Below are 114,740 nucleotides of genomic sequence, written 5' to 3'. Positions count from 1 at the left end.
CAAACTTCAGGACAGGGGTAAGGGTTTCACAATAATGCGGGGAAATAGTCTGGACAGTTTAGTATGAAATCACAGAGGGTCAAGGAACATCTGATTAATCACAGCCATGTGTAGATCTGACTAGCTACTAACATTAAATAAGCCTGCAAAATAGTAACTCCCTAGTCTTTTCTAAAACATTTAACTAAACCAGATTGTATCTGTTGAGTAAGTACAGAAGCTACTGAGGTGAACTTTTCAAAAATATCAACTGGAAAGCAGCTTTGTGCAAGACTTACAAAAGTCTTGCACAAAGCAATCCCTAATAGGTAAGAAAAACTGGTAAGCTGTTCCTAGTAGGATTATAATTGTAAGGGAGGAAAGGTGTACTAATAATGTTAATATTTTGATTGTCATATTTTGGCCTTGGTAGTGTTACAACAACTTGTGCAATGTGCTAGTAAGTGCAGTAGACTGCCACTAAAAAGCTGTAATTTGATGGGATGGCTCACAATAGCCTACAATATTAAAATACTGAAGTGGGGTTTCAGTCTCCAAGGAGATACAAACTCTTTGAGAGCTGTCATGAGATACATTAAATAATTATGTACATACCTGAAGCTAACCTCAATATCATTTCCTGTATCAACACACACTTCTGCTTACAAGCCATATAGTAACAGTAACTCAAACACAGCCAGCTTCTGACTTGGAAGCAGCTCCTGGAACTCACTGACAGAAGCCTTCAGCAGTGCAGGGAGCTCTTGCATCTTCCTGGCTGCCAGCTCATTCACCTCAGCTCCTGCAGCAGCTCCTCTTGCACCTCTCAGGGCAGTTCTGCCAGCAAATATGATAGTTTGAATTTAGTAATTCTGTAATGGTGCTGTATTGTCCAAGGCATTGCATTTTCATTCTAAGGCAGCAGAAAATAAGTGCGCTATGTCCCTTATCAGATAAAACAGCACCTCGATGGGAGAGGTGACAATAAGCCTGTATCTGATTTACTACTCTGGTGCTGCTAACTGATTCCCTGAGTGATGAAATAACTGAAAAAGAAGCAGAATCTGTGTTTTGTGTTTTGATTTTAAAACAGATAAATGTTTCTTTAGTTTTCCCTCCTTCTAGTGCTTATCTCCACTGGCTCACTGTAGGGATTATCTGTTTTCCTAACAAAGTCTGTTAGATAATCCCACAGCAGACTGTCACTGTACCGTGCAAATGGTTTTGGTAAATTGTCCAAAAAGCTATATGAAATTATGCTGTGTGATTATTCAAGGTATTTTATGGCTCATCATTTTCTTTTACAGCAAGTTAAGAGCTCAAAAGAATCCTTGGTCCCTAGAGGAGTCAAACCAATAATTTCTTCATTTGGAGTTTACTAGAAAAGAATTCTTCCTTGTTTTGAAATAAATGCATTCAAGTGAAACCTCATTAGAAGCTTCCAGTGTTTCCTAGGATTTCACAGAACAAAATGTCCTATTTTCAACACTTTTTCTGAGTTCTAACTTAACTGCAAGTTATTTGAACACTGGAAATATTAGCAACACCCTAAAGGTGATGTAAGTCCTCAAATAGTGCTTCAACAGCCCCAGATGAAAAGACAGTTACACTGAATTTATGAATTGTGGTTTGGTTTTCAGGTTTTTACACAGGAAAACCTTGACCATTTGTCGCCATGACCGCCACTGACCACTGCCCAGGCCAGCCCCTGCGGTGTGCGACAGGAGTGGGGAGCAGCTGGAGGCTCTCGGCTTTAAAGCTGCTCCTCAGGAGCTCAGCTCTGCCCACGGGAGCTGAAGCTCCAGGTACAGTGGCTGTCAGCAGTCCCGACGAAAGAGAGGATAAAAAGTAGCAAGGAGGCTTGCCACAGGAGATAATCCAAGTTTATTGGAGACAACTCCCAAGAGACAAGCCTCGAGCAGCCCCAGGGAACCTCTTAGAAAGGGAGGTGTTACAATGGGGATGGCTTAACTGGGGACCAATAGAAATCTCTAGGGGAGGGATGTGGACGAGGATAGACATTTCCTTGGGCCAATAGCCTCAAGGGGAGGAAGGAAAGGGATCACCTGCCCCAATGGGGCATGGAGGTTTAGGGGATTTCCAAAGGGGGAGGTGTCTAGAGGGGTAGGGTCTCGGGGGATTGATGGGGACCATATTAGGGTAAATTGGGAGGTTTCAGATGATGGACACTGGACCTTCGGGAACAACAGGAGGGGTTTGGGTGATTGATAGGGAAAGAGCTAGAACAAGGGGAGGAGAACAACCATGTAGGGAGCACCGGGGGAGCGGCTTGGGTCTGGGGGAAACCAACTGGGAATAGGAGTGGGGAAGGTAGGGATGAACCATTGGGGTACAGAAAACTTATATAAAAATACAATAAAGGTATCGCATCACCCAACCATTTATGAAATATAAGATTCTTAACATATTAATTATTTTAATTAATATTTATTAATTACATAATTGCTGACCGAAGTATATAGCATAAAGTAGTTAAAAAATATATCGCTGCTGTGTCCTTGCCGTTACCTTACAGGGAATAGTGGAAATAGTGGCATTTCTATTGTAAAGCACTATCAGAGGCTTGATATGAATAACTGAAAAATCTCTCCCATTTTTGGTTTCAACAATAAGTAGAACCTCCTCTAAGACTGATATTGTGTTTTATCCACGTGATTACCAAGAAGGCAGCTGATTTCTCTTTCTCCTTGGAACACTCCCCAGAATCTTGCAGAGGCTTATCAGAGACTTCCCCTGTAAACTGCCCAAGGATATTGTGAATAACTTGACTGGTTTTGCTCTGGTTTAGGCATCTCAGTGGTGTTTACAGTTGAGTACTCTATTCCTCTGAATATTGGAAAATATTGTTAATCCAGTAAGAGTTTCCTCACTATCACTCATCACAGGTATACTTAAAAGGCTTGTTGGTGCTTTGGTAAAATTTTTATATTTGGTTGTGCTAGGGCAAATCAGAGAAGGTACTAAAGAGATAAATTTCTAATAGCATCACTTTCTGATTCATTTGTCAAAGACAATTTCCTGCTTTGGCCCAGAACCAATTCCTGTGGATTTTTTTGGCTGTACGTATGTGAATTGTTATGATTGGCAGCTCAGTATTAACAGGGGAGAAGCCACAGGATTTACTTGAGGGATCAGGACAGTTTCTCTTAGCTGGATGATTTATAACAATACACTCTCAGTAGAGATCAAGTTCTGCCATCAGTAAGAAATGGGTAAAAGAAAGATATGTCAAAGCTGAGGAAGTTTGGGCCATGAATATAAATGGGGATTTTAAAAAAAAAAGCTTGTATTGATCCTTCATTTAGTTATGGCTAAAGAGGTGAAAAATAATTTTTGAGTATGTGAAGAAAGGAGTATAAATTCCCATTTTTGCACAGTAACTGGTTGTGATTCTAAGAGGTGCGGTAGCAACTGTATTCCTTTCAGTTAGGGAAAAATCAGGGAAACATTATATATTTTATTAAATACCGTATTTGATCCTCTGTATTCCCTGTGTGGCTTTAAGGCTTTATTTAACTCATGCTGTAGGAATCTCTACTGCAGTTACCAGGGAAACTAAAGGCTTTGAAATTATTAATGAGTTTACTTCAGTATCATTTTCCTGTTTAGACTGTGCAGTGGTCACTCAGAAACATCCAAAACGAGGGCAGACCAAGGCAAAGTCATCAGCTCTCTTCCAGCCTGGGGTGCATTCTCAGCATTTGGGTGCACATTTCTCAGTGTATTTAGCATTATACATCTCTTGATATGTTCAAAGCTTTAGTCACTCTCAGCTGCAGTTCTTGGTATTTGTTACTTTCGCAAATCATCTCTTATTTCCCAGATTGGGAACTCCAAAAATAAGGAACTTGAGCTGTCAAAAGTTTGGTTTAAGCAACTTCGTAGATCCACTGCAGTAAGCAGAGCTTACCTCTGTGCCTTGGGATTGATTTCCCAGAGTGGCAGTGATTTCATCAGAAGAGGTGCTTGGAGTTCCTTCCCTCCTTTGCTACATGAATTTAACATGCCTATACACTCTCACACAAGTATCTAATACCTCTCCTGCCTTAAGCCTCTATAGTCTTACTGAGAAAAAAAAATATAATAATAATCTTAACCTATTAAATAAAAGACCCTAACAGTTATCAAACAGTTGAGAAGCTTAGTACAATAGGAGGTTGATATGAAAAATTGAGCACTGTTTCTTCTACTGGTTTATCTGCAGAAATAAAACTTGAATTGTCTTATGAAAGCTGAAGTTGCTTATTCATTAGATTTTTTACATGTTTCCTTTTTCTTTTGTTCCCCCTGGCTGCTTGTAGTACCTACATAGCCTCATTCAGCTCCCTGAAATGCTTGCCGAACAATTCTTCAACCACTTTCACTGGCAATTTCTACTTCATCTTTTGTTGTGGATGCTGTGGCTAAGCAGCTTTTGCCATTCTTGCTTGCACTTGTTTTTCTTATTTATACTAAACTGGTGTCAGGGAGGTGGTAAAGGCAATTACTTTATCAGAAAAAAACCAAAGAGAATATAGACAAAACACAAAGTAAGAAAGGATTCTTAATCTGGTGATGCAATGAAATGAAAAACCTGCACCTTCCATTCTTAATTGTTTTGACCTAGGAATTTTTTTGAAGCAGCCTGTGGTCCCTACTTCTACAGCACTATTGTTCAATAGTGTCTTTCCTAATATATTAATACTTTCTTTTCTAGTTCAGCAAATAGCTTCAGCTTCCTGGTATTCCTTGTACTGAGTCACGGAGAACTTGAAGGAATATCTGAGGAAATACACAAAATCTGTACTATTTCTGTAGGTTTGAGTGGTACAAAGAGGAGGAGGTGCTCAGAATTGTTCTTTAGGTCCCTAGATCCCCCAAATAACCTGCGGGGATATTAAGTGCCTTGGATGGGGTCTGACACATTGACTGCTTATTCTTTACAAGATGCACCAGGTGCTACTGGACATAACTCACTCTCTATGGAGTGCACAGCTCTGAACATCTCCTAGAGTCAGGGGCCCAAACTTTTAGCAAAACTGAAAGCAACGTTCATGTCTGTGGCCTGTGAGCCCCTTTTACAGCCAAGACCATGATTTAAGATACCACAATTTCATCTATGGTCTGAAGGGTGACAAGCCTCAATCTCCCAGCTTAGAAGAGGAGGAAACTCCAGGCTGTCCTGGTTGTCTCCACAGCTATTCCCATGAAAGCCGTTCTGCCTGACTTCCCAGCTGGAGGGTGTTTCTCCAATGTCTGGGCCTGAACTCATGAGCCACACATCTTTAAAATCTCTAAATAATCACCAATTACAAATACTGAAATAAAGCTTGGAAGAAGGGCAAGAAGCCAAACCTGTTGGCTTTTCAGAGAATGCACTGACTGTCTGGCTCTCATCCTTCATGTAGGGCAGAGCAGCTTCAGCAGAAGGGTGTGAGCTCCCCTTCTCCACGGCAGAGCAGCCCAGTGACCACACTGCAGAACTGTGGTAAAATGGACCTGAAGCGCCTGAAAAAAAAGGTGGTGTGGCCTTGTCTATGATACCACAATCACTGTGTGCAGTTAAAATGACAGCACAGCTACTGGAATGGGGGTCATGGTAAGTGCTCCTTCATTAACTAATGGCAGAGCTGCTGTGTCTGGTGTGGATTGTGATAGCTTTTGTGTCTGGTGTGTGTTTCAGTTGACAAAGATCAGAAATGCTCTAGGGAAGCCCCTAAAATATGTGGTTTCTTCAACTGCCAGTTCATTATTTTTGCCCAGTTTTTTTGCTTCAATCTGAAACTTGACATAGGCTGTGGTTTTTTGCACACATACTTTTCCTTGTTAGCTGGGGTTTGCATTTGTATGCTTTTCCCATTCTTCCTCTATTTTATTTCAGTGTAAGGGAAATTACAGGGCATTTGTGTAACATGCTGCAGTATACCAGTGTACTGGATTAGTTCTATGAATTCCAATGGTGGTGAAAGGAAAGATATTAATTTCTTTTATTTTCTTCTTTTTTTTTTTTCCTTTTAATTGCTCTTAGATACAGATAAATGAGAAGTCCTTCTGTTGACAAGATGAATACTGTTGTGCACTGCCTATCCCAAACTACTGCTGAGGGATCTGTGCACTTTTGGTGTTCACAGACTACTTGAAAACTAAGGGAAGGCATAAGAGGTTTTCTTAGTGTCTTCTCCTCCATCTATAGACCAGGCAGCTGCCAGCTGCAGGTGGAAATGCTTGCTCAGAGCTCCAGGACATAAGTGTGACTGGCTGTGAGGGGATATACTAATGGGAGAATGGTAGACTTCATGTGGAGAAAGAGCTCCTCTCCATAGGATAGTTCCCTCCAGAAGCAGACAAGCAAGTGAGCAAACAGCTTGTGATACATTATCATGATTGCCACTTAAACATGAGAAAAGCAGATTTTCTTCAAGTGTTTCACACCTTAAGCAATTTCCACCTGCAAATGTGCCCAGACAGTGTTTGCCATGAGCAGGAGATTATATGCTTTTCAACCCAAACACAGGATTGTTTCCTCTGCTATGTCTAGATTGGAGACAGATCAAAAGCAAGATGGACTTTGAATGGGTGTTAAGATATAAAGATTTCAAGTTAGTTCCTGTTTTACTCTTCCCACGTGTTCTAACTATTCCTGAAGAGTTTTCCAACAAGATCTGCAAGATCATAACTTGGGAGGAAGCCTAGTTTCTATGGAGCTGTCTCTGGCTTTTGCTGGGCTATAGGCAAACATACCAAGCAATAACATGCTAAAAGTACTCTGCCTTTGAACCCAAAGCTGATTATCTTGTAGCTGAGGCCAAAATAAGGGAAAAGGGACTAGAGAGGCTTAAGCTTTGAAAACTTGGTTCAAGTTCTTCTGCTGCTACAGTCCAAATTTGCAATAATTAAATGTGATTTCTATTTCTGGTTTTGATTTTGCATTTGTGGAAACAAACAAAAGTCTTCTTACTGTCTTGTCTCAGACATAAAATCTGCCAAGGTTCATGACATACCCAAATGACATGTGGTGAAGGATGTAGTGTGGCCTTCACTAGTACCCTTTCAGCTACCTCACTGCCCCTAGGAAAAATAGTGACATTAATTACAGACATTTTACTGAAATTATTTGGTTCCAAAATTAGCTGTAGACTGCGCAGCACCATATTTACTTAGAAGTGATACTTCCCCTCAATGCAGAGAAATCAAAAGCACAAGTTCTCCTTTTCAACTCACTTTCCTCTTTGTAATGTGTCACAGCACAAACAATGTGTGTGAAAAAGAGAACTAAGTGAGGCCGTACATTTTTACTGTTTGGTGCTTCTTATGTAGCTATTGCTTAGGCATGCTTTCCATAGCTAAGGCATGTCTTTTCTTTTGGACCTTGAAAACACTACCATGACAATCCATAAGAGAGATACAGTTGCTATGAAACATCTGTCTTATCTGCAAAAACTGCATGGGAGTTAAAGAGAATCCACAGAACAGGAAGGGAAGTCATGCAGTAAAGCAAATTAGTGAATTACTGATATCTATATATTGTACAGCTTGAATCACTATATTCAGAAAATAGGGAAATTTGTTAAATAGACTTCCCAGTCTATGAGAAATTGCTCAACCAGCAGTACCTCAAAGCTATTCACCCTGGATAGAAGGAATCCCAAAGAAAAGTTCTGCTATGGAAACCAGTTTTTGGCCAGAGAGGCCAAAGACAGTAGCTGACTGGAAAACCAGAGCTCATATATAGAACCAACATAAAAGGAATTTTCAAGGAATCACAGTTCCTTGTTCATAGTACAGTATCAAAATCCATAGGGACTTGGCAGCAATGTCCATGAGCGTTAGAGAGCATGGCCCTCAGTGAATAAGCACCAGCCCATTCCTGAACCGTGCAAGGCAGAACTGCAGGAACATACTTTGGATAAGTCTCAGGAGCCCTCAGTTACCAATGTTGTGCCTTCCATTGTGCATACACACTCACATAGCATTTCCTCAGCAACTCCACCAAGGTTTGCGGCTCTTTATGCAAACCTTTCTATGTCTATTATGAAACTGATTTCCTGTAGGAAAGTAGAACTGTGATATTTTGGAAGATGTTTTGAACATAAAAGCTCTGCCTTTTAGAGTGCAGGGGTGTGTTTTTTCTCTAGAGCTTGTTTTAAAATGTGTCTGATCAAACCTTTCCTTACTTCCTCACCTCAGAAACTAGCTGTGCTTCAAAGTCCTCCAGCATCCTTCCACACCTACATTTCCAGTATCACCTACCATAGTTCTTCCCAAATGCTATGACGAGCCTCAGTAGTGCAGCATGAACACTACAGGTGAGGCACACCAAGATAACACACTGCAATGCTGCTGGGTCACACTTGCATCTTCCGCAGAAGGTCATTTTCTTAAGTGAAGTTAGGAATTCAAAAGGTTCAGAATTTCCAGTCTAGTAGAGGCAAAGACATTATGGCCTCAAATATTTGTGGTCATTCAGAGTCTCTCTGGACTTTGGACATGCATTCTCAGAGAGCTGACGGAGCAAGACTCAAAAGGAGAGAAAGACTGAGCATGCAGACTAATTAGCATGAGAAATGAGGGAATCTTTTAACTAATAGAAGATAGAATACTAATTAATAAGAAACCTATCTAACTTGTAGCCAATGAACATTAATGCCTTTGTTTGCCAAAATGTATTAATAATGAAAAGTTCTAATAGCTGTGGTGCTGGTTTTGTGAATTTGCCACCCAGCCTCCCTTTCTGTGCAGAACTGCAAATAAATCAAATACCTTGACTCTGTGTGGGGTTGGCCTCTCCCACACCAGATGAAACAAAACATTTTGGGACAACAAAGGCATGGATGAAAATACAGGAGGAAATCCTCAGGATACAAATTAAGATAGTTCATGTGAGGGCAAAATACTGACCTCTATCATCACATGCATTCAAATTAATGCCAGGAATTAATATTTTAAGTGTAGAAAACCATAGAATGGCCTAGTATCAGTTATGCTGGTTCTTCCAATACTACTGAGCATATTCTGTCCCCTCCTTTGGTAGTAGGGTAGTGTCCCAGTCAACATCAAAGCAAAGAAGCTTATGGCCACCTTAGGCAGTTCCCAGATGTCTCCCAGCCTCTCTTTTTCCAGTCTGCATTTCTTCTAAGACCACCTTTATAGACTACTCCATTAGGTGAACCATGATTTGCTCCAGCAATTCTTTTCTGCTCTTTCCAAGCAGCTATGAGTGTTGTACAAAAATTACAGTCAACCAGTGTTTGCTGCAAACGTGCACTGGAATTACAATAATAAGCTGAACTCTTGTTCCCCAAACTGTTGTTCTTGATGTGTATAGAGATTGCCTGATGGATTTCGGCCTCAGAAGCTGCTAAAGAAATCTGTTTGCCGGGCTGCTGAAGGAGTTTATCATTTGAGGGGTTGTGCTGCACATTAGAATAGGGCTAACAAACAACCCTCCGAAATTTTCTTTGATTTTCTTATGCAGTGATTGTTTTATTCTCCTATCAAAACAGAGCACTAAACCAGAGAATCTGTATTTGTGCAGCCTTTCATTATTTTCTGCTTTGAATGCTGTTATTCTGAGATGTTGCTTTTTTTCTAAAGTGCACAGAGGAATTCCAACACAGCCTGGATGAGAGAGAGCCTGAAGAGGCTGGTGTCCTGCAGCACAGATCAGGCCCCATGTCTGTAAATACCAGGAGAAGATCAGCTGCTCCCAGGAGGGAAACAGCTTTGTCTCTTCTCAGTGTGCATGTTTCCATGGAACCTGGTGGAAGTGGATCTCCTCTGCAAAGACAAAAGTCTTACACAGGTGGGCAGCTGCTTTGCTCATAGGAGCTGCTGCCTTGTGCAGAAGCCATTTCTTGCTGGCAGCTGGTTAAAATCTCGCCTTAAGTGAAGCAGGGAGTCTGGATATCACTGTATTCATCAAATCCTCTTTCCCTACCCCTTCAGACTCTGGTGGAACTTTTCTTAAAAGCTATAACCAATGGAATAATACTACAAAAAGTATTTGTTCATTCTAGAGTACAGTCTCTTTTATAATTAATTTCTGATTTGTGTAGGTCAATGCATGAAAACTAAGCAAGTAATCTTGCAGATCACCACAGAAGCAGCTATAGGCATCATGAGAGGAACACTCATGAATAAACTTGGTTTTCAAAAGGTTGTTTGTCTTACACAGGTAGGCATGGCAAGGTAAGTGAAGATTAGATGAATAAACATTCTGTCGGATGCTGCTACATTGTGAACACCATGTGTAAGCCCGACAAGCTCCTGTTTCATAGAACATCCTACTTGTCATTTTCAGCCAATGGCAAGAGACCCTTGCATGAGAGGCAAAACTAATTTTGTATTGGTAGATTCTGTGAACATGGGAAAGACACTTTCACTTCTGTTACACCAAGTGGAGCTGCAGGGTAAGTGCCCACATGCTGCTGGCTTTATTCTTACTGATGGACTGTTTAACAGCATGGCTTTGGAACAGATTTGAACTGGAATGAAACAGGAGTTGAAGAATTTGGGAAGCAATAGAAATTGTTACTGTCAGCTCTCATCCAGTTCTGGCTTCCAACCAAATAAATTGATCTTTTCCTAATTAGTGACAAGATCAAGCTCTTCTTAGCAGGGACAAGTAACCAGTAAAGGTAACACTGCTAGTTATACTGGGGCTGCTAGAAGGGAGGTTCCTCTTAATTTTCCTCTTTGGAATTCCCCCTCTGAGTGTTCTGATTCTTGTTATTTCCTCCTTTCTACTGTCGCTTTCTGTTAGCCCTGGGCAGGGCTGGCAGTTCTCATCATTTTTTGGTACTGAATCCAGAGTGATAGAGCAGGAACTGTCCACTTTCTTAAGGTCAGTTTTTCTTCAACCCTTGAATGCATGCTTTTTTCATGGTAAATTCATCTTACCTTGCTTTTTGTACATATTTGTAGTTGAAGTGTGTCAGTATTTGGACTTGTGTTGCTTGAAATACTAGTAGGATGATGTCTGAATGTGGGTGAAATTTCAGAGAATTTTTTGTGATTTTGTTTTGTGGCTAGTCCTGCTACTTGCTGAAAAAGTTGCTGTAGTTTGTTTCAGACTTTGTTAAGAATTTTCTTCTTTTGTAAAAATGTTGTGCCTATGGAAAGCGAAACTGAGAATCATTGAAAGAAGCTGGCTTATTTCCATTTTTTCACAAATCTGGCAAAACAACCTAGAGCTTTACTTTCCCCTTGAGCTGGGCTGAAATTCTGTCTTGAAGAAAGCCATTGCATTAAAATCTAGACAAGTATCTGCTGTGATGCTTTACTTTATCTTACTGCTGGGATGGGAGAGCTGGGCACAGCTGTGACGCAGGAGGCAGTAATGGACATGAAAGGCAAATTCTGCTCTAAATCACAGCTCTGACACCTGCAGGGCACTTATTACAGCTCTGCCTGAACTTGTCCATCTCCAGCAGCAGATGAGTAACATTGTTGGTTCTGAGCTAAGCTCATTGAAAGGCAAAAACTCATTTTGCCTGATATTTATGCTTTTTTAAACTTCTTTAAACTCATCTCTAAGGGAGACAAAGAATAATGTGGCTGGATATAGATATGGGGTTTTTTTCAGCACCATCTCTGTTTTTCTTTCATTTTAGACTATGAAGTCTGTGGAAAGTAACACCATTCCATCAGAAAGATAAAGACTTTTAGCAATAGTAGTATCTCTTCTTGAGCTGGGTAATAAAATAGAAAAAGTTAAACTGGCTTTTCAGTGTTTAAGTTTTTTACAGACCTGAAATAGAAACGGAAACCTTCAAAGCTAAATATAAATTGATGTGCATTACCTGCATTTTATAAATAATTAGGGCATTTCTGAAAGGAAAAATCTCTGTGGTACCTGTGGAGCAGAGGAACTGTCAGTCATTTATTTGGGGAGAGGAAAAGGAGGTAAGTGATTGGAACATGGAGGGAATTCCATCCTTCCTCACTGCTGGCTTTCCCACCTCCCAAAGAACCTTGTCCTAAAACATTGACTGCAGCAAAAGCCAGGAAACAGCCCTGCCTTTGGGGGAGTTCCTTGTGCCCCTGACATGACCCTGGGGGGGGGCAGAGAAGATGAGAGAAAACTTTCTAAAGTTGGTGAAAGAAAACAAGGCTATAAAATTGTGGCCAACAATACTGAACTTTTCAGTATTTGAAAGTACTTTTAAATCAAAGTACCGATGTTTCACTGGACTCCTTAGTTACAGCTTGATATAGCCTGCTTTTTGTCAGCTTGTTCACTCAGACTCATGTGTAGCACTTAATGGGTCTGGGGTATTGCAGGAAAATAGGATTTGTTCAGCAATCTTTGTATTTAATTTTTCAACTTGCTGTCTTCACAGCAGTCCCACTCTCTAATTTTTCTGTAGTCTAGAACTTGGAATGTTATGAAAGACTTGGATGTTATGTCATCCTCTGGTTAAAAATGTGTGATTTGCATGGCACTACTACTCTTTTCTATGAATTGTCCTCAGCTTCCTAAACTGGTCCAAAAGTTAAATTGGAGGGGGATTTCCTCTGTTCCTAAAATGACTTTACAAATTTTCGTTTTCTTAACCTCTGTACTCATGTGGGAGATTTATTGCCTGTTAGTTCATATGTCAACAGAGGTTTGGGAAGGAAAGCCCCTGACAACTCTCCTCAAATCTCCTCTCCTTTACCTTTTGGCCTTTATAATCCTTTTTTCTCTTAGATAACATTTGATTTCAATTACTAACAGACCCCATGGCCTGGAATCTTTAACATGTTGACCCTTTAAAATATAAGACAAGATGAAATAAAATTATTTGGGAAAAATAATGAATCAAAATTACCTCCATTACGTTTAGAAATCTAAAATGCCCCATCTAGCTCTTATGATTAATATGTGATTTAAGTGAACATCTGCTCCTTCTTTGTTCTTGTACAGAGATGTTCACTGTTTCTTTCACTACTTCTCCAGAATTTTTAATTCATATGGTATCACTGGAACTCTAAAAGAGCATTGAAAAAAAGCATTGTGAGTCTTGGAAGTGAACCATATTATTATGCCAGATATGCAGGATGCAGAGCTAAACCAAATGCATCCTAAGTAGAGACCTGGCAGTGTCAGGTGTGCCCAGTCACTGCAGAGGTGGCACAAAGAGCACGTGGGGCTGCCAAGTGTGGCCATGCAGCCAGAGCGTATCGGCTGCTGGGGAAAGGAGGTGTTATTTAAGGATTTAAAGAACAATATTTGTCTTAACCAGCGTCCAAACCACAAAGGATTGAACTCTCTGAATGGCATGGAAATACATTTGGAAGTACGTCCTGTCTCGCCCCCACCCAGCACGTGCCCTTTGCGCATGGAAGCCTCGCAGGTGGCCCTGGGGACTCCTGTCCTGAAGGTCCCTGCAGGCTCTGCCTTGCTCCTGCTGAGAGCTGGCTCTGGCCTTCACAGCCCTAACACAGAAATTATCACAAAATTTTTTAGTCCTCTGGCATGAAACTGTGCCAGACACCCATTTTGGCAGCATTGAGTCCCATGAGACCCCAAAGGGAATGTAATATCAGTAAACTAAGTTAAAATTATGTATGAAACAACAGAGGAAGTGCTGAGCAGTACAGAGCTTATTCACCCTTCACCTCAGACGGGACTGCTGAGATGCTGTGACAAAAAAAGCGGAAACTCTGAGAAAGGAGACGCTGTTGTAAACAAGCTTGGTAAACGCCTGGTTTCATTTTGTGTGCTTCAGTTACAATATGCAGCAAAACACTTGCTGTCCCTGACATGTAATTTTCCTTGCCTCTGACTCCTCTCCATGTAGAAATTTCCATCTTTCAAAAACTTGCTTCTTTATTCACAATGTATTTTCCATGGTGGAGCTATCTTTTTAATGCAGCAGAATACAGCTGCTATTAAAAATTTGTTGATTCAGATACCAAAAGAAATCCCAGGATCCTAAATCCAGTGTAGTCAATAGAGAGACAGCTATGTAAAGATTTGTGTCAAAACCAAAAAATGAAGAAAAAATACCAGAGCTGAAGGCCAGTCAGACTCATGAAGCAAAAAATGGCAAGCAACCAAGTTCTTCATTTTTGAAAGAATGGCAATCTTCATCTTGTTAAGGTAGAAGAGTATGTTTCTCTCACTCCTGTGCACCTGAGCGATACCATCTTTTACATTCTAATTTTAAGCTCTGTAGCCAGACCTGACTCTGGCAAGACTTTCCCTTGGTTGCTTCCTGACTTCTTGACCATTGTATTCCATTACTTAGGTATTTATCCACAGAGAGATGCTATTGAAAGAAAAGTTAAAAAATAGAAAAGCTCTTATGACTATGAATTAGTTAAAGCTTAGTATTTCCATGAAGATTAAGTAGGCCTACTCAGTTTCTTTCCCTAGGATGTGCCCTGTTCTTTGTGTGCTGTAATCAAGCAGTTTGGCAATCACTGAACTTGGAATGATAGATTTGGCTGTCTTGCATTCCCCTTAAGCCTTCTGCCCAATTTCTTCTCTGACTCTAACCCCAAAATTGTATTGGCTTATTCTTCAACAGCTTTGTTCACACAGTTGGAGGCTCAGCATTCTGAAAGGCCCTGTTTAATTTGTCTCTTAATTCAAAAAACGGGAGGCGCAAAACAAAGTGTTGCAACAAACTGAAAGTTTAATCTGGTGTGTTTGTAACCTCATTCTTGGTTCTTATGTAGGTTTCTCAATTTCTGCTTTCCATTTATAGCATGTCAGGCAATAATACCAAATTTTTGTAATCTTGGTAATGTAGTGAGGCCATAAAACATGAAAAAGGAGAGCTATCTTAGTGCAGGCTATTTCTACTCATGGAAGCACACCATGTTCACCTGCTTTTCAAACTTCTGGCTCTAGATTTTGGCATTTTCTGCAGCAAAATGCAGAAATATCCATTTCCCAGCTGTTCAGAGGGACAACCCCAGAGAGGGGTAAGAGGAATGAAGATGAGTTTATGAGCACATGGTACTGTGTGATGAGGTCTGCTCTGCCTTCTTTCATCACAGCTGTAGTGTTAGCTGTATTTCTCTTTTACCATGTTGCAGGTAGGTTTCATGGTACAGCAGTTGCTCCATGTTTGCACACCTCAGGAACAGAGACAGATGCAACCAGGGACATCAGTGGCATTCTGCTAAGGGCAGAGTATTTGAGAGCCATTTATTAGATATTCTTCATTGCAAAATATCGTACTTGATGCCAAGCTGAAACTTTCCATGGTTGTGGTGTGTGGATACCTATTTAAACAAGATATAGTCTGAAAAATTTACTGGGTTTTCTTTTCATCCTGACATTTCAGCATTATGGTGGAGTAAGTCATTTGGATCACCAGCCCAGGTGGCATTCACACCAGTGATCTGTAAATACTGAAGAGCCAATAATTGGGTTTGAAATAATTGGATAAAGATGATGAATAAGTAACATGTAGTTTTATTCTATACTTGTGGAATATCCAGGAGGAATGTTTGAACTGATTCTAGTGTCTGTTGCAGTAACTGGAAGATAATAGAAGGGAATTTACAATGATGTGGAGGAAAAGATAAACTTTATCAAGAAATGTAGCTTCTGGATTCTTCCCTCATATTCACTGTAGTCTTCTAATTTCCCTGTTACCTGCTGGATTTGTGTATCATTTACATCCTGATAAGATATACAGGGGTTGCCACTTGTTCAATACTTGGCACTTTTGGTCCAGGTGGTCAGACTGCAGTATCCCACTCCTCTCACTGGAGTAAAAGATAGGTGAGTCTCACTGCAGGCTGTCTCTGGATCTGTAAGTAGCTCAGGGTTATAATTCAATGCAGGTCTTGGTAAGAAATGCCAGCTCTCCAGCTTCAGGATCTGTCTTGCCAACAGAAAACCACAGCGCAGGACTTGTTTTGACTGACAAAAGCTGTGGCTGTGTCATAGCTAACTGCTGTGTAATTTCATTTCAGACAAAGACAAACCATGGATTCATTATTTGTGCCTGAAAATGGCTACCTTGATTTACTGCACAGTGATATCGATCCCTTGCATCTGTGTGCTTTCCTTGATCCTAAGCCATCCGGAGACGAAGAAGGTGACTTCTCTACCGGTTAGTAAAACACTAAAAAATGCTTGATTGGTTTAGTCCTCATGCTGTAAGTTATTGCCGTCTCCTCTCAGCTACAAAGCCATCTAATGGCAGTTTGTCATGGTGACTGAGTTAAATTCTACAGGCACTTGGTGTCAGGATATGGTAACTTTTGTGTCTGTACATACAATGACTGCTTCCAGAAACTATCATGTTTTTAAACTGTACATATTTATAGCATCCTGCTCAGTCAGTCTAAGAAAACACACTGTACTGTCACTCATCAGGGCATGACAATGTCTTTCATTTGGATATCATTCCTGAAAGTATTTTATTTGAAAATGTTCCTGTCATAAGCTGGCTAAGTGTAATTGTCAACACCTCTGTGGCTTGAAGCCAAAAGTTCCGCAAAACAGAGACTTTTAGATGAGTTTGTGATGAAGACAGTCCACAAGCAAACAGCATTTCATTGCCTTCTGAGATCCTAAGGCACCAAAACAATGGACTTGCATTACCAGATGCCATTTTCCAGCTCTTGCGGGCACAGTGATTTTATGATTTTTATGAAGAGGAGACAGCAGAAGGGCCAGGGTGTAAAGATGATAATTTCTTGCACTTCAGTTTCTACAGATAATCAGATCAGAAGATTGCCCTGGCTCTTAAACTTTGTGCTCCTGAATTTGCAGACTTTCTGCTCTCCCTGAGTACTATTTTAAAAGTATGAAAGTATATCTGTGGTATGGTGAATTAGCTGAGCTTATTTTAAACAAATGAGCTAGACCGTGGATTGAGAGTGGCAATGAGAGGAGAAGAACTGATGCATGTCAGATATGAAGTCTCATAGCTCCCAAATAGGTGGAAAATGTTACCAAATTGGAGCATTGTGTCTTTCATGAGTGACCAGTGCCAGTAGGCACACAGGCAAATCAGTGGAGAACTGAGCACCAGAATCTGGAATCATCTTTGTGATTGATCATTTCCCAGGTTGGGCTTTTCCCTCTCAGCTTCTGACTGTTAAAAACAGCTGCAAGAGTGTTTTTTACTCTTGCTCAGTGACTTGCTCCACTTGCTCAGAGACTGAAAGTAGGATGAATTAGGGGTCAAGCACTGACTCTTGTGCTATCACAGGTGTTTCACTGGTTGGAATACTTTTTAGCCTTAGCAATGTCGGAGATGATGTAGGTAAATCAAACATCATCAGGACATGACACCAGTTACTGGAAGCTGGGCATCTCTGCTGTGAAGGTGTTAGCATGGTCCCTGGCAAGATTTTAGCCTTGGCCAACTAGCAGCTTCACAGGCAATTTGCAATGCAGTTCAGGGATTAGAATGGACGCAGCATTGTTCTGAACAGGGGATCTGGATGATACCACCATATCCTGAAGGGTAAGAAGGTTTAATAGACTGCATGGGTCTGGGCTTTATTGTCATAGAATGGATTCAGGAAGTATTTTATTTACTAGGAGAGAGAAGGTCTCAGAATTTAGCAAAAGAAAAGTGCTGACTTCTAGGAGACCATGAATTACTGAGAATTCAGTTCTGTTCCTCCTTAGCCAACATACAATGAAAAGCCAAAGCCTTCTGCTGAAGTAACAAATCTGCTTGTTCTTGCATGTCCTGCTATCTGGCTTTTTTACTGCTTGGTAATGGCATTCACTGAGACAGTGCATATTCCTTTTTAACTCTAGATCTTGAAGTTGATGCCAGCAGCTATGAACAGTTAAATAATGTGGATTTCCCATGTGAAAATGGAGATGCGTTGTACCCCTGTTCCAACACCACAGATGCATATGCTAAAATAGGTATGAAAGCAATTGTTGTTTTTTAAATAATTATTTTACAATCACTTGCTATAGCGATTTCTTACAAATTCTATTCTCCATCTGAAGCCATGGCATTTACTCAAGTAGCCTTTCCCTCATGCATGGTAGATCTCATTTAGAGTACCTGAACCTGTGCGTTGTGGGGAAACTGATTAACAGTCGTTTGTGGTTGTTGGGGGAAAATCTCTCTATTAATGTCTCCTTTTGCTTAACATTTCCTGTCTCAACTTCTCCTTTCTTGTGATCTTTATTTCCTGAACAACAAGTTACAAGAAAAACTTAATTTAACTCTTCAATTTTACTTACACTGCAGAGTTCTGTTAATGAGAATAAGAATACAAGAGTTTTGCTGTGACGTTTACTGTATCATTACTGTGTTCCTCTTTTTTTTTTTCCTTTGTTGCTAGCTGAATTAGTAGAATATGTGCTCAAGGATCAGCAGGAGAAGCAGGTCGAAGACATTTTTGGTAAGATCAATACGGCAAAGACTTATTTTCTCCATGATAATGTTCTGGCTGACATGTGCTTCATCCCCCCAGTTTGAACACAAGTAAAGTTTCTATATATCTGGTATCTTCTTTTTTCCCTCTGGATACAGTGTCCCAGGTTTTCCTTGGAAAACTGAGGATTTTATGCATTTTTGCAGGCCTTTCTCAAAGATGGCAGTTTTGTCTCTGACCAAGCTGCTGATCATGTCACCATAGCCATAGAATATGCACAGCTTAATTGTCCAGTGCAGTAATACCCTCAAGTAGCATCACACTTACTCTGAGCACAACAGGGATGATACACAGAAGTTCCCAGAACACTTTGCATGTGTATAAATACAGTTCACACACACTGATTTCTGTCCAGGATGCACAGAACTGCCTGAGGAAGCGTGTCAAGTTTTACTTCTCACCCTGATCAGTACATCAATGCTGTAATATATATATAGAAAATATATTTTCTATATATATATTATATTTTTATGTATAATAAATCAGTCCTTCATCCATCCTTGACCAGAGACATTGCTTAGCTTGTGGTACCAAATTGTTGTTTTGATAACAGCACAAATACAGCTATTTGCTATTCCAGAACAGATATATCAATAGGTGGCTGTTGAAAAATCCATAGAGTCAGAAGATTCACAGAATATCTGTATAGCCTGTTTTATGTTTGAGCAAAATAATTTGGATTAATTTACCAAAGGTCAGTCCTTCCTTAGAATAATTCTGGCTGCAGGAAGCTCACATGGCTTTTCAAATGATTTGTACTGCTCCCTGGCGTGTTTAAAATTTGGGGGGGGTTTGCACTTAATGGCAATATTTTTATTTGTTTTAGAAAAAAACAGGATACAATATTAGTACTTAAGTATTTTCCAGTAAAAATATGGTATGGATAGCTTCACAGTTCTTGCAACACAGGGTATGAAATCTTTTTAGAACTCTGTCTCTTAAAGGATCTAATCCCTTTAGTACATAAATTGAGTAGTACTGAGATCACACTGTGGTACAGCTGCGATTTTTTATCCTTTGCTCATCATTAGAGCATTGAGAAGTAGTTATGTTTTATTAGCCACTGAATTTATAGCAGTAGATTAATAGTTTGCAGTTCAGAAATTAACACAGGGTGACAAAGTTGCATTCTGAGCTCTGTGGGCTTTCTAAAATCATATGGACCTGGATACATCTTTTATTGCATGATTTGGTTTTTATTTGGAGCATATCTCATCTTTGCTTTCTGTTGGTGTGTTTCTCTTGTTTTTACTTCTCTCTGTAATTTTTTAGGAGAACAAACATTTACATTTGGCCATATTTCATGTTTTTAGCAGGGAACCTTATTTTGGATGACATTGCTGCTGAAAACACTGAGAAATTTCCTGACATAAAGATGCAGACATGTCTTAAACGAAGTAAGTGTAAAACAGTGAGATTTGAAAGGCTTTGTGCCCGAGTTCTAAACTTGCATTACAACCCCTTGGCTTTAGCAGAGCCCCAATGCACTTGTCATGCAGTTCTTCACTGACACCACATGTGCTTCCTCTGTCTTTGTTCACGCTCATGGGCTGGAACTGAAAGCAGCTCTTCCAAGCGTAGAATTTACAGTTCGCAGAATTTGTTGTCCTGTAACATAACATTAAACATGTTATATTTCTTTGCATATTTGTCATCCTTATGACAGTGTTGACTTTGTTTTCAGTGTATCTGTAGCTTAGCAAGCATTGGCTGAACAATTGCCTCTTTAATAGCAGGAACAACAGCAAAAATCTTTGGCACAAAAATCTACAGCCTAATTAAAACTTCACAGTCAGAGTGAAATAACATGAGGCTTTTCACATTCATTTTTATACACTAGACCTGTACAGTTCTGAAACAGCTGAATTGAAACTGATAACACCCCCTTCTACTTTAAAAAGTTAAAATAAGTTTCATGGGGTAAACTTAAAATTACCAAAATTTTGTCACTTACTATAACCTTTCTATTTTTCAGCCTTCTTAGGCTCTGCAGAGAGTTACTGTGATGCTTCAGAACCCAAATATAAGAAAATTGGTAAGTCACTGGCTGAATAGGAAAAGGCTATTAAACATATATTGTCTCATGTTTCAAAATATCATCCTCTGTTAGGCATTGTAACTAACTTCTAGAAAAGGTTTGCTCTCATAGATTTGGTGATTTTGATCATCATGCATTTTCATGCTTCTGCAAAAATCACATTTTTATATTTCTCTGATTAATTCATGATATAACAAATCTATGTCCTCTTATCTGCAGGTATTAAATTGTGCATCTTAGCATCAGTTACATGGTAGCCTAGGAAAAGTTGGATCCTTATGCTTCAAAAGTACATGTTCCTGCCAGGTGATAGGAAAATTACTTGCTTAACATCAGCAAAGGCATAGTTGAGCTTTCCTAAATCCACATGAGAGAAGAAAGCAAAATAGTGGAGAAGTGGGTCAGCGCCAAATTTTGTAAATTTTATCAAGTACACCTTTTTTTTCACTGGATTTTTGGAAGATGTCTGACTTGGAACAAAGAGGATCAAACCCAGGAAATGCAAAGCTATGAGCTGAGTCATGTTACCCATCATGCTCCGCATGTCCTGGGTTTGATCCTCTTCATTCCAAGTGTGACATCATCCAAAAATCCAGGGAAACATCCTAGTGAAAATAATAACTGTGAAGAGATAATTTCTTGGCCCAGTCCATGCTGTAAAGTCCTTTAAACCAAAGAAAGAAAGGGAGAAAGGGAAATTTCTGGGTTTTGCACATTGTTTGACCATCTACAAGACAACACCTGGGGCCAGCAGGCAGGCTAGAACTTGTTCCTTAGGTGTAAACTGCTGCTTACCCAAATGTAGCCTAAACGGATATTTCAGGCGGAGCTAAACCAGCAAAATACTCTTCCAAAATCCATGTGAGAGCAACCAGTTGTGACTATTTTATATTGTGTTTTGAATGGACCTATTACTCATTGTATGCCAGCACACCTCACAAGCCTCCTAAGGGGAACTCTGACTGTATCAAACCCTAGGGGCCATGTACATGTCAGGCAGGGCAGCCAAACCAGTGTGTAATCTAGAGATTCATCCAGAGTGCTTGGATCTTGGGACTGCACCTCAGCACAATTCAGGTAAGGAACTGGCATAGACTGCATGAAAGTCATAGAGAACATACATGTGCACCATGACTGTGACCCAAGCTGGTTTTTCAGTGTTCTTGTGGAGTTCTGAGGGAGTGATGAGGGAGGATTGAGCAGAATTAGCTGTGAAAAAATATGTTTGCTAGCTCTGGGAAGGTTATCAGAGTTTTTACTGAACTGGTGCCTGCTAGTTGTAGCTATTTAGACACAGGTGAAGTTCCTGGCAGTTAGTACCCATTAAAAGTACTTTCTATTTGCTTAAGTTCCTTTACTGATTTGGCACTTTTAAAAGCCCTTTCTGCCACACCAACAATAATAGTTTACCATAAGGAAATGGCACATCAGTTCCAAATGCCTCACCCTCCAGAACCTGCATTCCAGTGGAAAGTATCATTACAGAGCTAACAGGTGCTTTGTAAAGCTGCACCTATCCTTTTGCTGGAAGTCCTTAGAATAGGAGAAGAGAAGGTTTCTCTACTGTCCTTGACCCAATGAAGGTGCTGAGGAAGGAACATATACATAATTCAGTATAAGTACTGGGTAGAAAAAATCCAAATGACAAAAAGATGAGCTACTTGACAAATTCAGGGGTTTATTTAACCTGTCACAAGTGTCACAGTATGATCCTGCAAAAGCAAATGCAGCAGCTCTTCAGAGGTGTAAGACTACTTACAGTAAAGAGAATAATGTGTATTAGAGCTCAAAGTAGTAAGCCAAGGATTATATTCTTCCAAAGGAATCGAATGAAATAGTGGCACATACCCCAGAAAGGTTTGTAGCTCCTGATAAAAACATCAGACCACAGAAAGTGATGAAATACAGACTTACTTGTTGCAGCTAGATAGGAGAGGGAAGGAAAAAGCAAATCCAGTTCTGAGAACAGGGGTGTGGCAAAACCAAGGAAACTAGCAGACTAATTCAAATAAGCAAGTGTGTCTTACTTGATTTGTAAGAATCTTTTGGTAGGCAGATGAAATTGTACAATGCACAAGTCTCTCTCCCCATTTGTCCTGTTCTTGGAGGGAAAAATGTGCTGCAGACAAGATGCATCTTTAAAAACTCTTTGGGAGACACTTAACACACACTAGTTGTCCTTACAAGCACTGTAGTGTCTAAGTAGGGAGTCAAGGTCCCCAGTTTATTGCTCTTGGGCCTCTCTACTCTTGTGCAATATTGAGACAACAAACTGTGCTTGGAAAATTGGTACAGCTAGTGTAAGACCTTGTTATGTCTTATCTGTCAATCATCCATGTGTAAGATCATGTACATCTAGAAATAAGACAGACCAGGAAAGATGAAGAAAAAGAAAATTTAAACAGTGAACTACTGAGAAGAAAAAGTGATCTACTACAGAATTTAATAAATACATTTTAGATTTTGAAAGCTAAATACTTTCCAGAAAGCTATTGTAAATTGTTCTTGCTTTTGGAAAATCAAAACACAGCTGATCAGAATCAAGTGGTTTATCGTATTTACTGAGACCTCTTCTTTGGTTCCTTTAACTTCTACCAATGAGACAACTTTTTTCCTTTTGTTTTGCTGTTTTATTTTAAAGTGGAAGTCCCTGCAGTGTCTGCAGGGGATGGCAGTTTCTTTGCTATGCCTTTCAACAGCCATCCCGTGAGCTGCACCTCCCTAACTAACCAGCACATGTCCTTTTCTGTTCCTGCTGCCCATGGACTGGAAAGAAGCTTCATAATTTCTGGTACGTAGAGTACAGCTGTAGGTGTGCACTTGTGCACAGGCTGATTTACACAAGGGGAAAACTCTTATAAATCTTGACATTGATTATGAGCAGTGGCAGAAAAAACGGGTATGGCAGCTGTTTCAGTCAAGCACTTAAAAGTGTGGCACTCACTAAAAGATTGAAAAATATTCAAGGGAATTGCCCCTAATGAAATAAAATTAATCTTTCATTTAAGTGGTGCAGGTTATAAGAGAATAGTTATTTACTATATGCTAATCTAAGTAATTACTTGTCTTAAGAACAGGAAGTCACAAAATTTTTGCTAATAAGCTTTAACTTAGTTCCAATTTCTTTTTCACCCAGAGGTTTGTAAAGGACTGAGGGATAATTACATTTGCAACAGTAGAGCAAAATCTAGGCTGTGATTTAGCTCATAAAAGCTGAGCAGTAATCTCACTGATGGGCTGTGTAGCCACCTGGTCTGGGCCATGCTGGGTAGCAGAGGGTGCTCATGGTACACTGAGAAGAGCTAATGACAAAGGCCCAGTTCAAGACCTTTCTCTGCTAAATCTGTGCTGGTATGGAACCAACAGCAGTGTGTAAGTTGGAAGCCTTGAAGTACCTGAAGCAAGCCGAAACAGCATAAAGTAGCAGAAGAAATTCTGTCCCACCTACAGAAACTCAGAGCTATGGCTGATTAAGTTGCAAGCACTGAATCATCAAAAAACGTTCCCAGTGTGGGTTGAGAGGGAGGATGCTTGTACAACTTGCATGATGTGCAGTTATGTGGGAAGGATGTAGTTCATAGGAAGGTAAAATTAATGCAGATACATACTATTTACACATTTTCTCTTTTCTGGATCTCTGGCTATACATTTACAGACTTTGCCCGAAGCACTTTTCCTTATAATGATAGAATTTCTCTTTAGACTATGAAAAGCAGTGACTCCTAAAAGCTGGGTAATCCCTTGTATTTCATGCTCATCACACCTTGTAAGTGTTTTTTCTTTAATGGATTCTATGGACCTTATGTGATCCTATGAATTCTCCACAGGGAAGCTTTGCCTAGAAGTGGCCAAAAAGGATAATTAGCTTTTAGAAAGCTTTTTCTTTCTTATAAAGCTCTAAAAACAGAAGAGTAATTATTCTGCACTCATTTCAGGATTGTCAGAACCTTTGACCTCAGAGTGCCTACCACTCGGTATGACAGGGTACCAAGAGAATCCAGGCTTTGCAGGTCCTCCTCAGCAGATATTTAACTTTGTTCTTGAAAATGCCACATCTGATGTTATAGTATATCCAGGTAAGAGCAATAGCCTTTCATCCACATAAAAAGGCATAAAGTGCTAAAAAATCAATGCTGCCAACAGCAGCATTGATTAAATTCAGTTACTGATAGCTATGATATGCTGAAAACTGTGCTTTGTTTCTTGCCAGTGCTGACATCTTCTATGGAAACATTCGTATCTCCAAGTTTTCCAGTTAATTTATGTGGTAAGTAGAAAATTGGGGGTTATATATGTACAGCACTTTGAACTGGGAGAGGAACCATATTGCTTCTACTCGAAGTCAGTTCTCCCCTCCAGGCTTTACTCTTATTGACCTCATTGAGGAGAATAAAAATTGATGGCATTTCCTTCTTTGTATTGATCACTGGCTGCTTAGTCTGATCCAGAACAAAGTGCAGATAAGGGTTGTAGAGCTATAGGTTCAGCAGCCAATCCACTGTGTTTGCTATGACATCAGTTTCTGGAATAAGTCATGTTTAGTTAAAACAGTTCAAATCCCAGAGTGCTGGAGCACCCTCAGAAAGGGAGAGATGATCTGATGCTGGCATGGCCTGAGCATCTTAAATGCTTGGTACTCGCAGCCAGACTGCAGCCAGCTCCCATGGAAGCCCCAAATCCAACCTGATAACAACTTATTTAACTAAACAATACTGTAGCCTAATGCACAGAGAGGATTATAAAGAAATCAGAGCCATGGTCAGGATAGAAAAGTCCCACTTCAGGTAACAAACTTTCCTGAGACACTTTTCTTCCAGCCCTCAGAAAGCTGTTGGAACCTGAAGTTTGATGTTGTTTCTGGTCCCTGTGCCCAGTACGGGGGTTTGTTGCCCTCTGGTGGCTTCCACCACCCCAAAAGCAAAAGTGTAACGTGGAGATATGAGGCAAATATCCCTAGGTGTGGGGAAGTCTTTGTAAATTGTATATACAGTTTATGTGAATAAACAGTGCTGATAATTCCCACTGATTTACTGCAGCACAACACACGTATGCCACAAGCCTTGGAATTCCAAATGAAGCAGCAGAAGAATTAGCACGTAAGATGCCAAGCCAGTTTATTTTCCTTTTTTAAAAATTATTCACTCCTGACTGATTTGACCAGTTTCCCATCTAAATGTCTCATTACAGATTTTTTTTCTGTTCTTCCATTCTATTTTCTTATTTAATAAAATAAACAGTAAATCAAAACCAGACACTTGCACAACTCTATTTAATATCTTTCTTACTGGAAGTCTGTGGTGCTTCCCTTTTAGAAGCAACTCTGAACTCAAACCATTCTGAAAGTTGCTGGTACACAGGGCAGGAATTAATTTCCAGATCTCTGAAACTCAAAGATTTGTATTTCTTTTAGACCACATTCTACATCAAGATGATCAAGATGATATTATGGTATGAAACACATTTGTACATATTTAGGGAGATTTATCTGGTTTGATTTGGGTGATTTTTTTGCACACTTCTGCTGTGTGTGGTTACAAGACTCTGAGGTTGAGTTTGTTACAGCCTCTGTCAATTTAAATTCTGTCTTGCATCTGCAAAACTCTTCCTACCAAAAGTTCTGTCAAAACTGATACTCTGCAATTATTAATGTGTAGAAAATGTGCTCTCTCTGAAAAATTCCCAGTTTCTTTATGTAAAGCACACACTTCATCTGACCCAAGTGCAAAAGTCTGCAGGAGTTTGGAAACAAACAGGTGAAAAGAAAGAAAATCAGACAGCAGCAGGATTTTGTCAGGGAGAGTAATGGGTAAATACTGTTGCCAACTGTCTCTTCTCTGTGAATTTCATCCTTAGTGCTTGGTTACAAGGTGTAGAATAACAATAGGAAGCTATTGCTTTTGAAGACATACAGAAGCACTATGTGTGAACATGAATTTATCAAAACACTGACATTTGAAAAGAACAGTGGATGTCACCTGCTAATGGTAGAACTGCTTCATGCAACTGTCAGAACAGCTGTGGTTATGTTTGGTGCCATTCTGCCTCCAACAGTGCATGTCAGCAGAATTCTACTTGAGGGAGAATTTTTTTTCATTTTCCTTGTAAAATTAACAAATTATCTCTCTTACTCTGAATATATGCTGCAATGAACTTGAAAATTTGCATTAATCTTATTGTTAAAATTAGTAAAGCTGAATCATTGATTATCTAGGCATCTTCTTCAAGTATATTGTTTTGTTTTTCCAGGTTTAGAAAAGTCTCAAGAAGTTCAAGATTCCATAATTCCTTCTAAAGAACCTTTCAAAAGACCAGGTAAGTTTAAAACTCTTGAACTTAAACCTTCCAGTATTTTTTGGAAAAATATTCTGTTTCTTTCCATACAGAAAAGCTACTTGTAAGAGTCATTCAGCAATTTGCGAAGCTGTTCTGAGGGTCTGAGCACAATTCCTGGTTTCAAGATGTTAGACTTGGCTTCCTTTAGATATCTAGCTGTAGTAACTTCTTAGCAGGCCAGTGTACTTAGGTGGTTTTATCATCTCTAGAGAGAGCTCCAAAATTACTCAATTCATAGAGCTGAAAGTGTCTGTTGTGCCTGCACTTCTCAGCTGCAGTTGAATGGGGTAAATCCAGACCTATGGGCTTTATGGGAATGCCTGTGCTTTCACCATATTGCAATTAGGCACTTAAAGCACCATGAAATGATGTTGTAGTCTGTGGACTGGTTCCTTCAGTCTGTGTGTGCTCTTTATTTCTCTAGAGCAAGTGGAAACTTTCTGTTCATCACTTAAGGATTATTTCCGAGACACTTGCAAATCTGTGACCATGGAGCGGGAAGTAAATCTGGATCACCTGTTCATTGATGGGACACTTGTTCAAAGTCAAACTGAAACCAAGACTGGAAAGAATGGTGCAAAAGCAATTGAAAAGGAGCTGGTAACTTGCAACCTGCAAGACAAGGAAAAGACAGCCATTGATAGAAGCCAAATATTTCAAATCCCACCACATAAAGACTTAGAGACTAAAGTGATTGTGGTGCTGGGAAAAGCAGGAATGGGAAAAAGCATTCTCATTCAGAAGATCTGCCAGGACTGGTCCAATGGAGAGTTTTCTCAGTTTGAATTTGTATTTTGGTTTGACTGCAAACAAATAAGCTTGCCTGAGAAGCAATACAGCCTGAAGGAACTGCTGCTTGAATTTTTTGTAAAACCTCAAGAGGGAAGCACAGAGATCTTTGAGTATATATTGCAAAATCCGACTAAAGTCCTTCTGGTTTTTGATGGTTTTAAAGGATTGCATGATCACGAGAATTCTCCTCGTTGCTCAGCCAGCCAGCCTGAAAAGGATTTGTGCAGTATAAAGGAGCTGCTTTCAGGACTCATCCAAAAAAAGATACTCAATGGCTGTACTTTATTATTTACAGCAAGACCAAAAGACAAAATGTACCAGTGCATGTCCAAAGTGGATAAGACTATTGAAATAGTAGGATTTTCCCCTCAGCAGAGAGAATTGTACATAACCAAATATTTTGAAGAATCACCCTACTGTGATAGTGCACTGAATTTAATCAAAGAGTGTGAGTACTTGTTCAGTCATTGTTACAGCCCTGTTATGTGTAGATTTGTTTGTTTTCTCTGTGAGACAGTACTTGAAATGGGAGAGCAAAGTCTTCCTTCAACTCTTACTGAAGTCTTCCTGAAATTTTTTCAGCAGAAGATAATGCTTATGCAAACAGATGTTACAACCACACAAAATCAAGAGAGTCTTGCTACCCTAGCACGTATAGCCTGGTGTCTTGGAGAAAAGCACCAAAGCACCATGAAAAGTGATCTCCTTCCTTCTAAGGAAGTTAAAGAGTTTGCTCTGAAGTATGGTTTTTTCCTGCCATTTGCGCTCCCCAGACATTCAGATAGTGAAGAGGAGGAATTTGGGAGCACATTCTCTGATTTTGCCATTCAGAATTTCTTGTGTGCACTTCACCTTTTGTTAGCAGAAGAGCTCAAGGATAAAAATCTAACAAAGTACCTGTCTTTTCTATCCAAGAAGAAAAAACCTTATAACTGGTTAGATTTAATGCCTCGATTTTTGGCTGGTTTGATGTTTCTCCAGGATGACTCCTACTTCTGCTCTCTTTCAAATGAGGATGCAAAACAATCAACCAAGAAGCAGAAAACACTCTTGAAATACATTAGAAGGCTGCAGATTAATACCCTCTGTCCAGAGAGGTTGCTGGAGCTTTTACATTGTGTTTATGAAACACAGAACAATTATCTTCTGCAGCATGTGGCCTTAAGACTCGAGCCATACTTGTCTTTTCTGGGCATAGTTCTTACACCACCTGATGTCCATGTACTGCATTCAATTTTGAAAAGGTCAAGAAAAGAGTTTTCCTTGGATTTGCGAAACAGCGGCATTGACATGCAAGGGCTGCAAGCCTTGGTCAGCCTAAGGAATGTGACATCGTTCAGGTTGGTCACTCTGCACCCCATAGCATTATCCATAGCACTGTGCATAGATGACACTTTCATGCAACAACAGCAGTCACATCTGTTGGTTTTGCATGTTTGTTACTTCACAGGGCCTCCCTCAGTGACACAGTCGGGCTCTGGAAATCTTTAGAACAGACAAAAGACTACGAACTGCTGAAAGCATCCACAGAGAAATTTGTTCTTGATCCCTTTAAGGCAAAGACAATGAAGGACATCAGTGACCTCTCTGACCTTGTAGAGATGCAGGAGAAGATGATGAATTGGTAGGTTCATTTATGATCAAAACTTCTCTTACACCAACAATTTATGAAAACAGGGTTTCACTACCAGTGCTGGACAATGGAGTTGTCTGCTTGTCCAGAGGAGAAGTAACTAAGGGCAGTGCAAGCTTCTGTGTCATCTCAGGGGGCCCTCCTACCCTGATGTGAGGTGGCTGTCGTGGCAGGGAGGAGCAATGACAGCACCATGCACAGCAGTCATCAAAACTGCCAATAAAAAAGCCAGCTGTCATTTCTCTTTAATCTCTGGGTATGCCATCTTCCAATTGCTTTCAGTTACATAACTTGGGCTGATTCTTTCCCCCTGTAGCACCTGTGCATAAATGAAAGCCTGTTTTGCACTGGTCCCAAATGGCCTGAGTCAGTCCTTCAGCCCAGGAGGTAAAAGCTTGTGTTACATGGTCTAGAAACCCTGAGTTCCATCCTTGCTGCTGATGTAGCTAGGGGATTGATTGCAATTAAAGACATGCAGAAATAAAGTTCTGTTGTTTGGGGGTTTTTTTAATGATGACTTCAATTTTAACTCGGATGGAGTCTTTTGATTAAAATATAGACAAAACAGTTTAATGTTTGACAGAAAATAGCTGTTTTAGAAAAAAAATATTTTTACGTTTTATTGGAAAAAGAGCAAACATTTGCACTATGAAAGGCAATTATTGGATTGAAATTATTCAGTTGAAGAAAGATTGGAGCAGAAGTTACTGTGAGGTTTCCTGGTTCTTCAGTTAAGGCAACAGTGGTTTATTTTCTGTAAAAGTTTGCTAACAAATTATTTTTAAAGCATGGTTTTGGCTGCTAAAATATTTATCATACTCTGGTTCTACTGTGATTTATTTAGTGTGCAAGGAGCATCTGGTTGCACCCGCTATGAAATTCCTGCCATCAGAAACCTCAGGAAACTCGAATTTGCGTAAGTGCTAAACTTCTACTGATTGAGATGGTCGTGTTTAAAGAGGAGCAGTCATCGGTGTTGGCTACAGCCATTGCACTGATGTATAGTCAGCTTATGGTAAAGCATTAGGTAAACCCCATTTATTGCTATCTTGCTATTCTCTGAACTAAATTTATTAAGTTATGGCCAAAACTCAAAAAGCATAATTTCTGGCTCCTGCAGTGATACAGATCAACAGATCCACCAATTTTGTTTGGTTTTCGTACAAGTTATCTCCTTACCACCAGGTGTAATCTTGTGCCACACGGCATAAAACGTCTTGACTGTGATCCAACTACTTAGGAAATATTTTTTCCCCCAGAAACACTCAACTTTTCTACCTAAGACTTCTGATGTAATTTTCTGCCCTATCAGAGCTAAGGGCATGAGAGGATTACATCAGAGAATGTCTCCCAAATAAATTATTTAGCACCCTTTTCCTGGAAGACAGAAGGTTGACTTGGTAACACTACTTTAAAAGTGAGGTTTTAGTAACACTTCTTTCTTTTCCTCCAAACTGTAAGCAGCATCCAAGGCTATTCTATTGCTCAAAATATCATGCCATAGCATGGGAATTCGTTTGGGCAGAAATTGCAGCAGTGCAATGGAGAATTCTCATCAGGTCCTGTTTCCTGCTCTGCAGATCTAACCCAACCTGGGACAGCTATGCTTGGCCTCACTTCTGATTTTATGCTGCTTTCTCTCCTCCTTTCCTCTTCCTATTTCCCTTTATTTAAATTTTGTTCAAAATTCTAATCCTTTTAACTAGCTGAAATTGTTCTGATACCAAAGAAACTCCAAATAGGATCTGAGAGACAAATGCTTGGAGCATGAATATCAAAGTGCAATTTTTGCTTTAAGCAGCAGTAAAATGCTGATTTTAAGTTAAACTGAATTGGCATTAGTTAGGAGAAAAAATAATTTTGTTTTCATTTCAGTTATACTGAGATATATATATATATATTTCATCTCGAGATTATACTTAAAATGAAAAACCTGAAAAAGGTAGAGAAAGAACAGAAATACAAGAATCTAAAACAGTGAGATGAATCTTGCAAAGAGGAACAAAAAAGTGGCAAATGCATATCCCACTGCTGCTGTGCGTGCTCTGTCCTGACCTTAGCCTCGTTGGTCCTCATCTGGAGGCTTCACAGCAGAATTCCTTGGAGCAGATGGTAGGGAATGGCTGTTTCTGAGGAGTGTAAACTAGTTTATATTGGGGGCTGCAGGGAAAGACCTTAAAAATTCGTGAGTTTTGGTGCTTGTGAGCATGTGAAAAACCTGCTGAATCTGTATTTTCTTCCAGTCTGGGTCCAGCATGTGGCCTTCAAGGATTGCTAAAACTCGTGAAAATTCTTGCAGCATTTCCATCTCTTCGGCATTTAGAGTGAGTTCTGCTAAAGATTAACTTTGCCAACGTTTCTCCTCAGCAGCCCTTGATGATGGAGGAGCTCTTGTACCCAAGAAATATTTTATTTGCCAACAAGAGTCCTTGTTTGTTGACCAAACTGAACAGCAGAAACATTCCCAGACTGTAACAGCAGACTGAAAGCTGACACTCCCCATCCTCCCTCGAGACACCTGGTGGTGGTTTGTTCAAAACTCCTCAGTCCCTTCCTGGGGTGTTCCTGGGTGGTTAAAGGTTCAGTACAGAGCCCCCTGAATGCTTCCCCCTTCCTGCCCCACCACTGATCAACTGCCTACAGTGACTTCTGTCTTCACTGGAGCTCCAGATTATCCATGACAAACCAACTCTCTTGTAGTTTTAAGCTGCTTTACACTAGAAACAATTGTACCAGCAGCAGTCAATGTTGTGCCATGGAATCTGTGGGAAGGTTACTGGGTTTAGAGAGGGCCTTTGGCCTTACTCAGCCCATTGGCCATTTGTCTGTAGTGTATCTGGCCTTTTCATGATATTTCAGGAGAACAATAAAGCTTTAAAACTGAAATATGTCCAATATATCCCAGATTATCTGTCAGATTAGAAGGGGATCCAGTATCTGAAATTGTGACTAGATATGAGGAAAAACTTCATTTTTAATACTCCCTCTCTGGAGAAGGAGCTATTTAGGCACAGATTTACAGCCTTTGCTGGATTTTGTCAGTTCAGTATTTTCATGTGCACAGGAAATCTCATTTCAGCTTAGCTGGAACACAGCTATTTCATAACCATTTTAATAACCTTGCATATCAAAGGAAATGGGTCAAGCCATTCAACTAGTAAAAAAAAAATTCTTAGGCTGTAAATTTGGGCAGCAGAAAGCTGCTTATTAGAGAAGCTGTAATTTGTGTGATGCTTCATGCTGATTGAGGCTGCTGCAGAGAATAAGCTTTTCAAGATAGATAGAGTGGTCTCTGAGGTGAATAAACCACAAAAATTTAGATTAAACGGGAAGCTAATTCTCTCTTTGTCGTCACACAGCCTTGATGCTCTGAGCGAAAATGGCATAGGAGATGAAGGAGCAAAAAGTCTATCTGAAGTGTTTCCAGCCCTGACATCACTGGAAACATTAAAGTAAGTGCAAGGTTAACAGTTCAGGGAAATTTTGAAAAGAAACAGATTAAACCTAGAGGGTTAAGGGACTGTGTTAACAGTTATGGGCAAAAGTATCCCATGGGCATGGAAGACCAATGAGCCTATGGAGATTCTTGATGGGTACATTCATTAGACAAATAGGTTAATCCTTCCTGGCTTCCCTTCAAGGGCTCTATTTTGCCCTTTTCTCTGCATTTGGTCTAAACAGACTGTCCAAACTATATTTTAAAAAATGGAAAATTAATTTCCCCCACATTGTAATAAATTAGAATAAATGTGCTCAACTAACAAAGTGATCTCACTATAGTTTATCACAGAATAAAATAACAGACCTGGGTGCAGAGAACCTTGCTACAGCTCTCCCTTCCTTGTCCTCCTTAAAAACGCTAAGGTGAGTAGTTGTATCCTGTTGAGCTGTTTTGTAAAACATACCTTGCTGTTTCTGTCAGAAACTACTGAATATGGAGCAAAGAGGTAACACTGCAGCAGCCAAGCTTTTGACTGCATTCTTGCATAAAGTCTTCAGAAAGAAGAGGAGAAGTAGTATGACAGACATACAGAAGGATATCTCAGGAATATAGCAAGGACTGCGCTGATTTTTAAATCCAGTCCATAATACCCACTTATGAATCATGTCCTGCACAGATGTGCACCCAGGGCCACCATCTTCTGCAACAAAGTCGTCTGTGTTTGCTGATATAGGGACAATGGTCCATCCCACTGCATTGGGATATCTGGCACAGGCCTGAATGAAGTAGGGAATGCAAGAAACCCTGGTGTGCAATTCTGGAATAATTTGGTGATGGGGAAATCTTTTGAATGCTGTACCCCAAATCTTTGAGCTTCATTTTTTGGCAGATTTTTAATTCGATCTAATGTAAACAGAAATGATCTTATTATCCACAGAATAATAGAATCTAGACCTATTTTTGCTGTACCTGTGCTACGTGAAGGAGGATGTGGCCATTTGCCTTACTTGATACAGAAAACATGAATGTGTGTTTTAAACTTTAACTGCAAATAAGGATAAATTGAAAGTTAAGATGTACTAACCATATTTGAAAACCCTTGATCTAATATCTGTTTACATTATCCATTATTCAATTGTGACTATACTGGTTTGATTTTCTGCAGCTTGTACAATAACAACATTTGTGATTTTGGAGCAGAAAATCTGGCGAAAGTTCTTCCTGCAATGACATCTTTAAGAGTGCTAGAGTGAGTATGAAATCTTTTGAGATGGCCCAGGAAAGCTTACTTCCTTGAAGACTGAAAATGCAAATGTCCCATGTTTGGTTTTAGAGGAGACAGAAACTGAGGAAAATGATTTTGGGGAAATTTCACAGGGAAAATGTGCTTACGCACATCAAATAGATAGTGAGTGATTAGAAAGTGATTAAGGAACAGTTCACCATAAACCCAACAGTATTGGTGTTAAGGTGGGAGAATAGGGTCATGGGGTGCTGGAGAATGACCTCAGGTACATAGAAAAAGGAATCCCTCAGATGAGTTAAAATAATGAAGTTCTCATTCAACCCTTTGAGGATATTACTACAGGTTTTTTGAATCAACAATCTATTTTGGATTTTTTCTTTTTTTCAATCTTACCCCATCTGCAGATTAGCCTATATAGTATTTTTGATTTTGAATTAAATGTCTGATTACAGGATTTGATTTGGATTAACAAAGTTGTTTTTATTCCTCAGTGTTCAGTATAACAAAATAACTGGTGTTGGAGCCCAGCAGCTGACTGACAGCCTACGAAAATGTCCCCATATAAAGAACTTGGTGTAAGTCTCAAACAAGCTGTTTGCTGTATCTTCATCCTGTAAAACTGGGTTAGAGATCATGCTAAAGCTGCCTTCTGTATTTGTCAGATTTATAAGAAGCACAAAAGAAGACATCACCAAAATACAAAAGCAGAGATGTTAAAAAACATCGTCTCTGGTTTTCAGCTGTGTTAGTTCTCAGTGGTCCCAGGCAGACGAGCTTGTCTTGCCTTGAACAGTTTACACTGAGCCTCCCTTTGTTCATCTTCCACCCTCCCAGAGAACCAGGCCTACTCTGTGCTGCACCACCTGTGTTTGAGGGATAAACAATGAACAACCATCATTAGAGGTTAAATAGACTGAAGCTACCAGTACACACTCAGAGGAAGGGAGTTTGATGGAAACTTCGAGAACAGTTAGAGACAGGAGTGCAGTTGTGCCCTGTAACCAGAGTCAACAAGGTTATGGACTACTGCTTTTTTCTAAATCAAAATGCATTTTCCTTTGCCCCATAGCTTATATACTTTCATAGCACGACAGTCAAAGAGAAAGACAACTTAAAAAAAAAAAAAAAAAGAAGAAGAAAACAACAGCAACAACAACCAAAAAAACCCACAAACATACCAAAAACACCAAAAGGAGGTGAAGCAAATTACACTTCTTAAAATGTCTTTCCTTTCTGAATTTGCCCTTACAGGATGTGGAATCCCACAATTCCCTATGGAGTTCTTGAACACCTTCACCAGCTGGACTCCAGGATCAGTGTGTAGATTCAGAGGATTCCATAAAGGTAACATAAACCTTGGCTGCCTGAGACGACCAGGTTTGTTTCCAGGCTCATTGGCAGGAGGCACAGTAACAGCATGGATGAGTTGGAAGATGCTGCCCTAGAGTGGCACATATCAATGTCTCATCAGGCCCCCTTTCCCTGCACTCACCTTGCATCCCCCACCTCCCTGGCAGCTGCACTAGCAGACTGCAAGTGCTATATTAAGAAAAATGGACTTCTAGAACTCCCAGTTCAGCCCCATTCAGTGACTGGCAGCTGCCCTGCTTACCTTCTCTTTTCTGTTGTGGAAAACTAAAGCTCTGGGTACTTCTCATGTTTAATAGATGAGTTATGTACTCTTCAGAGCTTGTTTTGTGTTGATTTTCAGTAAGTCCTTTCACTTTTCCTTTGTTTAATACCAATCCTCAACAGCTGCTTGTCTCACTATGCAGCTGTACCTGTACTGCACTCAGAGCAAAACACTCCCTCCTACATTCCCTGTTCTCAGTCTTGTTGTGTGGTTTAGCCCCTGGCAGCCACTTTTACTTCATTGATTCCGCCTGCACAGTTTCAAGGATCCTTGCAGTATTGCATTGAGAAGAATTTAATGTTTGTCAATGATTACCAGGATCTGACTGCCTTGATGGTCCTGGACTGAAGGAGCTGCAGCCAGGATGGGAAGTTGGGGGGTTTGTGTAGGATTTCTGTTTCCAGTTTTCTGCCATGTGCTTCCTCTTGCTCTTAAAAAAAAATATGCAGGTTGCATCAGTGAAATGATGCCAGAAGAATGAGATGCCAGAGTCAAGCCAGATATCAGATGTGCTCCATCTTTCTTTAGATGGCAAGAAAACAAATTGCAGTGTGATCACCAGCTGCATGAGCCATGCTTTAAATGGGCCTGGCCATGGAATGGCTGCAGTTGCCAGTGGCTCCCTGGACCATGCAGTGGGCCAAGCTTTTTGCATGACTCCTGCTCTCGGTGCAGTAATCACCAGATGCAGACTGGGCTGTTTGTATGGCACTGACCTGGCTACAGGTTGTGGAAGATTCAGGTGCCATAGCAGCTTCACAGACCAACTTTACACAGCAGCAGTGAAAAATTGTGGTGCTCTTTACTAGCCCACAGTCAACTAAGTCTTTGTCCTGTTGAAAAACCCTACCTACTTAGGAAAGGAGACATTAGGGATATGAACACCTGCATTAGCACTGAGGATAAATAGCAACAGGAAGTCTGGATCCTGTCTGCCAACCTTGAAACATCCAGCATCCACCAGTCACTGTTGTGTGTTTACAAAGCTCATCAAATCTATGATTTTGGTAATCTTAATGGTGATTAGTCTGATGGGTGTACATCTGATGTTCTGTTTTCATCATTTCACAGATGTCATAAAGAAGAGGGGAGGGTGTCCTCTGTGCTTTCCTGTCTTCTTGCTGCTTTAGGAATCGGTGCTTTCATGTTCGTTGCAAAAAAGTCACATTTAAGTTTCTAAGTGATGCTTAAATTGGGTGAATTACAGAGTTTTAAATGCTGTTCAAAGACCCAACTGTATTTCTACTGAAGTGATAACGAGTTAAGCAACATCAAATTTCAAAGATGAAAAGAACATCTGGATACTGTAACCACCATTAAAGGAGACCAGGAACCACCAAGATATTGATACCACAAAATTCCATCACTGATTCATCGAAGAGCAAACTGAAAGCTGCTCAACCTGCAACATCTGAAGCACTGAAAGATCAAATCTGATTGTTTATTTCATGGTGCCAGTGGCAACTGCCATCAAATTTGGTCTGATGATTTTGGACTTTAAAAGCTCAGTGTTACAGATTTCACCTGTCTGTATGGCCTGATTTGAAGCATTAGCGTGAGGAGCTTAAAAAAGAATCACCAGCCCTAGAAAATATTCTGATATAATAAGATTATCCACAAGAATCTCAAAGTTGCTCTTTTCTTCATGCTAATAATCAATGCTGTCATAAGGGATAGAAACATATCTTCTATGACTTGTTACAGAATCCTTCAAAAAGATTGGGGGGAAAAAAAGAAGTGATGAAAAGAAAGGAATTAAAAGTGAAAAACTACAAAGGATTTTTCTAACATTATCACAGAAATCCAAATGGATAAAAATAGCCAGTTTATTGCACACAAATCCTCAAAATGACAATCTTTGAAGGTTTTTACTTCGTCTCAAATGAGAACTTTAAATTCATATACCTGGATTGGTATTTAATTTCTTAAATGCAGCTGGCAGCATAAATGTTTACAATAACCAATTTTATACTTGACAGTGATATCACTACTGTGTGTGGTTTATGTGGCTTTCTGGAACAGAGTTATGAGTAACCAGGCAATCACAGACAAAAGCATATTTCAAAGCACTAGCATGCTTATGCTGCTGGTCTCAGTCATCTGTGGGCCAAATATTCATCCTGCTGACTGCAACAACAAACCAATTGTCTCTTTTTTCCTTTATTTCTGCTCTGTGAACATGAAGAGAACTTAAAATTATGCAGAGGCAATTGTCAGGTCAGGACCACCATTCTGGCTTCCCGTCCAGATACAGTCTGAGACAGACCAAAAAGGGATGGAAAAAGCTAAGAATGCTCAAAATGCTACAAATGAGGAAGTCTCTACTTCACAGTTAACTCAGGGTTAGTTCAGCAACCTCTTTGAAATCTCTTCTGCTAGGAAGCACTGACAATACTGACTCAAGGATCTGTGCAAACTAGAATCTCTCAACTAACCTCTCAAATACTCTGTTTCTTGGTCTTTAAAAAATCCCTAATTTAAACAGTTCAAAACCACAATCTTATGTTCTTTCCAGCAAGTTCTACTCCTCTGCTTAAGTTTCAGTGTCTGCAGAATCTTGACAGCAGGGATGTGGACAAATTAAAGAGAGTGGACAAATTAAAGAAAGAAGGAAGCAAGGAAGGTCTGTTTCTGAGAGCAGGGAATCAGACATAACGTGAAGGAATAGAGAGCAAGGTGGAAAAACTCTGTGGAGAATATGATTGTAATTAGAATGCATTAGTACTTTTCTTAACTATCTGCATGGTTCTTCTCTCTAGCCAAACTCTAACCAAAGCCATGGATAAAAAAAATCTTACTTATACTCTCCTCTTTGATCTGCTTGAATGGGAAGTAGTTTGAGCCAAATCTTGTGTGATATTCCCATTAGCCTGCAGCACTCCAGCCATGCACATCCATGGTGAGCCCTTATCTTGGCTTCTCTTAACTAAGCTTTGGATGACAAATGCCCCTTTAGGGTTTATATTCTGCAGCTGCACTTTACCGTGACTGAGTCTGAGAATGTGCTAAATATTACAGAGGCAGCTAAATGTTACAGGATGCTGTCTGGACTGCTCAAATCATGTTGGGGGTACTGCTGTTCTCCAAGTTAGTGGGAGATGTGTGTTTATAATATAAAGATTGTAAATTTTGATACAGTATTTTGGTTGTCTTTACCCACCTTTTTTAAAGTATTAATAAAAGTATTCTGTTTAACAGTCCCTTGTAGTACCTGTTGAAAATTATTTCGATTTTTCTCTTGGAAATACTATGAAACCACACAGAAACTGCTGGCTTCTGACACAGTACGAGGCTTGGGGCTTCGTACTGCAGGTTAGTGAAAAGCACTGTGTGAGGGACACAGGATGGTCCTGCTGGCACTTAACAGTTCAGTGGGCTGGAAATGGAGAAATAATTCTTTCTTAACAGGAACAGGATCTTGCAATGCCAACTGACAGACTGCAGGTTCAAGATCAGGAGATACAAATGTGCTGACTGAGGCCACCTGCTAATGAAAGCAAAAAGGGTTTTTCATCCTTTCTAAATCTTTGCAGTTAAAAGTTCTAAAATTAATCCTGGTTCAAAGTCTGGATATTCTTATGGCACCAAACTCCTCTAAAATGCTTTTGTCAAGTGAGTACCTTGTGCATAGAGACTGAATTCACTGGCTACCCTCCAAGAAGCTGTTGTGATCAAATCTGTGTTCTAAAAAATCTTTTAGGATGAGAAAAATGCAGCTCTCTTTATATACATCTCTTTTTGTTGTCAAAGAAACCCTGCTAAAATGCCAAGGATTGTGTTATCATGGTAGTCAGAGCCTGTAACATCCTTTAAATGCAGGAAGCTGAGCTGTTCTGAGAAATCATAAATCTTGATCTAAGATTCAGAATCTCCAAAGTGACTGACTCAGTGAAATTTGTATTGCTTTATTGTGCACTGTGGCACAAAGCCACTGCAGAGAATTTATTACAAACTACTAGGTACTGCAGAAAGTACCAATAGTGACAAACTGAACCATGTTCTTAAAATGGCATATGTGGGACCCTGAAAAACTAGCAAAGCCACCTCTGTGAACACTATGAATTAATAATTATAGAAGCAGCAGGAATGCCCCCTTCAGTAGCAAAATTCAGCCTTTCCTATGTTAGTACCAAATGGGCACACAAACACAAGCTTGACAAGCTTTTAAACTTGGTTATTCTTTCTATAGGTGCCTAAATGGGGACTCATCATCCCTAAATGTATTTGTGTTAGAAAACTGTGCCCTAAGTGACTTCATTCCTGAATTGCTGTCCAGGGATTGCATAGAACAAAACACTTATCAGTGTTTTAAAGGTCCTGAACTGCACCTGATGAAACGTATCTTGGAGAAACACTACTTGGTTCAGTGCCAGTGCTTCTTCCCCTCTTGCAGAAGGGGCTGAATATTGCATTTGGAGCACAGAATTTTGGGAACTGGGAGCGAATTTCTACTGCCTAGGAGCTAAACTGTGCTATTTGAATGCAACACACTGGGAGTATCAGGATACACAAGTTTGTCATTGTTTCATGGGGGATCTAAACCATCACCCTCTTGTTCCTTCATACTGGCTGTCAAGAGACTCCTGACACCATCTGTCTGCATCGGGGAGCCCACGCTGGGAGCAGATGGCAGACAGACTGCAGAGCACAGACCTCATGCCGAGAGTGTCAGCAGAATTGTTTGCAATTCTGCTTTATCCAAAATGTTCTTGATACATCAACTTGGTTTGACAACTGCAGTTACAAAAATCAGACTTTTCTAAAAAGCATAATGATAGTAAAACAAAACCAGTCCAGTGCCTGCCCTCAATAACATATGGGTTCCCCCCACCACAGTTCCTGATGTTTCAGTTCAGGTCTGATTTTTTAAGTAGCTATTCACAAGAAGGATTTCCTACCTGCTGGCCATCTCAGCAATCTGGAACTACTTGCAGGTACCTGCAGGAAAACTGGAATTTCCTGGAAAGCATGTTTCAATTATTTTCTTTTCAAACTGAAAAATAACTCCAACACAACTGCTTAATTTTTCATGGAAAAGGTCAGTCTTTATTGTATTGCTTTCACAACTGTACATAGGAACACGAGCTTAAACAATCTGCAAAGTATCCTGTGTTAAATAACGAATCCACCTGACTTATACAAAATTCACTCTCTGATCTATTTCAAAACTCTCATTTTAAATAAAATATATTACTAGCACAGTTCCTGCCATAATACTCCCTGAACAGAACCTCTTTCAGTCACTCCTGCATGTTTTCCCCTGAGAAAGCACTGCCTTTGAACTACTGGCTGGTAAAATTTTCAACATGTGATTGTAAAACTGGCTTAAGCTATATGTAGAGCGTGTCCATTTGGGTGACATGGTATTTATTCAAAAGTTTATCAAATCTGAGTAACATCTTGATTTTCTGTTATAGTGGAACATAGTTTATCTAATTTTTCATACAGTCCATCCCAAAATTACCTATGGAAGCCCAGTATGGTGCATGAATCACTGCAGTTAGTGCACATACAAGAGGCAAAGACCACGAAGAGAAGTCACAACTGACAAGGTCTGATGACAACTCTTCTTCTTGTTCTCTTGTCCTTATTTTCATCTCTACACTTCAGAGTATAGTTTCTTTCCAGGACTTGATCCATTAGCCTGATCATAATCCATTTCAGGTGTTTAATGAATCTGTTTAAAAGAAGACACATAAATACAGAGTAACCCTCCATACCTAAAAAGAACAGGAAAGTCACCGAGTATGTGATATACAGCACCATGTTGTTGACTTATTGGAAAAAAAAATTAAAAATCAAACACTTTTGTGACTATGGGTAATAATTCTTTGAGAAGTAAAGACCTGCAGAACCTTTCAGAGAAATCGGTGTCACAGTTTCTGTTAATGTTAGAGCACACCAGTCCTTAGGAATTTTAAGAGAGCCATGAAGAGACCACTGTGAGGGGTATGAGAGTAAGCTGTGAACCACAGTGCATCACATTAATTACTAAAGGATGTTCTTAAGAGTAAAACCAGCTGTGATATACAGTGGGGTAACCTATTTTATCCAGATTTGATATCATTAGACCTACTTATTAAAACTGATGTTTGAACTGGCTACATTATCTTGACTAGATACTGTTCCTTAGAGTGGTTTTGTTTTTTGGATCGTGTTAATTATGTATTGCCTACATTTGATGTCTCTGATTTTGGTCACTTTTTCTTCTACTTTAGAGTTGCATTGTTCCAACTATTTTGGATCTACTGGTAAGTAGTTACAGAGCTAAATAACATTAAATAATATTGGGGTAACTTCTTGGTCTCACTGCCAAGAATAAATTACTGTTATATTGCTTGATCCCAGTTTATCTGATTTGCCTTGACTGAGTCAAAGTCTCCAACTGCTATTAGGAGATGATTTTTTACTATCATCAGAGGTAAACACACGGCTGAGAAGATTTCTTTAAGTAGAACCAGAGCTGTGGATTACGAAGGTGCTGGGCACTAGTGACAGTATCCATCTGGTCTTGTGATTTTACAGACGACTAATTAGTATAGTGCAGAATGGTGCAGCTCTGAGGGGATGACTGGGGATGAGTCTGTGTTGAGGAGGAGTTGAGGTACAGAAGACCACGAGCAGGTCCCCTGGCTGCCTGCAGCTCAGGACATTTCTGTGGTGTGTGCAGCAGGTCTCTGGAAGGACAGCTCCTCCCTCCTTCCCCTTTATGGTTCTGAATGAAGAATGAAATATGATGGTCAGACATTCTGCATGAGCTTGGACAGACAGAGCAATAGTGTCATTAACAAAGGCATTACAGGAAACCAAAAGCAAACAGGTTGACACAGGACTGGGGGAAAGGTTCTTTTATGGATTGAAAGCAGATTAAAAGACTGGAAGGAAAGCATAAAGCTTGGTAGGAAAGAACTCAGTAGCAGGGTATACCAGGGACCAATTTTTATTCATCACCATTACTGACTCAGAGAAGAGGATGAATAGAAAAATCTTCAAGACTGCAGAAAATAAGCTCTTTCAAGTATTCAGATCCTGTACTGAAAGGAAGGAAATCCAAAAGGGATTTCGTAACACTGAGTGAGCAAAGGGTGGCAGGTTTGGAAAACATCTGCTGAAGGGCTGGGCAGCAACGTGCCCTCTAACATCCTGCATTCTATCTTGTGGATTTGGGAAAGCACAGAGAACAGCCTGCAGATTTTGGTCAGGGACATGTGCTCTCCCGGAGGTGGAACACAGGGCTGTGGGATCATGGTCTGACTCATCACAACACTTCGCATGTTCCTGTGTGCCACTTACTGTAGATACTAGGTCAGAAACAAGAAGCACTTTTGTGTCCAGTGAGGCATTTCTGTCAAATGTCTGTCAGCTACAATACCTGCTAACAGTATACATCTGCTCAAAATCCTTTCTCTTAGAATGAGAACATGAAAAGGGGGAACAGCAGCTCTACCAGGTTACTCATTTCATGTTTATCTGATTGCTTTCCAAGTGGAACTAAAAACTCATCTACAGCAGACAGTTCAGTGAGGTTCTTAGTATTCTGCACTGTAGATCAGATTCTAGGCTGACTTAAAAATAGCACAGCAGAATGTATTGGGCCTCCAAAGCAAAGTGTAAAGCTGCCTAATGGAAGTTCCAAACACTGCTGTAGGGCTGCTAGTCCAAGACTGTGATTTGTTGTGGCAGATATTAAATGGGGTGTAAATTTTACAATTGGCCAGGATATTCTATCCTGCCTTTCTAATTTTCAGATTAGAAATCTGTCCCTCAAATTTCATGAGAAACTATTTTTTAACAGAAAATTTCAAAAATTTCAGAAAACAGTGGAAAATGAAGGTAGAAAATATTTTAAAGTATTTTTAAAATCTCAGAACTAGAACTTTCAATAGCCTAGAACATACCTGCAAGCACTGACCAGTACGGTTGTAACAGTATGACTTTAGCATTAACAGCTCAGTCGTGATATCTTTGTTAATTCTGCCTTTGAAGTTACTGTTCCTCACAATGCAGGCTGGAGCAAAGGATACATGGTGTGACTCTGCTTCACATCCTGACACTGTCTGCTTTCTGTTTCCTCACTTTCTGCAGCAGTGTTTCAGATCTCGTGGCCTATTTGGGCTCTACTGCCTGAGCAACCCTTGGGGTTTTTTTCCTGGCCCTGCAAAGAGTATTTAGCCTTAAGTCTGTGAACTGACCTGGAGTTTTCCCAAGCAATCGATCACTCAGTGCACGTCATCATTTTCCATTGTACCATTATTTCCCATATATGGCTCCTATTTGTCTTTGCCCTTTTAATCACATATATTAGACACACGCTTGTGTCTTTGGAGAGCATCATTCAAACTATTCAGCTATTTTTTCCTTCCAAATCTGTTGCCAAAGTAATAAAATTCAACTGCGAAAAGAAAGACAGTCTGACAGTTTCCCTGGAAGACTGGAAAGATTTAGCAACTTGTGCATATTTAATCCTTTGGGATAGTTGTACTCCCTATAAGCTAGGATCATTATGAGGGGACAAACGCAGAGAGTTAGAGACTAAATGTCTCTAAACAAATTATTCTTTTCTTCTATTTTAGGATTGATAGTTATTAGCTGAACTATAGTGTCACTGTGCCCCTCCTCCAGAGGAAACAAACATGAAGAATTAAATTGGATTCGTTTCTTAATTCTTTTGACAGCTTAAAAGTGGTAATTGGCTATTGCCAATTCAATAGGTTGAAGCAAGTTTATTAAAGAAAGCTTCATTTTTATAGGAAAGAACAACAGAGTTTTTTAAAAAGTATTCTTTAAAGTTACTTGTGGCTGAGGCCTTTAACACATACAATACTCAGGCCTGAACTATGTCTATCAAAAATTAAACATCTCTCTAATTTCTCTGCCACGTTTTAATTCACATTATTAACAGCAGCATTTGGAAAACTTTTTGAAAAATCTGCTTACTCTCTTTATATTATATAAATAAATGCATTTGGTAGAAAATCACTTAGAACTATCCATGGCTGTGGTTAATGAGTCTGTATGGACAGCTGAACAGTTAACCATGATTTTGTCTTCCTTCCATCTAGAATGGAATTCCTGTAAAGTACACGTCTCTTTAAAGCAGAGCTGTCAGGTGAGTTTGAACACTGGACTTCTATTAATTTTAATAACATCTAAAAATTCAAAACTGTTCTAAAAATCATAGCAATTGCTGTTAATCCTGTTGCTACTGTAACTCATAAAACAGCCAAGTGATCTGTATCATGGAGTCAACAAATCACCTTGGAGATCTCTACAAAAAGGGGGAAAAATCGTGAAAAAAAGGCAAGCTAAAATAAGTAACAAACTGCTCTGCTCATTATTTTTAATATTTAAAGTCTGAAAGAAAGAAGTCAGGAAGTGGATTCTGATACATTTAAATGTATTCTGACAGTGCTAGCGACATCATTCTTCTGATCTGTCCTTTGCAGGACATCTCTGTTTCAGAACAGAGGCACAGGGGTTGCTGTCTCATAGACACTGAGCCTGCAGTTCTAACTGACGCTATATTGATGAGCGGGGGAGTTACGCTATTTTTTTGATTCAGAATTTAGACGCAGGCATTCATTGGAAGTGCTGAGTCACAGGTTTTTGAGTGCTGGATTCTCTCACTGAATATAATCATCATTATTCATCTTATGAAAAAATACAGGTAAAGCATGTACTGTAAGATTACATAAATTCAGTATTTCTTATTCAGTTTTCATTATTGATTACTTCTGCACCTTTCTTTCTGATAGGAGTACTTTGTGATGAGTTACATCTGATTTTATGAAAGTATGAGAACAGTCATATGTCCTTATTCCAGGGGACTTCAAATATAATAAATAAACTGGCACACTCACACTATAACAGTAGATGACACAAATGAGCTCAATGCTGTTCAGTTTACACAGATAAATTTCTTCATTTGAATAGGCCAGGAAACATTTTTCAGCTGCTTACTTAGCTGTCTGCCTTCAATCTCTGCCACCAATTATGCTCAGAAACTTGGACATCATTTTGCTTCTATTGAGTTTATTCAAGTGAGGGTTTTGCTGCCAGAGAGCACAGTGCTGTTCTGATCCACGTGTTCTTTTATTTTTACATCTAAATTAGCCTTTCCACATACCGCAGAACGGCCTCTTGGGATTTGCCCCCTCTGTTTCCCTGTCACACGTCACTCACTCACCCCGGGCTGCAAGGCACCGCTTTCCGAAGGCACGAGGGACGCTGCAAGGTTTCAGCTCAGGCTAATCATAGCTCTTTGGTTGTTCTCAGAAATCACTGGTGAGTCACATGAAGAACCCTGCCCTTTAATGCAAAGAGTAGGCCTATGTATTTTTCATCACTGCTGGCAAAAAAGACCCATTCTTCCTGCAGTGTCTTGTGAATCCTCAGCACTTCTGGGTGTAAGGGAAGAAGGCAGGTGGGAAACCTTGCCAGGCCAGGAGAGCAGGGGTTAACACAGCGAACTCGGGTCACTGCAGGCAAGGCACCACAGGAATTTAAATCTTCCCTTTCAGTGCTTTACTGCTGCTCCCAAAACAGAAAACACAGCTCCAAATTAGGGCCCTCTTCTGCCTGCTTCGCTACTAGGGAACTGGTGAGGAGGAATGGCACAGAACAGTGAAGAAACCTGTAACCAGGGTATTAACTCAAATCCCTCGTCATGGTGACACACTGAGTCTTTGCCTGGTAGCTAAATAATTATGCAATTTGTGGCCTGGTTGTTACGTCTATAAGTATAATTAAATATATAAATAGATGAAACACAGTGAATTTTTTTGCTGCCTGAGAATCATTTTAACTTTAGGGATTTGTGATTTGATTCTCAGTGGAAACCACCGTCTATCATGACAGCTTCCAAATGAAAGATCAAGGCTGGAGCTGGTACCTGTGCAGAGCTCCATTAGCTCACGGTGGATATAGACTGAGCCTTACTTTTGAGCTTTGAGAAGACCTCTACATTTTGATTTTGGCATATAGAAGGTTTTATAGTTAGAATATCAAGAAGTTTCCAGAGCAGCTTACCTTATTAATATGAAGGAAAATTTTAAGAAGCCCATTAATGTACACTGAACAGAATTGTGCTCATATCAAATTATATGTTCATATAGTAGGAAAAACCCACGGAGGAAAATTTTGTCTGTTGCTCTCCTTAGGTCTTCCTGAAAACTAGATGCAACTCATCATGACAAATTCTACACAGAAAAAAAAGTTATTTAAAAGAAGTATTTTTAATCCCTCTACTAAATGGCATTGGAGCAGTAAGATTTGGAGTTTGGGGAAAGGTATTTTGGGGAAGAAAATGGATATGGTTTTTAGCATCAAAGATTTTGCCTACATTACCATTAATTTTTAGGAATTTCTTTCCTGGAATATAGAGCATGTCTGCTATTTGCCCAGCTGAAAAAGAAGAAGAGGAAACAACCACAAAAGTAGTCAACGGTGATTTGTGGGGAGGACTGTTCTGCTCCACACTTTCTATTCTAGCAGAAGTTATTCTAATCCAGTTGCTTGGGTTGAACCACCAAATGTTGGCATAGATACTTCCATTTGCAGTGACTATATGCAGTGAGATTTCTTCAGTAGCAACAAAATCTGCTCACTCCCTCGTTAGGCTCCCACGTGCCTTTGACCAAGCCTTGTTCAGCTGTGTGTGTGCAATCAATGTTACTCCAACACCAAAAATGTCCAATTTTTTCTTCTAAACTATTGACCAAAATCAGCTAATATTGCTTTATATAGAATCTGACTAGAAACATTTAGGAGATAATTTTAACCTATATGAAGGACAGAACTACAGGAAGGTTTGTTTGGGTTTTTAAAAGTAGAAGACTGCTTAAAATAGCTTGATGTTAACTGGTATTTGTATAGCGTGGACACCGAGGTTATATTTGTAACGTTATAACTGAATTTCCTATTTCCATCAATTCAAACAGAAAAAAAAAGATATCCTGAACTGGTTTTCAGATGCACAGACAATATTTTGCTAAAAAATCTACTGGCAGATTTGCTAACACATTTTAATTTAAACTGTGAATGTTTTCATTAACATACATTTGGCACAGAAAGTCCTAGCTAGAAATACTGATTTTTCCTCCCAAATGCATTTCAGTGTTTTAAAATGCTAAATCCTTACATTTCCAGAGTTTTAGAATCACTCAAAACTACAAAAAAAATTTATCAAGCAAACCCTCCTGCTACAATTAAAATGGGAAGAACGGTGAGCTGGGTAGTTTGTGGTTATCCAAGAGAGTGGTTTTAAAGGGCAGCAAATTAAGATGCATTTCTGGCTCGAGGAAGGTCTCTGAATTGTAATAAATATTAACCGGGATGCTCGTTTAGATTCAGGGCTGCTTTCAGGACCGAATCAGCAAAGTTGCTGCCCGGCTATACCGACGGCTCCCAGAAGCACAGCTGCAGTGGCTCGGAGGATGAGTCGCCGGGGGGAGGGAAGCTGTTCCCGCCGCTCGGAGGACAAGGAGCGGGGCCCCGCCGGCGCCCGGGCGCTGCCGGGCGGGGAAGGCGCCGGGGGCGGCCCCGGCCCTCTGCCCGCAGCGCGCCCCAGTGCCGGGAGCTGCGGCAGAGCGTGTCCCCGGCGCTGTGCCCGCTGCTCCGGGAGCACTGTCCCCGGCCGGACAGTAGGAAATTACTTACTTCCCTTGCGAGCCCTCTGCGTCTCCGCGGGCCTGCCCGGCGGCGGCGGGTCCCGGCTGCCCCTCTGGCCCCTGCACCGGCGGGGCGGGTGTCATTTGGAAGGGAAGATGTTGCGCAGAAGGAGCCGCGACGCAGCCAGGCCATCCCGGCGCCGCGGCGGTCCCCGAGCTGCGGCCATGCCGGGACGCCGGGCCCCTGCCCCGGGCCAGGCGGCGGCAGCGCTCAGTCGCTTCGGAGCGCCCAAGGGCGTCACTCCAAGTACCCGTCAAAGACATCCAGCTCGCTGTCCGTCTCGTAGAGCACGGAGCCAGGGTCGGAGAGCATCCCCAGATCCACCAGAGCCTGGTCCATATCCTCGGGCAGGAAGACGATGCCCACATTGAGGACGATGTACTCCATCAGGAAGGCATAGTACAGAATCAGCACGTTGACAAAGAACAAGCCCACGTAAAACATATAGGGCAGCACCAGCAGCGCATGGAAGGCCCAGGACTCCACCGAATCCAGACGTGCCGAGACCGCGGCGGTCATGCAGCCGTAGGGGCTGCGGGGGCAGCGGGCACCGACCCGCCCGGCCGGCGCAGCGGGGCGGGCGGCAGCGGCGGAGCCGGGACCGGTGCAGGACTGCAAGCCGCAGCCCCGGTGGCAGCGAAAGGCAGAATCCCTGAGGAACCGGATCCGGACCCCGGGAAGAGGAGAGCCCCGCAGGGGCGTGGAGAAGCCGGCTGGGTCCCTTCAATCCCTGGAGGAAGATGCGCCCCGGCGGGCGGGCGGGCGGCCAGCGCGGGTTCAGCGGCGCTGCCGCAACCCCGCCGCTGGCAGGAGACTGCTCAGCGACATCTCCAGTCCGGCTGCTGCAGTCCCGCCGCGGCTCCCTCCTCCTCCTCCCGCCGCAAACTTTGCGGAAGGAGCCCGCAGGCGCCTTGGGAGGTCGGCGCGGAGCACCTGCCAGCCAGCCCGGCCTGCGCGGCAGGACCGTGCTGCCCGCCCACCCCTCGCTCCCCGCCCCGCGCCTGACCGCCGCACGCCGCCGTTGTTTACCAGCGCCGCGCTGCTGCTGGCGCGGGGCGGCCGTGACGGGCGCTGGCGCCTCCGCCGCGGTGCCGGCAGTCGGGTCCCGCTGCGGCTGCACGGGGGCTGCAGGGGACAGGAGGTGGCTTGCGCTGCGCGCCCCTCGCCTGCCCGCTCCTGCCTGCCCGAGCTCTGCCGCAGCCCGGGGAGCGGGACAGCGTGGGCAGGTCTGGGTTGTGCCTTCACCCCTGGAAGTTGTTTCACGATCACTGCCGTGGCCGAGGCCCTCCTGGAGCAGCACTGCGGGGCCGGGCCCCTCTCGGCTGCGGTGCAGGTGTTTCTTTGCTGACCAAGGCTTTACCTACACCAAAATGTAACCGAAGGCGTGATTTTAAAGTCGGTGCGGTTTTGATACTGGCTGACAAACTCTTCAGCTTTTACATAGATTTAGATTATTTCTCTGGCTAAAGCAAAAAAAAAAACAAAACCCAAACTAGGTCAAGACAGTCAGTGGTCTCATTCTCTTCGTTCTTCCTTAATTTTTAAGCCGATTAAAAAGTAAGCGTGCAGCCCTTACCGGAAAAACCTCAGCAAGGGGAAGGTCAGCAGCTGAATTTCTGACGCTGCATCTTGCAGCACAGGAGTTGACCCCACACAACAGCTCCGTTAGAGTTATGGAAGCCGAACAACTAATGTCAGGGACCAAATTTTCCTTTAAATTATAACACATTTTGGAGGCACAGGCACACGTTTAATGTTTTGTTTTGGGTTGGGTTTTTCTGAGGCTACGTTTACTCTATGTTGTTCTAAGCGAGCCGCCCGCAGAGCGCGCCCCGCCCCGCCCCGCCCCGCCCCGCCCGTGTGGGCGCTTGGCCCCGCCCTCCGCGCTGCTCCCTGGGACTCGCAGTCCGCGGGCGCGCGGGGCGGGGCGGGGCGGGGCCGGGCCGGCGCTTTCCGGTGTGCCCCGGCCGCGCATGCGCTGTGCGTGCCGGTGCCGCCGAGGCTCCGCGTCGGTCCCCGCCCGGCGCTCGGCCGTCTGCCCCGTGGGGCTATGAGGCCGTAAGGCCCGCGGGCCGGAGCATCTTTCCGCCGCCAGCATGTTCGGCCGCTCCCGCAGCTGGGTGGGCGGCGGGCACGGGAAGGCCGCCCGCAGCATTCACTCCTTGGACCACCTGAAGTGAGTGCGGGGCGGCCGCGGGCTCGGGGCGGCGGTGAGGGTGGAGGGTGGCGGGGCTGTGAGGGGGCTCGGAGGGGGCGGTAGCGGCCGGGGTCCGTCCGCGGAGCTGCTCGGGGCAGGTTTACCTCGGAGACGGCTGCGGGGCCGGGATGAGGAGGGGGCGGGTCGGCGGGCGACGCTCCCCAAGCGCTCGCTGCCGTCGCCGGGGCGTTTTGGCGCAGCTCTCCCGAAGGGAAAGCGCCCGGAGCAATCCCCGGTGGCGAAGGAGGCTCTGTGGTCTGGTGTCTGCCTCACGGAAATCGGCCTCTCCGTCCCAGAATGTCTTCAGGGCAGACGCAGCTCGTGATGTTGTGTCACACTTAGGGCTGCCATACGTGTTTGTTTTGTTTTTAATAATGCCACAGAGTCTTCGGTGGAGTAGAGTGCGAGGTGTGATAAATACAATAAATACCGCATTCCTCGTGAGGGAGAACTTTGTTTCCTGGTGGTGGCTGAGGCGGGAAGGCGAGCGACTGGTGCCGGTGTGTGAGTAGTGCCCGCTCTGGAGGGGATGTGGGGATGTCCCCAGTCGGCAGTGAGTCACGGCACTCGGGCCGGGGATGTGCCCGGGACTGCAGGGCTTAGCAGCTGCTGCAGAAGGAAAGCTTTGAGCTTGAGAACTGTAGCGTGTGTCTCCGGAGCCCCATAGCCGTGTGTTACTGCTGACTGCAGAAGGTGGAATAGTTTTTTCCTAGCTCTGCCACTGGAGAGTTGGAAGAGTCGCAAGGGATAAAATTTTTAATTTCCCTGTTCTATTTCTGCTGTTGCAAGAAAAATGAGAGCCACTTTGATAGCTTCTATTTGTACTGAACGAGAAAAAGAGGTCATTAAGAGGCAAAGCATTTTCTACATGATATCACTGTGAATATGTAGCTCATTGAGAAAAAGTGCCTGGTAGTTTTCAGTCGTCTTACAAGGAGAACATGAATGGAGTCTGACAGTAATGAGCAGGATGCCCTGTACAAGATTTGGATCTTGCAGTTGCTTTATCAAGATGACTTATGGATTCTGGTCCTTGTCTCTAAAACTGGAAAAATGTTCAAAATGAGCAAGACCAACTGAAATGCAATGCTTTTTACCAAAGATTCAAGTCCATGAATCCGAAACTAATGAGGCAGTAGCACTGCAGAAGTAATTTTGAAAGCATGGTAGCTCAGACTAGTAAGTCAGTGTGGTCTGGTCTTACAGGAAAAAGGGAAAAGTCATGCTCAGATGTAAACATAGGAATGTTCTATTTAACATGCAAGGAGTAGTTACTGTGTACTACTCAGCATTAGTGGAGCTGTAGATATGTCTGGCTTTGATATTTGACTTGAAGATAGAGCAAGAATGCTGATGCGTGATGAAATTTGAAGAAACTGTTTAAGTTCAGGAAAAAAATAGGCGGTTGAGAGGGAGACTTGAGGCTTCTTTTCAGGCAAGAAAAAGGTGTCCATATGTTCTGTTGAGGCCACAGAGAATAGAAAAATGACACCCTGCCTGACTTGTAGCAAAAGGGATTTGAGCTGTAAGTGTTGTGGCTTGTGCTTGACTTGTCATCTGAGAGTTGAAGTATATAGTTATCTACTAAAGTACGAGCTTTGGACTGTTTGCTTTTTTGTGTGTGATTTCTGTAATTATGAATCCAAAATGGCAGTGTGTAAAGGAGAGATAGACCTTTGATCTGTTTAGACTATGTATATTTTAAATGTTTGTTTCTCCAGGCTGGATCAATTTCAGCTTCTAGCTGGATGAATTTCAGCTTCTAGCTAGATGCCAACAGGAAAGGTGAAATTTAGGTCTTTTCCAAGTGTTGAAGCGGGTAAAGGGCAGAGAGCCTTCATTTTGGGGTCATGGAAGAAAGTCTGTCTCAATAAGCTCACTTGATAAGCTTTTTACCTTTTCATCTTCTCAGCTCATCAAAACCCCATTTTGTGTTCCATAGGAGCTGAGTAGAACACACCTGCCTTGCTATTACAGGTTAGCTCAGCCTCTAAAAGGTATATTTTGCTATGTTACAGGGGAGAAATCACTCTGGGCTAGCCTTGTGGGAACATTTTTATTTTTAAACTTGCATAACGTAGAGTTTAGTCTAAATTGTAAAAAATACACCTGCTTAGTGATACCACAGAGTTACTTCTTTTTGTCAGTAGATGCTGGATCTTTCCCATCAGCTTTAATGCAGTTTGTTTGAGGCTTGCTTTTGAAATTTTACTATTCAGTCTTCCTGCAAACATGCCAGAGAATGGATTGGCTGTAGGAAAATTGTGAGGCCATTTGTATTAAGTGTTTTTATACAGTCTCTTGATCTAGTGAAAACAGTTAAAATTTAATCCACCTTCTGAAATGTAATCTAGAGAAGGATGAAACAGTGCTGCTCGCTGCCTGGGTGCTTCTCAGAGAACTTGGTTTGTGTGGTTTTGTTTCTAAGTCAAATTTTCCCCCCTACTTGTCTACGGTATTTTACATAGCTCTGTTGTTACAAGTGCATTTCCATTGTTGCTTCTGCATTTGGTATTTTAATTGCATTGTGATTGCACAAAAGGTTCCATGCCATTAAAGTTAGGTGCTGAACATTTCCCGTGCCTTGGTCAGATGCAGTGTCCATGAATGTGTGCTTGAAGTCTCTTTTCATGGGTGATTCATTTCCTGAGGTACTGCCCATGCTATGCATCGGGTTTCCTCTGTGAGAACAATGTGCAATTACCTGGTTACAGGCAGAGTGAAGGAGCAAGCATGTTATGGTCAAGTTGGGGCTTCTGAAATTTGAGTGCTTGACTTCCTAAACTCTCACCTGTTTTAGTGTATTTTTGTAAGTAGGAAAGTCATCAATATGCACCTACAATGTTCATGAGTTACTATGTTACCCCTTTGAGCATAGGTTCTAACCAGAAAAATGTTCAGAATTTTGTTTGGTTTGTTAAGTTGCTGGTAATACCTCACACTGATTTTGATGGTATTGGGTGCTTTGACACTTCCTGCATGATGTGTTTTTGTTTGAACCCAGTCTTCAAAGATGACAAAAGTGTCCTCTCTGGTAGTTTTGCATTTTGAAGCACAAACCTAACCTCTCTGTAATCAGCATTTAGAGACAGCCTTTAAGGATTTATCGAAATACAAAAATTCTGGGTTTGTGTGATACTTTATGTTCTCATGATACAGGTATTCCATGTCTGTAAAGAGAAACGAGTATGTGTATGCTTTCTTGTTCATTTTCAAGCAAATAGGGTAAAAAAGGAAATAAAAAGGAATAGCTTGAAGGTGAAGCCCAGGTTTCCTCTAAATTCATCAGTGCCTTAGCAGATTAAGGAATTTTGCAGTAATGCTACTACTAAATAAATGAATTTGGAGATAATGTATTCCTGACTATTAAAAGTTTCTTGCTTTTTGTGTTTGTAATACTCTATATTCCATAGGCTCCCAAAATGAGGTAATAGCATGTTATTCTTCCCACTGCATCCCATTCCTGAGATTCTACTGTTGGAGTAAACTTTAATCCCAAATTTGTATAATGTAACTTATTAACGAGAAATACATATTCACAGATGCAATAATTTCTATGTGACTTCAAATAAATAGGCTAAAATATGTGAAGTAATATAGTATTAATTACTCTCTGACTGTCTCAGGAAGTTGTTCAGATTATTGTGGAATGAATTGATCTAATTGCCATCTCTTCAGCTCTTCTCTGTTCCATTAACTGCTGCATCCTCAGAGCAGGGACTGAGTTTGTGCTCTGTCTTTTGATTCACTGTCCTGATAATGCAGATAGTGTCCTAATGGGATGGTTTTCATGGCTTGTGTGCTGTTTTAGAAACCCTGGGAATTCTCACAGGTGGTCAGACTTAGGCTCTCACGTCTTCACTGTGAGCCATCCCACTGTCAGTCTCCACAGAAGGAATCTTGAACTGTGATCCTCAGATTAGTGGAAGAGGATTTGCAGGTGGTCTTTGACTTGCTATTTAATGCCTATTAAGGTACAGCACGTGACCAGGCAGTTATACCTATAGGACATAGATGAGACTCAGCTTTTCCTAGAGTGGTTTCAGTCTGATCAGTGACTGTTTTGGATTTGAAAACAAGTACTGATTTATGAGGGGTGGGGAAGAACCACCATGAAGGGGGAGAGAATTTTTTTTTTACTGAAGAGAAAGATTATGAAAACCCAGTTTTCCCTCCCCCTCTTCTCCCCTGTCACCTATACCCTTTTTCCTCCTTTTTGCTGTCTGGTGATGTATATATAATATGATAATGGCTTTGGTAATATGATGTAGGCTTTGTCACTGCTGATTTGGGGAGCGAGGGAAGGGAGCATGTGCTACATCAAGTTTATTAAAGCTGTGAACTTCTGAGGGCTGTTTATCTCTTGGTGTCCTTTTGCAGTAATCAACACAGCAGAATTGTTGTTTGATGATTAAGTAATATCAGGACCAGCAAGCACACAGTGTTTTACCATGACAGCACAGAGCATTTTATCAGCTTCTCTGAAATAGCACCTGTTCCCTGCATGGCTTGTGAGGACAGACTGTGTCTTGCAGCAAGTCCTGTGAAATTCTGCCCAACTCAGTGGCAGCTCAGCAGTTGAAGAAAACTCCCAAAACCAAGTTTGACAGATTTTAAGTAAACTGTAAATATGATCAAAGTTCTTGATTGTTTGGGGGAGGTTTTTTGAGTTCAAGCAAAAGGTTCTGAAACTAGATAATGTCTTTGTAAGTCTGGTAAATAGTTGGAACAGCCTCACATGTGTGTTCAGTTAAATGGCATTTTAGTCTCTGGCTGCATGCTTCCCTAGTGCAGTGATTCTGTTTTTTAGTGTTGTTAAAATTGTTGGGAATCCTGTTTTTTTGAAATGTGATTTCAGGTCTGTGTTTTGACCTAAACTCTTACTTTAAGCCATAAACCAGACACCCCAAAATTTTGTTTTAGAAACGCACTGGATTTTTTGGAACTTTACAGAAGCTATACAAAATTCTACTAATGATATTCCTAAAATTTCAGTCTGAATCACTGAACAAACTTACATGGAATCCAAAACAATAATGAAAGGCTTCCCCAGGGTCAGGACACACAGACTATTTTCACAGAATTAGATCCTGGGAGTTTTCATTAACTCCACTATTCATGGCAGGATTGATAATATGGAAAATCTGTCTTCGTTTCCAAACACTTGTGAATCTATTGTACAGAAATCCTGAACACTGAGGTGTTATTCCTGGTTTTCAGTACAGCGTAACAATATAGGAGCTGTGTTTAAGAATTTAAACTTGTGCAGTTCTAAAATGACATGAAATTTCCCTCGTGTTTTTTATTTCTTTTCAAAATTGTGCACCTTTCTTATATTTATCCTTTGTTTTTATTACTAGATAAAAGAAAAAAAAAAACAAAAATGGAGGGAGAAAAGCAGTGGTGATTTTTGTGCTTTTATTAGAATTTGCCGGGCCCCCCCCTTTTTTTTTTTTCCCTTTTTTTTCTTTTTTTTTTTTTTTTTTTTTTTTTGGTGGGCCATAAGAAAGTAGCAAGACAGAAATAAGTTGGTACTTTGATGTAACAACTTATTTGGAAAAAAACCTGCTTCCTTGAAGAGTAAAATTCTGAGACTTAAAATCTGAAAGGCTTGTATTCTATATAGCTTCTTGTCACCTGTGTGATACAGACATACCCTTTTTTAAGCTTCACTTGACAGTTTTAAATAACTCTTGCCCTTTGCAATGATAAAGCTCGACTTTACCCCCTTTCCAGTGAGTATATTCTGTGCTGAGAGACCTGATGATGGAGCTTTGCCAAAGTGAATGAATAGTCTTTCAGAGTCCTGGTATTAAACATCAAAATTGACACGAGTCTATAAGGGGTCTCTGCAGGCAAGAGAAGGGATCAAACTTCTCTGGTTAGACCTTATGTGCCACTTTCCCGTATCAGCTACTGCATGCTTACCTGCTTCTTCTATTTCTGTTTTTCTTGCTCATCAGTCCTTTGACTTAAACATAAGCCAAAGAAATTCACGTAAGAAGCACCTTGAGACTGGTTGCACAGTTTCTACTTCTATGTTAGCATATGCATAAGCACTCATAGCTCACCTGGCTAGGTGGGGATTTGTTTCCTTTGTCACTCTGTGTAATAATTACTTTTCTCTCTGCATCAATATTAGAAGGAAATTTTAGGTTTTTAAAAATGTACAATGATTAGACTTAGTGTAGGCATATATGTGTGTCTACATTTTTACAGTGATGGAAGACAAACATGGTGCATGTGAAAATGGCAGGATAGCACATTACTTGTACTTACTTTTTCTTTTAGGTACATGTATCATATTTTGACTAAAAATACAACAGTAACAGATCACAACCGCAACCTGCTGGTGGAGACCATTCGTTCCATAACAGAGATCCTTATCTGGGGGGATCAGAATGACAGCTCAGTGTTTGAGTGAGTACTCCTGAGCAAGCTCGACTCTGCTGTTGTGTTTGAATAATGCTTGGAGCTGTACAGAGTTCTCATTGAAAAAGTTAACTCTTCCAAGACTGTATTTCATGAATATATGTAGAAAGCTATGTCCTGTAGTAGATAGGTGAGCAGGTTCAATTCATGTCATTCAGGAATTTGCTGCTTCTAAAAAGTGTTTGGACTCCAGATCCACTTTCAAGTACTGCTTTTGTTTGACTCTCCATTCTTTTGATATGAATATAATCTCTAACCTATTTTAGGGCCCAGATTTACTCAGTATATCTATAAATATCATATTGCTTCAATTTACTCAAGATACCACAAATAAATATCTTATTCTAGCTGTGGTATTTAGAGCTGTCTGATAAATTGAATATACTAAAAATACAGTAAGAAAGGCCCTGATTTCTTGATATTCTTTTTTGCATAATTTGAATTTTTAAGCCCCTTTGTTTATTTAAGGTTTTTGAAAGATGTTCTTTTGTTATATCGATACAACTTTGCAAAGTAATTCTTCATAAAAGCAAAACATGCTGTTTGTCAAAGTTGACTTGAGTCATCCCTGCTCCTAGCCAAATTATGTTCCTGTTACCTTAAGCATGTGACTTAATGACACCTTTATTTTATTTCAGCTTTTTCTTGGAGAAGAATATGTTTGTTTTCTTCCTGAACATCCTGCGTCAGAAGTCTGGTCGTTATGTGTGTGTGCAGCTGCTGCAGACTCTGAACATCCTTTTTGAGAACATCAGCCATGAAACATCCCTGTGTAAGGACACGCTTCCAAACTGCTTAGGATGAAGTGATCAAGATTTGATTGAATTCCCTTTCATTCAATGAAATTTAGTCCTAGTACTCCTGCACAGAAGAAGTATATGAATTACTAACAATCTTCTAAATTGAACACTGCCAAAAATACGGTGTAAAATTACTCCAAAATACCTTTTAATGTAAATTTTCAGTGGTGCAAAAGTAGTTGTTTGATACAACAAGCATTTAGCATATTTCAAGGAGTTCTTTAAGTCAACAAATTAGTTGTGATCCAAAATGTTCATATGGTGCCACGGATCATGTGGTGGGACTCTGGTGTGTAATTTGTACTGTAACTGTTCTGATACCATTGGTGCTGGCAGTCAGCCACAGGAGATTCCTTCAAGGTTTTTGGCAAAATATAGAGAGGGTGGAGAATCAATAATTTGAAGTATTCCACAACTGTTGTGAAAAGTCATCTTCAAGCCTTGGGAATTTGGCACTTTGGGAGGAAAAGAGTTAAGTATTAGCTGCAGAGCCTACCTGAGTCGAGGAAGATGAAGTATATTCTCAGTTGCCTTGTTCTTGGGAGCAAAGATCTTTGTAGGGAGCAATTCCTTTATGTTAAAGCTTGAAGGCATCGCTTGAGCTGTTTGGCTAAAAGTTGTGATCTTCAAGCATCAGGTTGTTGCTTGCTAGCTGATATTTAAAATACAGACTGTTACCACAATGATTTTTTTCGGTTAACCTGTGTAAATGTTTCTTACTTTCCAGACTACCTGCTCTCTAATAACTATGTGAATTCTATTATTGTCCACAAATTTGACTTTTCTGATGAAGAGATCATGGCATATTACATCTCATTTCTGAAAACTCTTTCCCTGAAACTCAATAATCATACTGTACATTTCTTTTATAATGAGGTAAGTAAAGGAAGTTGCAATGTAATGATAAGAGGACTTTAACTAGAAATTGATAGCACTGTGGCACATAGTGTTTAGTGTCTTGTCTCATAATGTCTTGCTTTTATTTTTATAATGGCAATACCAGTGGTTGTGAATTTGTTTGTGAGGATCTCTGCACAAGCATGGCTTTGTCCTCTTATAACTATAATAAACTAAAAATCTGGAAGCTAGTGTTGTATTGGATCATTTCAGTAGTTCTTTAGCCTACTTCCTTGAGAATTCAACTTGTTTATGCCTTGCTTTCTTGTGCTTTCATAAACAGGATCTTTTCTGTTGCATCACTTGGTTCTGAGAGGTTTAGTCAAAGTCCAAAAAGCTGAGTCAAAGGGTAAAGATCAAATGGGTTTTTTCTTGCTGCACTCTGCTTTCTGCCAGAAGAGGGCATGAAAGCATTGAGTATGTGCACAATTATCCTGGGAAGCTCTGATGCTTTAAGCAGTTTATTTTAATGCAGAGCTACAAATGCAGCTGACTGTGCATTGCAAAATCATTTCGATTACTTAAGTAGAAGGTAAAAGTACCATATTAATATACAGAAAACATAATTCATACAGAATCCCAACCAATATTCTGTACATGTTTAATGAATAAATATTTTCTTTCCTTTTCCTTCTCTTTCCATTACAGCACACTAATGACTTTGCTTTGTACACTGAAGCTATTAAATTTTTTAACCACCCCGAGAGCATGGTCAGGATTGCTGTTAGGACTATAACTTTAAATGTCTACAAAGGTATGCTTTTTATATATTAAAAAGGGCATGTGTGCAAATCTTGTTTCATTGTAGTTTAATTTTCAGTTATTTACTTGTGAGGGTTTTCTTTCTGTTTTATGAGATTGAAAAGCTTAGTGTGTTGACAAGTTTCAAATACACATTTTTACTTTAGCGACCACTGTCCCAAACCTGCAGTATGTACTTGTAAATAGTATTATTTTCTCACCAATGAAACTGGTTTTAAAAAAAATGCTAAAGTGTCAGGCATACACAAGGAACTTTAGCTTCCCTTCCAAGAGAGGTCAGAATGTGACTGTATTTAAAAAGTAAACAAACAAAAACCCAAACCCAAAGTATTTTAAGAATATGAATTATCTTTTACTGATGAAATTGAACTTTCTAGTGTATGAAGCAGTAACCAACATCACTCCCTTTTAGATTAAAAGTGCATTAAAATGAATGTAGAACTCTCAGGTGCTGCAGTCACTCCAGTCTCAAGAAGAGCTGGACCATTCCCAGAGGTGCTTAGTGAAGGCCAGGAGACTACAGTCTCAAATTCCTGTGCTGGGCATTCCAGTAGGACATAAGGAAAAATTGTAAAGCTTCACTGTGAGAGTAGTTAAGCATCGGAACAGGTTTTCCAGAGAAACTGAGGCATCTGTATTGTCTGAGGTCTTCAAAGCTCAGCAGGGACCTCAGCAACCTGGTTGAACTTTGAAGTTAGCACTACTTTGAGAATGTGTACTCTAAACCCAATGTCCAAAAGTCACTTCCCCCTAAATTTTTATTGGGATATATAACATTTTTAATAAAATGAAAATATCACAGTGTTCTCTGTAGAAAAGCTGTTGTTTATTCTGAATTTCTGCCTCTGAAATCAGCATGTTATAAGGTAGTATGTTTTATGCAAGGAGGTCATGCAGGGCTTCTTGTTCTTTAATACATTTTAAGTTAAGTTACATGTTGAATTTACACAACTTTCTGTCAATTAAAAGAAGTGGTTTGACAGTCTTCATAGAAGAATATAAGATCTTTTTAAAAACAATGAGCTTTGCAAATGACTGCATAGCCTGCATAGCAGATAGGGTCTTTACAGTGTTGGCTGCAACACTTTTTCTTTTATATGTTGAGAAATGGGCACTTGGTACTTGCCTTCTACTTCAAGGAACTGTAAATGCAAATACGAGCTCACAGAAAAGAGCAGATTATAGGCTTCATATCCTGTTTGTGGTATATTTATGCAACTAAGTATTTTTATGAAAAAAATTTACTTGTCTAAAATTTTCATTGAATGTTGTAGTGCTATAAAGGTTAGAGTTGAAAAGGCACAGCTCAGATGTTCAGGTTTGATACTTTTCTGACTACCTGTTTGCATATATTCTGCTCTAACACCTACCCTGTATCTTTTAGTTTAGATGCTTTGTGCTTTAGCTTTTTAAACCCTTTTAGAGGATGTCACTATCCCAGTTCCTAATCCTGTTAACTGTTGTCTGTTTCTTTTGCCCTTCCTTCACTGATGATTCCTGTGTTCCTAAATGCAGTGTCATGTAAGTCTAACTAGCTTGACTCTCAGCATTACTGCTTTATTCTTGCGCTTTTTTCTCTTCTTTTTGATAAATAATGTGCTAAAAGAACCTTTCTGAATTTCACTAGATTTGTTTATTTTCAGACATATGTAAATATATCAACATTAGGCTCATTCAAGCCAGCTAAGACCTGATGTGACATTTTTATAGATTTCCATTTCACGCCTAAGATTGTGTCAGGTGTATACTCGTATGGAAAGCTAGCATGTAATCAAATTCAGAAGATATTTTGTTGTGTTTCTTAAAAAGCAATAAAAAATATTGACTACTGATTTTTCTTTTTAATGATTTCTCTTCAGTGGACAACCAGCCTATGCTGCATTACATTCGAGATAAAACCGCAGTTCCTTATTTCTCCAACCTCGTCTGGTTTATTGGCAGCCACGTGATAGAACTGGATAACTGTGTGCAGACTGATGAAGAGTAAGCTTTTACCAATGCTGGCTATTGAATGGAAATGCTCTTCCCAGATGTCAGTGCTTTCCTTATTTTGTCTGTAATAGTCCAGTTAAGTTAGTTTCTAGATATGTTCCCTTGTAGACAGTTCAGACTTTTCACTCTTTAAAGTTTTTTAGTGATTCTTTAAGGTAACAGTGCTGTGCTTGATCTGTCCTGATATCCATACGAGTGCGTTAGTGTTTGCAACAAGCCTTTTCTTCATCTTTGTTTTGTTCTGCTAAAAATAGCAGATATCCAGAAGATATGAGTGTTATTTTGTGCTTCTCAATCTTACAAACTTTGTCTTTTTAATGTTCTTTTTCTATGTGTCATCTCATTAGGAGAGCTTTCTGAAAAGATTCTAAGAAAAAGGTTTAAACTAGAAGGCTGAGCTTTAATATGTGGACTGTCAGACCTGACATGGTGGTGTCAGACCTGACATGGCCATGTGCTACTCCACTATCAACTGCAGAAATACTTTGTTGATTCAGGTTGTTCTTGGTTTGTCTTGCCACCCTTGCCTTAGAGTGGGCGTGTGTTTCTTGCTTTCTTAAAGTGAAGAGGTACATGTTAAATACAACACAGAATTCTTTCATTTTTGGAAAAAAATCTTCTTGTTTTTGTAGTTGGCTTATGAAAAGACTGGTAATGGAAAGCAAAGCTTTGTAAAAACATGTCTTCTGAAAACTTGGGGGGAAAACTTGATATGTGCATCCTGAAGAAAATATAGGCAACTGTTTGCCAGTTGCATTAGTTGACTTCACTGAAATATCTGCTTTGGGCAGTCTGTATGAGCCAGGTGATCTGTGTCAGGGATGCACATTAATTTTTTCCCTAAGTTTTTAAGACTTTCACAATTGATCATGTATAATTTCTTATTTCTCCTTTCTTTCAGGCACAGAAATAGGGGCAAACTGAGTGACCTGGTAGCAGAACATCTTGATCACTTGCATTACCTTAATGATATCCTTATCATTAACTGTGAATTTTTAAATGATGTGCTGACAGACCACCTACTTAATAGGCTCTTTCTTCCCCTCTACGTGTATTCATTAGTAAATCAAGACAAGGTAAGCTAATGCCTGCAAATAGTTAATTCTCAAAGGTGCTATTTGCTTTCAGTGTGCAAAGTGATTGTGCACTAGGTATACAATTCTCTTGATATCTATGTGTGGTTTACGTGAAACAGCTTAAATGAGGTGGCTGTAGAGGAAATACCCTGAGACTGAATTCCAGAGCACAGCAGATTAAATTTTATTCCCCAGAGATATACTGTTTTGGGTGACATGGTGGTTGAAAGCTAGCAGTAGTGGAGATAAGAAGAATGGCAAATTTGGAACTGGGTTTAAATTTCTGCAACACTGGGAGATGTGTGATTTCCTTTTCTGATAAGGTAACTTGTCTTCTAGCAAAAGTGGGTTATAATACAATGCAAATTTGCCATGATGTAAAAATCCATCCAACCCCAAAAATACAAACTTTTGTGGTTGGTACTTGTTTCTTGTATTTATAGAGAAGCTGTGTTTTAATGTGATGTAGCTGAAATTATTTTTAAAGCATAGACTTGAAATTTAGTGGAAAACTGGTTTTTAGTGAAATACAAACTATTTTTTAAAACCTGCACAGGTTCCTGCATTCAGTTGTGGGTAGTATTTCATATTATCTGAATAGCTAATTTTCAGAGCAGTCTTCAATGAATGTTAACTGAGAATAATTTTTTTGAAGGAATAGTAGCATAGTGCAAACCAATGTACTTCTCAGATGCTCAGCTGTTTAAGTTACTGAAGTGACTATGAAAGACAATAACTAATAACAATTTTTTAAACAAGGAAGAGTAAGGGCTATGCTTATTCAGAGAGTCTCCATTTCAAATAGTTTACAAGCAGTGAATGTTAAAGATCATGATGCTTTCTGAATATTTTGTAGCAGAATGTGGAACAACACAAGTTTTGTTTTAAATAAAACATTAAGCCATATAAATGCCTTGTATAAATAAATAAGTGTTTTGTCATAACTTTTTCTGTAGGGTGGAGAGCGTCCAAAAATAAGTCTCCAGGTTTCTCTCTATCTTCTTTCTCAAGTAAGTATTTTAAGTATTTGTCCTGTTTCAAAACAAATTTTGCAGTACTGTTGTGATTCATAAATTTGTGTAATTTCATCATTTTGGCAAAGCCATAAAAGAAAATCTGTCAAATTTCTAACCTTTCAGCTTCCATTAAAAAAAAAAAAGTAGAACATTTTGTCTATCCATGGGCAGACAAAGTAGCTTCTTATTTGAGTTAATCTCATTCTTCTGAGGCTCCCATTGCTCAGGGTAACATTTAGAGAATTCCATGATCATAAACTGTGTACACCAGCTGACAAATAGTCTGATAGTCATACAACATGCTGGGACAGAACTTGGTACAATGGCAGATGAAATTTACCAAGATGCTGTATTGCATTTTGAATCTGGCTAAGCTATGGAAAATTTCAGGTTTGAATTTTCCTCTTTGAAAACCTGAACCCCAAAAACCACCACTACCAAAATCTCACTTTCTCACAATACTATTTTCATTGTGCCTGTAGCTTAAATCTGTAATTAAGTACTTCTTATTTCTTATTATCAGTCCCACCTCCTTTTCTTTCTAGAATTTATTTTCAAATTAAGAGTTTTACAGTAAATTTTTTTTGTATGGTAGAGAAAATTCATCTGTTCTCCCTGTAGTCTTCTGTGCATTGCTATGAGACTGATTTTCTTAAATTACATTGTCTGAAAATAGTTTTGACTTGTGTTCGTAGAATTTGTACTCCTTTTTCTTTGAATTTAGACTTCTTCAATACTCATTTTATTATGATCCAGCCCATAATTTCATCTTTTTTGCTAGAAGTATGGGGTTGGGGTTTTTTTCCTAGGAAAATAATAATTTGATGCTCCTTAATTTAAACCTAAAAAGTTGTGGTGATGTGAGGGTTATTTACCACAGATAAAACTGTGGGAGCAGCAGCTTCTTGTAACCAAAGGGAGCTGCATCATACAGTTGTATAAGGTGACCTCTTTTAATGTCTTTGCTTTCAGTGGAAGTATCGACGAGGTATCACTTCAGAATTTATATCTATGTTCTTCATTCTGTTTGAAAAGGAAAATGGAAGTAGTCATAAAGAACTGAAAACAAATTTTGTGTGTCAAAATGGGATGTGATATAGAAAATCAAACTACTGTTTCTGTGACCAGCAGAAACACATCTTTTCCCACCCCTTTTAACCTGGAGTTTGACTGTGGTGGGGTGGGATCTACCAAACCTTGCTGACTATTTCTATTCCTGACAGCAGGCATATGCTCTAGGCACTATTCTTTTATTAGAGACAAGTGCTTGAGAGATTTGTGCTAGCACCTGAAAATGCACTGTTGGGACTTCTCACCCACTGTTCCCAAAGTGAACATGTGCTGTTCTTGCACCAAAACACGCCTGTGGACAGTCAAGCAACGGTTGCTGAATTGGCAGAAGCTCGAGTGCTTTGGAGGTTGTTCAAAGTACTTTTGAAGTGTGTTGTGACACTAAAGTTTTATATGGATCACCACTGCATGCTAATAATCACCTCCCTTTTGGAGGTCTGGAATGGTTCTGACTTTAATCAGAAAACCTGTGGAGAACATTCAGCTGAATATTGTCAAAACAGTGACTAGACTTAATGACTTAGAAATTATTTAGGAATTTTGCAGCGAGAACCACTGATAAGGGATCCATCTCTGATATTCCTGTGAAGAGAATGGATATAAGGTAACAGAAGACTATTGCAGCTGGGCCTGAGCTGGTTCTGTCCAGGAGCCAGTTGCTTGCTGGCTCAGACTTGTAAGCCTTGGCTCAGAATAGAGTAGTTAAACAGAGAACTCTGGTAAAGCACCAAAGCACTTGTGGTCAAATGCTTCAGTGCTCCAGGCAGTATGGTCCTTTCTCCTGTGTTCTGTAGCCACGATGAAGCTGACACTGATTTGCTGCAATTTCAGAGCCAGTAAAGCTGCTTCTGATCCAGCTCAGCCTAGTGCATGGCCTTTACTCATGAATCACTGCACAATGATTGTGTGCACAGCACAGAACTTTCTGGAGTCTGGCCAGTTGCTGGCACACAGGAAGGTCAGAGGAGGCTGTGCTCCATAATCAGTTCGTTTTTTCTAAAAAAAAATACATTTCTGGAATGGTTTTAATGAGTTCCTTGCTAGAATATCACACAACTTTCCTTTCAAAAGTGTTGAAGAGAATTTACACTTCTCAGAAGGAGGAAAGAATATGAAGAATTTGTAAAACTGGGTAGCTTCAAAGGTGGAGGAAGGTCAGATACCCATCTCTCTTGTGTTCTAAAGTAGATTTAATGAGCTATCAGTGTTCCCAGTTGTACTTATATGTAAACTAAAGATAGCAGTTAACAAGGTCAAAAGTATGTTCAGCGAGTGAAATTGTAAAACTATGCATTCTGTAAATATGTCTGATATTTTTTTCTGCTCTTCTTTTAATAGGTTTTTCTGATTATACATTATGCTCCCTTGGTGAACTCCTTGGCTGAGGTTATACTCAATGGGGACCTTTCAGTGTTTTCTTCTAAGGTTGAGCAAGATACACAGAAAAACTCAGTAAGTGGCCAACTGTCTGTAATTTTTTTTTTTAAGGCAAAGAAATTATTTGAAAAATAAAATCAGGTATCTGGAAAATGGTAAGCCAAGGTGGTTGTGTTTAGAAGAAGAGAGCAGCAACAGACTTCAGCTTTTGTTGTTGGATCATCATTTTGATGCAACACTTCTGTAATCCAGTCTTCTGTGTTCGGTTTTTATCTGCCCTTGGGTAGAGAAATAAAAATGATTCAGCACAACTTTCCAGTGAAATTTCCTTGTGCAACTTGTAGTAGAAATGAGGAGACTTGGAAAAAAATACTGGCTTATGATTTTCATGTGAATATTCCCAGTGTTTTAGCAGTAAAATGGATCATCTCTGAAAGTTGTGCATCAGTGAGCATGTGAGAATAGAGACCAGCCATAGAGAGATGGGAGTGTGTCAGTCTGTCATTGCCCTTTTACCTTCACATTTAACCCTGGGTAGATGTTGCTAGATGCTGATGCTGGTGGTACTGGTTTTCTAGGTGTCATGTTTATAATATTTTCCCTTTTGTTGTGGCTTTCACAAGTTTGTGAAATGATTACTTGTTACTTTTTAAAGGTCTATTTTGGGGATGGTAACAAGCAGGGGGACATGACCTTATTGTAAGAGACCTCTGACTGTAGTTGTGTCTAAAAATTGAACATGTCGCCAATGACTGACTGGCCAGCAGTTGCTGACTGAATGTTTAATTTATAACAAGCAATAGATTGGTTCTCATGCACCTTCTTTCCCAGCAGTGGCTATAGCTCTGGGAGTTTCAAGGGGGGAGATATATTTCAGCTTCTCCAAGACACATGAACTTTTCCAGATTTCTTCCCAGTGGGCTTTCAAAGCTGTGTGGACTGATCTTAGCCAGTACCTTTTGGGTTCTGGTGTTTTGTTCTGTTTACCTTGATATTTAGAATCTAACCTTTTTTAGAAAAAAACTATGGTAGAATGGTAGAGTTGACTGAATGCTTTAAGGTAAAGTAGTCGCTTATGTTAGGAAATGTCTGACCTTCTGCTGGCTGCGTACTGAATGTTGTGTGTTACTTGTGCAGAAGCAGCTTTGTTACTAGGAAATTTGTGGCAAGAGGGTGGAGCACCAGTTGTTACAGAAGTGAGATTTTCTTTTCCTGTCATGGTTACTGTACAGAGTTGCAAAATACCTGCAGCATGTGTTTGTGTACTTGAGCTTATGTTAGGAATATTAGGGGTTTCCTATAAACTCCTGTTCATCTCTTAAATTTGTAATACTATTTAAGTTGCTGCTCTTTACTGGCCTTAACGATGTGTCCTCACAACTGGGGGTGCAGCTGTACCTGAACAGGTAGTAAATAGGAGGGATGTTGGCCTTCTGCAACAGCCCCTTAGTGAAGCTGCCAGAGGTGGAGCTGTGTTCCAGGGAGTGCAGAGCAGTGGGTGAAGGGAAAAGCTTCCATGGGAGAAACCTTAGTTTTTAGTAACTTCAGAAAACCATATTCTTCAATGAAACCATGGAGGGGAAAGCCTGTACTGTCAGAAGCCCACTGGTGGAGGTTGGTTATGTGCAGAAGGAGTGGGGTGCAACTTCAGCAGAAGAGCTCCCTGCCCAGCTTCCAGGGAGGGGAGCCATCAAGGGAGCTGCTCTGCAGTGATGTGTGGGAACAACGGCTGCAGGCATTGCTTGGGCTTTCCTGCTGATACACAGCTCAGTGCACGGAGGCTCGAGTCAACTGTACAAGTGAGGGTACAGTCAAGTAAAGTGAGGCAGTTTCTTGTTGCTCTGTGATGGGACTTCATAGAAGAGGAAGTTGATTTTTGAGCATTGTTAGCCATTCCAGGGGCTGTTCTCTGGACTATGGGGTGAATCAGGATCATTGCAGGGTTATTGCTGTGGTGTTCTCTGTTGCAAAGAAATTGCAAATTTCCACCAAAAGCTCCTTCAGAAGTTAGTTTAAAATTGTTAGAAGTGATGAGCAAGTTTTTAAATTTGCTTTTAGTCTGAATGTAAAATTGTGTTTTTTCTTAAGTCAGACCTAAATTTATCATTTACTACTTCCTTTCTGTTCTAATTTGCCATGGTAACCATCCTGATACTGTCCTAAGCTTGTTGTTTTGGGCATATCTGTGTATTGTGGTGAACTGCAGCTATCTCTAAACCCTTGCTCTGTACCTAACACTGCTCATCTGTTGTGACTGAGATGTCTTGATATGTTTAAGTTGAAATGTAACTGTCAGTTTCTAACTAACATGTCGTTTCTAAACCCAGAAGTAAGAAGAACCTCATATCTATATTCATCTTTGTAATAAGATGAATTAAAGTGGAATGAGGTGTAGAGTAAGGACTGAGATTACTAGAAGCAGAGTCTCGTGTCCTCTTGCTGGGACACTGAGTAAAGAACACAACAAAAAAAGCTGAGAAGGGTTACAGTTGCTGTGTATAAATGCAAAATACCCTGAGTTATTTAGAGCAAAGAACAGTGGTACCTGTCACAACAGGAACAAGTGGTACTGTTCCCTGGAAATCAGTTTATGGAGAAAATGACCAGCAGCTGTAACTGCTGCTATCTTATGAATTGGCAATAACCTACCCATGGAGATCTGCTAAACATCACAGGGCAGTAGTGATTGCCTAAGCTCCATTGAACAGGTTCTCCACCTCATTCCATGTTTTTTCCCTGTATTTCTGGTTTTAGGCATCATCAGAAGAAATACAAACCCTTATCTCACAATGAGAGTTGAGTGTGTGTAGGCAGCAGAATGTATTTAAACTGTCAGATATCACACTAAGGTTTACCTTACTTCCTGTGAGATCTGTTTTCCTGCATCATTCAGTTGTGGGCCAGATCTACCTAGTGCATGTTTCTTCTTTAACCTACTTTCTCCTTCCTGTAAAAGGTGTTACTGGTATTGCCTTATTTTACCATCACACATTGCACAAGATAAACCATTATTGAAAATGTGGTCGAAAGACATTTTAAAGATATAAAACAGCAGTACCTCAAGCTGTATAATCAACTTATATAATAAATCAAATGCTATCTAAATTAATTTTAAGTCTGATTTTAGAATGTTTTAATTGTATAGCCTTGTTGTATTTAGCAGAACAGAATATTTGTGTAGAGTTTTTTCTACAGCATTCCTTCTTGGACCAGACCATGGCTCAGTGTTTACAAGCACACCGCTGTCTACTGGTCTCTTGTGTTGCTTTGCTCATGTGGCTGACAGCATATGAGAAATGCAAGAATGTTAAGTACATGCTTTCTCCATAAAGAAACTACCTACCAGATTCTAGGAAGCAATGCAGAAGTAAGAAGTGAATGTAGAAAGGGGAAAATGTGTTATGCAGCTTGCATGCTACTTTGCTGTTGTTTCCCTAAATAATAGGACTTAAGGTACTCTTCCCTTTTCTTAACGGCTTTTGTGACCAGAAGCCATCAATAAAGGTAACCTGGTCATTTTATAACCTTCTTGTGTTGCAGTTGTATCACACAAAAAATGTATCAGAGAGGTTATCAGGGGACATAAGTGTTGTGAATTTCATGGAGTGGGGTTTTTTTGGTGTTGTAAAATATTCTTCCCACTATGTGGTTTGTTTCAGTGCCAAGTGTAAAGTCATTTATGCAATATTTCTATAAAACATTTACAAAATGTCAGAAGATTCAGAGAATCATTTTGGCCTTTTAACTTACAGACAGCTTCTTCCCTGATCTTTTCCTAATCTCTTGTTTTTATGTATAGATGTTCCTAACTTGGTGAAGGAAAGGATTATTTCAGACTTTTTTCCCCGAAGTTTCTTTGATGCAGTCACCTTCAGTGCTTATTGTGCTGATTCACCCAAGGCAAAGAATGTAATCAGTTTGGTTTTTACTCTAGTCTTGCTTCTTTTCTCTTGCTTGCTCTTAAATTTTTAACCCTTTGTCCAGTGTTGGTTAAATGTGATGAGAGTATTGAGCTCTGGAAGGTAATGGGGTTTCTGTAGCAGTCTCATTTAGTGTAAACCTGGCAGAAAGCTCCAGACCATGTGTTTCACTTCTCAGTAACAGAGAGATTTGGCTGAGCAGTGTTTATACTGTACTCTGGTGATCAGCTGACAGGCCTTGCCAGGGAGAGGGGAGCTCAAACAACACAGCTCAGAAACAAGCTGCGGAGTTGCAGAAAACCAAGTTCTTCTGTCCCTCTATTTGCAGAGCTTCTTGTAGTGTCTTGGTCACTTTCTATAAGAATACATTGTTCTGTGTTGTTAGGATGACACACTCTTGGAAATACTTAATTTCTTGCAGAAATTTGTCATCTAGATTTATTTTCTTGCTCTATAAATTAGTAATCAGGAAAATGAGATGTTGGTTTGCCATCTTATCCTGTGATAAGTTTGGGTAAAACATAAGTAAATTAAGTCTAACAAATGGTTGGTTTTCCAGACTTGGTAAGTCAATGCCTGGAGGCCCAAAAAAGGTTAATGACAGTGTCATTTGTTGCTAGCTGATATAAGACTTAGTCTGATGTTGAGGGAAGCATAAGACTCCAAAAAAAAAAAAAAAAAAAAACAACCCCAACAGAAAATCTCACACCACAGAGCATTGGATTTTGTCCTTGCTGCTGCCAAAAAACCTTTAAAAAGGGCATGTTTCATATTAGTACACTGCTGTCAACACACATGGAGGATTTTGCTGCCTTTATCCTTTTTTGCTGCCTTTATCCTTTTTACAGAAGGTGTCTTAATTTTATATGTACTGTCTGTCTCCTCCCTTCAAAGAAAGGGAAAACAATTTAAAACCTGTTTTGATTAAATAGGTAGTTCTGCATCCTCTTGTCTCAAGAAGGCATACTTTTTAATGGTAGATCTTTGGAGATAATTTTGCTACTGATGACTTGGTACTACTTTTTTATATTTTAAAATGGATTTGAGATTTGTGAATAGTGTGCTAATTTACATTTTATGTGAACTGAAGTTTCTTTATCAATTACAGTTGAAAATGCCTTGCTGTAACTCAGTGTAAATTCTTCCAATTTACAGGCAAAGTCAAGTATCAGATGTTTCATAAAACCAACTGAAACACTTGAGAGGTCTCTTGAAATTAACAAACAGAAAGGGAAGAAGAGGATGCAGAAAAGACCCAACTATAAAAATGTTGGTGAAGAAGACGAAGAGGAGAGAGGATCTGAAGATAACCAAGATGACCTTGATAAAAGTAAAGGTACAGAAGCAAGTTCAAAGGGCATAAGAACAAGCAGTGAAAATGAAGGTGAGTATTCCAGCAAGAAAATGATGCTTACAGTTTAGGTACTTTTGTTTACTTCATGGACCTAGTTGTGATTTGTTATGTGACTTGTTCTCTTGCTGCACTAGGTAAACATGGGACTGTGACATTTGTTTAAGGCTTTGGCTGGATTTTTTTCTCATGTTAAATCATGCTGTGAGAACATGTACTTCTAATCTGATTAAAAGCTATGAAAGTGTGTTCATTTGTGCCTGCAGGCCTTGGCCCTTATCACAATGCTTGCCTTGCACCTCAGTGTATGTGGTTGTGGGCACTTGATAAGCAGACTTGGCAACTTTGTAGCTTGTCCTTTTGTGGTGAGGCAGAGCTGTAGCCACTTCACCTTTACAAGATGGTCAGCAGTATTTTATGCATGTTTCAATGATAAAATTTAACAGGTGTGCTAAAAGTGACAGTACATGATAGAAGATGATATTAAATAGTTCAAAATTGAAAACATCTTTAACTCTTAGATTTTTTTTTTTAATTGGATGTTTTCAGGATTTTTGATGTAGCACAAACCTAAGAAGAATTGCTTTTATAGGATGAGTGGTCTTACAGCGTATTTTAACTGTTTATTTTATAGTAACTAACTTCTAGAACAATGTATATCAGTCCTAGTACTTACATTAAACATAAATTGGGAAAAATGAAAAAAACAGGATGGCCTGCAAGCAATTGAAAACAAGAGTGTTATACTTTGACAGTCCTGTCCAAACATGGTTGAGTTTAGATTTAAGTAAATGGTCTCTTTGAGAAGGCTTTCCTTAAATGGTGTTAAATAACTGATGGTGTATTGTCTACCATGATTTGAAGAAAATCTGAAATAATCTACTGTTGAAAGTGGTGCATTTAGTTGCAATGTTTGTCCAAATTCCTAAGCAAAAGCAAGATTTGTTTGTTCTACTGAAAGTCAGTAGGTGTGAAGCACTGGGGACCAGGTGTCCTGTTTGCTGCAGCTGTAGAGGCCTGTTTACACCCTCAGTGAAACTTGATGTCCACCCATGCCCCAATCTCAGCAGCTTTTTCACAAGTCTTATTTTCAGAAGGAGGTTCTATGGCTTTTCTTCCTGTGGTTTGCGTGGGAAGGGAGCTTACTGTGGTTTATTTGCCAAAATGCTATGTATATTTTCTTTACGTATTTTATATATATGTATACATTTCTTATAGTGTTACATTCCTTAAAGAAATGTAAGCCAAGTTCTTTACTGGGAAGAAAATTTGCCTACATCTGTTCATTAACCTTTCTGAGGTAGTGGTTATACCTCTTTTATATAGAAATGCATGAGATGCTTTTAATGCCAAACAAAATGCAAAAGAGCTTGTGATAACTTTGTTAAAAATACAAATTTTGGTGGTATGTTTTGGTTTTTTTTTTTTAGAAATAGAGATGGTAATCATGGAGAGATGTAAGCTGTCAGAGCTGTCTATCTCTGCTGTGACAGAACAGAATACAACAGATGAAGAAAAGAGTGCAGCTGCTTCTGGGAGTGAGATAACAAACTGGAACAGGTATAAAGGAACTGTAAAAGATTTTGCCAAATTGCTTCCTTACCTACCCTCCCCTTAAATCTTTTGCTTTTCTTAAAGGGATGTTTCAAATCTGCTTAAAGTTAAAATTACAGGGGTTCTTCTGGATCACAAGTGAGTGAATTAATACAAAAGTGAGGTGTAGCCTCTCTACTGATCAAGTTTTGGAAATGATCCTGTTCCTTTGTAGTTTGTGCTTTCCTTTATGGCAATTGTGATGCACTAAGTTGGTTAAAGTAAATTACAGAATATTAACACATAAACTAGAATATCAATGTTTCCACTCTGTAATTTTCTAAACCTCTGAATTAAGCCAGAATAAGTTTTTTAATTGTATTTATGGTTGCATTTGTCCATTTTGTATGCACCTATAAGGAAAAAACAAGGAAATTTTCTCAGTTCGGGGCTGAAGTTGGCATAATTTTAGTAGCAGTAGTTATAGACAAACCCTTGTGACCTTTTTACTGTTTCTAGGGTCCATTAGTATGTTTTAGGGTTATCAAAAACTTCTAGTGGAAGTACAGTTTATAAGTGTTTCTGGGAGCAGAAATTGCCTTGACTTCAAAATTTAAACTTGGATATATTAAGTACCCCTAAGACACTTTTTCACAAAAGATCCTGCATTCCTGTTAATAGAATGCTAAGAAACCAAATGTGCCTGACACAAAAGTAATTGCAAATGTGTCCATTGGGAAAATGCACATGTTTGATAGGATTTAAAATTTATTTTTAAACTTGGGAAATGCTGCCTGGTATTCCCAGAATTTCATTCTGTCTCCATTATAGCTTTGTAGTTTAGATTACATTCATTAATAAAGATAACATTTAATTTCATTGTAAAAGTGAAATTGAACCTTGACTTGAACTGGCTTTAAAACACGTTGTTCTAGATTATTGATAATTTGACTAAAATATGTGCCAAATGGCTTTTAGAAAGAAATTGGCAGCAAGTGCATGGAATACTAAAGTGACTGGGATGCTCGGGGCTTGAAAAGTGCAGAATGCTTAGAAGTGAGCTGCCAGTGCGTTTGGCAAATGTCTGCAGCTCAGGACTCTTGATCTCATGATGTGGTCTCACAGCATTCTGCATCTTTTCTAAAAATAAACAACATCAAAGAATGTCCAGAGCTAGAAATAGTTTTAAAATAAGGATATACCTTGTACAGGGCAATTCTGACCTTTGTATTGTATGTGATTTTTTTTTTTTTTTTTTTTAATATCAGTGAATTAGCTGGTATAGGTTAAGATTTTGTGTTAATTTGTATGCCAAATGTAGTGTTTGAAACAGTAGCTAAATTTCTGAAGAGACTTGTTCGAGTGTGTATAGTTTCTCTTCTACACTGGTTGGAATTACTGAGCCTTGTGGATAAGGTACCATGTGGGAGTGGAAAATGCAGCAATCTCCATGCCATGCTGGAACTGAAGCTTCCATACCTGGAATAATCATTAATGGTTGTGGTGACAGTGGTTCCTAGTGTGTTGCAGTCTTCAGTTGTCAGCAAACTCCACAAGAATAAATAATTCAAAGAACACTTGTATGGCATTTGATCTGCTTCTTCTATCAAGCCCTTAGTAAAAGACTAGTAAAGGAAGCAAATGCTTACAGAGTTAAGAAATACATTTGAAAATACTTACCATGTAGCCTTTACTATGAAAAGTGGGGGTTTTTTAAGAACAGTCCAATAGTTGTTGAAAAATAAATGGAAAACAGCACAGATGGCAGTTAAAAATCTGCAGCTGTAAAAGCTAAGTCAAGCTTTTAATTTCCCTTAGCCCTTTTCCTACTGTGAAAAACAAAAGAGAAGGCTTAAGTATTTTAGGTGTAATTTTATTTTGATGGGCCTCACTACTGGAAAGTTTAAGCTTAAAGACATGTTTTAAATTAGCTTCATTTTATGAAATGCTGCACAGCAAAGCGTTTTTCCAAAGCATGTCAAATCTTCATGCTATGTTGTGGCTTCTGTTGCTATTTTCTTAGCTGAAGTTTTTCTGGGTTTCTTGTGTGTTTAGTCTAAATGAGGACCATTGGTGAGGGGGATTCTCAGAAGTTGTTTTAGCCTCAGGTTACTGTGACTGAGATAATGCAGATAGGTACTGTGAAGAAGCATTTGGAATGAAAATGATATCTCTTGCTGCTGTAATAATTTTTTTCAAGTTTCATAATTTCATTAATCTAATTAGTATGTGGGGGAAAATAATGAAAAATGCATTAGACACTACAGAAGTCATTTAATACTGTGTAATATTGGTGTTAATGGAACAACTACTGATACCTCAGCAGCTTTGAGCTGGTAAAACACTGGCTTTGATGAAATTATATTAAATAGTACTTTTATGTTATAGGTACGGTTTTAGGTTGTTTACTGTCTGCTGTTGGTCTGAAAACAAATCTAATGTTATCTTGCGTTTAAGTATTTTACTATCTTGGTACTCTTTGTTCTTTAGACCTTGAAGCTGAACTCACTTTGGGTTTGAAAAGCCTCCTATCTGAGGGTGACATGAGGCTTGTAGGGCTTGTTTAATGCTTAGGAAGCCTGAAGGCCCTCTTGGCTTGTTTTCAGCATCGCTAATTATTTAGGTTGCTTTTCCTTGAGTAGTTACATTCTTTTGAGATCTACAGTATGTGGGCAATTTGACTGAAGCACTTTGAGCAGTGTTGAACTTGGGCAAAGCGGGATCGCTGCCGGTGGCATTTCTGGTAGAGGAGCTGTGTAATCCAGGCTCAGAAATGCACAGGATGTGCTGCTGTGGCATGAGCTGAGCAGGGAACAGCGTGGGCTGGGATTCTGGTCACTGCCTTGTTTCAGTAAGAGGGAACGTGCTGCTGAAATGTGTCTGGAGCTGCCGGGAAGTTCAAGGGCATTGTTATGCCTTGGGCGCCGTGGCTTTCCTGGGACACACTCAGTGTGACCATGAGGGCGCCACCGGTCTGGAGTGGGTATTGAAGTGTGCTGTGTTCTGGTTTCTGACAGCCCTTCTGACCCCCAGGAACCACAGCAGTGACTTAGTAGTGCCTGCTTCTTGTCTGCTGGGCCTGAACACAGCAAAGTGTGTTTGGTTCTGTGACTGTGATGTTATTTTAATGTATTTTCTTTGAATGTAATTTAGATAATATAAGGATTTTTTTTCCTTTCACTGTTAAAGCATAGTTTAAAAGATAGGAATAAACTCTTTTCACTCAGGCTTCCACGCTGTCATCTTCTGATGACTGTGACACTTCCCTGACATATCATTTGTTTGTCTGGGCCAGTTGTGAAAATATATTTCGTTTTCACTTGTGCTCTGAACCTGTACAACTGACTGGATGCAAGCCAGCTTAAGACCAGGAGCCAAGCTGCCTTGCCATTAGGCCTGTGCTAGTATCAGCTGAACCTCAGCTGTATCTGATCCGTCCAAATGCCTTCTGGATTACACTGACTTTTGTTGACTGTCCAGGGTACAGGTAAAGAAAAGGTGAGCTTAGCACTGTTTGTAACTTGCTGTGTGTGTCCTAGGTCACACATGCTTAAACTCAGGAATACAAAGCTCATCTGCAATCCAAAGCTTTTTTTTTCTCTTCAAATATTCCCTCCTAGTTCATTTTTCTTTCCTATAACTGTTGTTATACCGTTACAATTGTTGCTTTAGAACAACCTAGCTTCCTCCAAACTTCTGGTAAAAAAGCTTACTTGTAATAGTAAGAACTTTCCAACTCTGCAGTCTGTTTTATACAACAGTGATAGCAGCTCCTTGAATTTACTTATGTGTACACTTAAAAGAAGATCTGCAATGCTTCTGCATACTTACTAAATAGGCTACAACTAACCCAGTAAATGTTTGAATAATCAATTCTTGGGTAAATATTATGTAATATATCCTCTTAAAACATCAGAATTATTGTCAGAATGTAAATACAAAACATGGCTGTAATCTGAGTACTCTGCAACAGAAACTCTGTAACAGAACTCTTTTGTTACAATGCCTGAAAATGTGCATTACTGTAAATTTGCCTCCATTAGCTACATCTGCAGTAAGATAGTTAGCCATTTTTCTATAGATTTTTTGGTAACTGTTTCTAAATTACTCCTTTTCACAGGCCTTTTCTTGATATGGTCTATAATGCACTGGACTGTCCTGAAGATGATTACTATGCCCTCTTTGTGCTCTGTCTTCTATATGCAATGTCACACAACAAAGGTAAGTGCTGTTATGTAGAGTTAACTGCAACGCCAGGGTTGGAAGAAACTGTGAACTTCAATAAAGTCATCTTCTGGTTTATGGGGTTTGTTGCTGTTCTTTAGAACAGGACATGGAGATCCCTAGCAGTCCATAACCGTGTATTGTTCTAAGACGTCTCACAGCAAACCAGTCTTTTCTGAGAAATAACTTAGGTATTTTAGAGGAATGTGTTAAAGATGGGATTAGTTTCCTTATATAACGAGTCAGTGAAAATTTTATTTGTGTTGGGGAGGGTACTGAATTGGGCTACTACAAAATAAAATTCCCATTTCTTTTAAACATATATGAACAGATTACTTAACTACCAAAGTTATTTAAATTCAGGTTTAAAATCAGACTTTGATCTTCTCTGCTTTAGCCATTATGCTCTCCAGATGTATGGCTTGACTTTGATTTGATTTAGGTGCAAACAAATAATGTGACAATTTCAGAAGCAGCAAAATAGTTTGCATTTCACCAACCACTTTGGGATTTGAGTGTCTTCACCCAGTAGGCCCTATTTAAGGCTGAGAATTTTCAGGGATTCATCAATGTGTTTGGTCTTTGTTGTTCCTCCTTTTCCTTGTAATACAAAGTCAAAGCTAACTTGCCTGGTTTCCTATTGCTAATTGTTCTCTTCTGAGAAAACTGCTTGATCTATTAAGTGCTTACCTCGGACCACACTCCTGTTTTCTAATTTGCTTTTTTTCCTTCACCCCCCTGAAAGGACTTGACTCAGTCAAGCTGGAGAGAATTCAACTTCCAGCTCAACATGCTGAAGAGAGAAATTCATATAATCATGTCCTTGCAGAAAGGCTCATCAGGATAATGAATTATGCTGCACAACCAGGTATTGCTTTTCCAGGGTTTGTTTTTGCTTCCAAGCTGAAATTTTTGAAGATGGAAAAAAGCTACTTAGCCTCTTGTCTTTGAGGGGAAGGTGGCGTTCAGCGTGCTCTTTGATGAGCAGTATATAGATGTGGTTTGTAAAAGACAACTATTGGCTTTTCCTTGGTTGGTGAGGAACCAGAAATTCTGCATTTGTGCTGAGTAGCTGTTTTTATACTCAGAACTATACAAGGATCTGTTGTCTTAATTCCTACTTTCTGCACTTGTGAATAAACAAAAACTGAGATTTTTGAGTGGTTTCACCTTAATGGATTTCATCCTGAAGATATGATCTGTCATACCTTTGCTTGTAGAAATAATTCTTGGGGAGAATTATTTGGAGAAGTAGTCTTGAAAACTACGGTGTCCTTTCCTCATAGCAGTCCTTTGGCTATCACCTCTAGGTGGTAGGAAATTTTCCCGTACTTTTTTTTTTTTTTTAAACTCAGATTGTATTTTCAGGTCTGAAGTGTTTTGCAGTAAATGTGAGGTTTTTTTCTTCCATTTTTTTTGTGAAATGAGGGTTACACTGTTCCATGACCTATTCCATGAAAATACGATTTTTGTTCAAGCCACACGTCTTCTCCTTGCACTTCCCCCCTTAAAACTTTAAATGGGTAGATCTGCTTTTCCCCAGAAACCAACACACTATCAAATTTTTGATTGTCTATAGAATAAAAGTCTGTTTGTTTGACTTGCAAAACTGATCTATAGCATATTAATTTGTGCTGATGTGTCAGAGATGAAAAACACATTTATATATGAAGAGTTTGTACGTACAGCAGCAGGAGGGAGTGCAAATGAGGGCATGTATTTATTTAAGTCAAGGCATGTCTGGGGAGGGAAGTGCTGGGGAAGGGTGGAAATGCAGATTATTAAACTTTCTGCATGCTGTGTAGAACATCTCCTTTTCTCTCTTCAGGGAAAAGCTGTGCCTTGTTAGTGTGCTATATACAAAGCTTCCTTTCACCTTGTAACTTCATCCACCCCAAAAGTCTGGGATCCTTTTGTAATTTTAGTGTAGTTCAACCCATGCTGCAGATTGATAAAGGCATCAAAATGCAATATTTGGGCTTATTTTTCAGTAGTATTAATCTTTGCCTTCTTATTGAATGGTTCTGCTTTAAATTTTCTTCTGCTTTAAATTACTCTTCCAATTCTTTTTCTTTATAGCCATCAGCATTGTAAGGCAGCATCAGCACTCATCCCTGTCAGATAGGGGGTGTGACAGAGGAACAAAGTTGGACAGTTGCGGGAAGAGTAGAAGCATTTAAGAACATGGGATGATGAGAAGAGCTATAACTAAACTGCTGCTATTTTGTATATTGAAATTTTCTTTTCATAGATGGAAAAATTCGTTTGGCAACTTTAGAACTTGGCTGCCTATTGCTGAAGCAGCTTGTGTTTTCTAAAAATGGCAGGATCATAAAAAATGTTCACCTTCATTGTCTTGAGGTGAGTACTTTCTTTCAAACTGCCAGTCACTGCATTACTGGTGTCTGAGTCTTGTAATAATAGTTGAATAAATTTGTTTCATTTCTGGTTGCAGTAAGCCTCGATGTGAAATTTGAGCTTCTAGAACATCTTTGCTTTGGTAGCACTGTTCTGTGAACGTAATAACCTATGTTCTGTTCTCAGCTCTGCTGTTTTAACTTGTAGCTTCTCAAGCATTTTTTGTTTCTCTGAAATTTGTATGTCATCCATCTCATTAATGTAAAGAAAAGTGCTTTTGAAACTAATAAGCTCACATAAGCTGTGTTTTTGTAGATGCAAGAACTGTATGCTATCAAATTCTGGGATTAAGGCCATGAATCAGGATATTATTAGACAGTTTCTTCTGTCTGAGTTTTTGGGTGGGTTGTTTGATGTAGCTAATAAATGGTGTATGTATTCCCTGAAATGCATTTTCTCTTTCCTAGGGTGCAAGGGAGGAAAGTGTTCATCTCCTCCGTCGTTTCTATAAGGTATAAATGCAAAATGCTGTAAGAAAAAGGTCTTTTACATAATGGGGAGTGTCTGCAGCCCAGTCTTTATGTAGTGCCCAAAGCAGCACTGTTTTTAAGATGGGAACTCCAAATTTGTGAGATGGAAGGAAGTGTTTTGTTGGAGAATTCCTCTCCTTTCTGCCCTTCTCATACCACCCTGATGTATGTCACAAAGGGCTGTTGAAAGACTCACAGGGTTTATACTGGAGATCAGGTTTACCATTGACACTAATATGGAATATATTTGGTTTTAACATTACTTTTTGTTTGTGTCATATCTGAAATGATGATCTAAAGTTTTACTTAATCTTTTTTCCTTATTGGAAACCTTTGCAGCTTTTTACTTTTGTGTGTGTGTTGCAAACAATGAAAGAAATTAATTTTTTAGCCTTAGGCATTAACTTCTAGATAAGGAGCAGTAAATCCATGACAGATTTCAAGTGTCTGAAATACCTTCCTGTTTTTCTTGGAATTCTCTTGAAGGATGTTTGCTCAATGTGGCTTACAAAAAATAAGTAACTTGTGGTAGGTTGACTCTAGCTGGCTGCTAGAGGTCCACTCAGCTGTTCTCTCACTGCCCTTCCTCAACAGGATGGAGGGAGAATAGAATATCTCAAGATAAAGAACAGGGAGGTCACTTGCCAATTACAGTCATGGGCAAAATAGACTCAATTTCACAGAGATGAACTTACTGCCAAGAAAAATAAATTTAGATAGTGAGAAACAAAGACAAATTAAAACACTGCTGTCCCCCGCCTCTCCGTTTTCCCAGGCTCAGCTTCATTCCTGGCTCTTCAACCTTCTCCCCCTGTGAGTGGTGCAGGGGCAATGTGAAGTAGGGATTTAGTGTCAGTCCACAACAGCTTCTCTCTGTAACTTCTCTCTCCTCACCCTTTCCCCTGCCCCAGTGTGGGTCTCTTCCTCCATGGGCTGCAGTCCTTCAGGAAAACAGTTGCTTCAGTGTGGGTCCTGCAGACTGCAGCTCCTTCAGAGCACATCTGCCTGCTGCAGTGTGGGTACCTGCTCCACCATGCTCCTCCAGGGGCTGTGGAGGAATGTCTCTCCCTTTCCCAAATGTGTTTTCCCAGAGGTGCCATCAGTGTTGCTGAAGGGCTCAGCAGTGCCGTGCAGCCCTGGCCTCCCCTCACAGACACACTACAAGAACCAAACCTAACAAAGCCCCAAACAGCAAGGGTTCATGGGATGTCTGTATTCTTTCTTTTGGAAGGGAGAAGAAATCTTTCTGGATATGTTTGAAGATGAATACCGGAGTATGACAGTAAGTGAGAGCCCTTCTGCTCTGCCAAGCCTCAAACCCAGATGCAGCACAGGAACAAGGAAAAGTACTGATAGCTGCTGAGGCCACTGGGGTCTTCATTGCTGGGAGTAGGATAACAAAATGTGGGTGGTGGTTTTGTCTCTGAGAAGCTGTCTATACTTTAAATAAATCATCTATGTGAAAGTTCACAGCTCTTTATTAAATAAACTTTCATTACTTTGTAAAATTGAGTATACAAAATTTACTTTAGCCTACTAAATGGGAGACTGGATTTATTTTTTTTCCCTAAACACTTAAGAAAATCTTCCTATATCTGTCTGAAGCCCAGCAAGTTCTCAGTTTTGAGAAAGTTCTTTCTTGGAGAGAAAAAGTTATGAGAAACTTTCTTGTGATTGAAGTAGTCACAAATTCAAGTGAAAACTTAAACCTGGCGGAATTGGTTTTTAGTATTTGGGAAATACCTTTTCTTCTGTAATTTTCTGGAGTTTTTCCTGTGTATTATCAGTATGGAAACTTTGGCAGTCTGGGAGCAATGAGAGATTGCGTGTAATAAATGAGATTGCATGTAAGCACCTTGAGTAAGACATGGCATTGAAAATTCTCAGAATTTTAGAATATGCAACAATGAGTTGTATTTGAAATTAAAGAGGCAAATGCTTATTGTTCTGTTTAGTAACCAGTGTTAAAATATTTTTATAGATGAAACCTATGAATGTCGAGTACTTGATGATGGATGCCTCGATCTTGCTACCCCCAACGGGCACACCACTGACTGGTATTGATTTTGTGAAAAGGTTGCCTTGTGGAGATGTGGAAAGAACTCGAAGAGTGAGTAAGACTATTTTTTCTTACATTTGTTCATGACAAAATGATGCCAAAAGCTTTGAGCAATTCTAGGAATACAAATATTTTTCTTTGCAAACTGATTGGAAGCTTCATCCATAAAATCGTAAAAGCTTGGTGAAGACAGATCTGTGTAGAGTGTAAAATAATTACCTGCCCCAGAGGAGAAATTTTTTTCTCTGATTTCTTGTGTCTAGTCAATGCAACATGTTATTGCACTGGGGTTTTAATTTTTCAGACCACGCAGGGAGCTACATACAAAGACATTTTGATGACGCTCAATATATCATCAGCTACTTCTGTGATCTGCTACCTCAGTCTATCTCTCAATTATATTCCTATAGTAAGAATCTCCATGGAAGACTGACTGGCTTTGTATTGCTCGTGTTTCTAGACATGGCAAAAATTTTATTTTTACTTCATAGTTCATCTTGCCAAGGTAATTTGTGATAGAGATTTGAGAAGAGTAGAAAACCAGCGAAATATCTATTTCTGTGACTGACACAGTCTGTAGAGGTGATACTGACCTGAGCAACAACATCCTTATTTCCATTCTTGGTTAATCTGTTCTTGGCCCTTATCTGGGCGTGTCCTGGAAGCCTTGCAGTGTCAGTAAGTGTAAGAGATACGTTACTGCACAAAATCATTATTTGGAAAGTGCTGTTCTCTGAGTTTCTTTGCATTTATGTAAGTGTATTATGTGAGTATATTCAAGTACTCTTGAAAAAAAATATATATTTCCAGGAATCTTCTGAAAATACTTGTTTTCATTACTTATTATAAGCCACACAGCTTTTGTTATCACAGCAAGTTGTTTGATAGAATACAGTGAATTATTTTGAAAAGTATTATTCTTAGAAAGCAGAAAGGCTTCCTGGAATTCTGTTTGAGGCATTTAACAGAAGAATACTTAGAAATGCACATTAGTGGGAAATAACCGTTCCAAGATTTTCATCTGCTAAATAAGGAATAGCTTAACTTCTGTTGGTGGAAATAAAAAAAATCAGTACAAATATTTCTGTAGATACTTTGTGATGAACGGGTCTCCGTCAGCATCAGGAATTCCCAGAATGATTCTTTGTTGGTCCTCCTTCCCCAGTCACATTGCAATCAAGTTTTGGTATCTCCTCAGTTCCTGTGCTGCTTCCTTCCAGCCAGGCTGCCTCACCCCAGTTGAATTGTCACAACAAAATGCTGAACTCAGGTGTTTCTTGTGACATTGCCGCTGCCACTTAACCTGCTGAGGTTCTGCTGATGGTTTCAAATGGAAGAAGATTCAATTCTGAGCATGCTCTGACATGATTCAAAAAAGTTCTCAAGTTTTATTTCACTAGCAAGTGAAGTTGTCCCTTACTTTGATTATATTGTGAGTTCTTAACCGTTAGGATCTTACTTCCTTGTTATAGAAAGTCCCTCTAAGTGGCAGCTCGTCTCCTCTTAATGATTTTAGGAAGAGTTCTCAAAAATCTCACTTTGTGAGAAGTTTTTGAAGTACTAAGAACACTTCTTCGTGGGACTGTAATAAGAGGAGTGGTAGGTTTCCCTGCAAATTGCTGTTTCTTTGCAAATGGAACACGTATATAAATGAGGAGGTCAGCATCATAATGCATAATTCTTTACCGTAGGTAGAAATCAGTATTTGTTTCAAAAAAGGCAAAAGTCAGCCAAAAACAATCAATGGAACTTTTGTGTTGTTTTGTTGAGATCTGAGAATGTGTGAGGCACAATATATTGATACTGGTAACAAACTGAGGGCTGTCAGTGTTGTAGGAAGCACAGCATGATTCCCATTTCATCTGATGTTCTTGTTTTTTTGGTTTTTTTTTTTTGCAAAGGCTAATGTTTTAATTTTATCTTCTACTCCTGTACTTTGTTGTGCACTAAATGTGATGACACGTTCAGAGATGGGTGCCATTCGTTTTATAGGAAATGAGTGTGATAAAAATTAATGCAGCCTAGGACAAAGAGGTTTGAGGGGGAAGATAAGTGAGGGCTGACTGGTGGTGGCCCTCCAAATTAAAAAAAAAACCAAAACAAAACCTTGTTGGGTTTAACTTTTGGGTTACTAGACTTTCCTATTCTTGATTGAATTTGGCAAATTTTAAACTAAATACTGTGAATTCTTTTTGAAGCATGCTTTATAGTAGTCCTAAATAATTTCAGTGAATCCACAGTACATTAGAATGCAGTCTGCTTAAATGGGAGAGATCATCTCCCATTCTAAGGTGACTCTGTTCTTATGAATTAAGTAGTATTATCATCATATTTTTGTTAGATACTATTGACATCCTTTGCTCCACATAATCATATTGCCCTGTTAGATTTCAGCAGTCTACCGAAGTCATTGCTTTGGGGTTATTTCATGGAAGAACCTGATACATGGCTTCCCTTTCCTCATCCCTGCTCTGCCAGAAGTTTCTGGAAGCGCTGCCAGTAGAGACCTGGCCAAGCACTCACAGTTCTGCTTCATAGGAGCCACTGTTCTGTTGACTTTAAAAATAGAGGGGTGAAGGGTTTTCCCTTAAAGCACTTTAGATTTGTTTTTCCTAATACTTCCTGCGATCTGGGAGTTTCTGGGCACTGCAGCTGTTCATGAATTCAATGCTTTTACTGTAAGGGAGCAGTTAATTTACAGTATGCCACAGAATTACTGTGTAGGAAACTCTTAAAAAAGCAGAACACCGGAAGTAATAAAAAATGATTTTTCAATTGCTATACTGAGAATACAGTTCTTGTAGGGAAGGAGGATTATAAATGGTGCCTTTTAAAATGTGGCTAATAAAATGATTGTTCTTTGACACCATGGGTCTTTGCATACCATATGTCATGAGTCTGTAAATCAAAACTAGCATATTTATTTCACAGAGCAGCTGTTGAAAGTTTCTTGGGACTGTTGCAGCTTTCAGAATGCTTTACCCTGATGAAGACCTTCTGAGAACATAAATTAAGTGCTCCAAGAATGTTACATTACATGTGGCTAGTTTTGATGAGGACAGCAAATTAAAATGCAGAAATCCCCACTGTTTCTCTCTTAACTTGTAGACATCTTAGCTGGACTTGGCCAGAAAAGTTATTACTTTTAAGTTCAAAATGTGAGAGTCTCTGAAGGTTGGTTGTGTAGGTGTCTGTAGTGTAGAAGAATTGTAAATACAATCAGTCTTAAAATAATGATTAAAGAAAAAAATTCCGAGATCGTTGTTTTTGATTACAGCTCCTGTGATAGTTTCCCTGTCAATCACAATTGGTGTAAGTGTGCCAGGGAGACAAAAGTTCTGCTGCTTTTGCTTCATTGAAAATAAATAGCACGTTTCAGCTTCTTTCATATGTCTTCTTTTAACTAAGTTGGAAATTACATTCTACTTTTTCAATTTAAAATGTATTAAAATCTTAATTTCAATTTAAAATGTATTAAAAAGATGTACTGTAGGACAGCAAACTTGGGAGTTGTAAAAGCCAGTATATGTTTGTAAGATTCTGTTAAAATATGTAGTATTGGGTGTAAAAATATTTTAATATTCTTTTCTCTAATTTCTCAAGGCAATCAGAGTTTTCTTTATGCTCCGTTCACTGTCACTGCACTTGCAAGGTGAGCCGGAAACTCAGTTACCGCTCACAAGGGAGGGAGATCTGATAAAGGCAGATGATGTTCTTGATTTGAGTAAGTAGCCCCTCAATTTCCTAAATAGTCTGACATGAAAAAATTACTGACTTTATTTCCTCTTAAACTGCTCATTACTGCTATTCTTACTTAAACTACCTGAAGTAGTACGAAGTAGTGTTGAAGTTCTACTGTGTACTGTAGCATAAAAATGTGTTTTCCAGTTTGTGTCTCTCGTTGCCCAAACAGGAGAGACAGGAGAATATCAGTGTTTTGGCATAAAGCATGTAGGATCCACATCATTGCATAGGTGCCATACCTTGGGAGGAGACTTTGCAATGGGCAAAGCGAGACCCGAAAAGTTACATTTGTGTGCCTTTTTAAATTATCAGTTTGGAGATATTGTTGATGTAACTAATTTTCCTCAATCTCTATTAGTACAAGGCTTTAAAAATTCTTCTGAACATTAAGATGTCTTCAATGTTTATGCTTGTTTGTATACAAATAGTGTCATGAGGGGGAGTAGAGGTTAACATGATCCAGTAATGGTTTCAGCTTCTGTTTTGATTTGGAAAAATCCTGCAAAACTGTATCAAAATGGCTTCTTTTTTCCTTTTGATTGAATGCAATGATGGTGTTTTATGTGAGCTTGATGAGAGAGATTAAAGTTTCTTGTAAAGAAGCATTTTTAATATTTTGATGCAAATATGTTGAATGCAAACCTTTAGGTGTAGTTGCAAGGTTGTCACCAGTATACATGGATGTATGTGTAGAGTGTCAGGTAATTCCACAGAAGGTTCATTCCATATTGCTCAATATGCTGTCACCAGAATTATAACTACTGTTGCTTTTCAGTGGCTTTCTACTGTAAATAGTTTTGAAGCAGTTGTGATAACTGTCTGCCTTACACTGCCTGTGAGGCTGTCGGTGTGGTTTTGGTCTTATTTAGCAGCTCACTGTGTGAAGTCACTGGCAGCTCAAATTAACAGCCTCAGTGCTTGGTTTCAGGTGGTAACAGGATTCTGTTAGTGGCAGTGTTTTTAATACCATGGCTAAGAGGCAAATGAGGATACATTTAAAGCTGTTGTTTCTTTGCTGGAATGGTAAAAAGTAACATTATAGTTAAGTTTCTTTGCTCACTCTGTCTTTGCCAAGTACACAGGTTTTAAAAAGGCCATCGCAGTCACCATTTTTTTTTAAAGGTTGAGGAAAGTTTATAATGGAGTAATTGGGGTTGGAAGAAACCTCAGTAGATCATCTAGTCTGACCCCCTTGCTCAAAACAGGGTGAGCTAGGTGTCCAGGACAACTTGTTGTCACATTTGTGACAAAGAGAGTAAATCAAAATGTGGTGCCGGTGTCTGACCAGGGACATATCCTCTTCATTTCAGCTAAATGTACTTCATGGGAGCAAGGTGGATTCATGATTGGTTGCTTAGTAAAGCAGAATATCATTCCAGATGAGTTGCCTGCTGTTGGGAAGAGTTCTTCCTGTGGAATGGGAGGTGGTGCATTCACTCTCTCCAGCCTAATGCTAATCTTGGGCTGCCGGCTCTGCATACAAAGGGCTAAAAGTTTTCTGTAAGAGCTTTTAATGTCTGCAGATGATTTCTGGAATTGTGATGACTGTAAATTATAAAATCATTGAAGATCAAGCCCTGAGGCAGATCAGGTGCATTTAGACCATCTCAAGTAGCTGTTAGATTCATAGAGATTTCTTACAATACAGTCTTTTCAGGCAAATATTTTCATAAACACAGGCAACTATTTTCACTTAATTTACATCTTCAGCACTGCAAGCAGCTGAGGTCTATGAACTCTCCTTCCTTGGCTGTATTTCCTAAAACTTGTATTTTTCTTGAAAAAAGTCCAGAGAAATCTTTGATCTATGTCATGGAGGTGTAGTGTCCAAACTGGTTACAAGCTTCATTTTGCATGAGGAGTAATTAGCCATTGCTGTTAATCTCCAAAAGGACGCTACAGTTCTTTGCAGCAGTGTCACACCAGGAAGCTTTTCAGCCTGTGGTTCACTGTAATCCCCAGACCAAATTTGATTAGCAGTGAAGTTTACTGGGTTTGGTATTTTCATCTGAATGTGGTTGGGTATCTCTAGCTGTTTCATAGCATAGCTGTAAGTATTCTTAGATCAGGTCATTGAAAATGTGTTTAACCACACTTTCTCTTCTGTTTTTGTCATCAAGGATGACAGTTTGACTCTTCAACAGCTGTGAGCTAGAAACAGTCATGTAAATGGACTACATTCAGTTGTATAGACTCAAAGGATTCCTGTAACAGATGCCTAGTAAATGAGTAACTTTCTGTTCTTTGAAAGACTTTTGCAGTAATGCTTTACTTCAAAGTGTTGTCAGGTCTAAAATAAAACCTTTCTGTTCTGGAAAGCAACTTCTGCCCTTTGAGTTCTTAAAGTAGTGCATTTTGTAGTTGGGCAGTTGAATTTGTACAGCAAGTATTTTGACCTGCTTGCTGTTGCACTAAAAACTTCATAAGTACTGCTCCAAAACTAGTATTTGAGAACTCCACAACTCTATTTCATGTTGTGGCCTGTTTGTTGAATCTCCCAATACATTCAAAATTCATGAGCCTAACACTGAGTATTTGGAAGGGTCCTAATCCAAGTACTTCATGTCTTAAGAAGAATAGGACTGCTCCAGGAATTCAAGTCAACTGAAATAAATATATTAATGGACTAATTTGGTTAAAGAATACAAGAGGCAATAAATAAAGCATACCAAAATAAGACATATCCAGTTCTGCCTGGTGTCTCAGCTCCTTCTATAAACAGGAATAAATCTTCCACAGGTTCTTACAGTAATATTTGCCAATCCTGTATGGATTTCTTGAGCCTTCTAGGGCTATGAGGAAGATAATAGCAATCAATCCTCATGTTAACTGAATCATGTCCTGTATGTACTTCACTTATTGATGAAGCTTGTTCTCTCAAATTTCAAAAGCTCACAGTAGATTTACACCAGTTAGCGTTAATTATCCTCTTAATTGTGTTAGGGTTCCATATTTCATGCCTTTCTTTCCTACCACCCAACCAATTTTGAATGGATCCTGATGGTAAAGGGTAGTTGGTAGATTCATAGTAATGTTAGTTGGAAGGGACATCTCACTTGTGTTGCAGGGGGTTTTTGGGGGGGAAGAGGAAGTTAGTTTGGTTTCTGAAACTTGAAAACCTTTGGTGATGTAAATTCCACAACGTTTCTGGGTAACCTGCTGCGGAAAAGAATTTCTCCCACCTCCTGACCATAATTTATGGCTGTTGTCTATAGTCATATGACTGCCATTGTGAAGAACTGTATACTTCCACTTGTAGCTTATCCTGCAAATGTTTCTAATGTGAAATACGGTGCTAAATGCTTGTTTAGATGTTTGGATGAGTAAATAAGTTCTACTGTTTTGTATAGCCTTCAGAATATTTTACTTGCTGTAAGTTGAACTAGATGAGAGAGAAGAAAAAGACCTGTGTGTATGAAGTACGTGAATGAAAGTATCAATTTGAAGCAAAGGAAAAAGCAACTTTTAGTAGAGTTGTCTGCTGGGAGCTGGCATTGCCAGTTTAAGGGCTGCTTGGTAGATTTCAGCTGGTGTAAAGAGGGTGATGTAGTCCCTTTTCAGGAATGATGGGTTTGAACTGAATGGCAGTGAGGAAATGCTGGAGGAGGTATTTTGGGGCTTGTTGGAGGGGTTCTGGAGTAAGAGAGGGTATGTTTGCTCAGTATAAGTGAATAAAATACATGGATAAAGTAAAAAATGTTACCTCATGTAACAAACGTTGTCAAAATGCTGCTGTGATTTACCTGGAGAGTCCAAATAATCATGAAGTTGAAGGATGTCCAAGAGTCTGCATAGTCAGGTTTCAGACCTGTACAAAAGTACCTTGTGTCAGGAGACAAAGTTTGTAACAAGGTGGAAGTAATGGCCTGCAGTGTGTAAGGTCTGTCTGTAGTTGTTAACAAGACTTTTTGAGACTTCCACTTAGTAAGAGAAATCAGCACTGTTGCAATTTCACCCCTGAGATGAAGGGACCTTTTTTCTGAAACGTAATGAAGGTGGTTAGAGAAAGCAAGGTGCCTGTAGTACCCATCTTATATTTAACTTGTAAGATGTCTGAACCACTGTTGTTAAAATCTTTCTTGCCCTTTCTATGTAACTATGATAGGGAAGTTAAAATACGTTAAAAATGTGAACAGAAGCTTTAACCCTGTGTTGTCAAGGTTATTACATTTTTATATATTAACATTTTCTGTTATGTAAAATACCCACACCCAGAATTCTCAACTTCGTTGTTATGTAACCTTTTCCCTTTCTTCCTTCCTTTAGACAACAGTGATCTGATTGCTTGTACAGTCATAACAAAGGATGGGGGTCAAGTTCAAAGATTCCTCGCTGTGGATATTTACCAGATGAGTTTGGTTGAACCAGATATTGCCAGGCTTGGATGGGGAGTAGTTAAGTTTGCAGGCCTTCTGCAGGTAAGGGAAGTTGTAGTCTGGGTGGTCAGCTTTTCTGAGCTGACAATCTGCGTCTTATGTTGGACAAACAGTAAAATCAGTATTTGCTTATATATTTAAGCTATGTACCGTGCTTACTTGATTCTTTGGTCTCTAGTCTTTTTTCTGGTTCCTTCCTTTTAAAACATTTCTGATTTTCTGAAGAAGTTTACATAGATAACCAGACACAATTGCAGATGGGGTAACTTCCCTAACATACGTTGGGCTGTGCTTATTTGAACACTGAAGTTGCATCCAGTTAGGATTGTGTTCGAAGCGCTTTGCTCAAGTAGCACACTAATGAACTCATCTAGAGTTTTGATCTTCCTGCACAGGTAGGGAGGGTTACAGGTTGTAATTTCAAAATGATCTGTTCAAAATGAATGCTTATCTAAGGAGTTTTCTCTCATTTGTCTTTTTCGTGCCTTGACCATCACCCTTTGTTTCCTGAAAATTTGCTATGCTCAAATAATTTAACTCAATCTCTATGAATACTGATTTCTGAAGAAGTAAATCCAAGTTGTACAACTTGCAGAGTCTGCTTTGGTTTTATTTTGTTGGGTTTTTTAACTGTCTTTGTAAGAGCTTTAATGGAACATTCATAGGGTTTTCTTTCAATGTTAATATTTAATCTGTAGTTTAGAAAAGCTTACTTTTTCTTTAACTACTTGCCTTCTGTTTCTCTTTAGGATATGCAGGTGACCGGAGTAGAGGATGACAGCAGAGCTCTGAACATCATAATTCACAAACCTGCCTCAAGTCCTCATTCGAAGCCCTTCCCAATCCTCCAAGCCACATTTATTTTTGCGGATCACATTCGCTGCATCATCGCCAAGCAGCGCCTGGCCAAAGGCCGCATCCAGGCTCGGCGCACGAAAATGCAGAGAATAGCAGGTGAATGTTTGTTCTGAAACAATTCTGGGAGACAAGACTTGGCTGGCCTTGCAAGTCACTCTGTAATGTAAGGGTGAGGCACAATAAGGAATGGTGGACCGCAGAAACCTCTAAACCAGGGCTGAGTTTCCAAGGAATAGATTTGGTTTCATATGTAACTTTGAGTTTATGAAGTGGATATGTCACACTTTTATGGCTTGCTTCATATAAAAATATTTTAAATCAAGTTTGAGGCTAGTACAGATCTACTAGATATTAAAAATTTGGGGTTGGATGTAATGCGAAGGCATTTTTTTTTTCCAGTTTAAAGCAGATTATCTCTTTAAATGGCTTTTGCAGTGTTCAGTTGTAACTAATGAATTACTTTATTTGTGCAGGGAAAAACAAAAGGGGTTTTTTATTGTTAATAACTCCTATGGTTTTTGAAGTGCAAGGGGATTCCTGTAATCCTGGGGTTTTTTTTCTCCTCTGCTGTATTTTGAGGTTTCCTTAGTGTGATTGTGATGTGGACAGCAGTGTAGGAAAGGTTACCAGAGGCATTATCTCTCTTGTTTGTCAGCGCATTTGTAACCATAATTAAGAGGCAAATGAAGGCAAGTTATATTAAAATCTGGTTTACTCTTAAGATCCTGAGCAAACTATAAATTTTCTTGTCACCTCTTCTTCCTTTTATGTATTTGAGTAACAAAAACTATCAATTGTGATTAAACATAGCTCTCCTGGATCTTCCTGTTCAGCCTTCAACTGAAGTTATGGGTTTTGGACACAGCTCTGGAGCTGCAGCCCAACACCTCCCATTTAGATTCTATGACCAGTCCCGGCGTGGGAGCAGTGACCCGACAGTGCAGCGCTCTGTCTTTGCATCTGTTGACAAAGTCCCAGGTAAGATCATCATTCATTAACAAGCAGTTTTTGCTTTGTGATTTCAATCTGCAGAAACTATACTATAATTTGTACAAGCAATGAAAAGCTCATTGTAATGTGTTCCTGAACACATAAACCAGGATGAGGCTTATGGAAAAATTTACGCCAAGAGAAACAAGTAATACCTGGGTGTGTATTCTGGGTATGTTGTGAGCAAGACGTCCATGGCAGTTTCCTCAGATGTCTTAATACTTTGCCTTTCTTACAGATCAAGTTAGTTTAAATCATGTTCTGCATATTCAGTATTTATGCAACACATCTGTCAGTTGTGCATGTTTCCTCCCTTAATTTGGTTATGAATGCTTTCATGCTGGATTGTAAAAACAGGTGGGATGCTGTGCACTGCCTCATTTCCCTCAGAGTGAGCAAGACAGAAAAGGGCCACAGCTATTCCTAAAACATTAGCTTGGAACTGGGATTAAAGGAATGATTCTAAATCAAGTAGCTCTTTGCTTTTTTGTCTCCTTATTGTCTGTTTCACAAATTGACTTCTCTGCAGAAATTCTTTTCCAAATGGTGAAATTTTTTCCTTTTGGGTTGAGTCATTTTAAAGGGGAATCTTACACTGCTTGAAAGTACTTAACTATGCTGTATTGTACAAAAGATCTCATTACCACTTACTGCTGGTCATTTCACAGAACTCAGCATTTCTCTTTAAGTGTGATTCAGAATTCAAAGCACGACTGAGAATGCACATGTTTTACTGCTTTCAGACTAAATTGCAGCTCAGTTTGCCTGAGTCATGACTGGGCAACAGAAATTATAAAACCACAAATAGTGCCAGTCAGGTGTTTCAAAGACAAGTGTATGTTGTGTGATGGGAGTGTATTTCCTTGTTTGACATGACTTCCATGGAAAGGTGTGGTTGGAAAGATGCCAGTGTTACTGTTTCAGCTTTCTCCAAGGACAGTGCACTTGTGTTCCTAATAAGTGACTTCATCTACTAATTTGGAGGGGGCTATTGGGGATGATGCAACCACAAGCAATGTTCAAGCAACCACATACTTTATTTGAATTCCAGGAAAGGTAGACTTCCACTTGCAGAGCCAGAGGAAAAAGTATTTTGAAGTGTTTATTTGGTACAAAGTATGAGAAATGAGGCACAGAAGTTGAAGTATTTCAAGTGCGGCATCTTTGAAATGCATTTTATGACAGGTAGTAATATAATAAAAATGGATTAATATCCTGTTTTACATCTGATTACAAAGCAAGTATCAAATGTGTGTTTGTTCCCTTATCTTTGCTAAGGAGTGAATGAGGTTTCCTCATTCCTAGTGATTTTCATAGGAATCTGTTCATGCTTGTCCCTTAATTAGGCTTGCAGGGATTTTTACTTCAAGAGAAGAATTTTGTGGCTTTGAAAAAATTATTGACCTAGTTACGGTTAGATTACTGGTTTCATGTATTCATTTCTTAGTGCTACAGCTCCAACTGCTCTTTGAGTTCTGCGAAGCTCACACAGTCAGTTAATTTGGTTGTACTTTTAAGAAACAAATTATGCTTTCCCTTGGTGATGATGTTTTTTGTAGATTTAAAGGAGAGCTATGTTTTTGGCAATATGTTTAGAATATTAATTACTACTTTTAGTAGGACCATGTTGGTTGTTAGTGCTGTACATCCAATGTGGTTTTTAAGAAATTACCAACCATATAAATGTTTTCATCCCTCCTGCAAATTTCAGTCTGTGAAGAATTTTAATACAACTATTGAATCAGTTTCCTAATCCCTCTTGTCAATGAATTCAGAATTTTCAAGAACACTTATTGCAGTTGTGTCTGGTTCAGTTTCGCTCACAGTGCCTCCATAAAGCTCTGCATATTATCACTAGAGAAGCTGCAGTTACCTTATGCGTTCCGTTATTGTTGTCAAACTGGGCTTCATTTTCCTTTGTTGTTTCACAGTCCAAAGTTAAAATCTGTTCTGAAAGTGCCTCTTGGTGTCTGAGGGGAAGAGGGTGAGGATTGTTATAGCTTAAAACTGGATTTTGTACACAACATGTGAAGGGTGATGAGGAATGTAGTAGATGATGCTTCAGAACATCCCCACAAACCCGATGAAAAGTGCAGGTTATCCAAGTGCAGGGAGATGCTGTAATCATCTCCTGCTGGACTGGGCAATTCTCTACAGAGACCAGTGTAACCAAAATCCTTCACTCGATCAATTTTATTATCATGAAGTCATGGCTATGAATATATTCCAAGGTCTATTTTAAGTTACTAATCTTTGCTAGAATGTTGGAGCATTTTAGGGATAGCATAGCTGGCTGGACTGTTCACCATCTCATGTATTAGCTATGTATGAATATATTGAACTTCTGAAGCACCCTTTATGTAAATAAGAATTACACTGTTTTCAAAGAAACCAGCAGATTTGGTAGGGGCCCTGTGAACATAGGTCTTGTATTGAAAGTAAATAAATAATGACTTCCTCTTCAAGCAAACTCAAGAATTAGTTTCAAGTATCAGCTCTATTCTGAGATTTATATGCCCAGTGTGTCTTAAGGGAAATGTTAACGATTTCCAGCAAAAGGTACATCTAAATATTTTAACAAGTGTGGTTGTTTACCTACTGAGTAAATTTATTTTGAAAAGCAAAAGAAATCAATAGATTTCTCTTAGTATTTTATCCATTTTTAATATCTTAGTTGATGATGATGATAAGGTTTTGAGGGAAAAAAGTAGGAAAAAAAAACTTCTTGTTAACATTAGCATGGCAAGCAAGCTATAACCATCTTCATTTTAAGGTCTGAAGGAAAAAAATCATCCATAGTTTTGGAACCCTTTGTGTAGTATGAACTAATATTCCTGTCATCATCAGATGAACCTTCTAAGTGTTATTTTATTTCCCAAAGCTATGATTAATTCTGCTCACCTTCTCTTTGCAAGTATGTCCTGAAGGAGTTTCCCCATTAGAATATTCTTTCTTGGTGAGTAGTTTCCCAATACTGTACAGTATTTTGAATGATTCAGGCTTACCTTTCCCTCCTATCTAAATTAGCTTCCTTTAGCACATTTAAAATCCTTCCTTTGCAGTTGTTTTGGGAAAGAAAATACGTTGAGGTCATTTTGAAGCAAATGCTCCCATGTAAGGACATGAATCCATGAATGCTGTTCTGCAGAAGCTTTGGGCTGGCAATTCTGCTAAATCAGGCCAACTTTCCCTAGGACAGTCATGGAAGACCTTGTTTACTGTTTTCTGCTATTTTGGTGAGGATGGAATATTTCTTCTCCCTTGAAGTGCAAACTTTTTGTGGATATAGAATGCTTCGGATGGATACAATTTTTACCAGCACTGTCAGGGAAAGTAAATATCTTGATGTAAGCATTCGTTATACCAGTGGCTTTAGGAACTGTTCTTAATTTCCTTCACTTTAACAGTTGGCTTTCCTTCACTTTAACACAAGTCTACTGGTTATCCCTTGTTTCCCTGTACTAACTGGTATTTCAAACTATGAAGTGTGTATGAAAAACCTAATGTACATTTTCTATGATTAAAAACTATAGCACTCAGGGTCAGTGATACATTAGAAGTCTTTCACATTGAGATAGTTCAGTTTGTGGCTAACTTTTTGCAGACTGTCAGGCATCACTGTGTATAACCTCAGTTTAACTTACCTAAATGATTGTAGAAGATCGATCCGTTTGGTTTCTGAAATAAAATACATGTATTTATTTACATTTATGGGATAATTAGCTTCTCACCAAACTATTTTGTTTTTAACTGAAAGAGATATCTCTTGCCCTTGATGGTTATTTAATTCTTTCAAGTGGTGTTCATCTTGAACATAATGAATTATAATTTAAAATAAGAGACTTGGCAAAAGTGACATTTAGATACCTATCTAAAACTATGATGCAGTGCTACAGAAATTCAGATAGCATTGTGTTTCTGCACGTGGTTTTGAGTCGTGGTTCTTGGGTAAGCATGGGAGGTAGAAGGTAGGAGGTGGGTGGGACTGCAGGTCAAGTCAGATTATTAACAGGACTGTTGGTTGTTAGCTTTTTTTCTGTGCTTTCTTCACTGTGTTGTTTTCACTTGTAGCACAGCCTGTCAGTGTGTTGCTGCTAACAGCATTTTCTTGACTTGTCATATCTATGTGTTAAAGCTTTCAGAGGCTTCTTGTAACATGTCCATTTAAACTGAGTTTTGAGTGGCTGCATCCTGTATGGCACCAGCACATTCCCCATGTAGGAGATTCTCTGAGTGAATCATGCATGCAGTGCCATGGGTCATTCTCCATATAAAAGGATAAAGAATTGTGTGGTGCATTTGCAATCTTACCTGATTGTCAGATCCTTTCCTTTTCAGTGTTGACTGTGCGGTGAAGAGAGCAAGTAGTGTATTGTTAGGTATTTTATAGTACACATTGTGGCTACTTTCAGTAATTCACAATACTGCTGAAAAAACTTTTGCATTAGTGCTTTCCCATGGGAGAGGAACGAGAGCTGCAGAAGCAGCAAAGTTGTGTACCTCACCTGACATACAGCCCATGGTAAAGACATTTCTTTTGCTGTAAGAAGTGCATCAACTTCTGAAAAGCTGATTGCTATCAAAACCTGAAGAGGTGACTATAGGTATGTAGTTACAGAAGGAGAAAGGAGTGAATGCAAGATGGTTAGGAAAGAAAAGGATGCTACACTGAAAGAATTTGAAGAAGTATTACACTAGAAGCCAGAAGACTCATTTAAGAAGTCAGACACTGTATAGACCTTTCCAGTCTTCAGGCTGGAAGAAGTTTAGTTTATGAGAGGCTGAATTAAATTCAGTGCCAGCACTAGATGTGATCGATTAAAATTTTCTGAAGTTACATCTACTAAAAAATGCAGGTCTTCTATCCAAGATAGTTTTTTGTTCACTTTTGACTTAACTATTTTCCTTATCACGATAAGGTCTGTGACCTGTGAATATATTGACTATATCAAAAATTGAAGAGTTTTGATATGTTTTGACTGTTTGTGCAAGCTCTGTTTTAAAATGCTTTGAATCCCTTAAGCTCTACTTCTTGTTCATTGATCAGCACTTGTCGCCTGTTCTCAGTAAGACACATTCAGATTTTCTGGTTTCCAAGATAAAGATGGGAAAGGGCACTTCCTCTGGGGCACTACATGAGGTTGGCACCACCTTGATAAAGGATTTGTTTTTACCTTTTCCCGATTTGTTCAACAGCTTAACTCTTTCAAGATAATTTTAACTTGTAAACTTCACTGTCCTGTTTTGCAGGCTTTGCTGTAGCCCAGTGCATAAATCAGCACAGTGCATCCCCACTCTCGTCACCATCCCCTTCCAGTGGCAGTGGCAGTACAGGGCGCTGTGATTCAGTGACTGCAAGCTCAACATCCACTCCTTCTGCTGCTCAGAGCCCAGCAGGTATTCACTCACCATCTTCAGCCTAGGCACTAAGGGATACAGGGTAGTTTGTTGTAAAATTAAGGTACTATGTTATTGAATTAAAAGCAGTAGGGCTTTATGGTTTTAGATCATTTCATCAACTAAGCCAATTAAAAGTAAATTGTGGTACAAATTGCAGTCATCTCTTCAGCTGTCTGGAACTCTAAACACTTGGCATCTTTCAGTAGAGATTTTAAGTACTAGTGAAGAAACTCCTAGCACATACAGTTTACAATGTTGTGGGGGGCTTTTTGTTGGTGGTTTTTTTTAACTGAAGTATTACTTTGAATAAATCTTTTATGTAAACTGTTAGCCTTTCACCTTAGTGGATAAGTTGATTTCCACATGAAGCAGCTTTTTTTGAACTGGGTGACATTTGCTTTTGTGTGTTTATCTGATTCTCATGTTAATTAGTAATAAGGGGCCACATATGAAATATTCGAAAATAGTTATTTAGGATGTTAATATTGTAAAGTTTTTGCAATAATGCTCTTGTGGCTGAACACCTCCATGTTTCAGGAGGCTGTTTCATTGGTGTAGAAGAGGCTGCAGTATAAATAGACTGACAGTGGAATTTTCACAAATGTAGGTTGCATGTGTTTGCATTGGTCAGTATATTTAGTGGATGTGCCTAAACTGGAACTTCGTGTTGCATTAATCCTCCTTTCTATGTAGTAATTGTAGAGAATCTTGTAACACTGTCTGTTCTGAGGGCAAATTGTGTGAGGCAAAGGCTCAGGCTGAAGACTAAACAAGAAATAAATCCTGAAGGGTGCATACTGAAATGCTTTCATGCTAGAAGTGACCTACTCTACCTCATTTTGGTTATAAAACAGTAGAGGTAACTTGATTCTCAAGACCTTTTCAAGCAAGCCATCATTTAATGGTCTCTTCCAATGTCGATCACTCCTTGAGAGGGTTGTTGTGGCTATGCCTTCTAAGACATGCTGTTTTGCCTTCATTTTGAAGGCCCATCTGTATCTAAAATTTGTTGCAGTCCTACAGGAAATGATGCAACCTTTGTTAGGTATTGAGTGTTTTTAGGTTTCACTGAACAGTGTCAGCAGATCAATGTGGATTTTATGTTTAAAGTGAGTATCCCTGCAAGAAATACTGCTGGAAAGGGTGCTGATGAAGTTAATGAACAACAAATACGTAAAGCATTCTAGCACCGAGACTCTAGATTAAAAAGCATGTATTAGCTTGAGAAACTAACACCTAGTCAAAATAGTCCTGCAATATATGTAATTTCAGAATAAAATTTGGAACATTTTTTCTATATACCATCTATTCAAAACTTTGGAAGGCCCTCCTTTTATTTTCTCTGTTGGCAGGTGATTGCTCTTGATGGCCCAGGTAATATCTAGTCATTGTACAAAGAAGTGCTGTCATTTGTCAGAACACTCAGGCTGGATTGGCGCTACAAGAAAACATTAGTTTGATGACATGTTTCTCCTGTAAAAAGGCTCATGTACAGTGTCCTTTGCTGTATTTGAGTCCTCTGTGATCAGGAAGAGAAATGCAACTACAGGTTCTTTCCAATAGTGGCTAAGAGAAAACTGGTAAAAGGAATGAAAATGAAGAATATATTATTTTTGTTCGTATAAGCAATGTGCTAGTTCATACAAATATCAAGCAAGACAATTTCTGACTGAGGTCTTTCAAGCCCATATAATCTGGCTTCTATGAAAAAAATTTATAGATCCAGAACATACAGTTACTCATCAAGCATAAAAAGATAGTCAATTATTGAAGAATAATCATAGACTGTTAGTTAACAAAATTACAGTCTACTTACACAGTGTGTTGGCATTTGTGTAACATAAAATTCTGTTTGTTTTTCTTGCAATTTAAAAAGCCTGATGACAGGAGGCTGCTCATTGGTTTCCAAAAAAGAAAAACAGCAACAATAAACCCCAAACTCTTCCCTACCCTTCTCACCCCCAAAAATAAAAATAATGAAGAAAACCCAAACCAAAACCGGAGGAAAAGTATTTTGAAATGCCTGGTTTCAGTATGCACTTTACCAGTTAGGTTGCATGAACTGCCCACCTTGACCTTCATTGTGACTTAATCATTAAAGTATGTGTAAAATGGTACGTGTTGTGCAGGAAAACAGTGTCTGGGTGCACTTTGATTTTGTTTGTTTGCCTGAGATCTAGGCACACTGATGTGATGCTTTAGCAAATGTAGCTGTGAGGATCCACTTCTGTGCCCTACCACTGAGCACAGTCACCTTCAGCAAAGTCAGAGGAAATGACCCTGACAAAGTGCATCAGCTGCTTCAGTCCCAGATCAGCAGCTTGCACTAACCTGCTGCAGGGATGGCTTTTGAGCTCAGCTTCTGGATTTTCTTCTGCTCAGAGGGCAGTTGCAAAGAGGAAGACAGTGACTGTAGGTACATGAGCAGGTATTTCGTTGCGATAGGATAATGCACAGTTGGTACTGAGGTGCATATATGTGGCTTAGGGATTTTGCTGGACCATATTTGCTCTGACCTTTAGGACCAAGAATCCCTGCCATGTATGTGTTTGTTCAAAGGACCAGTGATGAGTTCAGACTAATATGTTGCTATTAATGTTTGAAATGTATTTGGTGCATAGTTGCAGCATAGCTTATAGTTTCTTTTCCTTGTAAAAGAATCTCATTAATGCACAGAAACTGTTCCTAAAGTCAGACTAAAGCAGTAAGTGTGCATAATTCTTCAAAGTTGCTGCCCTGGTCTGTACCAAACTGCTTAGTGCAGTCGCAGGCAATAATGAACAAGTAGTGGCTTAAAACCTGTGGCTGAGTGTCTGACAGTGTCTCAAGGTCCTTATCACAGACTAGTGAGAATTCTGAAATCCCTGGAGCTAGGTCTTTTGGGGGTGAGAATGCAGGTAGGGTTTTCCCCAACCTCTGGAGCTCTGTTGACACTTTTTGCTAATACTCAGTGTCAGATCAGTACTGTGGTTTTATTCTTGGGATCAGTGTTTCTGCATTAACTGATTGACCAGTTTACTGCAAGTTTGAATGTTCTCCCTTTTGTAGTACTTATATGTAATTGTGATCTTTAGTGGAAGCTTGCCAGGAACGTGGCATGAAAGAGAGGGTCTGTTTAGCATGTGTGGGCTTATGCATGAAGAGAACTCTGTTGAAATAGGTGACAGTGCCATGAGCACTGTCTATATTCTATCAGGTCATACTGACCACTGAGCTGGGATCTGGAAACAATTGTTGGTATTCACCCACTTCAATGTAAAACACTGATTTTTCCCTTAGCTTAACCAGTTGAGGATGGTTGAAACTGAACTGCCTTACTCTGCTGTGAAGCAGAAGAGGAGACTTGCATGATGTGAAGTGGCTCCTTTGAGGAGGAAATAACCAGTAGCTGATGAGCAGCAAGCAGTTACCAAAATCTGTTTTATGTCCCAAGATAGCACGTCACTGCTGCTGCCATCTGTCACATTTGAGTCTGTCTCATTCCCCATTCCATTTTGAACACACACAAACATGTAGGAGCTCTCTGCCCCTCCTTCCCTGCTCCCCTGTTTGTTCTGCCACCTGCTCAAGCTGTTGAGCATGAACAGCATCCTGGGTTGCTTAGGAACTTCAGACAAGGCCAGACAAGATAAAGGGGAGATGCCTATGTGGACTTCAAGGAAGCTACCTCAACTACCTTCCTTAAGAGCAACATCTTAAAGCAAACAGCTTTTTATACTGTGAACTTGTGATTGTAGTGTCCTAAGCTACTGTCCATTGACAGATTTCAACTGGTCAGGGTTTGATATATTTGAGATGATACTTGTAAATTTCACAGAGTTGTTTCAGAAAATGCGATTTGGAACATAGACACCAATTCTTACATAAAACAGTGATAGATGAGAACAAAATAAAGACAAATTACATGTTAGTTAAGAGAAAATAATGTTACAACATAGAAGCTATATTGATGATTAAACAGCAAAAGAGCTTTCAAAAATGTGTCACAGGAAAAAGTTATGCTAATTCAGCATTTTGTAAAAATAATTTCCTTGTTATCACTACGACCTGCATCAAATAGTCACACAGTGTTGCAACAACTGCTTTGTCATGAGTGCATTAAACCCCTATGACTCCCGAGTTTATTTGCTATCCTACTTAGTAGGTGTCACACTGCTTTATGGCACAGATATTTTAAAGCCTAGCAACTCCTCTATTTGCAGTGTTTGGGAATTAAGCTTAGCCCTTTACAAGATTACTGTTCTTTAAAGAAAGCAGAATGCCTAGCAAGACAGAAAAAACAGTATCAGGTTCTACAAGTGCTGCTACCAGGTTGGTTTTTTCCTTTGTATTTACATTTTTTTTTATTATTATTATCATGTCCTTTTGAAGTGCTGTTATGCATAAGGTGGAAATGTTCTCGTTAGGCAGATTTTAGTCATCAAGTTTCAGAGCTTAGAATACAGTCATGTCTTGGCTACCCTTGCTGGAACTGTGCACTTCTTTAAAGTGCTTGTTTTTATGTATGCCAAGGGTTAGATATAGAAGCTCTCTTACTGTAAGTTAGCAGTCTTCCAGAATTATGAATGTGTTAATGTCATCTGTATTGTATTTTATTACTTTCTTAAACTGTCGTAACTTTTAAAAAGCAGTTGGCTTCAGTACTTAAGAAAATGTTTACATCGGAGCAATAGATAAAGAGGACTTCACAAGGCACTGATCTGTGCCACTTATGCTGTATTTTGTGCTTCTGGCAGGTATTGATGATAAAAGATCTAAAATAAGAACTAAGAGCTGTCCCTTGTTGCAGAGAACATATTGGATTCCAGTCTGTAAAATTAAATTTCCATTCCAAGGAGAGGATGATTAGTCAAGCATGGAGAGCTTATAAGAGCTAAGAGCACTGCATGCCTTCCTATTGAAACCATCTCTGTCTCTTCCCTCTATAATTAGTAATGCAAATGTGGTTTGACCTCCTGTTCTTTGATGCTCTAGTAATTTTCTGACTAGGTGAGGAAGTACTTTTGTTCTTAGAAAGTTTCTTTTCTAGGAACTTTCTATGCACAAAGCATCATCATCTGAACTGCTGCTATCTTTTCAAGCCCTGTGTTTGGCTTTTTCACAAACCAAATGTAAATGCTAATGTTGGATTTGAGAATAGTAGGGCTGAATGGTCTGAAGTGTTGTCACCAGCACAGCACTGCACCTCATATAATTTATGGTAAGGGGAAAGGAGAATAATTCTGTGTCACCAGAATTTGTGGTAAATAACTTCTCTCAAGGTTTCTAAAGCAGGTGAGTAGATTGTAATGCAAATAAATACCTGCCAGCCCTCCTTGGTGTAAGTGCTGTTGGTATTGCTAGATATAGCCCAAACTTATGAACGTTTTCGGATAGGAAGCAAAAAATTAAATTCATTTAAGCTCATTTATTTCTAAAGAATGAATACTTCCAGCTTCAGAAGTATTTCCCAAACCTAGAAAGCTCTTAGTGTGGTATCAAATTGTATTCAAGGTACCAGCAGTTATGGGTGTGTCCTTGTCACTTATTCTTGTTGCTGCTCTAACATTTATCCTTTGTCTCCATTCCAGTTTCCCTTCCCTGTGTCATTGTTCAAGCCTCTGTATGATTTCTGGCTGTGTTTCCCTCTAGTAAGGTCTGGCAGGAAAGGACGCCGGCGGGTGTTTAGTCTGTCGGAGGCTGACAGTCACGGTGGACACTGGGTTTAGGCCTTCCAGCAGCAGCTGCAGCAGAAACTCCCGCAATACCCACTCAGGCAGGTTCCTCCATAAGCCTTCACAAGCCCATAACACTCAATAGAACATATTTGCTTTCCAGCAATGACAGTGAGGTAGGAAACTGAAGAAAGCATCATAATATTTGTCTCTGCATTTTGTTTTGGGAGAACTGTAGAGCAATAATGAGCTGTTTCTGAAAGCCTTGTCTGCAGCTTCTCCCGTGTCTCTGGGCTCTCTTGCCAAAGGTGGAAATTGTTCTATCAAGCCTCCAGCTTCAAAGCAGCCATGTCTTCATTTGCACAGGGCAGCCGTGGCTGTAGTGAAATTTAGTAAGCACAGGCTCCTGAATGGATTGTAATGCAGGTCCTTGGCCAACAGCAAGGAATCTATTTATAGTGCAGGTGAAATGGACAGGCATTCAGCATAAGACTGTTCCTGGACTCTGATGGCACAAGCTTAATATTTCTGTGATCATCAAGCTCTGGCAGATTAGTTTATGGACTGTTTAATTGTCCTCACCTGAGGAGGTGAGGAGGGGGAGCAGATGCAAAAAAGTATGGAAATACACTTCAGATGACCTTTGTTATATAATCTATTTTAACTTGTATCTAATTAATTTCTTTTGTTACTATCATGGCATGAAGATACTTTGCTAATATTATATGAACACCCTTTTCCATCTTTATAAATTTAATTTGCAACTTTTTGCTTAATGTCTTGTTTGTTTTTTGTTACTTTTTCATAGTATGTTGCTGTACCAGCTTAGGACACTTCTCTGTGGGTGATACTCATTCTTTCCTTTTTCTGTTCTTTTCTATCTTCTTTCACAATAATCCTTCTTAACATCAGTTATATAACAGAAGTTGAGTTGTTCTAGTTGGGATTTTTTGCTCTAATGATAATCTTGGTAGCATTAAAGAAGTGCTGAAAAACGTGTAAGGCTGCTGAAAGCTCTGCATCCAAACAGCTACTAATACCCCAAAACTTGCAAAATTACACCTTGTTTTCAGTAAGTACAATAAGTTTGGAGATGTGAAAGGCTGTTTGTTAGAACTGAATGTTAAGATCGGAACCATTTTAAGAAACTGACTTCACTCTCCCTGGTTTTGTTGCAGATCTGGCATATATTTTGTGCCAGAGAATTCTTGCCTCAATACGTGGAGGCTGGGCAGAGATAAATAGAAATGCTGTCTTCTAGTATTGGGTGATAACCTTTTGATATCTAAGATTAGAGCATATCTTAGTGACTAGTGGTTTTATCCAGGGAAAAATTACAATTATTTTTTTTCTTTCTATCCAAAAGTCAAACCGAAACAAAGTCTTGGGAGTTAAGAGTTTCTTGAAAGCCAGTTAGTATTTTTATATGCAGTATAAAGGGAAGTTCCAGATAATGGGTAGAGAAATTAATCTGTAAACATGCTGGGTACATGAAACTCTTTAGGAGCAAGAGCTTGGTACCTGCTTAGAGGTAGATATTCTTGTGAGCTCTCGACCACGTTCAGAACTCTCCCTCCTCCACCCCTTTTGTGTGTTGGGATTTGCCTTCTGGTCATTTTGGCAGGAGTGCCACCCTGGGTTACAGCAATGGGCCACTGTTCCCCAAAATCCAGTGCCAGGGTGACAGAATTGAGGCTGGCAGTGACTAAGGACATAACGAGAGGAGAGAGATCAGCTTCTAGCAATAGTAAATAAAAGCTGCAGGGAAGCAGAGGAGAGCTCTAATCTTGTATTCTCTACAAATGCTGCCACTGAAATACTGGGCAGTATGTTCTGGTTACATTTTTTTATATTTTTCTTGATTCTGAATGCTTTTTGAGACTTTGTGTGGAAGGTTTGGACTTGTTAACTCCAGATACTTTTTTTTATGGAGACTTTTTCAAATACTTTGTTTGTGGCATTAAGAAGGGAGTCACTTTAGCATTAACTTAGAGCCTACCTGGGAGAATTTGGGGACAATCCAGCATAACAAGAGAATATGTATGTCTTTCATGATTTCAGTAAATGCAAGTATTAAGAAAATACATTGATATTCTGTTGGGAGAGGGGAAGGAATGATTTAAGAAATGAAGTGCAGATTCAGAAGTTAAATAGAACCGCAATAGAAATTTGCTGTATATAACATTCTGAGCAGAATGCCATTGATTGATAATACTTTACTTACCAGAATGCTTCAGGTTTCTGAATCCTGAATTTTGGTGAATATTCATGCTATAGTGTAAGTAAGATGAAAAATTATCTTGGCAAAGAACATAAGACTTCATAAATTCAAAAAGCAGAGACTCACTGTTCTGTGCATACTGAAGTGTTAGTGTTTAGCTTGGAATTCAGAGAAATGAGAATGTATTTCATTGTTCTGGCAGTTCATTTTCCATGTGATTCTTGCATCTCTTCCTCTGTTATCAGTTGCTACATTCTCACTGAAGCTTCTTGACAGCTAAAAAGAATCTGTAGGGTTACTTTGAATCTGTCCTTATATTTCAAAAATAACCACTGATGTCCCTTTTATTTAAAAGGAGACTTTTTTACCATCTATAAATCTTGTTTTTATTAAAGCGAGAAGGTTTAGCCACCAATTCAGCACAAAGTACATGTGAGTGGTTTCTGAAGTGAGAATACACCATTGTTTGGGGTTATCTTACCAGAAAGGTAAAAAAAATCAATATTAGTGTTACCCACTGATACCTTACAGATACCCATTCCATTTTCCACTTTGTTTCTCTTTTTTTTCTTTTTTTTTCTTTCGTCTTATGTTCATGCTTTCTGTTCTTTTCCAGGACTAATTGGAATCATATTGAAACGGAAATATTTTTAAGGTCACTGTGTATTAAAACCATAACCTAATTCTTAGCTTCTGTATTCACTACATTGCCTTGTAGACTTTTCTGCAGATGCCTGTACATTTGAACACATGCTGTTTCTTACAAAATCTTTAAAAGTGGTCTGTCTTGAAGCTGGATACCTGTTACTTTAATGGCATCTATTTTTGTAGTCTGAAAAGGAAATATTACCTGACTTCCCTGGGCATACTTGCTCATCTAAGGCTGTATCACCTCATCCCCTCCATTCCTCTCCATCCTGAGTCAAAAGAACAGCTTGCTTGACAGTCCGCTGGGATTTTTAGGGGGAAAGGACAGTACAAATAGCTATTAATGTTGGAGGGATTATAATAATGTGAGAAGGTGCAGCAGCATATCAGTTTTCTGTAGCATTAATGCTTTTTCTCAGTTTTATCAGCTTAGGAGGACAAAACCCCCATGTCTCACAAGGCTGTGTAAAACAGGCCTCTTTTGCAGCACCTTTCAGTTGCAGTAAGGACATTATCCTCCTTCCTCTTCTGCCATAATTCTGCTTTCCATAGTTGAGGTGTTGCTTAAATGTGAATCTGGAGGATGAATTGAGAGAATGACTTCCAAATTTTTGTAAGAAACAGGCCACCTTTTGGGAAAGCTGGCTGTAGAGTGGTTCTTCAGCTTTTTCTTTTATTTCTAAAGATCTTCCTGGTATGGGGTAGTGGTTCATTTTAGTTCATACTAAATACTGGAGAGGTTTTCTTTCCCTCAGTTTCCTCTCTCTTAAATATTCTTAAGAATATTTCTAATATTGCTACATATTCTAATACTAAATGTGTATAATTGTCTGGTTCCTAATTTGAACAGAATCCTGCTGGCATTTTAGGTTATGCCTTTACAATATTTTGGTTTCTTTCTAATTACTAAAAAGTGAATGTGTAAGCATAGTGTTCACAGAACTGCATTTTCCACCCAATTATTCTTGAACACTCATGGATAATGGTATATTGTTAGGCTTAACGTACATATTGACTTGAATATTGATTGTTCTTGGGGTTTTCTTTTCTCAGATGATGCTTCAGCTCCAGAGCAGCCTCTGATGGCCAGTTCCGGTCAGACGATGTTGACTGATGAAACTCTTTCAGCTGTCTCAAAGTCCAGCAAAAATGCTGTAAAAATCAGTGACATAGAAACAGCCAACCTGTCTCCCAGCCTGATTCCTGCACAGCAGCCCACAATATCCTTAATCACAGATGACAACACAGACACGCTGAGTGTGGAGTCGCTCACACTGGTGCCACCAGTTGATCCACACAGCATTCGAACATTCAGCTGCATCCCTCAGGCCTCTTTGCAGTCTGAAGTTGAAGTTGACAAGGTAAAAGAGGTAGAGGAAGAATGTTCTGACTAAAGCCACCATGCAGACTGTAATAAACAGTGAAGGAAGTGCAACCAAATTGTGATTTGCTTTTTCTCTGGGAGTGCAGATACTTCTGGAGGCCTGAGAGGCCTCAAGTCCGCATGAAGGGACCAACTGGTGACAGAGAATGTCAGCAGCTTTTAGAGCCAACATCAGATTCTCAGCATATCTGAACTGGAGAAGAGATAAAAACCCCAAACTTTTGAATCTGGACTAGTTCTTTCCTACCAATTTCTGTTATACAAGAACATGAACGTATTTCAGAGGACCTACTGTCTTTCTAATAGGTACTAATTCATTGTAAAAGGTCTACAGTATTACAGCAGAGTGAAGAGATTTTTGGATACCCAGCTTCATGGTACTGCATTATTACGTCTCTGAAGCGGGAGACATGCCATGGACCAGAAAAAAATTATATATTGTAGGACAGAGGTAAAACTTCCATTTGAGTCAGGGTGTGTTTTTTCAGTTTGGTGTTTGGTTTGGGGTTTTTTTGTGGAGGAGGGTTTTTGGGGTTTTATTTGGGTTTTTTGTTTGGTTGGTTTTGTTTTTTAATCCTGATTTTGTTCATCTTTTGGACGTCTGCACCATACCAGCAGGCTTGGCCACTTTCAGTATTGTCTTTGTAGGACTTCAGACTTCAATATTATGTTTTCTATATGTAATATTTATTTCAAGGCTTGATTCAAAGCTAAGATACAATGCTTGTTCAAATTAACATAAGGGATTTTTGAGACTACTTTAGTCTTTGCTTAGCCAGCTAGAGAGGAATGTAAAATATTTTAAAAGATTGCTATAGCTTGTTTGTTCACTTCTGACAGTCAAATTGCTACACATCTGAGGAATGGTGATATCCCTGCAACTGAAAGACAACTTCAAGAAGCAGACAGAAGCAGTTTTGCTCTAAAGAGATTTTTCAAATTTTTCATAGTCATGTAGGAAGAAGGTCACCATATCTAACTGATAATTCCTTTGCAAGTCTGAACTCGAAAGGTATTGTGTAATTTTTTTTTTCCTGTCTGGGATAATAACCCAGTTAAACAACATTGCTACCTAGAAGGGATTCTGAGTTAACATTACTTCCTAGATCCTGACACCAAGTTGACAGAAAGGGGAAAGGTGTTGATTAAAGTTTGGAATGTTCTTTGCTGATTTAATACATAATTTAACATGAATGGAGTTTAAGATTTTTCATCAATCTCCAGTAAGTTAATTTAAATTAGTAGTAAAATGAGCAGATTGTCATTGCTGGTCTGTTCATAACACTGAATTGGCAATTCCCCAGAGAAGGAGGACTGCTGTTTACTTGATATTGATTTCAGTCACCACTGCAATCTGTTCCCTCATTCTGTCTCTACCACCATTGAGTTCTTATCAAAGAGGTGAATCTGAAAAACTTACCCACTTCCCAGTTGCTTATTGTACCTCTTCCTGGCTGCCATAGGAAATACTTGAAGTGATGTTTCAATGGTATATATATGTATGAGTTTGACTAATTCACAGGTACCACTTTTCTCACTTTTTTCCATCTTCTCCTTCACATAATAATTGAATGTTTGCCAACCAGGTATATGAGGTGTCTGCTACTGAATGCCAGTAATTTTTTTCTTCTTAATAACTTTTCCATGCAGTTTTGTTGATTTCTATTGTTCTGTGATTTCTACTTTCTCTCAAATTGAATTAACTGATACTCTGACCATTCCAGAGTGGCCCAAACTCTAAATGAACTCAGAGTTAGGTGTCCTCAGCACTGCAATGGATTTTGTGTAAAAATTCGACATTGTTGGAATAAGAGCCTACTTTTTGGGTTTTTTGGTCTCATGCTTAGGGTGAATTTGCACTCATGCAGTCACTGTTGCAGGTAACGTGCATGTACCTGAACAAGCCTAGACATCAGCAGCAATTTGGGCACAAGGACCACATGAATTTTTGTTAGCTGAACTGGTTGCAGTCTAGACTTTCTTTAGAATGTTGCAGCATTACACTGTAGTCTCAGTAATATTCTGAAGACCCTTATAAAAAAAGCCTTACTTAATTTGAAAGCATTTTATGTTAGCTGTTAACCTTAAATTCTTGACCTAGATTACACAAAATGCCACTGTGCAGGCTGAGTTCCCTTAAATAGAATTCATTTTAGACAAGAAAACCTTGGTCTTTGTTTATCTCATTTCACATTCAGTTCTAGCAAGATTAGACCCATGCATGAGGAGTCTCTTCAATGCACAAGCATAATCTCATCCCTGGGCTGCACTGCACAAGAAATGGGGCAAAGGGGAAGAAAGTTGACTTTGTACTTTTCGTTACCTTTGAGTGGCTCTTAATTTATCTCATGATCGGTTGTCTAGTGAGAGCTTCACAGGAGATGACTGAGATATTATAATAATATTCCCTATTATTAGGGAAATAGAAGACTACTGTGGAGTCTGCTTCTGGCACAGCCTTGCCCTGCTCGAGTGGTGGTCAGGTGGGATATTTTCCAGCAGCTCTGTCCAAAACTCTCTGCAGAGATGGAATTATAGTAGGAAAGCTCTGACTGCACCAGCTTTACCAACATTGGGTTGTTACATAAACACTGCAGCTGACCTTAAACTCAGACCCTAAATCTGAGTGCCACAGAAGAAATTGATTTTTGACTTTGCTTCTGATATTAAGGCATATGTGTCTAACATTTATGCTTCATGCTGCATTAGGAGACTTCAGAATGCAAAACTGGAGATACCAAAATAATCTGCCACTGGCAATTTTTAAGCTCTGCAAGTACAGAGTTACCCATTTACAATTCCTGGAATGGTGTTATATCTCTTCCTTGTCAGAAAGTCTTATAGGCTATTTCCTTATCTCCCTTTCACTTTAAAAAGGAAATTCACCTGGACACTGCTCTTCTATTATCTATAAATCTTTGGTGCAATTCTCCTGTGCTTGCCTGCTGTGTTGCTCACATTAGCACATCAGCCACAAAAAAAAAAAAATTGATGTGAGTCAGTGTAACATCACTCCCTCTAACCAAATCCAAATACCAAATTGCAAATGAGAGCAGCAATTAAACAACTGGTCATTCAAAAGCCTCACTATTTCAGTGTAATACTGCAGATGGAGGTAGAATCACTGTAAGTATAGCAATGTTTCAGAGCAAAATGTCAAAATTTTGGAGATATGCTAAATTCTCTGTGTATTCATAGAGGCTGTGCCTGTCTTCAGTCATGTTCTGTCAACACAATTCTATTCTCTTCCTTTTGTGAAGCCAAAGAAGCCAGGGCATACTTAATGTTACTTTGTTACTTTATGGTTGGTGTTTCTTATTTTACCAAATTTTACGTAACTGTTACTTGTTGAGCTATGTGTTGCCTTCACACTGTTAGGTCTCACTGCTTCTTGCTGGTCTCCTTTGCTTTTCTGTCATCCAGTGTAGAGCAAAGAACCAGCTGAGCTTTTCATTTGTGAAGTGAGTATGTGAGCAGGTAATTTGGTAAAGAAAGGGAGGGAGGAAGCCCCAGTGCCCAGTTCTGATGTCTGCTTCACTATGTGAGTAATCCTTGTAGTGTAGAACTTGGATGGAAAACTGAGTTGTTTTGCAGAAGTTCTTTGATACAGAATGAAACCAAAGGTGAAGCTTCCTGTGCTTCATTTCACAAGCTGTTTGTATTAAACCAAATTCATTAGATCATGTGTATTAGTACTAAAAGCTGTGTTTTGTCTATGAAGTCATGAATTATATAAACTATAAGGACTGAGCTCATTTGTATTCTCCACTGCTAAGTCATGATAAACTAAAATTCTGATTACTCTTCCTTAAATTAAGCTGAGCTTAAAAAAGGAAAGATATAAAATCACACCTGCTGAAGAAGCTCCTCAGTATTCTTAGTTTTACAACGCAGTTGGAATTTTTGCTTGAAGTAACTTGGAAACATTGGGAATATCTTCCAGAGTTCATTTATTCCTTTGCAATATTGTTGCTAAAGGACAGTCAGGTATGTAACATTTAAAAAAAATCTTCTTCCATATCCAGAATTTAAGACACTGTATTTGGAGTTTAAGTCAGTGAGACAGAATGCAGGAGGAAATAAGGTTCCTTCCTGGATTTGAAGTATTTTGGTTTGTAAAATTTGAAAAGTGAGAGTTAAAATAGTTTGTTTATGGCAAAATTTACCATCATCAGGATTAAATTACTGTGATTTTATTTCCTAACTAAGCAGTAAGATATGAGTGACTGTAATTCCCACACTTACTGCAAGTGTCTTGGGATGATTATTTCAAGCAATCCAGGAATTCAGTAATTGCCCTGGAATTGAGTGTCATTTCACTAGCAGTAAAATAAACTTTATGCTTGAAGACATAGTTAAGCTATCAGACAGGCAGATCAAACTGTATGTGTAAGGATGAAGCCACTTCATAAAAGTAAACCCTTCACTCACGTGGTCCTGTCACACTGTGGTGTAATCAGTCACTTCACTGCACAGTACAGGGAGCTCCAGGAGCAGTGGCACTGACTTCCAGGGAGTAGTAGTCAATAAAACCCCACCAGGCTAAACATTCTGCTGTTGTCTCCACTAACCAGCTTAGTTAAATTGCTTTTAAAAGAACATTGCCCAGGCAGGCAGCTGCTGTCTGGGAAAATGAGTGGTTTAATCCTGTAGTTGAATCAGAGATCTGCAGAGACATCTGTTGGGGGCAGGGAGATCGAGACCTTTTGCCTCAAAGATAATTAGTCTCCTACTTTCAGACAGCCTAATGTAGCCACCTAAATATATGTTGAAAATTTTTGTCTTAACTGCTACTGTCCTTCTTCTTGAAAGAGTTTTCTGGTTTGTCCCTGGTTCACCACCACTGCCCTACCCTAGGATATCACTCACCTGGGCACTGCTCTTCTATCATCTAGCAATCTTTGGGGTAGTTCTGTGCTTGCCTGCTGTGTTTCTCTTGACCTTTCCCAACATTTGCAGCATGAATTAGAAACAAATAGAATAACTCTTCCCATCTCCTATTGGATTCTGAAAAGCAGATGGTGATCCAAGCAGGGCTTGCTAGGGTGGGATGTTTTTAGGGGTTGGGAGGGGGGAAGTGCTTGGGGGTTTTTCTGCTGCTCAGGACTTGAGCAGCAACAAAGACATAGGAGATGCAGTTCTTGACTGAGTCTCAATCAGAGGGTTCTTTCATATGGAAACATATTTTTATATTGTATTTGTACAGAATTTTCCCTATTTTGATCTCCCAACATTTTTAGATGTGCGTGCTGCTCAGATTTGATTTCTTTTGCAAGGTGTTATAAAATATATATTTTGTGTTTGTTAATGTATTATAAATATAAAGCTAAATTTTGGTTGTCTAATAAATGTGCACTGTGGTGGTACCTGGTTTATTGTTTTGCTGACTTGAATTCATTGGTTCTTAATATGAAAAGGAAAAACTTGTTATTGTTGGGACTGTCTTGTTAGCATAAATAAATGTGTGGAGTGCATCTATTTTATAACTAACTAAAAAGGGCTTAAGCAGGTAATGACTAAGAATACTTGATAACAAAAGTTAGAGTTAAGGTTCAGACTAGTTCACAGGATTCTTTTAAGATCATAATCTGAAGATTCATGAGACTTTTTATCTTGTTCCCCATTACTTTCGGTTATGGATACTCATACTAAAGTGAGTTAAGGACACATAGTAATTGCAATCTGATAACTTCAGTATGTGTGAGAAGATCCGAAGGTTAGTGTTTGGGTGTATTTAGGGACTAACTGTGGCAGAAATATTTACAATGAACATGAAGATTTTTTTAAAGATTGAGAATAGATTCAAGTGTGCAAATTTATAGACTATTACAATGTCTAGGAGCTTTGTTTTGCCCAGGGACAGCACTGAATAGACATTGTCGCAACTTCAGGAAGCCCTCTGGAAGCATTACGAACCTTAGAAGATAACTTTAGGCATCTCCACTTGTGAATAGCTGTGTTGATATTTTTGTTGCGAACTTTTTCCTTCATTTTTAGCTGTTTTGTAAGTTTGATTGTTTTCAGTGCAAAGAAGGAGAAATGTATTTTTCTAGAAGAATGACTGTACCTGGGATTTAAGCACTACAAAAAGCATTTAATTAACATGAAGAGCTGTTCTCCTATGAAGTATATTTCAAAAAGTTATGTCTGAAATGTAGTTCACTGGAGGAAAAAAAAGTCCTGAACATGCACTTACATGTTCATGGAAAAAAGCCCAAACACAGTGTGAATTGAGTTCTGAAATGTCTTTCTACAGGCAATAAGTATTAATTATTTAATGTAAGTTATGTTAGAAGTTTGAAGTAAATGTGATAATATCGTATGTTAATTTAAAGAAAAATGTAACTGTCTGGGAAGGGAGTGAAATTAGAAAATACTGGTGTGTGTTTCTGAAATCCAGATTTCTGTAGCTGAGTCTGTATTTGCTGGCATTGATCATTTGTCATGGCTATTGAAAACTTGGACAAGAACAAGGAATAGACCTTTCTTTGTAAATGGAACTTGGCAATAAAAATGGTGTTACCAAGAAAACTTCCTTCCCTTTCATGTTCTGTTGCTGCATTTTGATGCACAAGCACATCCAAAAGCAGTGAAAGGCAAAATTGCAGAACCTTTTATTTAGAAGCTTTTATTTAGAAGCATGTTGTGCATATGCCAATCTCAAGCATTTTCATCTTTAAGCCAGGGTAATTTGCACTGTGTATGCAGGAAAGACATACCAGGAGAGGGAACAGAACCAAGCCTGGAAGAGTGATGGAAAGTAGATGAAACCAAGGGTTAAGAGTGGCTGGGCAACATCTAAAACATCTGTGAACCACTTTGAAAGTGCCTGTCGTGTGATTTCTTCCCCAAATATATCCTTTTGCCCTCTGCCTTTTTTCTCTAGTGCGTGTTGCCAGTTCAGTATATGGATTAAATCCAACCAAGTTATTAGTTAGATTCCTGTTAATTAGCCTCTACATCTATAGGAATTCATCACAGTCAATATACATTCCTTGGGAAATGTTATTTCTCAAAATAGTCACTGCTCCAGAAGCTTTCTTAGGAAGAAATTCAGTTACATTGTACCATCAAATAAGCAAGCCAGGTATCAGAGGTAGGAGACTTACGATTTACTATAAGATGCAAATATTAAAACATGGTGTATTGTGGAAAATTAGTTTAAATCTGCTCCTGGCAGCTGAACTTTCTAAATTTTGCCAGTAATACTGCTTTAAGGATGCCAATTTGTGGCCAGGAAGTTCCCTTCCTTCAAGTCTGAAACCACTTTGTGGTTCTGTATCCTGATGCTTCAGTACTCTTGCAGCCTTTTGTCTTGTCATTTTTCTGTGTTTCTGTATTAACCTTTCTAGACATGGACACTGAGTCAGATTGAGTGTCTTGCCCTGTGTTACCAATGATCAGAGAGGGAATGATGAAAGCACAGCCTCCAAACTTCTCATGCTGATTGGGTTGAAAATGAACTGGACAGAAATGCAGTGCTGCATTAGTCCACTCTTTTCTTAGTCCCCAGAAACATCTAAGTGTAGCAACTTGAACAGTCCTATAGTGGGTAAATCCACATCTTTATCATCAAGATAATTCCAGCATAGTTATATAAGTAAGCAAGTGAAACTCTGTCAATACATAGGTCTTTGTCAAAGTAACTCTTGTCTAAATAAAGATATGGAGATTGCTATCTTTATTCTTTGATACTTTACCTTTGTTTCCATGTCAAGGAAGGAGTTCATTGGGACTTCATAGCT

At 39.4% G+C, this 114,740-nt stretch overlaps 3 protein-coding genes across 14 annotated transcripts; 2 read left to right on the top strand and 1 right to left on the bottom strand.

The window, feature by feature from the left end:
- Positions 1 to 10,331: 10,331 nt before the first annotated feature.
- CIITA (class II major histocompatibility complex transactivator) lies at positions 10,332 to 38,656 on the top strand. Of its 5 annotated transcripts, none has more exons than XM_032126235.1 (21): positions 10,332 to 10,388; positions 15,898 to 16,037; positions 17,705 to 17,818; positions 18,247 to 18,306; positions 19,653 to 19,736; positions 20,315 to 20,374; positions 23,019 to 23,168; positions 24,313 to 24,453; positions 24,588 to 24,644; positions 25,414 to 25,473; positions 26,624 to 26,689; positions 27,135 to 28,842; positions 28,953 to 29,126; positions 29,980 to 30,051; positions 31,379 to 31,459; positions 32,495 to 32,587; positions 32,916 to 32,999; positions 33,743 to 33,826; positions 34,315 to 34,398; positions 35,075 to 35,167; positions 36,528 to 38,656. In XM_032126235.1, exons 2-20 carry the CDS (start codon positions 15,911 to 15,913, stop codon positions 35,145 to 35,147), a joined length of 3,372 nt encoding a protein of 1,123 aa, XP_031982126.1. In that variant the 5' UTR covers positions 10,332 to 10,388; positions 15,898 to 15,910; the 3' UTR covers positions 35,148 to 35,167; positions 36,528 to 38,656. The 5 variants fall into 5 exon arrangements, with proteins under 5 accessions (XP_031982126.1, XP_031982128.1, XP_031982130.1 ...); XM_032126237.1 differs by lacking the exon at positions 10,332 to 10,388 and adding an exon at positions 10,423 to 10,616; XM_032126239.1 differs by lacking the exon at positions 10,332 to 10,388 and adding an exon at positions 10,722 to 10,822.
- Positions 38,657 to 40,475: 1,819 nt separating this feature from the next.
- DEXI (Dexi homolog) lies at positions 40,476 to 49,129 on the bottom strand. The gene is made up of 2 exons (XM_032126153.1): positions 48,114 to 49,129; positions 40,476 to 41,133 (listed from the first exon to the last, which is right to left on the bottom strand). Exon 1 carries the CDS (start codon positions 48,642 to 48,644, stop codon positions 48,363 to 48,365), a length of 282 nt encoding a protein of 93 aa, XP_031982044.1. The 5' UTR covers positions 48,645 to 49,129; the 3' UTR covers positions 40,476 to 41,133; positions 48,114 to 48,362.
- Positions 49,130 to 50,097: 968 nt separating this feature from the next.
- Positions 50,098 to 113,526, top strand: CLEC16A (C-type lectin domain containing 16A). 8 transcript variants are annotated; one of them, XM_032125594.1, is made up of 25 exons: positions 50,098 to 50,301; positions 56,614 to 56,742; positions 57,393 to 57,526; positions 58,282 to 58,430; positions 59,100 to 59,205; positions 60,729 to 60,734; positions 61,073 to 61,196; positions 62,107 to 62,281; positions 63,238 to 63,291; positions 65,707 to 65,820; positions 70,821 to 71,049; positions 72,447 to 72,576; positions 76,670 to 76,770; positions 77,519 to 77,641; positions 79,025 to 79,134; positions 79,599 to 79,643; positions 80,893 to 80,943; positions 81,643 to 81,771; positions 85,324 to 85,444; positions 89,731 to 89,882; positions 90,590 to 90,794; positions 91,509 to 91,676; positions 96,939 to 97,085; positions 102,724 to 102,843; positions 106,665 to 113,526. In XM_032125594.1, the coding sequence occupies exons 1-25, from the start codon at positions 50,222 to 50,224 to the stop codon at positions 107,003 to 107,005; spliced, it is 3,243 nt and encodes a 1,080-aa protein (XP_031981485.1). In that variant the 5' UTR covers positions 50,098 to 50,221; the 3' UTR covers positions 107,006 to 113,526. The 8 variants fall into 8 exon arrangements, with proteins under 8 accessions (XP_031981485.1, XP_031981490.1, XP_031981489.1 ...); XM_032125599.1 differs by having other exon boundaries at positions 102,720 to 102,843; positions 106,665 to 106,852; XM_032125598.1 differs by having other exon boundaries at positions 102,724 to 102,918; positions 106,665 to 106,743.
- The last annotated feature ends 1,214 nt before the right edge of the window (positions 113,527 to 114,740 follow it).

The sequence above is a fragment of the Corvus moneduloides genome, chromosome 16 (genome assembly GCF_009650955.1).
Source record: "Corvus moneduloides isolate bCorMon1 chromosome 16, bCorMon1.pri, whole genome shotgun sequence".
NCBI lineage: Eukaryota > Metazoa > Chordata > Aves > Passeriformes > Corvidae > Corvus > Corvus moneduloides.
This window is presented reverse-complemented; position numbering and strand designations above follow the sequence as displayed.

Bases quoted from the DNA above. Each gene is read 5' to 3' on its own strand.
- CIITA (XM_032126235.1), top strand. From the start codon at position 15,911: ATGGATTCATTATTTGTGCCTGAAAATGGCTACCTTGATTTACTGCAC. The intron at 17,819-18,246 runs GTATGAAAGCAA...CTTTGTTGCTAG, and splicing joins AGATGCATATGCTAAAATAG to CTGAATTAGTAGAATATGTG. The intron at 26,690-27,134 runs GTAAGTTTAAAA...TTATTTCTCTAG, and splicing joins AGAACCTTTCAAAAGACCAG to AGCAAGTGGAAACTTTCTGT.
- DEXI (XM_032126153.1), bottom strand. From the start codon at position 48,644: ATGACCGCCGCGGTCTCGGCACGTCTGGATTCGGTGGAGTCCTGGGCC.
- CLEC16A (XM_032125594.1), top strand. From the start codon at position 50,222: ATGTTCGGCCGCTCCCGCAGCTGGGTGGGCGGCGGGCACGGGAAGGCC. The intron at 65,821-70,820 runs GTAAGTGGCCAA...TCCAATTTACAG, and splicing joins AAGATACACAGAAAAACTCA to GCAAAGTCAAGTATCAGATG. The intron at 89,883-90,589 runs GTAAGGGAAGTT...GTTTCTCTTTAG, and splicing joins AGTTTGCAGGCCTTCTGCAG to GATATGCAGGTGACCGGAGT.